This window comes from Prionailurus viverrinus, chromosome C1, assembly GCF_022837055.1.
Source record: "Prionailurus viverrinus isolate Anna chromosome C1, UM_Priviv_1.0, whole genome shotgun sequence".
Lineage (NCBI taxonomy): Eukaryota > Metazoa > Chordata > Mammalia > Carnivora > Felidae > Prionailurus > Prionailurus viverrinus.
Genome location: NC_062568.1, coordinates 189,633,197 through 189,757,453, shown reverse-complemented (window position 1 = coordinate 189,757,453; position 124,257 = coordinate 189,633,197). Strand labels below are relative to the sequence as shown.

At 47.3% G+C, this 124,257-nt stretch overlaps 3 protein-coding genes and 1 long non-coding RNA gene across 18 annotated transcripts; 2 read left to right on the top strand and 2 right to left on the bottom strand.

Annotated features, from left to right (window-relative positions):
- Nucleotides 1–11,178: 11,178 nt before the first annotated feature.
- LOC125172927 (uncharacterized) lies at nucleotides 11,179–16,266 on the bottom strand. Its single transcript, XR_007154868.1, has 3 exons — nucleotides 16,063–16,266; nucleotides 12,659–12,787; nucleotides 11,179–12,164 (listed from the first exon to the last, which is right to left on the bottom strand). It is a non-coding gene; the product is annotated as an uncharacterized LOC125172927 (long non-coding RNA).
- An 11,659-nt stretch (nucleotides 16,267–27,925) lies between these two features.
- On the top strand, nucleotides 27,926–55,214 carry KIAA1522 (KIAA1522 ortholog). Of its 2 annotated transcripts, none has more exons than XM_047872984.1 (7): nucleotides 27,926–28,212; nucleotides 48,481–48,651; nucleotides 48,736–48,791; nucleotides 49,085–49,208; nucleotides 49,788–49,904; nucleotides 49,997–52,561; nucleotides 52,993–55,214. In XM_047872984.1, exons 1-7 carry the CDS (start codon nucleotides 27,978–27,980, stop codon nucleotides 53,013–53,015), a joined length of 3,291 nt encoding a protein of 1,096 aa, XP_047728940.1. In that variant the 5' UTR covers nucleotides 27,926–27,977; the 3' UTR covers nucleotides 53,016–55,214. The 2 variants fall into 2 exon arrangements, with proteins under 2 accessions (XP_047728940.1, XP_047728939.1); XM_047872983.1 differs by lacking the exon at nucleotides 27,926–28,212 and adding an exon at nucleotides 36,918–37,128.
- A 294-nt stretch (nucleotides 55,215–55,508) lies between these two features.
- Nucleotides 55,509–84,851, bottom strand: YARS1 (tyrosyl-tRNA synthetase 1). Of its 2 annotated transcripts, none has more exons than XM_047872985.1 (13): nucleotides 84,647–84,851; nucleotides 81,236–81,382; nucleotides 80,921–81,096; nucleotides 75,746–75,875; nucleotides 73,328–73,408; nucleotides 67,358–67,450; nucleotides 64,990–65,125; nucleotides 64,442–64,527; nucleotides 60,716–60,851; nucleotides 59,835–59,932; nucleotides 58,766–58,959; nucleotides 58,081–58,222; nucleotides 55,509–56,373 (listed from the first exon to the last, which is right to left on the bottom strand). In XM_047872985.1, exons 1-13 carry the CDS (start codon nucleotides 84,809–84,811, stop codon nucleotides 56,263–56,265), a joined length of 1,695 nt encoding a protein of 564 aa, XP_047728941.1. In that variant the 5' UTR covers nucleotides 84,812–84,851; the 3' UTR covers nucleotides 55,509–56,262. The 2 variants fall into 2 exon arrangements, with proteins under 2 accessions (XP_047728941.1, XP_047728942.1); XM_047872986.1 differs by having other exon boundaries at nucleotides 81,236–81,442; nucleotides 84,647–84,782.
- On the top strand, nucleotides 74,155–120,542 carry S100PBP (S100P binding protein). Of its 13 annotated transcripts, XR_007155097.1 has the most exons (8): nucleotides 74,155–74,389; nucleotides 91,412–91,524; nucleotides 92,221–93,065; nucleotides 93,700–93,788; nucleotides 95,471–95,574; nucleotides 99,197–99,224; nucleotides 117,594–117,681; nucleotides 119,493–119,540. XR_007155097.1 is itself a non-coding variant. In XM_047872999.1 (7 exons), exons 3-6 carry the CDS (start codon nucleotides 92,223–92,225, stop codon nucleotides 99,199–99,201), a joined length of 1,041 nt encoding a protein of 346 aa, XP_047728955.1. In that variant the 5' UTR covers nucleotides 74,155–74,389; nucleotides 91,412–91,524; nucleotides 92,221–92,222; the 3' UTR covers nucleotides 99,202–99,224; nucleotides 108,778–109,016. The 13 variants fall into 13 exon arrangements, 12 of the variants coding, with proteins under 12 accessions (XP_047728955.1, XP_047728951.1, XP_047728943.1 ...); XM_047872999.1 differs by lacking the exons at nucleotides 117,594–117,681; nucleotides 119,493–119,540 and adding an exon at nucleotides 108,778–109,016; XM_047872987.1 differs by lacking the exon at nucleotides 99,197–99,224 and having other exon boundaries at nucleotides 74,207–74,389; nucleotides 119,493–120,542.
- Nucleotides 120,543–124,257: the final 3,715 nt, after the last annotated feature.

Here is a 124,257-nt window from a genome sequence, read left to right as displayed (position 1 = left end):
CGCAGCTCGGCGTCCGGCGAGCCCCACCTGCGCAGGGGGAGGGGGAGGGGAGGCCTGAGCGCGGTGCCCCGCAGCTGTCCCGAAGGGCTGGGGGAGGAGGGGTCACGGCCACACCCGGTGCGTTTGGGGATAGTCGGGAGCCTGTTGCCGGGGGCTAGGGAAGGGCGGTGGGAGGACTGCGTGGGAGGGGCTTAAGCCTATAAGGTCGAGTCCACATTTAACACCGATGTCCACCCCCCGCGCTGCGGGGTTTCCTGGGGTCCCTCCGCTTGCTCCACCTGTCACCCCGACCCAGCAGCTCTTCTGTCCACTCCGAGGCGTGCCCCCTCCCCCCAAGGCCTTAGCCCATTAGAGTCAGGGTCAAATTTCAACACTGAAGTCTTTCTCCCTAAGCCAGAAGCTGCCGGCCCCTTCCCAGACCTGGGCCTCCGGCATTCTCCCTTCCGATGCCTTTTTTCCACTTAATCTCTCTGTCTGAGGAGGTCTTTGACTCAACCGCACAAGAATGCTGTGTACTGTAAAGAGCGAGGGGCTGGATGTGTGTTTAATCAGAGAGGCCTTGAGTGTGGGGCGGGGGTGGGGCAATGGTGCCGCGTGGTGTTGAATGCGTGTGGGTTGTGCTGTGATCAACGTGCCCACTGCAGGCGGTGTGAACACCACATGGTTGTGTATGTGGAGGGGGAGATGGTGGGATTGTGTGCCCGTGTGTGACTCTGTGACGACTGTGGGGTACATATCTGTGTGGGGGCATAGGGTTGGGGGCTTGTATAATCTTGGGGCGCGGGGTAGAGAGTGGTTGTTAGGGGTGGGGATCCGCGGTTGTGGACTCTTGGGACTGTGTTGTGGGGCATGTGTATGGGCCTGCGAGTGATTGTGTGCCCTCGAGGGACTAGGGCTGATGCGTGTTAGTATGCGAGTGGGTGCTCACAGGGCCATGCCTGGCGTGTCCTCTGTGTGTAACCTGGGGCCTGCCGACAGGTTCACTAATCTGTGTATCTGAGGGTGGCCTGTGGCTGTGTATTTATATCTCTCTGTCTAATGCAAGGGGGTGAGAGATTAACACCCAGCGTAGCCAAATACACCCTTGTAAGGCATGCATTAGAAAAAGCCGGGTTTTAAGGAGGCGGCTGGTCATTTTCTGACTTACCCCTAAAATATTCCAGAGGAGGAGGTTGGCAAACCTCCTCAGCTGCTGGTCATTTGACAGCTGCTGCCACTCAGAGAGGAGCTGAGGGAGCCAGGGTGAGGCCTGCGGCAGCACTATTTGCTGTAGGTGCTAGGCAACAGGCAGCAAGGGTGGCCTTAAGAAGGGCTATCCCTTCCCCTCCAACACCCCCCCCCCCGCCCCGCCCAGCCCAGGAGCTGGCCCTGGGCTGTCCCCAAAGCCGAATTCCTCACCCCTTCTAACCTTCCCTAAAGCCTTCCTTAGGCTGCAACCCCAAATCTCTCAGGGTCCCAGAAGCACTTCCACCTGCATACCTTAGTTTATGCTGTTCCCACTTGTCTTGTCGAACACCCTTCACATCCCAGCTTCTACTCTTTGGGTCTCTGCTTACATGCCATCTCCTCAGAAAACCCTTCCCTGATGTCCCCTCCCCCCAGCATAAATGTCTATCAAGTTACTATTTATCCCACTGCCTTATTTTCTGTACAGCACGGATTACATCTGAAATAATGTTGTTTCTTTTCCATTCCTTCCTTTTCCGCTTTCCCCACTAGAATGGAAGCCCCATGAGAGCAGGGACTTTGCGTTGTCTTGTCCCCTGCTGTGTCCCCAAGACCCAGCACAGGGCCTGGTACATAACAGGATCTCAAAAAAAAAAAAAAAAAAAAAAAACCCTCTGCTGCTCACCACCAAGAAGCCCCTGTGTACTTAGGGAAACAGATATTCACATGTGCTCAGATTGCATATACTAAGGCTGAGAGAGGTATGTGAGGACACAGAACTCAGTTCACTTGGCATACGGCGGCATTCGGCCTGTGCGAGGGCCTGTGTCAGGGCAAACGGCCTAATTTGGCCCAGGCCCCTGCCTGCAAAGAGCTCACAGTGTAGAGGATGCAAGAACTGTTGTCTGGGGAGACAAACCCATGCAGAGAATAATGCCGACTCAGTGCTACGCACTGAAAACCAGGGAAGCCAGGGATGGGACAAATGAACTCCAGGAGCAGGACAACATCACAAACAGAGTAACCTGGACCTGGAAGGAGGAGAAAGGGTGCTGATGTCCGGCACAGGCTTCTTTGAAAGACAGGCATAGCCACTCTGTTTCTCGGCCCCTCTACAAAGCCAAGTCCAGAAAGAGCAGAGAAGGCCCTGGCTTGGCTGCTCTTTGCCTAACCGCCACCCTCCATGCCTCTCTGCTCTGGGGCTGACTCTGGCTGACAGTCTTACCTGGCCCCCTTGCCTTACAGTTTCAGGTGGAGATTGGCTAATAGGAGACACTGACAGTGTCTAAGATCAGCGCGAAGGAGGGGAGTTAGACTGAGATATTTCTAACATCCACCTCCCCCTGTGATTTTGCCAGTTACTGTGTTCCTCCACAGACAGCCACAGCTCCTGTGCGGCAGCCTGCACCCATGGGTACAACTCGCTCACCAGGTTCATTAACAAGGTTCTCTCCTCTTGCCTGTCAGGTCCTTGGCGGGGGTGGGTGGGGGGGGTGGTGGATACCATCCCTCAGTTGTGAGCCCCAGGGTGCTTCACCATTCCTGCCCACACCTCTGTGAATAGTTCCTTCATTAAACACTCTTCCATTTGAAGCTTTGTGTTCCCTTTCTCCTGCTGAGACCCCTAAGGTAAGAACTAAACCGGGCACCTGGGTGGCTCACCAGGTTAAGCATCTAACTTCAGTTCAGGTCATGATCTTGCCTCACAAGAGTTCAAGCTTCGCATAGGGCTCTGTACTAACGGCTCAGAGCCTGGAGCCTGCTTCAGATTCTGTGTCTCCCTCTCTCTCTCTCTCTCTCTGCCCCTCCCCCCGCTCATGCTCTGTCTTTCCCTCAAAAATAAACATTAAAAAACTTGAAAGAAAGAAAGAAAGAAAGAAAGAAAGAAAGAAAGAAAGAAACCGAAGGAAGATGAGCCCTTCCTTGGCAGAGAATTCAGGAAGCCCTTCTTTCTAAATTCCCAACCAAAACCAGAATCAGAAAAGTTGTAAACTGATCAAAATTCCATCCTAGGTGAACAGTGACCTCCTGGCCACCACCCTGGGCAGGAGCCCAACCCAAGAGGTCCCTCTTAGCTCACCTTACTCAGGTTTAGGCCGGTGGTTACCTTGGCCAAGAGGACGGGGCAGCGAGGGGGCTGAAAGTGGAGGAAGGGGAGGAGGCATTACTGGCAGGGGGAGGAGCTTGGAAGTAGAGAGCGGCCCCAGGGGGCCGCAGAGGGGGCGGAGTCTTGGCAGCAGCCTCCGCCACACTCCAGAACATGCCTCTGCGACCTTGGGAAGCCAACCTCGCTGAACCTCAGTTCTCTGTCCGTGAAATGATCAGTTAATATCCTCTTCACAGGACTGTTGTGAAAAGCAATCAAATGTGAGGTTCAACACACGAGCGGGTGGAGTGAACTTGCTCCAAAAGCTGAGAGTAGCACATTCCCCATTATTACTGGTGCAGGTAGAGGCCATTCTGCTGAGTTTCTGTGTGCCAAGAGCTCCCATCTAGAGGTGGGAGGAGGATAGGAAGAGCCCACTGCTTCAAGGGAGCCCAGGGACAAATCCAAGCCTAAAAACTGCTTCTGCAATTAGTCACTGTGGGACCTTAGGAAAGGCACTCTACCTCACAGATTGTTTTCGTCTCTGTAAAACCAGATAACATTTTTTACCTGATGTGTTTGCTGTGAGGATGAATTGAGAACACAAAAAGCATTTAGTCTGGTACTGGATGCATTCTAAGTGTCCAAGAAATATTCACTATTATTTAAAAAACTCGCCTTGGGGCGCCTGGGTGGCTCAGTCGGTTAAGCGTCCGACTTCAACTCAGGTCACGATCTCGCGGTCCGTGAGTTCGAGCCCCGCGTCGGGCTCTGGGCTGATGGCTCAGAGCCTGGAGCCTGCTTCCGATTCTGTGTCTCCCTCTCTCTCTGCCCCTCCCCCGTTCATGCTCTGTCTCTCTCGGTCTCAAAAATAAATAAACGTTAAAAAAAAATTTAAAAAACAAAACAAAAACAAAAAAACAACTCGCCTTTGGGGCTCCTGGGTGGCTCAGTCAGTTGAGCGTCTGACTTTGGCTCCGGTCATGATCTCGTGGTCCGTGGGTCTGAGCCCCGCGTCAGGCTCTGTGCTGACAGCTCAGAGCCTGGAGCCTTTTCAGATTCTGTGTCTCCCTCTTTCTCTGACCCTCCCCTGTTCTTGCTCTCTCTCTGTCTTAAAAAACTCGCCTTTCTCCCTCTTACTCTCCCCAAAACTACAACCAAGGACTGACTTACTGCAGTATGTCATTCATTCATTGATTTATTCCTTCATTCCTTCATTCCTTCATTCATTCATTTCAACATTTATTAAGCCAGACAATGTTCTAGATCCTAGGAACATAGAGACAAGGAAGTCATTAAAGCAAAACAATATTGGGGCACCTGCGTGGCTCAGTCGGTTGAGTGTCGGACTTCGGCTCAGGTCATGATCTTGCGGTCTGTGAGTTCAAGCCCCTCATCAGGCTCTGTGCTGACAGCTCAGAGCCTGGAGCCTGCTTCGGATTCTGTGTCTCCCTCTCTCTTTGCCCCTCCCCCGCTCATGCTCTAGCTCTCTCTCAGTCAAAACTAAATAAAACATTAAAAAAATTTTTTTAAATAATAAAGCAAAACAATATCTTTCTTTTTTTTTAAGTTTATTTATTTATTTTGAGAGAGAGAGAGAAAAAGTGGGAGGGGCAGAGAGAGAGGGAGAGAGAGAGAATTCCAAGCAAGCTCTGCACCATCAGCACAGAGCCTGATGTGGGGCTTGAACTCACAAACCATGAGACCATTACCTGAGCCGAAACCAAGAGTCGGACGCTTAACCGACTGAGCTACCCAGGCACCCCTCTATATTTCTTTGTTGTTGCATCCCTTAGCCCCCTAGGTTTTCAGTAAATAATGGCCAAATGAGTAAATTATATTAGTTGTTTTCCTGAGCACCTACTACAGGCCAGGTGCTAAGCTAAATATTTTATCTCCATTATTGCAAAGGATCTCAAAATGACAGCCCCAAACAGAAGGCCTGTAATTAAGCTCATTTACTAATGGTAAATCTGAGGCTCAGATTGGTTAGCAACTTAGTTGACTCAAGTCACACAGGCAGAAAAAGTTGGCAGTCCAATTCCGTGTACTGCCTCAATTAATGACTTGAATTACTTTTTATCATCATCATTGTCACTATGCATGACCTCCTGAGGCTGATCTTAAGTCCAGTGAGTGTCCGGTGGCCTTTTCCTCTTCATACTTACCCAGGAGGAGCCCAGGTGTGGCACAGACTTGGATTCAAATCCAGTTCTGCATCCCTGGTTGTTATAACTTCTCCAAACCTCAGCTTCCACTGCTGGGAAATGAGGTTGAGTGGGTGTGCCACAAGAAAATGGAGAGGAAATGCCTAGCACCTTGCCCAGTACACAAGAGTCGCTTGGTAAATGTTGTCGTCTTTATTTCTTCCTTCCTCCCTGCGCGGGAGCTGCTGTCTGGGGGTCTTCGGTCTGGTGCTGAGCGCCCACGGGGGACCTGCGCTTAAGGGTCGGGTTCTTGCGGCGATTCCGAGCGCTGCCTCCAGGGGGTGCCACCACACCGACCCCGGGTCTCTGGGGTGGCTGTTCTCACAGCGGCCGCGCCGGGTCGCCTGGGCCCGGAGCTTTGGGGGATGAGGGCGCGCTGGTGGCAGGGAGGTCCGAACCCCAGCTGAATCAAAATGTTTTTGGCATCAAGGTCGTAAGTAACAAAAAACAACAATAATAGTAATAGCACCAGATCCACTGGTAACTAGTGGTTACCGATTTAAGAGGCGTTTTTGCGTGCTGGAGGCTGTGGGACTCCAGGGAACAAGCCAGGTTTAGACTCAGACCAGGTTCCAATCCAGCCCGCTCTCTCTCACCCTGTGCTCTGCAACCTTGGGCCTCTCTGCGCCTGCTTCCTCAGGTTCCAAAAGGGAAAGTATAATAATATAGTTCTTGGGAGGAATAAATGAACTTCTGGAGAGCCCACTGAGAGCAGCTTGGGCAAGTGCATTTACTGTAATCCTTACCTCTTCCCTGTGAAGGAGCTATTGTTACACTCCCTTTACAAACTGAGGGTCCACGGGGAGGAGGGGGGCTTTTACCAGGCTCCCTTGGCCTCCCTGGTGCACTCTCTCTCCCTCTCCCTCCCCCCCCCCCCCAGCTCTCTCTCTCTCCTTCTCTCCTCGCACAGCCCAGAGACCAGTCCAGGAGCTCATCCCTAAACCCACCACCCAGCAGCATCTCCTCTCCTTGGAGTTGCCCCTTCCCCTCAAACCCCCAGGCTCCTCTGGACACTGTCCTTCCATCCCCAGGTGCAGACTCTGGCCAGAAAATGTCCCCTGGCTATTCCCACTACACCCCACCCCAACCCTCCAACTGAAGCTACGGCCCTCCTCTTGCCTGCCTAGCTCTTCTAAAACCCAAAAACCCATCCAGTCATCTCTTCCAAGAAATCTTTCCTGGGTTCTCTCCCCCCAGGTCAGCACCCTTTGCATATGCTGTTCCCTCTACCTGCAAGCCCTTTCCCCAGCCCTAATGCCTGTGACTCAGGGCACAGTTTAAATATCCCACCTTCTAGGAAGTCCCCCTCCCCTATGTTGCTGCTGCCCCCTGTACTTCCTCTAAACAGGTCACAGCATAAAAGAATTGCTTGTTTAAATGTTCCGTCTACCCCCATTACATAGTGATGCCCTGAAAGCAGGAACCATCAAGGTTCAGCAGGAACCCTGTCGGGGTCTCCATGGTACGACAAGGCCTAGCCCAGTGCCGGAACACAGTGCACGCTCAGTAAATGCATGTCCAGGGAATGAGTGATTCGGCCCAGCTGGGTCCACTCACTGAGCCTCCTCAGCAGCCTCAGCTCAGAGGTATGTGCACAGTCACGGCAACAGAACCACATACTCAGAGGCAACAGTCACGCACAGAGTCATATGCACGCACAGTCACAAAGAATCGTATGCAAGAGACATATGCACAAAGCTGAATTCGTCTATTGCTCATTTCTGCTTTTCTGTGTTTACGTACCTTTGTATCCTACGTACGTGTTCACTTTCTTCTTTTGTGACTTGAGGTCCCTGAGAACAATGTCGTGTCTCCTTGACCAGCCTGGTAGCCTGCCCCCATCAGACTGGGAATCCCAAGGGAAGTGTTATATCTCCCCAACTAGTCTGGGGCGCTGGGCCAGGGAGTCTCTTCCCCACCAGCCTGAGAGCTCTTGGAATAGTCTGTCTCCCACGGCCAACTGGGAATCCTTGGGGCAAGGGCAGTATCTCCCCCACTAACGAGGCTTGGAGACCCAAAGACAGAATGGGATCTGATTAAGCTGCAGGAGGAGAGCTGAGCTGGATCTTCCCTATCAGACTGGTGGCTCCCAGGAGTGTGGCTGACTCTCCCTGACCCCTCTCCACCCCTGCCACCTGCCCACCAGCCAGGCCTTCCTCCCACCAGGGTACAATGATTAGGGCTGGGTGGGGCTGCTGGGGCTTTGGAAGCAGCAGCAAACCTAACAGCAGACCACACTGCACATCAGCAGGATCAGTGAGGCTCCAGCGGGGAGTGAGAGGGCTTGGGTCAGTTGTCCTGGTAATCCCGTCAGAAGTCTTCTATTCACTCCCCAAACCTGTCCAGAGTCCCTGGGCCTGGCCCTGGCACATGCTGCCTCTATTATGTTCCTTAATTCCCTCGCCAATCCACTCTTGGGAGACCATCACCCCATTTATATTACAGCTAGGAAACTGAGGCTCAGGCAGCAAGTGACTTGCCCTAAGTCACATAGCTGGGAAGTAGCAAAGCTGGGCTTCCCCCTTGCACAGGCGGCCTCCTGTCCAGGTTTGAGGAACACCGGGGAGATCTATTTGACAGGAAGCAGTGACTTTCCGTGCGTGCCTCACGTGGCCAGGTTTCTGGCTTGGACCGTGGTACTGGCTGTGGAGACAAACAGCGCCTAAGGACCAGAGGACGGGAATGCCAGCTGGGGAGACTGGGAACACCGAGGAGGGGCAGGATCCACAGGCAGCCAGCCAGGGCAGGCAGGAGGAAGGCCTGGAGCCCAGTCTTCCTGGTCCCGGTGCCCAGCACGAGCATCCCCTCCCCACTGGGCTCCTGGCACTGGAGTCCAGGATTCAAGTCCTGTTCACCATCTGACCCCCCTCTGAGGGTCTCACTTTCCGCATCTGAGAACCAGGGCAGAGACCGGATGGGGTCAGTGCTTGGGATTCCCGCTCCATTAAGCCTTTCTTGGCCAGGGTGCAGCCCGGGCGCAGGTGAGCGAGTTGCCACATCAGCAGGGCGAGCCCCGCCCCGTCCCCTCCCCCAGTTCCGGAGGGAGGCCCGGGAGGCCCCAGAGGACGGTGGGAAGTGGGTGGGGAGAGAGGGCTGAGCCCAGTTAGCTGCCGATTGGGGGAATGGCTGGAGAGGTGGGTGAGGGAGGCTCCGCGTGAGTCTACCCGAAGGTACTAGCCTGTGTGTATCTGTGAGGATGTCTGAATGTTCCAGAGTGTACAGGAGCAGGTACACAATAGGTGCGTGCCTTTGACTCAAGTGTACACGCTGGTGTGCAAGAATGTGCGAAGGGTGTGCACGTCTTTGCGGCTGCCATTGTGCCTGTGGGAGTGGCCCTGGGTGTGCAGGAGTGAGTATGATTGTGTCTGAGTGTGGCCCTTTCGGTGTCTGTGTGAGTGCACCTGGGGTCCAAGTGCGTGCGCCTGTGCGTTTGCCCTTCTGTCTGTGGATGTTGTGTGCAGGAGTGTGCGTGAATATGTCTGAATGTGTGCGTGTGTGTGTATATACTTGAGTGTAAAAGGCATGTGGATGCGTTGGTGAATGTCTCTTGTGTCTTTGTGTCTGTGGGTGACTGTGGATGTCCCTGAGTGTACAGGAGTGTGTGGACGTGTTTGAGTGTTTCCAGAGTGCCTTTGTGTGACCACGTGGACAAGTGTGTGTGTGACTGTGTGTCGCTAGCAGAGTCCTCTGGGATAGGTGTGAGCCTTTGCGTCCACATCTAGCAGACCCCTCCAGCTGACCCCTGACCCGTGGAAGCACAGAGCCTGCCCAACCTTCAGAACAGCCCAGTCCCCCGCCCCCCACTTCCTGGTGACTCACCTCCCTGCTATCCTTGCCCCCGCCCCAGGCCTCCTGCCTTCAAGGGCAGTCCCCCTCTTGCCCAGTTTGCTCTCCTCCCACTCAAAGGGAGTCTCAGTCCTTTCTTCCAAGCAGCCTTCTGCGACCAGACAAGGGGGACCTAGTTCTAGCCATGCATGTTCTAGTAATCTTTCACTTGACATGAGAACAGGCTCAAAGCACTGCAGTGACCTGCTGGAGGTCACATAGTGGGCACATGTGTTTAATCCCATGATTCCTAAAGCTCAGGGTGGGGCCCCCGGCCTCCTCCAGCCCCACTGATGGCCCCAGCCCAGGGCCCTGGACCTGGGAAGGAGAGAGGGAACTGACATTCAGGGAACCCTCCAGCCACTTGCTTGGCCCTTCCCATGCTGTCATGTTGGTCACCCCCGTCTTGCTCAGAGAGGCGAGACAGCTTGTCCGGGGTCACACAGTTAGGAAGCAGCTGAGCTAGGATTTGAACCCAGATCTCTCTAGCTCTCTAGCTCCAGAGCTCATGTTACTGGGTGGGGGCGCCAACCAGGCTGACTGGCCACTAGTCCTCACAAGAAAGGCAGAAAGATGATGAGATATGGGTAGAAATGAGGAAAGGTGGCTCGAGACAGTTCCTATGCAGCATCACACCGAGAGCTGAGGTGACACAGTCTCATGTGAGTCCCAACAACAGCCTGATAGGACTTCCTGTTCTAACCAGAGTCCAGCTCCCTGCCTGGGGCCTCTTCCCCTGGACTGAGGCATTGGATTGACAGAAAATGTGACAGAAAATGTGACTAAGTGGACCCAGACTTGAGCAGCCTCCCCACTGGCTGGTCACAAGTGTTTGAAATGCCACAATGCCTCTGACCTTTGTCCCCCAGAGGCTTCTCTTCTAGATCAAAACCCCAGGCTCTAGGAGAAGTGGCTAGAGCCCCCAACCCAGCCTGAGGGAGTCTGGTTGGAGCTTGGGGTCCCAGATGGATGGAAGTCCTGGGGCCAGAAGGAGCGTGAAGGTTGGGGAGGCTGGAGCGGCCTCTTGTCATCCACTATCTCCTTTCATTCTCCCAACAGCCCCTGGGGCAGCAGGCACCACTCCCATTTCTGATGAGGAAGCAGGCGCTCCGAGAGACGCATATGTGGTGAAAGTGGGACTCGAATCTCCTCTGTGGACTGAAGTCCAGGGCTCTTGCTACCAGATGTGGCTCCTCTGGATCGCAGGGCTGGCTTGGCCGGGAGGAGGCCAGAGAGGCAGGGATGTGAGAGATGATGCTCCTTTGGCTCCTCTGGATGACACGCACCAGAGAAATGCTTAGGCAAGTGCTTGAGGAGACAGCTCAATGGCAAGGCTATTTGGGGAATTGAGGAGGACAGGGCGGGTGCCCCTCATGTCCCCGCTTCACAGTGTCCCCACGGGTGCTCAGGAAGCAGACAGGTCCACTGACCCGGACACCTGGTCTTTGCCTTGGCTGCAGGTGCCCGATACTCCCACATTTGACACCGTTGGTCACAGAGGCTCCATCGTCCAGGGCCTCCACTGATGTTCTTCCTGCCTCATGTCATTGCTGTGCTTGTTCCTGAGCTCCTGATGAAACGATCCCGTTCCTAGCCTTCTTTCCCTCCCCAAATCAGTGAGTCTGATTCCTGGACGGCAGTTTCAGCCAGACCACTTCAGGGGCCACTGGCCACCTCTGGTCCACTTAACTGGCAGGGCAGTTAGGTCACTTGGTTCAGAGTATGATGACCTAAGAGACCCTTAGAGAGAACTATGGGCAAGGCAGTCCCTTAGAGCATAAACAACTCCCTTCCTTTTTTTTTTTAATGTTTATTTATTTTTGAGAGAGAGAGACAGAGTGTGAGCAGGGGAGGGGCAGAGAAAGGGGGAGACACAGAATCGGAAGCAGACTCCCGGCTCTGAGCTGTCAGCACAAACCCTCATGCGGAGCTCGAACTCACGGGCTGTGAGATCATGACCTGAGCCAAAGTCGGACGCTTAACCGACTGAGTCACCCAGGTGCCCCATAAACAACTCCCTTAAATCTAGATCCTGGGTTCAGCTGCTTGCATGAAGCTGGGGACAGTGCCTTTTCACTTCTTTCCCCCTAGTGCCCAACACGGGGCTGGCAGTGTTGAGTTGCGGTGACTCAGTTGATGGACAAGCGAATGAGGTCAGCCAAGGAGTCTTGGGGCTCTGCTGAAGGCTGTGGCAGTGCAGTGGGGCCTGTGAATCCCGTGTCCTTGTCCAGGGTCGTCCTTATCTCCAGAATCAATCAACCTCCCTGCTGCTGCCCCTATGGGCTTGGGTCTCTCTCACGTGGGTCTGCTCCTCTGTGTCCTGGACACATTTGGAACACCTGGTGGCCACCCCTGCCACCCCAGACTCTCTCTGCCCGCAGGTCTGTCTGTGTATCCCTGATCCTGGAACTCAAAGCCTCTCTCCCTTGTTCCTTGCTGCCTGGCTGTCCTCCTGTTTCCGGCCTCCATGGGTGGCCCTGCCTGACCTTGTCCTGGCCTCAGGGGCGGGGTAGGGGAATGGGAGGGGTGTGCACAGTGCAGCTCTTGTTCAGGGGATCAGGGAGGGACCAATGCCTGCTCTTGTGTTCCAGTCCCTGGCTTGGGTCCTGGCCAGCCAAAGGGTGAACTGCCTCTCTGCCTGCAGCATCATCTCCGCATTCGTTCCACTGGCAGAGCAGGCCCATAGCCGCTATGGAAGCTGACCGAGAAGGCCCTTAGCTGGGCTCTCCTTCCAGGCTGTTACTGATCCCTTTGCCTCTAGCTCCTCCATCTCACGACCTGCTCCCTGGACCATGAAGACAGGATGTGGCTGGTTTGGCTATGGCCAGGGACCACGTGGGCATGACACAGGTCCCAGGGCTGCACTTTCAGTGTCCCATCTGGGAAATGGAGGTTGACAAATAAGGTTAGGTTAGGGAGATAGGGAATCAGTGAGGGGGTGGGGCCCAGTGAGAGGGTGGGGGCCAGTGAGATGATGGGGGTTCAGTGAGAGGACAGCAGTTCAGTGAGGGCTTGAGGTAAAAGAAATGGGTACATAAGGCTCTAGGGAAATTAACTCAATGATCCCTTCTTAACGTGGCTCAGGCCCCCGAGCCTACCCTGGGGTCTATAAGTCAGCATGACTGTGAGGGACATGGCTGGGCACCTTGGTGCCAGGCACTCCTCCGAACAGTTGGAGGGAAGCTGGAGACCTGTGTCTGCCAGGAAGGGACGCAGACAGGCAATACCACAGTCCTGAGCACCAGACTGTGAGGCCTTAGGGGCTAGGAAGCCAGGGCTGGGAGTGAGTCCCTGGGCAGCCAGCCAGAGAGAGGCAAGGAATGGCCTGGGGCCATGGAGGGCAAGGGAGACCTTCCTGGGAGCTTCCTCCTACCTCTGGGATTCTGTAGGCTGGAAGCAACTTCTAGGAAGGCATTTGGAATCCTGGGATGGCCCTATCCCGGGATCTCGAGGACTGCTCCTTCTTGCCCCTCAGGTTACAGCCCTTGGCAAGCTTCCAGAACTGGGAGGGGAAGAAAAGGATGAGCACTGGGACCACATAGCAGATTCCTGAGACTTCTCAGGAAACTCCTTCCCTTCTGCCCCCTCCCCAACACCCTCCTCATCCCTGAGTCACCATCCCTTTTACAGAGGCCCTCCCCCTTGACTGAGTCAGCCCCTATCCCTAGAGAGTCCCTAGCTCTTTCTGGGTCTCTGTCCCCTTACTGAGTTCAGGTCCTCCTCACATAGCTGTCATACCAGAAATAAAGCCAGTTTTAAATCTTTCACATGAGTGTTTCAGGCACTGTCCTTTCTTTCTCACCAGCAAGGAGGGCTGGATTACCCCTGGGCCCATCCATTCAGGTTCTATTGTCTAAAAACCTGAAGGGGCTGCTAAAGGATCATTTAATATATACATATTTTTTTAATGTTTATTTTTGAGAGAGACGGAGAGACATAGCACAAGCAGGGGAGGGGCTGGGGCAGAGAGAGAGGGAGACACAGAGTCCAAAGCAGGCTCCAGGCTCTGATCAACACAGAGCCTGACGCGGGGCCTGAGCTGGTGAACGGTGAGATCATGACCTGAGCTGTTAAGTCTGACACTTAAACAGCTGAGCCACCCAGGCGCCCCAGGATCTTACAATATTCAAATGTCCAAGCCTGGGCTGGTGAGGAATGGCTATTTTGCATACTTCCTTTTTAGTGAGGAAAAACTCAAAACTCTCCTCCCTCTCCTGCTCGGAGTCTGACTTGAGGAGAATCCTAGCTGGGCTCTACAACAATGCAGAATGTTACATGGGAGCTATTTGGGTACTAGACCTCCAGGCCTGGGGTGGGAGAAGAGGCCAGGATTTTCTCCCCATTCCCCAGAGGAAGCCAGGAGTTAGAACAGGGAGTAGAACCAGAAGAGGAAATGTTCTTGGAATGTTAAAAACTGAAGTGATTTTTTTTTTTTAAGTAGGTTTCACGCCCAGTGTGGGGCTTGAACTCACAGCCTTGAGATCAAGACCTAAGGTAAGACCAAGAGTCAAATGCTTAACCGACTGAGCCACCCAGGTGCCCCCAAACTGAAGTGATTCTTAGGGATTTCTTGGACCCTACACCGTGGCTACACAGGATCTGCAGATTACCACCCCCTTCTGTGTCCATGGCAGACATGATTAGTTGAGCATGGCACTCATTTGAGCAGCAGTTAGCATGTGCAATTAAATTCGTCTTCCCTTGGGGTGCCTGGGTGGCTCAGTAATAAATAAACATCTAATAAATGAATGAATGAGTGAATGAATAAAACAAACAAACAAACAAACAAGTAAATAAATTTGTCTTCCCTGAGTAGTTCAACCCTTTCCTTTCCAGATAGGGAAATTGAGGCCCAGAGAGGATGCAGGAAATGTAGATTATATCCATCCCGAGGCTACCTGCCCATCCTAGAAGCACATGGGTCAGTCCCCTGAGAGGGTGAGGGACTAAAAGGTCGCTCTGGGTGGAATTGCAGGTGACTTTTATCAATGACTTTGTGCTTTTCTGCATTTCCCAGATTCTCTTTGAGCATGAATTCATTTTGTAATCAGAAGTCTCTTAATAATAATACTAGTTTGAGGCATCTGGGTGGCTCAGTTGGTTAAGTGTCTGACTTCGGCCTAGGTCATGATCTCTCTGGTCTGGAGTTTGAGCCCTGCTTCGGGGCTCTGTGCTGACAGTTCAGAGCCTGGAGCCTGTTTCAGATTCTGCATGTGTGTGTGTCTCTCTCTGCCCCTCCTCTGTTCGCACTCCGTCGTCTCTCTCAAAAATAAATATAAAATTTTTAAAAAAAATTTTTTAATGTTTATTTTTGAGAGCGAGGGAGAGACAGAGAATGAGCAGACGAGGGGCAGAGAGAGGGGGAGGCACAGAATCCAAAGCAGGCTCCAGGCTGTGAGCTGTCGGCACAGAGCCCGATGCGGGGCTCGAACTCAGGAACCGCGAGGTCATGACCTGAGCTGAAATCTGACGCCCAAGCAACTGAGCCACCCAGGTGCCCCAATATAAAAAAATTTTAATAAAAAAAATAATAGCCTTTTTCCCCTGAACACCATGTGGTTCCTGCCTTAGGCATTATCTAAGTCAATCCTGACAATCACCCTGGGAAGGAGGTAGTATTATTGCTGTTATTCCCATTTTAAAGAGGAAGGAACAGGGGTGCCTGGGTGGCTCAGTCGGTAAGCATCCGACTTCAGTGCAGGTCATGATCTCACAGTTCGTGAGTTCGAGCCCCATATCATCGGGCTCTGTGCTGACAGCTCAGAGCCTGGAGCCTGCTTCGGATTCTGTGTCTCCCTCTCTCTCTGCTCCTCCCTCACTCACACTCTGTCTCTCTCTCAAAAACATTTAAAAAAAAAAAAAAAGAGGAGGAAGGAACCAAGACTTAGGGAGGTCCAAAAATTTGCCCCAAAGTCACATAACTAGTGGCACAGCTGTGACTCTAGCCACAGTAAACACAATTAAATCAATTAAAAGTTAATATCAGGGATGGTCTGGGTCTATGGAAGTGCTGATTTCCATGTTCTTCTAAATAATAGAAGTGGGAAGCCCCATTAGGGGGAAATGACTTGCCCAAGGTCACACTAAATGTGCTGTGAAAAAGCGGCCTGCACCCCAGAAAAGGTTTCTGAGTGGCCTGGGACGTGTGCAGAGGCCTGGCATGATTCTCCCACCTCTCCCCAGGACCCAGACACCTCTCTGCTCAGGACAATGGGGACACTGTGCCCTTGCAAAATGCAGGATAGCAGGGTACCACCTCCTGCCAAGGCTCCTGCTATTCCTCTCGGCATGAAGTGAGGAGAGAAGGAAAGACACAGAAGAATGAGGTAGGGGTGGCTCAGAGCTGAGCCAACAACAGCCAAGGACAGAGCCAGGCATGGGGGAGAAAGGAAGGTCTTCCCTCCACTGGGACTTTGGGAAAGGGCCATTTTATTTGTTTGATTTTAAGTTAAAAACATTTTTTTTTGGAATCTCTACACCCAACGTGGGGCTCGAACTCACAACCCAAAGATATAGATTTGCACACACGTCTGACATAGCCAGCCAGGCACCCTTGGGAAGGGGCCATTTTAGCAGGAGCATGGGCTGAGTGCCTCCTCCAGCCTAGCTTTTGCAATGATCACCCACTAGTGTGCCGGAACCCCTGGGCATCTTTTTTCACTATCTCCAAACACCACCTCCTCTGTGTGCCCAGAGCATGGGAAGGGGACACCGCTAGACCAGCTCTCCAAATCTGTGTGGCCCTGCCCAAGCCACTTTGTTTCTGAATCTTCTTACCTGTGAAACACAGATGACAAACCCTACTTTTCAGGGCTGTTCTGAGCAGAAGAAGTGGTCACAGAAGTAAAGGATCCAGAGTGAGTAAAGCAGCCCAGCAAATTCTGGTCAGTAGTAGAGCAGGGGCTCTCCTCTCCCAGCCCGCCCCTCCCAGCAGGCAACGTGAGGAGAGCTTGTGGGAGGGAGGGGGAGGGAGGAGCCTCTTCCTTCCTACCCCTTCCAGCTGGGTATCAAGATCTGAGACCAGATGTGTGGCCAGTGACTCAGCCCTTTCCTGCCTGGAAACTCCTCCCTGCCTGCCTCACCGGGCTGGGCCAGGGAGGGTGAGACAGCAGATTGGAGGTCGGGGTGGCTGGTCCTGAGCAAACTCAGGGGAGCAGTGGGGGCAGAGTGGAGGAGGGAGACAGAAGGAGGAATGAGGATAGCATGGCCAAGCCATGCTGGGGAGGGCATGGGGGTGGGTGGGACGATGTTGAGGAAGAAGTTGAGAGTGCCCTTGAGTAGAGAGTGGCTGGCTCAGCCTGAAATGCTCATCTGCTCACCCCCTCCTCCTTCCACCTGCTCACAACCCTTCCCCAATATTTCCAAGCCAGCGTCAACCCATTTGCCCTACCCTCCTATCCACATACCCACAGGGTGCTCCCTTCCTTCCCTGTTCTCTCTTCCTCTTCCCAGCCAACCACCTCCACTTCCTCACCTCCCACTCAGCAGGTCCTTTTACTGACTCCTCGAAGCACGTGGAAGCAGCAATCTGGAAGGTTGTCTCTTAGTTGCCAAATCTTGCACCCAGCCCAGCCTGATCTCTCAGCACAGTAGGCACGGCTGGGGCCCTTCTTGGAGCTCTTTTCTTAGCCTGAGACACCACCCTGCTGGTTTCCCTATCTCTTGGACAGTTCCCTCTCTCATTTGGGCTTCCTACTCCCACCCACTCCACCCCCACCCCCATGAACATGTGTGTCGTATAAGCTCAGTCCTTCCTAGTCTAGCGTATGGAGAAGGAACGGACTTTGACTTCATATGGATCTGTGCTCCACTCCTGGCTCTGCCCTTTGCTAGCTGTGTAACTTTGGATAAATTCTCTGAGCCTCGATTTTCTCCTCCAACAAACGGCTTAGTATTACCTATGTCTTGGGGATCAAATGGGATAATGTCCATAATGCATTCAGCACTGGGTCTGGCACATAGCAAGTATTCAGTACTGTTTTGTTTTGTTTTAGGTTTTATTTATTTACGTAATCTCTGCACCCAACATGGGGCTCCAACTCAATACCCTGAAATCAACAGTCACAGGCACTCACCACCCACTGAGCCAGCCAGGCGCCCCTCCATTACTGTTAATATCCTTTCTTTCTGGCCAGTTTTCGTCCCCACCTCACTCCCAACTCCTAACTGCCAGGCATGTCCTAGTGACACCTCAGGTTCCAAGCAAACGCTCATCCTTTCCTTTTCCTCCCCAAACACCAGGTTCTCTCTCTCTCTCTCTCTCTCTCTCTCTCTCTCTCTCTCTTTTTTCTTTTAGAGAGAGAGAGAAAATGTGTGAGAGGGAAGAGAGAGAGAATCTTAAGCAGGCTCCATGGTCAGCTTGGGGCTTGATCCCACAACCCTGGGATCATGACCTGAGCCCAAACCAAGAGTCTGGTGCTCAACCAACTGAGCCACCCAGCATGCCATCAGGTTCTCTTCTTGATGTCCCTGTTTCCATGAATGCTCTACCAGCTTCCCCCAGGCCCAGCCCTCGGGGATGCCAATCCATTCATTCAACAAGTGCTTACTAAGACTACAAAGCTCCATGCTATGAAAAGACTTGAAAAACCATTGTCTTTGCCCTTGAGGAGCTCACAGTCTGCCGAGGGAGACAGCCGAGCAATTAAATATAATGAGATAATTGCTGTATTAGAGGTTTGTATGAAGGAAGCCAATCCAGGAAGCCTTCCTAGAGAAGGTAGCGCTTGAGTTGGCACTTGTAGGCTGAGCAAGAGCTTGAAAAGTAGACAAAAGAGAGCAGAGGAATCATTTTCTGGCCAAGGTGTGGCAGTGTGGTGTGTGACAGGGCAGAGACTGGCTGTGTCTTTAGAGCCAGAAGCTCACATTTGCGTTCGAGAGCTCCCTTGGGGCAGCATGGAGGACTGCTGGGCGGAGGCAGAAGTGGAGGTAGCAGGGAGACCCCGGAGGAGGCTTCGTGCTCAAAAGTTTGCCACGCACAGGCTGTGCAACCTTGGGAAAATCACTTGACCTAACTGAGTTTACATTCCTCATCCGTCAAAGGAGACAATAATAGGCACCCAAGGGGATGTTGGGGAGGGCGGAACGAGCTAATGGAAGGGAAAGTGCTGCACAGACACAAGCTGTTGTTATTGTAGACAATCTGCCAGGCAGGCTGTGTTCCAGCCACAGCCCCACCTCAGAAATGGCCTCCTTGAGTCTCCTCTGAGCTGGGCCCACATCCTCCCTGCTGGGGGTGGGGTACAGGATGCCTGGAACATGGGCACACACCTGACTCTAGATGCTGGCTCTCGCTGGCTGTGTGATAGGGGACCAGCATCTTCCCTCTTTGAGCCTCACCTCTCTCTCCAGCTGCAGAAATAGGGCCGAGAACCCAACCTGCAGGGCTGTTGGGAGAATTCTGTGCCACCTGGTAGGTGATCATTAACTGTAAACAGTTCCGTATCCCCTGCTCTCTGGCCCCCCGCCCAGGGCCTGGCACCAAGCTGAGCAGAGTGGGAAACAGTAAATATTTAATAACACACTGGCTCCAAACTCCTGACTGAAGGGACATGTGGAGGAGGCTGAGGACATCTGCTCCCCCAGCAGGGTCTGTGCAGATGTCCCCGGACTGCAGGGGCAACACTGCTAGATCCTGAGGGAACTCTTGTCTTCAGTGACTTCCTGGGGAATCCCGGTTAGCAGGGGCCCTCCCTGGGTGTCCCAGCCCCCTAACATGTCTCTTCTCTCTCTTTTTTAAATTTTTTTTTCAACGTTTTTATTTATTTTTGGGACAGAGAGAGACAGAGCATGAACAGGGGAGGGGCAGAGAGAGAGGGAGACACAGAATCGGAAACAGGCTCCAGGCTCCGAGCCATCAGCCCAGAGCCCGACGCGGGGCTCGAACTCACGGACCGCGTCTTCTCTCTCTTTTTTAATGCTTAGTTATTTTTGACAGAGAAAGAGAGATCATGAGCTGGGGAGGGGCAGAGAGAAGGGGACAGAGGATCCGAAGCAGCCTCTGCACTGACAGCAGTGAGCCCGATGTGGGGTTTGAACTCATGAATCATGAGATCAAGACCTGAGCTGAAGTCAGATGCTTCACCAACTGAGGCACCTGTCTCCTATCGTCTCTTATCCATTCACTGAGCCATTCCTCACTATGCCAACCAAGCCTGTGCAGGCACTGGAGATTCAGAGATAAACATGTTTGCCATAATGCGATTGTATGTGGCTTGATCAAGGACCGACTTTCAGGAAAATCAGACTGGAAGGAAGGGACTTAACGTCTCTGGGCCTCCATTTAACCATCTATAAAATGGGGACAATACTCATCTCTCTAGGGCTGTTGTAATGATTAAGGAAGATGATTATATAAAGTACTTAGGGCAAGACCTGGAAGCTGGTCAGTCTATCAGTAGTGATGATTTTTAAACATTTTTTAACGTTTATTTATTTATTTTGAGAGAGAGAGAGAGAGAGAGAGAGTGCAAGCAGGGGAGGGGGGGGGCGGACAGAGAGAGAGAGAGAGGGAGAGAGAGAATCCCAAGTAGGCTTCCAGCGCAGAGCCTGATGCAGGGCTCAACTCACGAACCATGAGATCATGACCTGTGCCGGAATTAAGTCATTTAACAGACTGAGTCACCCTGGCACCCCAGTGGTGATGATTTTAAATCTTGAGGTGATGTCTGCTGGGCAAACTCTGTGGGTTGGGAGTGGGAGTAGGGGTGGGCGTAGGGACTGGAGGCAGGGAGGGATTCTGCATGGGGACGTTGGAGAAGGCTCAACACGAGCAGCATTTGAGCTTGTCCTGAGGAGAAGTGCTCTGCCAAATCGCAAAATGGGGAGAGGCAGGTTGGGTCCCGGGACTGAAGGGCTCTATGTTTCTAAGAGGCTGGGATTTACTCTGGAGACAACAGGAAGGGATTTAGCAGAGGAAGGGCAAAGTCCAGATTTAGCCTTAGAAAAGGTTCCCCTGGGGGCCCCTGGGTGGCTCAGCTGGTTAAGCATCAGGTCAAGATCTCACCACCTGTTGAGTTCCAGCCCCCCCATCGGGCTCTCTGCTGTTGGTGATGAGCCTGCTTCAGATCCTCTGTCTCACTCTGTCTCTGCCCTTCCCCTGCTCCCACTCTCTGTTTCTCAAAAATAAAATAAACATTAAAAGAAAGAAAGAAGGAAAGAAAGAAAGAAAGAAAGAAAGAAAGAAAGAAAGAAAAGTTCCCCTGGGGGCATGTGGAGAAGGGACTGAGGTTGGAGGCAGGGGTCAGGAAACTGGAGGAAGCTGGAGTGATCTGATCTTGCTGGGTGTTGGAGCCCTGTATCACTTAGTCACCTGCCTGGTGCTCACCTAGGTCAATGAATCAAAGGTTCCAGTCTCTGCTCCTTAACAGAAATTTATAGGAACAACGCCTATAGCTCGAAGAGTCGACCAAAAGACCCAGAGCAATCCGGGGCTGAGGGCCTGTAGGGCCTCCCTTCCTCCCCAGTCCAGAGGTGCCACCCCTCCCCCTGCCCCTGGGCCTGGGCCTCCCCTTTGTGAATCTGTCTGCCTGTGAACGTGTGGTTGTCTGCCGGCTGAGGCAGCAGAAAGAGCATTTTGGAGTGAAGCAGAGCTACATCCAAATCCTGATTCTGCTGCTAAGTTAGCTGTATGATCTTGGTCAAATTTCTTAACCTCTCTGAGTTGGTTTTAAGGAAAATGTTCCGACTTGTAGTATCTTTACATGCTTGTAGGTAAGTGCACAGAAAAAGTATACACTGCCCACTAGCATTGCCAGTGTTTGGGTGGCCTGGGGGATGTGGGTGAAGAGACAGTTTCCCATTTTATCCCATTTCCTTCCGCATTGTTTGGGCCTTGTATACACTTATGTATTCTACATTATCGTATTTGTAAGGAGCCTGAATACTGCTACCAAACTCACCGGTTGTTGGAAGGATTTTTTTTTAACGTTTTTATTCCTTTTTGAGAGACAGAGACAGAGAGCAAGTGGGGGAGGGGCAGAGAGAGAGGGAGAGACGCAGAATCGGAAGCAGGCTCCAGGCTCTGAACGGTCAGCACAGAGCCCGATGTAGGGCTCGAACCCATGAACTGCGAGATCATGACCGGAGCCGAAGTTGGACGCTTAAACGACTGAGCCACCCAGGTGCTCCCAGAAGGATTTTTGAAGGATCCCGCAGATAAAACTCCTTTCATGCTGCCTGTGCAGAATTGACCCTCACCAGGTATTAGTTCCCTTCTCTTCCCCTTGCCTGGATCTGTGCTGGGTATTTGTGTATCTGTGTTTCTACTTGTAACTGTTTATCTCTTTATATCTGTATTTGTATAACAGGGCCTTCTGGATATCTCTCTCTGGTTTATGGGCCCCTGAGCATCTGTGAATGTTCTGTTTTTGTGCCAGTGGATGTCTGTGTATGAGGGTCTGTGCTTCTGGGAATGTGTGTATTTGTGTATCTGTGTGTGTCTGAATTGGCATGTCTGTGTGTTTGTGTGTGTGTGTGTGTGTGTGTGTGTGTACGTGTATGATACGTCTGTGTAGCCATTTGTGTTTCAGTACGTCTCTGTATCTGTGTATGTTTAGACATCAGTTCTGTTGCAGTGTACCTGAGTGTTTATGGGTACATAGATGATTGGTTAATGTATGTCTGGGTTTGTGCTTTAGTACGTGCGTCCATATATCTGGGTATGCCGGTGTGAACTGGTGTGCGTGCGGGTGTGTCCACCTGTGTTTGTGTCTCAGTGTGTCTCAGTGTGTGCAGGCCTCTGTGGATTGTGGGCGGTTTCTCGGAGAATCCACATCCGGCTGTTTCCCTCTGATCGCGGGCAGGGAGCCTCTGCCCGCAGATCTTGACCCTGCTCCCAGCTTCTTGAAGGCCCCAAGTGTGGGTGTTTCCCTCTTGGCCCAGCCCTGGGGCACAGGGCCAGGCTGGCTGCCTAGGACTGGTGGAGTGGGCGTCTGCAAACACCTTGAGGGCCCCACCCAGTAGCCCCCTACATGAAGCCTCATCAGCTGGCAGGTCACGCTGGTCATCCCCCTGTTGTGGGGGTGAGAACTGAGAACTGAACCCTTCTCCCTGGAAAGCAGTGAGCCCTGTGGATCTTGGGTCAGGAAATCCCTGCTCTCTTGGCCTAGGTCAGTGTCCATCTGGTCTGGCTTTTTGTGCTTGTCAGATGCAGCCAGACAGTTGGGAAACAAAGCACGTCTCCATGGCAACCCGCCTCTGCCTTCGAACTTGGGCAGTTCAGTGGTTTTGTGGACCCTTCTTCAGGCCCAGCTCTGGGAAGGGGGTAGGCAGCGAGGATGAGTAATGAAGTTTCCGCATATGTGCACAGCACCCCTGCACACACCCCAACACACTCAAATACTCCATACACGCACTACTTTCCTAGGTGAAATAGAACGCTCAGATGGGAAACTGGTGCCCAGAAAGGGCAAGTGTCTCACCTGAGGACTCCCAGCAAGTTAGTGGCGGGATTGAGAAGAGAACAAGGTTAAGGTAACTTTTTTTTTTTTTTTTTGAGAAAGAGCATGGGGGAGGGGCGGAAAGAGAGGGAGAGAGAGAAAATCCCAAGCAGGTTCTGCACTGTCAGCGCAGAGCCCGATGTGGGGCTCAAACCCATGCACTGTGAGATCATGACCTGAGTCAAAATCAAGAGTCAGATGCTCAACCGGCTGAGCCATCCAGGCACCCCAACTTTTTTTTAATTTTTAAAGTTTATTTATTTTGACAGAGAGAGAGCTGGGGAAAGGCAGAGAGAAGGAGAGACAGAACGCCAAGCAGGTCTGCCATCAACGCAGAGCCCCATGTGGGGCTTGAACTCATGAACTGTGAGATCATGACCCAAGCTGAGATCAAGAGTTGGGCACTTAACCGACTGAGCCACCCAGGTGCCCCTGAGGTGCAGTACTTTCTAATTACTTATTAAAACAAACTGCCACAGGAGTAAGTTGAATACTGTCAGTGAAAACCAAAATCATCACTTATAACTAGGGTTTCAAATTTTTAGTCCATCACAATGTCATCACTGTTTTCGCTGATTCACTCCGTGGCAGGTAAAGGTTATAAGTTGATTTATAAACTAAATTTATACGTACAAAACATTGCTTCTGTCCATTTTATCTCTCAGACAAAATTCAGGTGGCTTTTGTTTGAGGGGAAAAATAAAAATTTAAGGCTAAAAGAAAAAGTTGGAAAACCATTTTTCCACACTGTGGACAAGCTAAAAGAGAGCGGCGATCAGATCACAGACTAACTGGGCACATCTGGGAGCCTGGAGCACACAGCTGGAGCTCAGGAGATGTGTGTTGAAAGAATGAAGGGAATCAGAATTTGTTCCACACTGGAGCCTGGGCAGCAGCAACAGCTATCTCTCCTTTCTCTCTTGTTCCCCTGCTCCCTCTCCTTTTCCTTCTCCTCTTTCGCTCTCCCCTCTTCCCTCCTCAGCCTCCTAGGAGCTGGCACCAACTTAGAGCCAGGAGGATCCCACAAGGCTCTGTCTCATTCCAGCCACCCATCACAAGCACCTTGGGTGTTATTTCGCCTCTCAAGCCAGTAGGGGAAATGGGTGCAAATCGGCTTAGGACCCGATTCTAAGAGGTGCTGGGAAGATCAAAGAAGACCTCTGCTGCCTCAGGTGCCAGCGGCCAGAGGAGGGGACACAGGAATGCCCACAGTGGACAGGACCTGCTTGGTTCCTCCCACCCCTACCCCCAGGTTAGGGAGGAGAGGGGATGAGGGCATCAGGCAGGGAGCCTCTTTCTATCTTATCCTCCCACTGGAAAGCATCAAAGGTGGATTCTTAGTTCGTTCTGAAATAGGAACCTCTTTGGGAATCTGGTTAAAGCTGTGGACCTTTCTCCTGAAAAACGCATCCAAGGGCATTCAAAGTTAAGCTGAACATTTTGGAGGCCCCAGGATAAGTACTTTTCTTTTTCCAGGGGTTTTAACTGCCTATCCTTGCAAGCAGCTGGCATGGGATAGGGAGGCTTGACATAAAGCAAGCGCTCAGTTAGGAAAACACACACGCAAACAAACACACGTGGACACAAGCCAGTTTTAAACTCCACCTCTGCCCAGAGGTAACTGTGTGACTGTTGGCAAGTGACTCCATCTCTTCTCTGGCTGTCTTGTCCATGGAATAGGAATATTATGAACCACCCAACATCCTGACTTTGCAGAATTTCTCCTCCCTGCACTATAATTTCAGCCCCTCCAATTGGTCTAAGGATTGAGGGGAGCCACAGGTGCTCCTATTCTAGGCTGTGCGATTTGCAGGCTCTTTTCCTTCCTAGTGTCCCCCATAAAATGAGGCAGGCTCAGCCACACCTTGGCCTGGCTGCCCAGTCTTCAGTTTGTGAGAAGGCCAGGCCCAGCAGGGGACAGAGTTGGAGCCTAAGGGAGGCGGGTCTCCCGGTGGGGAGGAGGTGAGGGAGTCTTCGGTGGGTATGAGGGCAACATCAGGGTGGTTCTGGGTTTTCCCAAAACAGAGAGGGCAAAGCTGGAGGGCCTTGGGGGCAGCTGCCCAAGCCTGGTTGTTGCTGGTTCCTCCCTGGGGTTGCAGCTTCCTGCCTGGTCAGGTGACAGACTGGCTCCAGGATGGACTTTGGGCCCTGCTGACAGGGGCTGCTGGGAAGTCTGTTTCCTTAGCTGCAAACAGGGCCAGCAAAGAAATGTAGCTGAGATGAGTAGCCATGAAGCTAGAGGGCAGGGTTGCAGGCCAGCCCTTCCCTAGGCTAGTCCTCTCTGGGTGTCTCGGAAGCATGTCTGTCCATTAGGCCAGGAGACAAGAAGGAAAGCTGGGGCTGTTGGTCCGAGGGCAGCCCAGGTTGGAGTTGGGAAGGGAGAATGTCTGCCTGTTGGAGTTAACAGCAGGGAAAGAAAAATAACCCTGACCTCTCCCTACCCTCTCCTTCCCCACCTCCAAATCGGGGACTTAATCTCTGAGCGGACTCCTGGGGATTGTGGGTATTTTTTTAAGTTTTTTTTTTCTCGAAAAAGTTTTTTTAAAAAATTAAGTACGCTCTGTGCTCAACATGGGGCTTGAAGTCAAGACCCCAAGATCAAGAGTTGCATGCTCTTCCAACTAAGCCAGCCAGCGCCCCTGGGGGGGAAGTTGTGGTTTGAGGGGAGACTTTGCTGGGGAATTATAAGAGCCACTGGCAGGGCCAACTTCATACACCCCGTTACCTGGCCCTGATGTCAGAAAGGCCCCACACTTGGTCTGCTGTTGCCTTCTTGAAAAAGATTTTTTTTATTATTATTTTTTTTTTTAATTTTTTTTTTTTTTTTCAACGTTTATTTATTTTTGGGACAGAGAGAGACAGAGCATGAACGGGGGAGGGGCAGAGAGAGAGGGAGACACAGAATCGGAAACAGGCTCCAGGCTCTGAGCCATCAGCCCAGAGCCCGACGCGGGGCTCGAACTCGCAGACCGCGAGATCGTGACCTGGCCGAAGTCGGACGCTTAACCGACTGCGCCACCCAGGCGCCCCAAAAAGATTTTTTTTAAGTAAGCTCTAGGCCCAAGGTGGGGCTCACACTTAGGATCCTGAGATCAAGAGTCACATGTATGCTCTACTTACTGAGCTAGCCAGGTGCCCTGCCTTCTTGAAATTTTTAATAATGTTTTTAACAAAAGGTCTTGCATTTTCATTTTGCACTGGCCCCTACAAACTATGTTGCCAGTCCTGGCCACCGGGAAGGAGGTGCTGAAAGGGTTGGTGGGGGGCAAGACTGATCAATGTTCCTCTCCTGATCGCCCCTTCCCAAAGCCAGAGTATGTTTGCCTTCCTCTCCCCTCCCTATGCTTCCCAATGCTTCTAGACTATCCAACAGGCCAAGGTCCTGTACATCACTCTTTCTCTGAGTCTCAGCCTTGCTCACAACACTTCTCCTTTGATTCTTACCAAGTGAGAGAGGGGAAGGGTCCTTAGGGCTAGCGTTGGGCTGGGCAGAGAGGACAAGAGGACAGGGCCCAGTGTGATCCCTGTGCCTGGCCCAGTGCCTGACCCAGAAGGGGTGCTCTGGGATGTGGGCTGGTCCTTAATGAATGGTGGCTAGTTGAGAAACTGAGGCCTAGCAATGATAGTTATCTGCCTCAACGTTTGCCACAGCTGAGCCCCTGGGGTCACTCAAGGGGCTAAGGCAGGTTAGGGAGGCCAAACTCTGTACTCTAATTATTTTCAATGTTAGAGTGAGTGCTGTCTACACCATGCCAGGGCTGACTGGAGTGGGTGGCCCAAACAAATGGATCTCTGCCCTCGTGGAGACTAGGATCAGGAGAAAGCTATGTGTTCAGAGTCAGGTTGGGTGGATGAAGACAAATTCTAACTGGTGGAGGCACCACAATGCCCTTCTTGAGGCCCAAGGAGGGACTTCAAGACCACTGAACCCATGGTTGGACCTCAGGCAATTTTTAGTCCTAGGGACCAGGCAGAGACAAGACCTAGATTGCTGGTTCTGACTCCTCTGCTGCTGACCATCTCTATGCTGTTGGGCAATCACTGTCCCCTCCTGGCCTCAGTTTCCCTTTTGTACTTTGGGAGTAAAACTCCCCACCCTGTTTCCCTCATAGCTTGTTATGGGATCAGATGATTTAAAAGTGCTGGGTCAGCTATAATAAAGAGCCAGAGCCAGGGGCCTGGAGGAAATGAGCACAGCATTTTCATGATTCTTAAAGGCTTTCTTCCCTAAGAGCTCCCTTAGTCACACTTCTTACTTACAGATCTCAAAGCACCTTGGAAACTGTGAGTTTATCAAGCCCAAGATCAGCCCTGCTCTGTGCTGAGCATCTCAGTGGGAATCCAGGCCCAGGCAGGGATGCTCTGGGGCCTGACAGCGAAGTCCAAGGGTAAACCTAGGCACAGGTACACTGAGGCACCACTGTCCTCACTCCCCTCAACAAAGGGTGAGGCGAGAACCCACGAAGCATGGATCCCAGCTCCACGCTGAGGGTTGACACTGGGGGAAGGTGCAATGAGTTGGGGAGAAGGAGCGATGGGGTGACTCTCAATCGCCAGCCTGCCGAGGAAGGCCCACTGTCGGTCACAGGTCTCAGGTGCGTCTGAAGCCTCAGTGTCTAGAGCAAACCGTCAATACCGTCCGAGTTCTGGAAAGAATTCTCAGAATCCCCTTATTCCAGGAGAATTTCAGAACCATCCCATCTCCTGAACTGAACTCAGGATACCTAGCAGTCCCGGGGTCCAACCCGAGCATTTCTCCGCCCCCTCCTCTTCGTACCTCCTCCGGCGAGGCGGACTCCCTTTCGCGCCCCCGCCGGCACCGAACCTCAGTACCGCTCCTCCCGCCCCGCCCCGCGACCCCGCCCTCTGGGTCCCGGGCCGTCGCGCGACCCCGAGGACACGGGAGCTGCTCGCTCGGAGCCCGACCTCTCCCTCCTCGGGCCCCCCCGAGAGCCCAGAGCGGGGCCGAGGGCCGGAGGCGGCGGGGAGGGCGGCAGGCGGCGCCGCCCCCGCCCCGCGGCCGCTCCCTCCTCTGCTCCCGGCCGGCCTCCGCGCCCCGCCTGCTCGCCGCCCGGCCCGCCCCTCCCGCGCCGCTCCCGGCGCCCGGCCGCTCCCCGCGGGCTCCGCTTCCGCCGCCCAAACTTTTCTCCCGCGCGTCTCCCCGCGGCGGCCGCCTGCCCGCGCGCCCGCCCCGCGCATGGGTGCCCCGCCGCAGGGGGCCTGACCCCCGCCACCCGGTCCGCCCGCCGCGCCATGGCGGCCCGCGCGCCCCCCGCCGCACCTGCGGCCGACGAGCCGGGGGGTCCGGGCGGCCCCCCGCGCAGGAAGAAGTCCCGCTCCGGCGCGTCCGGCCTCCGGCGCGCCTTCAGCTGGCTGCGGGGCAAGCGGCGCAAGAAGAAGGCGGCGGGGGCCGAGGGCGCCGAACCGGCCGCCCCCCGGGCCAAGAAGGCTGACGACAAGGCCAGGAGGGCCAAGGGTAAAGGCCGAGGTAAGGCGGCCGGGCACCTGGGCTGCGCGCCGGGCGGCGCCGAGGGTGCGGCCAGGGTGGCTCCGCCAGGGGTCCGCGGCGCGTTGGAGGGGTGAGCCTCTAGGCACTGGGGCGGGGGGGAGCGAAGAGCCCGGGGCTCAGCCCGAGCACCCCCATTCTGCGCGCCCCACCCCGCCAGCATCTCCCAGAGTCAGCCCGGCCCCGTTCTGGAGAGAAGGGACCCCCGGCTGGGGCAGGAATCTCCTGGTTTAAGCAGGAAGTGCTGGCAATCTGGCTCTTGGGACGGTGAGGCAGTCCCCCTCCCCCAGGCTCACCCAGGTTCTGCCCTCTGCTGAGTCAGGGGGTCAGAGACTTGGCTCTGGCCTGGGGCCCATGGGAGAGGCAAGTGGCCTTGCGTCTCTGGTGGGGGTTCCTCCAGGTCTGGAAGGTCAACTGCACTCAAAAGGTGTTTCAGCCCCACAAAGGACCCAACGTGGGGCATAGCATGCTTTAGGTTCTTAACTGTGTTAGCTTTTCCCACCTGGCTCCCCTCACCACTCCCCCGGGCCAAACCGCAAACATCCACCTCCTGGGGTGGTGAGCTCACGGATGAGAACGAACCATGGCGCCCCTCCCCATCACTCCTTCCCCCAGGCCTGGTAGAAACATGCCAGTGTTGGAAGCGTGCTTACAGATGGGGGAAACTGAGGCCCAAATTAACGGAGAAGCTGTATCTGGGCTGTGACGGGTACTTAAACACAACAGCCAATTCCCTGTCTGTGGGCTCTCTGGCCTGATGGATGGGCAGCCTGAGGGGAGGTGGGGGGGGGGGCGGATGGCTGACTTGGCTCATCCCTGCTGGGGTCACTTTTCTTTCGGGCACTTGCTTGGTTCTTTTCTCATTTCCCCCCTCTGTTTCTGTCTCCCGTTTGAGGGGTAGGGCATGAGTCTCTGCAAGAGGGTGGGGCTCCCTTGGGGCTTGCCTTGCTCCGAAGTCTACCTTCCCTGTGGCTCCTGCTGCAGTGCCAGAGGTGAGGAAATGGCGGTGTGTGCGGGCCCATCCCATCTGTGTTTACCCTCCCAGTGTCCTTTAACCACCTCCTCTGCAGGAGAATTAGAAGGAACATTTGAGGGGTCAGGAAGAGGGTGAAAAGCCTCTTGTGTGATTGCATCCGGCCTGATCTTCCTTTTGGATGAGGGCCCTGCTCCCCTTTGGCCCAGGCACAAATAGAAGTCAGGGTGCTGGGGCAGGGATGGCTGGGCCAAGCCCTGAGGGAGGGTTTGGGTGAAGGGTGTTTCCAAGGGCTCTGTACTCCCAACTGGAGGCCCGAGTCTGTCCTAAGGCTGTCCCACTGGGATTCGGTCTGAAGTCATCCCCCTCTCAAGAGGGCTTGGGTCAGAATTGCAGCAGGATGGATTGTGGTCAGACTGTGAGGACTGGAGATAGAAAGCTAGTGGTGTACCCCAGGGAAGTGGACCCTTTTCCCCAGAGACCAGCCTGGAGGCAGGGGCTGGGAAAGCTGATCCTATAAGTCCCTGCTCCAACCTCCTGGGGTATATCTGTCATTGCTTCAGTGGCGAGGCCTCCCCCTGCGTTGTGTTTGGTATCCAGTAGCACTGGGCTTTCTGGGCAGCAGTCGGCCTGATTTGAGCCCACGTGCATGGGAAACACCTCCCTGCCCCTGGCTGTTGTTTCCCCAGGTCTGGGGGTGGCCCTGGGTATGACTGGAGGAAGTCCTGCTCCATTTTGCTCCAACCTCCTATTATTCCAGTTGTTTCCTTGTCACCTGCCTGGCCCAACTTCTTTTCTGTTTATGAAGAGAAATGAATCCAATCTCTCTAATCTCCACTGGCACTGCTGATCAGGAAGGGGAAGCCCAAAGAAGGCTTAACTATTTCTGGGGAAAATGTTCAGAATGGAAACTGGGGAAGATGGGAAGGAGGAATATACAGAAAATTCTTGAGAGGTTAGGAGCTTTTGCTGGGAAGCTCCCCCATCCCAGTCTCTGAACCAGAGACCCAGAGATGCAGGTCATGGCTCCCCTAATCTGACTCCACTACAGTTAAGATAGGGAAACTGAGCTTAGAGTAGAATTTTGAGCACTTGTCTTCCAGGACTGCCCTGCACAGACTTAGAAAGAAAAGAGAGGAAATCTGACAATTATTGATTATTCTGAATGTGCCAGGAGCCCTTTATCCATTATCTCATTTGAGCCCATTTGCAGATGAAAAAATATTTGAGGCTCAGTGACAGTGAGTGCTGAATTTGTCCAAACTCGGATTTGAACTCCAACCATCTGCCTCTCCAACCGGTACCGTTTTCATAAATAAGACATACAGGTGGGACACAGACCGGGGGTAAGGCTTAAAGATCTTTTCTTCCAACCCATTCTACAGAAGGGAAAAGGCCCAGAGAGAAATAAGGGAAGTTGACAGAGTGGGAGGAGTATGAGAGTCAGGCAAATAAGAGTCCAGATCCTGGCTCAGTTGCTCGCAAGCCCTGTGATGTTGGGCAGCAACTTCTCTGTGGTCCCACTGATTCCATTACTGGCTCAAGGAAGACAGGGGACCTTCTCACAGGGGTGACCCTCTGGTTGGACGTTGCCTTGGTGGGTTTGTGACTCCAAGATTTCTGTCTCTGTACGATTCTCAAAAGAGGGGACGTGAAAATTTTGCAAAAGTGAAGTTACCACAAAAATGCAAAGGGTCGCTATTAATCACCTGAGCTCTAAGGACCCAGTCTGGAGGGAAGAGGCTCAGGGCTGACAGGACAACTCTGCTGCCCCTCCCAGGCTATGTGACACCCGCAGATTATTAAACCCCTCTAAGCCTCAGTTTCCTTATCTGTAAAACAGGGATAATAAATCCTGGCTTTACAGGGGTGTTTCAGGGACCCAATTAGATAACAGCCATGGAAGTGCTTTGTGAAGCTGTGGAGAAAGGTCTAGAGGGTAGCAAGTTTCTGCGGTTGTGATGCTGAGGACTTGGACGTTAGCTGATCCATGTTTGGAAATCCACTCTTGGTTACGCCTCAGATACCCATGGTGGTAGTGGTGATGATGACTGAGGCGGGAGCCACAGAAAGAATCTCACCTCTGCCCAACAAGAGGACTCAGGCATAAGAAAAAGTAAACAAATAAGAAGCCATATTTTCCAGAAATATCACCTGGACTCCAGACAAGTATGTGGGGAGGAAGTGTTTCTGGGACAGATGCCAGGACTGGAGCCCAAATAGATAATCAGGGGAGGCTCTCTGCAGGAGGTGAGCAGCGTAGAAGAGCAGGGTGCCGGCGAACTTGAAGAAGTAACAAGAAGGCTGCTCTCTGGCAGACCCCGGCTGGGCATCTTTATGAGTGTTATCCTTTGTCCTCACAACAGCCTGAGAGGTGGGCAGTTATTACCATTTATAGGGGAGAAAATAGGTCACTCGGCTTCATTCATTTGAAAAAGACCTATCCTTTACTATGTAGTGTCAGGCACTGTTCAGGGTAACGTGGATACCTGGGACAAGACAGGCAAGGTCCCCACCTGCATGGAATGACAGAAGCACTCAGTCGGCCTCCAGAGGCCACACTCTCCAAACAAAACAGTATGAGGCTGGGTGTGTTTCTGACTCTGGAGAGGAGTACATAGGAGGATGTAGCCCTCCCGAAGAAGGTTACTCACGGGCAGTGGACAGTGGCTGGGTGGGGAGTGGGATCATTCTTGGGATCAGAGTTAGAGGACTTCAGTACTCAAAGAATTCAGGAGCCACCTTGCTGAGTCCAGCAGACTTCACCTGTAGAACTCTGGCCACTCACTCAGGGAGAACTGCCCTTGGTGTGGGGTTGTGAGGAGACTCCTGAGTTTGAGTTGTGCTCTGTACACGTTCTGTGGCACCCCACGGTGGGCCACACATGCCCCGTCTTGACAAAGATGGGGTTTCATGGCCTCTGACAGCCTCTCTGGCTCTAGAATTCTGGTTTAAGGATGGGCTGGGGCCATGAGGGTGGGAGCTATGCTCAGGAAAGGAGAGGCTGCCTTTTGGCCGGTCATGTACAAGACATTGGGACCGAGTGGCCTAGATATTATAGTAAGGAGGGCCAGGAGAATAGTGTGAATAATGCCATCTCTCTCTGCTGAGGAAGGGGCCTGAGGAGCTCCAAAACAGTCAGGACCCTAAGGCACTTTGGGTAATGGACACTTTGCCTATCTAAGGACAGGAGAGTGTCTGTTTGCTTTTCAGTAAACACTCTATTTCCACATTCTGTGCCATTGCATGTGCCGTCTCCCCTACTTAGGGTGTGCATATCTTCACTTCTCTATCCACTGAACTCCTGCTCATCTCTCAAGGCCTGGCACCAGTGTTCTCATCTCTGTGATGGCCCCCAGGGAACTTACTGCCTCCAGACTAGGACAGGGTGCTTAAGGGATTTGGAATTGGACAGTATATGTTTTTCTGGCCACCTCCTTGGGTAGGACATCTCAGTGTCCTTAGCCTGGGGCCTGGACCAATTTGTTAGGGGTAGGTTTCTCTTTGCTGTGGGATACGGCCAATGGGGGAGTGACTTTCTTAGAGGAATCTGTGACCACCTCCTCCAGGCCCCTGTGAAGGGATGGGCATTATCTGCCTTGGGTCCAGATGGGAGAGGGTGCCTCACTATTGTATTTCAAAATATTGATTAAGTATTTAATATTGGGTAATAAGTACCTATACTATGTGCCAGGCATTGTTCTGGGGATGAATGAGAGACAAGGTCCCAGTCCTCATGAACCTCACAATCTGAGGGAGGAACCAGACATGGAACAGGTAATGAAGGGTCAAGAAGTGTGACAAAGGAGGGAAGCACAGTGATCCCAGGGGGAGATCAGGGATGGCTTCCCAGAGGAGGTGACATGTAAACAAAAATGGAAGGATGAAAGGAAGCTGGGGTTGAGGGATTTGCAGTGCTGGAATCAGGCAAGGCGCCTGCAAGGAGCTGGGGCCAGCTGCCTGTCTGGGTTCTGTGGGTTGCAGGAATCACCATACCTCACAGTTTTGAACACCGTGAGGGCAGGACTGGGTTGATGGTCCTTTCCCTCTGCACTGCCCAGCACAGGGCCTGGTGCAAAGTGGCTTTGGGTAATAGCTAGGTGATCTGATATGGGCCCCAGAGCATGGGCATCTGTGGATCCTAGATGCTCAGAGTTGATGGCCTGAGATGCCGCAGGCTGCCGTAACAGCACATACAGATGGGCAGCTGAGGCCCAGAGGACTAAGTGTCTTGCTCAAGGTCACACAGCCAGCCAGCATTAAAGGTGGAGCAGGAACCCTCACCTGCCAGGCTGACCTTAGCTTCCCTACTCCTTTGTTCAGACTTCAAATGGAAAATCCGGCCCCAGAGAGGTGCCTCTACCAGGAGTGGGATGAGATGAGCAGGAAGCTGAGTCCAAGAAGGGCTCCACCCCCTCCCTTACCTCCAGCACCTTCAGGGGCTCATTCCAGCTGCCTCTCCCTCTCCCTCCTGATGGAGGCCTCAAATCCCCACCCATGGCACACATCCCAGTGTTCTGGAAATCCCCTTTGGGCTAGGATGGGCCCTCCCCCCACTATTCTGTCCGTCTCCTGCCCCTGAAGCAGGGCTGGCAGCAAAGTTTGCTGAACTGGGGTGGCTAAGCCCGGTGGCCAGAAAAATCTACACTCTTGTCAGAAAAGGACAGAGGGAGAGCCTCCCCTTACCCAGCTGTCCCCTGGAAATCCCCGTCTCCCCAAACCTTAAAGCTGCCTCAGCTGCTCCTGGCCTGTCACATGCCCATGAAAACTAATGAGAGGAGGCATTGTATATTGTTTGGGCCACCGTGACGGTGGTGGGGCAGGGAGAGCAGGTATCCACACCTCCACCTTCTGTCAACATACCAGCGTACCCCAGCATACCCCACGGCCACCTCTAGGCCCTTGGCTGACTTGGGGGAGGAAGTAAGTTGGAAGCAGGTTGGAAGCAGCTACTATGGGCCGGAGGGGTGGAATCGCTGTTGGGTCTCTCCCATTAGTATACTCCACTGTCTCTGTGCTTTTGTGTTTACTGCCCCCAGGGGCTGGTTCATCAAGGGTTGTCAGCCCTACTCACAAGGTGCCCAGCCCTGTGATTGGCATGGAGGGGAGACAGACACAGCTCAGCTTGCAAAGGGTTTAACCCCCAAATTTTCTGGCAAAGTGCATAATTCCCAGGAGGCTGCTGCTGGGGTCTGCTCCAAACAGGGCCCCCTGTCTGCTTAGGACACCCCTCTCCTCCAAACCTCTAGCTAGGCGAGGTCTTCACCATGGTTCAAGAAAGTCACCAGGCGCTCAGCCCAGTGCTGTGGTTTCTAGGAGTTCTGGTCTTCCATACCAGCTACGTCTTCCCACAGTCCTACCCTAGGCTCTCTCATGCTCTTGGCTGTGGGCAGTACTATTTCTCCAGGATCCTGGAGCAAGCACAGCCTCTGTAGTGAAAGAACATAAGACTGGGACTCTCCTGCCTGTGCCTCTTCACCTTTCCCAGTACTTAAGTGACATCATCACCACCTTCCTCCGCGTCAGCAGGCCAGCCCCACCGTCTCTGCTTCCACCAGGTCCTGTTCAACACCACACGGCAGACATGCTGCGTGCCCGACACTGTGCTGCATTTGGGGTTACTGAGAGGAGGGAGGCGATCAGTGTCCCCGAGGAACTTGTTTTCTGGTTGGAAAGGGAGATACCACACCAAGCTGTTGTCTCGAGACGAGTGTTGGAATGGTGTTGCAGAGGGTGCTGGGGGGCCGTGAGGTGTGATCAGTTCTATCAGAGTGCAGCACTAGTGCCTGTGGGAGCACAGAGGGCTGAGCTGGGGGAGGAGGGCTGCAAGGAAGACTTCCTGGAGGAAGAGACTGTCCAGCGGGATCTTGAGGAAAATGAGGAATCTTCCAGGCAAAGGTGGAAGAGGAAGAAGCATGTGGGAAGGCTTGGAGGTGTGTATGGGTGTGTGTGTGGCAAGCAGTTTTGTGCAGCTGGAGCTCTGATGAGGGGTGTGGTGGGAGATGAGTTGACCTGGGGGCAGGGCAGTTACTGCAGAGCCTCCTGCAAAGGCCAAGGCACCTGCTACACTCCAGACGTCCTTTGAAGTTCTTTGCATACATCCTCGCTCAGCTTATGTCAAGAGATCTGGACGTTACCCTTGAGTGTTCTCTTTGCTCCTTCATACCACCTTTCTCCTTTATGGGCCCCATCTGTAAATTAGGGGAATTGGGCTAGCAGATACTCCGAGGTCTCCCAACTTTGACGCCAGGACTCTCTTCTCTGCAAAGCGGGAACCTGGTGCACCCATCTTGGTATATAGTGTGTGCGTGATGAGTGGATGAATAAAATATAACCCCTCGGGGACTGCACTGTTGTTAATCGCAAACTCTTAGCAAGGCATGGACCTGAAGGAGGGTGGGGCTTGACTCCCCAATTTTGCAGGGAGGGACAGGGTGCCCTGGAGCCACTGGGCATAAGAGGCAGCTTGGTGCAGTGGACGGGCTTACCCAGGGGGCAGAAAGGATGAGCAATATGGGGATTAGAACTGAAGGCTCTGGACTTCTAGCCCAGCAGTCTCTCTGCTACACCATGCTGCCCCTAGTAGGAGAGACAGGGCAGAGCAATGGTAAAGGAGAGTCACTGCCTAGGCTGCTGAGCCCTGAGCACAAGGGCGTTTGTGAGGACACAGAGGTGAGGATAGCCTGGCGGCCTGGAAGGTTTTTAGAAGAGGTGAAGGGAGGCCTAGGTTTGAAAGATGACGACTTGTATAAGGGGAGATGAGTGGGGGGCACACACACATGAGTGGCCTCACATGTTTACCTGTACACTCCATTACTTACACACACAGACACAATGTGACAGAGCCTGCCACAGTTACGTAGGTGGATACACAAAAGCGCATATCCAGATGTTTGAAAACAGACTCAGTGATATGGATAGATGCACACGGATGATTACACAGAGGAACCCACACGTTCAGGGTCACAGGTATGTACACAGGCACACAACTACACAGCCACATTCAAGCATACAGTTACCAATGCCCAATTACATGCCCTCCTTCAAGGTTATGCAGAGGCACAGATAAACAGTAGGAGTAGTAGCATGGATCAGTGGGTATTGGAGTCAGTCTGGGTTTGAGTCCTAGCTCTGTAGCTTACTGATGTTTGACTTTGGGCTAGTCAGCTGACTTCATGGAACCCCTATTTCCCCATCTGTAAACCGGGGATGATGAAACTACCTACCTTATAAAATTGTTTTGTGGCATGAAAGCAGTTTATCAGAGTGCCTAGCACATAGTAAGCGCTATATAAAAGGATGCTGTTATTGAAACACTATTAAGACAGAAATACAGTCAGATCGATACATGTGTACACACAGGCACAGAGACAGGAGATACACACACAGACATGTGACACTCACGGGGTGGTGGCTGGTGGGCCCCAGCAGCAGCCGGGCTCCGGACCCCCCTTGTCTGGAGACCTGGCCCTCGTTCTCTGGGCACCACTGCAGTCCTCAGAGAGGCGGCCGCTGGGCTGAGAGAGCTGGCGACCCGCCTGCCCCACCTGGACACGCGGGCCTTTCCCGAGCGCTCTGGGTGGGGTGGCTCAGCTGGTCTCCCAGGTCCCGGGAGGGGTGGAGCCTACGGGACGCGCGCCAGGCCCCGCCCCTCCACCGGCCCCGCCCCCGGCCCGGCCATTGGCCGCAAAGCCTGGAGGCGTGGCTGAGCTGGGGCTGGGGGCGCCTGCGGTGGCCGCCCGCGCGTCTCTCTGCTTCCCTCCCGGGGCTGCGGGCCCGGCGGCCGGGCTGGTTGGGCTGCGCTAGGGTTTCCGCGCCGGCTCCCGCGCCCGCCATGGGCAACTCACACCACAAGAGGAAGGCCCCCAGCGGCCCCCGGGCCCGCAGCTTCTGGCGGTTCGGGCGGTCGGCGAAACGGCCGGCAGGTAGGGGCCGGGGGTGGGGGCGGGGCAGGCGGGGAGGAGGGTCTCCCTGCCGCAGCCGCCGCCACCGCTGCTGCCCCCTCCCGGGGCTTGGTGGGTGTGAGTGTGGGGGGCCGGGAATCCCCCGCACAGACCCCACCCCTCACATGCGCAAAGAGACACGCGTACATGCGAATACCCACGGGCGGGCACACGTCCATGTTCACAATTTACACAGTCACACACAACACCCACTCAAATGTACGGACATGCAGACGCAAAATCGCATACACGTTTACACCCACAGCGTCGTTGTAGAACGCACAGACCCTGAGACAGGTACATACACCTAGGTATACGGTTTACACAGCCACAGGAATTATACCACACGCGCAGATTCGCACACTCGCATACACACATCAGTCATGTAGGTACAGTTGCCCAGCGTCTTAGGCACATAGATGTACCCACGGGTTCAGAACTGCACAACCAGACTCCCACACTCAGGCTCAAAGACTGACCCGAAGGCACTTTTACACACACACACACACACACACACACACACACACACACTCACACTTGTTAGCCCCCAACGGGCTGAAAGTTTGCAGGAGGGACGGGAGACAAAGGTGCAGGAGAGAAGCAGGAAACCAGGGGGCTGGAGACTATGGGCCGCCTCCATTTGACGTGATTGGGAGTTGGACTGGTTCTTTGGGCTCTCCCCACCCCCACCTGCGTCGCCGCTGCCTGTCGTCCCCCTTCCCCCTACCCGCGGTTCCCGTGGTCGCTGCCGCATGTCTCCCCTTTCAGTGCAGCCACCGAGCTGGAACGCAGCCCTTCCCGGCGTGCTGCGGGATCCCTCCGCGGGTCACATTCCAGCCTCCAAGTGGGGGGTGGGTGGAGGGGGAGAATGGAGAAGGCTTCCAACTCTAGGGTTGGGAGATAGGATTCCTGGTTTCCCCCAGCAGGTGCGACAGTTCAGGGTATCCCCCAGAGTCCCAAGGGTTGCTGGAGGAGGGGCTGTTGAGGGTGGCCAGTTCCTTTACCTGGTGAATCCAGAGATGGGGTAGGGGCTGGGGGTTAGATCTGCTTTTCCCCCTGAGGAAGATAAGGGGATCTCCAACAGAGGCAGGTATTCCTTCTGGCCTTTGGGAGTGGAAGAATCTTGGAGAAGGTGGGGTGGGGTTCCTTTGGCTGTGGTGGGAGAATCCACCCATGTCTTCCCAGGGTGGCCCACATTCCTAGAGGGTCTGAAATGAGCCTGATGATCTCATCCCTCCACACGGGGGCAGGGGGTGACAGATAGAACCTGTGCTGGGAATTGGGGGGGGTTTGGATTTTCAGTGTGACTCTGGTATGGGCTCTGGTGACCTTGAGCAGATTGCTTTCACTCCTCTGGACCTCCTGGCTCCCACGGAAGGGCCTGTCTGTGAAATTAGGGGGGCATAGCTTAGGCGACTTCTGGGACCCTTACGGTTCTGTCTAGCCATTTTATGGATAGAGAAGGTGGGCTTGTCTAAGGTCATGTGCTAGTAGCGGTTTGAAGAATAACAGTGATGATCAAAACAACAGTAGGAAAAGGGTTAATTATGTGCTGGTAGACTGAGGATTCCTCAGAAAGTGGATTGATGAGAGACTCCAGGACCCTCCAGTAGTCTCCCTGTCCCAGCAATCCTGAAATCCATCTGACCACCTGTCTCTCTTAGATTCTGCACCAAGGGGTGGGGCTGGGGCTTTTCCTCTGCTTTCCCGTGGCCACTCTAATCTGATGGTTTCCTGAGAACCAACTGTGGGTGCTGACTTGTGACCATTTGTGGTAGGAGAGAGAGAGAGATGAGAGGACTAGGTTTACAGTCTCTTGCCCACTAGTCCCTGTGCTCTTACAGTTCCTGCTGCAACTCAGGCACCAACCAGGCTTTAAGGTGGTCCTAAGAAACCAGAAAGCAATGTCAAAACAACAGAGAAGTAAGTGTGGGGGCTGAGGAATATCCAGAAGGCTTTTGGGTTGGGGCTAGTTTTAGAAAACTGGAGAGATGGTCTTAATTTGGCCTTCGAAGAAACTACAGGGTTGGAGGGAGTCCTGATTGTTGATTAAATGAGAGAGAGATGACCAGGGATGCTCTTCAGCTCTGGGAAATGGCCATGAACAAAGGCAAGAGTTGAACCTGAGCATGGAGGCTGGAGAGAAAACTGGTTGAGGCTGCTTCCTTGTGCCTGGGAAGAGAAATTCCATTGTGAATGCAAACTTCAATCCCTTTGGTTTTACTTGTGCTGAGGATTGTTAAGGCTTTCTCAGCCTGGGCCTCTGCCCAGGTATGGGACTGGGGTTTGAGTACTTATCCATTTGATTCGTTTGTGAGAGGATGAGGGAAAGGATGCAAGGCAAGCAGAGAGGGCAGGCGTCTGTAGACCATAGGGAGCCAGTGAAGGTGTTTGAGCAAGGGAGGAGCCTATGAAAGTGTTGTGTTGGGAAGATGGCGCCAGAACAGGGCAGGTGCAGGCAGGACAGGTTGGGGGGTGGAGCAGTGAGAGTGGTAGCTCAAGAGAGCAGTCTGGAGGCTGTTGCAGTAATCCAGGGGAGAGGTGGTGAGGTGAGGGCTAGGGACAGGGTGGGGGCTGTGGGAGTGGAGAGGAGTGGCAGTTGCAGACACACCGAGGAGGAGGCGGCAGAAGTGATAGGACCTGGGATTAATCAGATGTTGGGCGTATGGGCCAGAGAGGGCTGTGGAGGCTTAATGCTCCAGGCTGCTTTGCTGAGGGGGTTGGTGACAGAGATAATAACTCAGAGATAAAAATGAGGTTCTGTGCTAAACCCTTTCGTCAGTTAATTCATTTGTCCCCCAACAGGTATAGAAATAAGCTGGAAGCCATTATCCTTCCCATTTTACAGATGAGGAAGCTGGAGCTTAGAGAAGTGAAGTCGCTTGCCCAGGGCCACTCAGCAAGGAGGTAGCTTTGAGATTCAAACTCAAGCCTATCAAATTTTAAAGGCTGTGCCCTTAATCAGTTTAGGAATAGATGGGTTCCTTCTTATGATTGAGGGGCCTGCAGGTCCTCTGGGCAAAGAAAGCCCGAGGCCCTGGGGGTTTGGGGAGCACAAGTGGAGGAAACACTGTGGGAGAGGGGCAGGGGTTGAGGACAGAGCACCGAAGCCCCCCAAGGGCTCAGAGAGGGAGCAGGTGAGAAATGGAAGGAGAACTGAGATTCAAGGAATGGCTGGTCCATTGGATCAATGCCCTTAGATGAAAGGGAATGGTAAGGGTGGACAGGGAGAGGCCTTCTCCCTGCTGGAAAGATACTAACCTGCTGGGATTGTTTGGCCTTGGATCTCAGGAATCCAACCACACCCCCGTCCCTCCCCAGGCCCACTGGCGTCTGGTCTTGGGAAGTTTGGGGGATTGGTGAAAGATGTGAATTGGGAGTCCGGGAGCATCTCCCACCATACCACCCTCCTCTTTTTTTTTTTTTTTTAATTTTTTAACATTTATTTATTTTTGAGAGAGAGAGAGAGACTGAACATGAGTGGGGGCAAGGGGCAGAGAGAGGGAGACTCTGAAGAGGGAGACTCTGAGCTGTCAGCACAGAGCCCGACGCCAGGCTTGAACCCAAGAACCGGGAGATCATGACCTAAGCCAAAGTTGGATGCTTAAACTGACTGATCCACCCAGATGCCCCTGATCCTCCTCTTTTTCCCAGACATTGTACTGTCAGGTTTATACACAGCCACCCCCTTCCCCTGCCCCCGTGGGATTTATTGTTTCCATCTTGCTGATTAGGAGATTGAGGGAATAGACTAAGTCATTGGTGGAGTCAGACCACCTGGAATTCTTTTCATCCCTCCCCCTGCCTCTGTACTTGGAGCACCAGGGGTCTTTGGTAGGTCCCACAGCTGGGAAAAGTCCTGTTCCTCTTACTCACCTACCCCCCAGCTTCTCCCTACAACTCCTCCCCCTTCCTGGGAGAGATTGTGACCAACAGTGTGTCTGGACTTGGTTGTGGAAGCCTTGGGCTTGCAGACAAGAGGCTGGCCCAGCCCTCTCTGGTCGCAGGGATCACCCCCCCCCCCCCCCACCGCTGCTGCCCCAGGCCCTGACCCAAAGTGGGGGACACTACCCTCCTAGGGGCAGAGCCCACATGCTAAGGGACCTTTAGAGATCATTTCTCCGACCCTCCCATCTCATAGATGAAGAAACTGAGGCTCGGGAAAGGGCACGTACTGGCTCAGCATCATGCTGCAATTGAGGGGCAGTGAGAACTCAAACCTTGAGGCTCTTGACTCCCAGGGCCCTGGGGTCTCTGGTCTGGGCTTGGAATTCCCTTCCCTCCCAAACAGGAGGATTAGGAGGACTAAGTCACTGAGGAGCTGATAGGGAACTCTTGTTAAAGTGTCCCTTATCAGGCTTTATCTTAATAATGGTCCTTAAGGCCACTTGGGATTTGAAGAGAGCTCCGGAAGTGGGTGGGAGTGGAGGCCTCTGGTGGTATGGGAAGAACAGGATTTTGCAGCCAGTCAGAGCTGGGTTCACACACCCTGAGTCTGCCAGTTACTAGCTGTGTGACCTTAGGTAAGTCACTGACCCTGAGGGAGTGCCTCTGTATGGCAAGGGGGATTTAGTGAGATCATGTGTGTCTCAATCAGTTGGTACTATCAATACATGTGAGTTTATTATCTGTTACCAGTAGAAAGGCAGAGGGGCCTGAGAGAGACCTTTACCCACCCCTACACCCTGGAGAGGCAGAAGCTCCCTTGAGGACCACACTTTGTGCTTACACTTGGTTGTGTGGCTTTGGCTTTCCCAGCTACTCCATGAGGTAGCTGTGTTGGTCCTTTACAGATGAGATTGAGGCTCAGAGAGGCTGATTCATTTGTCCAAGGCCTCCAATCCAGGCTTCCTGATTCCCAGGCTTTTCCCCTCTTGACTTCATCGTGGCTGCCTCTCCGCCATATATAAGGTAGGGATAATTGTGCCTTGAAGGAACAAAGGAAAGGGTTTTTGGAAATTGAGACTCGCACCCTGGCCCAGAGAGATTATTATGTCATTGTCAGGAGCAGATACTGACCCGGAAACTCATTATGACATTTATTAATATTATTGTAGCTAATTCCTCCCTGCACTACTGCTGGTTCCTGCAGCCGCCTGAGGCATGGGATCCTCCTCTCCTTGTTGGGGCACTCCCTGCCCCCCCATATTTACCTTAAAACCAGCCTGTCAGCTCTGCAGCTCTGCTCTAGGGCGGGGCTTCCCACTGAGGGGAGGGAGGAGGGGGATTTCCCTTCTGCAGAAGTGGGGTGCAGAGCTCCCCCTCTTTGGGCAGGGACTGAGGCTGCATGTAGCCCCCCTGATCCCTTAACTTCCTTGGACTTAGGACCATTGCAGTGTTTGGAGTGAGACCCAAGTTCCATTGTGGGCTCAGCCACTTCCTGGTTGAGTGACCTTGAGCAAGTCACTTTCCCTGGAGCCTCCTTGTGCTCTTTGTGAAAAGGGAAGTCAGACATACCTTTCAGGTTTTTTGTTGGGTGTTCTGTGAGACTGAAGAGAAAGAGAAACTTCCACGTGAAGGTTTTTGTTATACTCATTTCCCTTTGTCTTGGAGAATAAAATCTCCATACGTTCTGGGTTCTGCTCCTATTGGAAGGCCCTGGGTTGTTCACCAGTACAGAGGGGCTTAGGACCTCTGAACACCCTGAATCCTGGCTCCCGGGCCTGGCCAGTGGTCAAATGTGGTGGGGGAGCGGGGTCAGGCCCAGGCCTGGAGGGCTCCAGCTCCTGAGTAAGGCCACCTGGGCAGCTGTTCCCTCCCCCCGTCATTCCTCTCCCCTGAGTCAGGCCTGCCTGGCTGTGGGCGCGCCACCACCCCCGCCCCTTGCTCTGGAATGGGGCAGGTTGAGGCCTCACCCCATGGAGGATGTTGCCAAGACAGTGTGTACGCATGCGCACAAATGTGCCCTTGGCCTTGGGGGTTGGGGGCTCCCTCCCCCTTTCTTCCCTGTCCCCAAGCTCAGGAAAGCCCCACAGTGGTGGGTACATGCACCTGCCTTTGTGTACACACAGCCACCTGGCTGGGCCCTGTGTGAGTCTGCGGTCCTGCTCCTGTGTGAGGACACGGACTAGGGTGGCCTGGGTGTGCTTTGTGGACGTGGTCCTGCGAGCACCCACCTGTGTGTGGGGGGGCCCAGTGGGACATTTTGGAGGTGCAGGCGCACATACTTCTGCTGGTTGGACTATATCTGAGCTCACGAACTTGCATGTGTGCTTCCTGGTGTGCCCTTCATCTTAGGGGGTGTGGCCGAGAGCAAGGTGTCTTCTCTGATCCAGGAAGCTTCCTTCCTCTGGCAGGTGGGGGAGGAGGGGAGGCGGAGGCTGCAGGCTGAGCCAGGAGCTTCAGCCCCAGGCTGTACCTCTGGACTGTGCCATGGCAGAAGGCTCTAAATACAGCCTTGGGCAAGGTCCTTCCACTCTCTGGGCCCCAGTTTCTTTGTGAGGTCCCTGCCCTCCACTGGAGACTCTGGTTGCTGAGCTCCACCCTTAGCAAGTCAGAGGTGTGTGGACCCGAGCCTTGCCTTGCCTTGCGAGGCTCAGAGAGGCCTCAGGCTCTGGCCAAGCTGTGGGTGTGGGGGGAGGGGTGTTGCTGGAGCAACCAGATGTTATCAAGTGTGAGAGCCTTGGATCCTCTGGGACTTTGCAGCTGTGGCCCTGACTGCCAGCTTGGGCCTGAGACCTTGAGCTGATGTTCCCCCATGCCCTGAGTGGAGCTCAGCCCTGAGTTTCCTTGGTTAGCGGGTAGCTGAGGATGACTGTGTCCTGTGTGGGTAAAGCCTTCAGTTTTGGAGCCAGCCAGGGCTTGGGAAGTCACCTAGCTCTCGGAGCCTCACAGGTCCATGATCTACAATGGGAGAGAATCCTCGAGAACCTGCCTCCAAGGGCTATTGTAAGATCCAGGAGGGCAGAGACTGCCTTCCCCCAGCACCTGGCATTAATCACCCTACAAGTATGAGGCCTATTGCTCTTTTCAGTCTGAGCGGGACTAATAAGGGGGCAGGTGAGTCTGGCCTCAGAGAGGGAAGAGGGGAGGCTGTGGCCAAGAAACTTTGAATTTCTGGGGATGAGAGGGTCCCTCAGCCCTTGTTCAGAGGGGAGATAGGGTTTGTAGCTGGCATGGCAGACAGAGCATAACTTTTGGATTCCAGTTGTCCTGAGTGCAAATACCACCTTGGCCTTTCCCAGCTTGCCCCTTCTAGCCTCCATTTTGTCATCTGTAAAATGGGGACAAAAGGGCCTATTTCCAGGATGCCTGGGTGGCACAGTCGGTTAAGTGTCCAGCTCTTGATTTCCGCTCAGGTCATGATCTCGAGGTCGTGAGGTCCTGAGGTCAAGCCCCGCATCGGGCTCCACACTGGGCTCAGAGCCTGCCCAAGATTCTCTGTCCCACTCCCTCTGCCCCTTCCCAACTATGACAGCATTTTTTCTCTGTCTCTCAAAAAAAAAGTGCCCACTTCTTAGGATTGTTGTTTAGATTGAAGTGATTTGTGGATTTACATACTATCCAGCTGCATAAAAGTTTGTTTTCTAGAGAGCAAGGGCTCATCCTCTGAGTGGTCTGAGAGGTGGGGCAGCGAATGGGGAAGGGGCTGCAGAGGGGTCTTGCAGCATGAGAGCCACTGTGAATTCTTAGATCCTTAGGGGCTCAGAGAGAAAGGTGTGGTGAGGGGAGTGTCCTGAGGTTAAGTTTGGGGGACAGCACTTCACAGACTTTCTCTTCCACCTTCTCAGCTACTCTTTTTGGAGTTGTCCAGGGGATCTCTTAACACTGTTCCTACCCAGTTTAACCTTCATTGTTGACCTCCTGGGGCTCTTTGAATAAAAGCCAGACTCTGCCATGGCCTACCGGGCCCCACCTTGACCTGGCTCCTGTCATTCTCTCCCTTGCTCACCGTATTTCAGCCCCACTGGCCTCCTTTCTATTCTGGGAGACCCCCCCTCCCCCCCCCCCCCCCCCCCCCGCCCCGACTCCTGCCTCAAGGCTGACACTTGCTCTTCTGTCCCTAGGGCTCTGTGCCCAGCACTTACCCTGGCGGGCTCCTCCTCCTTCAAGTTTTGGTTCCAATGTCCTTTCCTTAGAGAGACTTTCCTTGATGCCTCTTATAGGCACCCCCTTCTCTATCATAGCTTCCCAGTCTTCACTAATCTAAAATTATAATTAGTCTACCTCATTCATGTATTCATCAAATGTTTTTTGAACTCACAATATGTGACAGGCACTGATTTAGATGCTAGGGATGTACTGGTGACCAAGACAAAGTTCTCCATTTGCTATAGCTCTCAATACTAGCTCGATAAATTCTGCTGATTGAATGAATGGGTACAACTGTCTTATAAAGAGGGCTTATTGGCCTTGTTTCCATTTGAGGTCATGACTTGTGTGTGATGGAGCTGGATTTGAACTTGAGCCCGACTTCCCTCCAGTTCCCTCCTCCCACCTTCCACTTTTACTGCCCTCAGCTGTGAGCTGGTTTCTTGGCTAGTTCTGTTCTCCCTACCTGGTGATTCATCAGAGTCACCAAGTCACAGAGTGAGGCCAGTGGGAAGGATCCTGGGCTGGAAGAGCAGGAGGGGGACGATGAAGCCTACCTCTGCTGTGTGACCTTGGATAGTTCATAGTGCTTCTCTGGGCTGCTTCCACCTGACCAAAGTGGGAAGAAAGTCCCGAACATACACAGGAGGAGTTGTTCCCACCGGCCACTGTGTTTCTGCTCTGGGCATCTCCCTGGCTTCCTAGTACTGTGTCCTGGGCTGTGTCCCAGCGGCTTTCTCCAGTGAACTTGCCATCACAGGCAGTTCTGGGCTGCCTGGCTGCTCCACCTCTGAGTTCCTTCCCCAGGGAATTACCCTCACCAGCCAGGAGGACTTGGGGATCATGCCAAGTGTATTTTAGTGGCTCTTCCACCCACCATCTGGCAGCTGGGACCCCTGCCATAGCTCTGGCCCCTGATGGTTTAGTAAAGGACTTGGGGACGGGTTAATGGTCTGCTCCTGGGACTGAGTGTCTTCAGCCCTGCTAGTCATACTCTCCACCAGAGCCGAGCATCTGCAGACTCGGGGCCTCAGTTTCCCCGTGAGAATCTGGGATGGTTCTTGCTACTGCACTCCACTTGAGGGGCGGGGTCGGTGGGTGGGCGGGACCAGTGGCGCAGGTGGGAGGAGGACCTGGAGAGCAGCCCCTCCCCCTCCCCTGCCTGGCGCTGGCTCTGCAGCTGGGCGGGCGACTCGCACCACTCGGTGCTGGGTTACGGTGAAGGCGGCGCCCGGCGCTCCGGAGAGGTCGGAATAGGGGACGGCCCGAGTGGCGCCCGCAGTCATGGTGGTGTTCCTGGGCCGCCGCCTTCCGGTGCTCCTCGGGCTCTTTAAGAAGAAGGGTGAGTGGGTGTGGCTGGGGAGGGGGAAAAGAAGGACCCCGACACCTCTATTTGCCAGAGCCTTCTGTAAAAAGGGGATCAAAGCCGGGGAAGGCTAATGGGTGGGGGATGGGGGGCAGTAATGAGGCCAGATTACCCTGTCCTCCCCTGTGCCTTTGTCCAGCGGCTTTTCCGCTGCCTTTGTCTGGGCCCTGCTTCGGTTTGGGAGGATGGATCCAGATGTCTCTGACCTTGAAGCCTGCAGCCCTTGGGTGAGACTGCCTCCCTTCAGGGGTACCCACACTGTACTGGGTACATCCCAGTACTTCAGTTCTGAGAGGCAGGGCACCCTCTTCCAGGTCAATCAGCGTGTGTGGAAGGATGGGATGTGGGGAGCAGAGAAGAGAGAAAAGTAGTGCCCCTGGAATTTGGGGCGTGATCATTGAAACGCTGTTTAGAGGCCAAGGTGGGGCCCCTAGAGAAGTTTTGGAGGGCGGGGTCAATGCCTGCTTACTGCTTCTCTAGGAACTGGGCTTTCAGGCCTGGATTAAGACATGGGGGCCATGGTTTATCGGACTTTTGCCGGGGGTGGTGGGGGGGAGGCGGGCAAGCAAATGTCCTTGGTTGGAGTGTGGTCCAGGTGTCCCCTCTGGGAACCTGGAGTTTAGTCTTGGCTCTGATTTGCTGGGTGACCGTAGGCAAGGCCTTTCCATCGATCTTGTTTCCCCAACTTGTAAAATGCAGGGATTAGGTGAGACTCATCGGGATTGTTGGGAGACTTAGGAGCTCTGACCTTGTAGGGTTCCTGCAGGTTCCCTGGGCAGGAGCTGGCTGTTGAAGAGTGGGCCAGGGAAGAAGAAATGGGCAGGTGTCTGAGCTGAAGACCCTCATCCTGGGGCGTGGCCCTTTAAAGGGCTTGTTTTGTTCCTGCCCCTCTCTACAAGGTGCTGCCAAGGTCACATGACCCTCCCAGCGCTTTTGCTTATGTTGTGGGTTCCATTTAAAAGGGGGGCTGGGGCTGCAAAGTGCTGACACAGCCCCCTATTCCCAGGATTAGATGACCAGCTTCCCTATGGGCGGGGCCTGTAACAGGATCCTTTGTAATGGATCCCTGGCTCCTTTGCACCAGGGGTTGGGGCCTCCCGGAGAGGGGGATGCCTGGGACTGTTCTCCCAAGAGAGGCTGGAGCTGCCTTGTCTGGGGCTAGAGGGGCCCGGAGGAGGGCCTTCTTCCCTCCCCTTCTTTCCTCTAAGGGATAGCCACATGGGTGAGTAGGGGACATAAGAGGCCATGTCCCTTATTTGTCCCTCCTACCAGGACTTCCTGGGAATTCTGGTTGTGACCTCTGAAAGCCCACACCCTTTCCTAGTGTCCCACAGTGTCTTCCTGGGCCTGGGCCAAGGGGGTGTTTGAAAGGGGTGGTTTTTTTTCTGTAAAGTAAAGCTCGGGGTGTGGAGACAAGACAATGTATTTGCTACGGGCTATGTGTATACAGGGTGCCTTACATCGGGCCCTGTGTGACATGTGGATACACAGTCGTGTATGTACTTGGGTATTGTTTGTATATGTACAGAATGGGAACTGTAGCTGTTGTGTATAGACCTAGGGACTGGCTGTGTTCTCTGGGGGCCCCTGTGTTCGATGTTGGTTCCCAGATATGTTTATACTGGGATGCTGTTTGTGTATGTCCTGAAGCCTGTGGGTGTTGTGTGCATATATGGTGGGCTTGTGTGCCCTGGGTATGGGGAACTTTGTGTGGTGTGGGTACTCAGATGTGTACTCTTGGGTACAGTTTGCGTATGTGCATGGGGGCTGTGTGTATCGCGTGTATAACTCAGAACTGTGGGTTGTGTCTACAGATTGGGGGAAGCAGGCCTTGCATGTGTGTGCAGGGACCGTGTGCAGTCTTGGGACTGGGGGTGTGTTGTGGTGGAGCCTGTGCATCCCCAGGCCTCACTTCTCTTCCTCCTCTGTTCCGCTAGGCTCTGCCAAGGCTGAGAGTGACAAACGTCTAAGTGTGGGGTCCGGCCAGGGGCCAGGGTCTGTAGTGGATGAGCACCAGGACAATGTCTTCTTCCCCAGTGGGCGACCGCCTCACCTCGAAGAGCTGCACACGCAGGCCCAGGAGGGGCTCCGTTCCCTCCAGCACCAAGGTAGCCTTCACTTCCCCTCCAGTATCCCTCTTAGCTCTCCAAGGTCAGGGACCTAGCCCGACACACCTTTCTGGTGTCTTCCAGAAAAACAGAAACTGAATAAAGGTGGTTGGGACCATGGAGACACCCAGAGCATCCAGGTGAGCTCTGCCCCCAGCTCAGTCCTGACTCTGCTTTTCCCTTCCTGCTGAATCTCTGGCAAGTATGGTCTTTGAACCCTTTTGGATCTCAGTTTCCTTTTTGTATCACGAAGGGCTGGACTAGATGACCCCTCAGGGCTAGTCCAGCTGATAACCCGCTCAGTGCTAGGTGAAGCTGGGGAGAATCCAAGTCAAAAGTTCCAAAGGGAAGCCCTGAAGAGGCAACAGCAGAGGCCCACGTAGGCCTCTGGGATGTCTGAGGCCAGGGCCTGATCTCCTTCTTCCCTCAACAGTCCTCCCGGATGGGGCCAGATGAAGACAGCATCTCTTTCTGCAGCCAGACCACATCCTACACGGCTGAGAGCTCCACAGCAGAGGACGCTCTCTCCATCCGCTCAGAGATGATCCAGCGCAAAGGTGTCTGCTCACCAGCCAGGATTCCCGGCGGGGGAGGGGGCAGTGGGCACCACCTCGGTCCCAGCACCTGCTCCTTGCCCCATTTCCTCTTCATCTGGCATTTCCCAAGGCTCTGTGAGTCAGTGAATCCAGGAAACACAGTATCCTGCGTTTTTCTTGGAGACTCACCATGCACATTAACTGCAAAGCAGGACAGTTAGGAGTCAGGAAACCTGGGTTTGAGCCTGGTGTTGCTGCTTCCCAGCTGTGTGACCTTGGGCTAACCCTTAACCACTCTGATCTTTGGTTTGATGTTCTATAAAAATGAGGTTAAGAGTACTTACATTATTGGAACGAGTGCCAAGTGTTCAGCATGCTAACACATAATAATTGTTCACTAAGTGGAAATTATCACTGGAAATTATCAGCCTTCTAGAAAAGAAGTGTTTAGCTTTGTTTAACCTAGCTTGGCCCACGCCTCCTTGATTATGGAAATCTTTTTTTGCAGAGCACTGATTAGTGATTCCACAGAAGTAGTGCTCTGCAAAATGTGTCCTGAGACCTGCTCTAACGGTTTCTCTCCCCTGGACTGGCCCCCAGGGTCCACCTTCCGACCCCATGACTCATTTTCCAAATCGTCCGGGAAGTCGGGGCGGCGAAGGCGCGAGAGGCGGAGCACGGTGCTGGGACTGCCGCAGCACGTGCAGAAGGAACTCGGTGAGTCTGGCGGGGAGGAGGGCAGTGGTGGTGAGTCGGGAGCTCTGGCTGAACCCTCCGCTGACCCCCCCAGTCCTCCCTGTCCCTCGCAGGTCTGCGGAACGAGCGTGAGGCACCAGGTACCCCTCGGCCTCCTGGTCCTCGGGATGCCATCCGCATCCCCACGGTGGATGGCCGTCCAGCGGGCCCGGCCTCAGGGACAGGGGCCCGGGTGTCCCTGCAGGCGCTGGAGGCACGGGCCCAGGCCGGTGCCGAGGCCGAGGCCATGCTGCAGCGCCACATCGACCGCGTCTACCGGGATGACACCCTCGTTGGGCGGTCCACAGGAGCCCGGCCCCCGCCAGTGACACGGCCCATGTCCTTAGCGGTGCCCGGACTGACAGGAGGGGCAGGGCCTCCAGAACCCCTGAGCCCAGCCATGTCCATCTCGCCCCAGGCCACCTACTTGTCAAAACTGATTCCGCATGCTGTCTTGCCGCCCACGGTGGACGTGGTGGCCCTGGGCCGCTGCAGCCTGCGCACACTGAGCCGCTGCAGCCTGCTGTCGGCCAGCCCGGCCTCTGTCCGCTCGCTGGGCCGCTTCTCCTCAGCCTCCAGCCCGCGGCCCCGCAGCCGCCATCCTTCCTCCTCCAGTGACACCTGGAGCCACTCTCAGTCCTCTGAGACCATTGTGTCTGATGGCTCTACCCTCTCCTCTAAGGGTGGCTCTGAGGGTCAGCCCGAGGGCTCTCTGGCTAGCAGTAGCGCGGCACCCCCTCCCCAGGCGGGCAGTGGGAGGGGCTCTCCCAGCGGGGGCAGCACCGCCGATGCCTCCGACACTGTCAGCGTTCGGAGCAGTGGGCAGCTGTCCGGCCGGAGCGTGTCCCTCCGTAAGCTGAAGAGGCCCCCCCCACCTCCCCGCCGGACCTACTCACTCCATCAGCGGGGCTCAGCAGCACCCGATGGGCCCTTGGGGTTGCCGCCCAGGCCTGAGCGGAAGCAGCAGCAACAGCTGCCTCGGCCACCCACCACTGGTGGGGCAGAAGGGACGGGGGCAGCTCTGTGTCCCTCCAACTCAGCAGGCACCTGGGTGCCTGGCTTGTCTCCAGGTGGCTCCCGGCGTCCCCCACGCTCCCCAGAACGGACGCTCTCACCCTCCAGTGGGTACTCGAGCCAAAGTGGTACTCCTACCCTCCCTCCTAAGGGTCTAACAGGGGCCCCTGCTTCCCCAGGCAAGGCCCAACCCCCTAAACCAGAACGTGTCACTTCCCTTCGTTCCCCTGGGGCCTCTGTCTCTTCTTCCCTCACATCTCTATGTTCCTCATCCTCTGACCCAGCCCCCTCAGACCGGTCTGGTGCACAGATGTCGACTGCCCTGGGTGACAGGTTTGCCATACCTCCTCACCCCAAGGTGCCCGCCCCTTTCTCCCCACCCCCTTCCAAGTCCAAGAGTCCTAAACAAGCTGCCCCCGCTCCTGCCACTCCTGCTGTGGTCCCTGGGCCGGTCTCTACTGCTGATGTGAGTCCCGAGCCCCCACCAACTCCGCAGACCTCCCTGACCCCGCCACAGGAGTCACCCAGTGCCCCCAAAGACCAGTCACCCCCACCGTCCCCACCTCCATCTTATCATCCTCCCCCACCACCCACTAAGAAGCCTGAGGTCGTTGAGGCCCCATCTGCCCCAGAGACTGCTGAGGAGCCCCTCCAAGACCCCAACTGGCCCCCACCCCCGCCTCCTGCACCGGAGGTGCAGGACCTTTCCATGGCTGACTTCCCCCCACCTGAAGAGGCCTTTTTCTCTGTGGCTGGCCCTGAGCCTGCAGGCCCTTCAGGCCCCCCAGAGCCTGTTAGATCCCTGGCTGCTTCATCCTTCTCAGTTGCTGTCTCTTCCCAGAGCCAGCTTCGCGGTTCCCCAGACCCTCCTCCGGCTCCACCAGCCCCACCTCCAGCTGTTTCTGTCTCGGGGCTTTTGGCCAAGCTCCCACGGAAGGAACCGGTGGGCTGCAGCAAAGGCAGCGGGGTTCCCAGGGAGGATGCTGGCGCACCCCTGGTCACGCCCTCACTCCTGCAGATGGTTCGGCTGCGCTCTGTGGGCGCTCCTGCGGCTGCTGCAACCCCGGCCTCCGGGCCGTCAGCCCCCCAGAAGCCGCTACGAAGGGCCCTGTCAGGGCGGGCCAGCCCAGCGCCTGCCCCCTCCTCAGGGCTCCATGCTGCTGTCCAACTCAAGGCCTCCGGTCTGGCTGCCAGCAAGGACCCTGCGAGTGCCCAGCCCAATGGACCGCCTGAGGTGGAGCCACGGTCTCCCCAGTCCCCTGCCTCTATGGCCAGCTTCATATTCTCCAGGGGCACCAAGAAGCTGCAGCTGGAGAGGCCAGTGTCCCCTGAGACCCAGGCTGACCTCCAGCGGAATCTGGTGGCTGAACTTCGGAACATCTCAGAGCAGTGGCCACCCCAAGCCCCAAAGAAGCCACCTAAAGCTCCCCCACCCGTGGCTCGCAAGCCCTCTGTGGGAGTCCCGCCATCCACCTCGCCCAGCTTTCCTCGGGCTGAGTCCCTTACTGCTCCTCCCACCAACGGGCTCCATGCTGAAGACAGGACTAAGGGGGAGCTGGCGGAGAATGGAAGTGTCATGCAGCTGGTGGGCCTGGAGGAGCAGAAGCTGGGCCCACCTGGCTCAGGTACGGTGGATGGGGGTGGGGGTGGGTCCCCATCACTGGTGTTGGGAAGCAGGTGTCTGAAGTCCCACTACTGGGAATTTGTTACTGGATCTTTAAGATTTCCCTGGTCTCGGGCTGCCTGGGACGAGTGAGCGATCACCGTTGATAAGCTAGTGAAGGAGCATGGTATGTTGGGCTTTGAAGTCAGACCTACTGAGTTTGAACTCCAACTTTGCCATTTTATCTACCCATCCTGGCCTTAAGTTCCTCACCATAAAGTGCAGGGCAATGATGCCTACATTAGCATGTCAGAGGTATTGTTTGTAAAACATCTAGCTGGTGCTGTTGGCATCGGTCAGTTGAGGAGGTGAGGATGTGCCTTGGGCTCTTAGTAGCCAGAACTAAGCCAAGAGGCCCCTTGCTGAATGTCCCTTCTTTTCCCCCTGCCGCAGACCCACAGAAAGAGCTGGTCTGACCACCAGGCACCTCACTGGCACTGCTGACCCATCCCAGGAATACAATCTCAGGGACCTGAGCAGCTCCAAGGATGAGACGATACGGCAGACACTTAACCTAGTAGAGAGGATGCCTGCAGCCTTAACGTTCACAGCCTTCGATATTTATGCAAGCCTGGTGTTGATCCTGCCCTCCAAGTCATCCAGCTCATGCCTTTTCCTCCCTGGATGGATTCCCCTCTGGCAGCTGCTGCTTGTCTTGGCCTTAGCCTCATCTTGAAGGAGGTAGCTGGTGGGAGTGGGTGGCTGCGCCCCCTGCTGGCCCTGAGGCCACACGGTTGGGAGGAGAGCGCCTCACATGAATTTTTCCTCCCCCCCCCCCCATGTCCAAATCATGCATACTGTAGTCCAGAATCAAAGCACTTTTGACAAGTGGCTGCATGTCCATCCTCCAAGGCCCATGAAGCCTCATTCTAAGGGCCTGTTTACATGGCGGCAGCATCAGTCCCTGGTAGCCAGCCCATAGCTGGGACCAGTCTGCTCCCTCCGATCCAGTTTGCTCATTTCCTAGTTCTTGGAGGTGGGCGAGTCGTTGTATTCCCACAGGTTTCTCCAGGCTGGAGGTAGGAGCGGGGCTGTGGAATTCCAAAGCACAAAAGGGGCAGCAGGGGTTAGCCCTCCTGTGCCTCAACTGACCACCAACCACCTGCCTTCCAGTTCTGCCAGGTGCTCCATGCAGGGGACAAGAAGTGGGGACTGCCTGGGCCCAAATGAGGGAGGGGGTGGGAGGGAGAAGAAGAGAGGAGGTCCACAGGCTCTGTCCTCAGAGAGTGGGAGGACAGAACAGGGAGGCCTCTCAGCGGGCACTTGGTAATGCCAAGCATCTGCCCCCTTGTTTCACTTGATCAGGTTGGGGTGGGCAGGCAGGCGCAACACTTCAGAGGCAGGAGCCCATGGGCTGTGGCAAAGCTGTGTCCCTTTCAGCTGTGCAGGAAGCCCTGAGGGAGGCGGGTGGAGGGTCTGGCCAGGGGAGCGCTTATTTGGGCAGTGGGCCCAGACCTGGCCCTACAGATTACATTCTCTGACCTTTCTCTTTACTCGGTGCATGTTCTTTCTGCAGCTGCCTTTCAGCACAGGTGGTTTCACTGGGGGGAGCTGACGCTGAGTGACAAGGATGGGAAGGAAGCCAAAGGTGCATTCTATTCCAGACTCTTCCCTAGTCAGTGAAGGGGGTTCAGTGCTCCTGGGGAGCAGGCTGGGCGATTGCCCCCTGGCCATCAGCTTCTGCTACTGAGGTCTCCTCTAGGAATTTTAATGACCTATTTTCAGCCTGTGCCTCCTACCTAGGTAAGCTGGCTTCCCCACTGGCCCCGGTGCCTCCCTTCACAGTAGTGTGACTGCCACCAGGGCCACCCCTTCTGGCCTGATCCTCTTTCCTCAACAGTGACTTGGGCTTGAGGAACCTCACTTTTAGCTGCTTCTGTGGAGAGGCCGAACCCCTCCCAGAACCAGAGCTGGGAACACAGGGGATGTGGTACGAGAGCCCAGGTTCCCGGGGCCCTCCCTCACTGCGGTCTTCTCCCTGTGGCTGTAAACCAGCGTTCTGTAAACCAAGGTTTCCCTTGCCCTTTGGGTAATGGAGAGCGGCTGCTGGGTACATGTCGCACCTGTCCAGTGAGCCGGGGAAAGAGGAGAGTCAGTCAGTATGCACTGCTCTGCTCAGAGCTCCTGACCAGCCCCCTGGGAACCAAGACCAGGCCAAAGCCTCCACGAAAGAAACCTGGCCCTGGCAGCAGCCTTGGAGCTGTTGGAGATGGAGATGGGAGGGAGCCCAACTTCTGTGTCTCTTCCCCCCCCCCCCCCCCCCACCGTTACTTGAGCTCCTTATCCTCAGTTAGAATCTTCTGAGCTTGTTTCCCCACTGGGTGGGACAGAGTACAAAGGAGAAGGGAGGATCTAGAAGAGGCAACCCTTCTTTGTCCTCTGGGGTAAATGAGCTTGACCTAGTGCAAATGGAGAGACCAAAAGCCTCTGATTTTTAATTTCCATAAAAATGTTAGAGAGAGAGAAGTATATATATATATTTCTTTAAATTTTTGAGTCTTTGATATGTCTATACAAACAATCCATTCCCTCTGCCCTGAAGCCTGAGTGAGACACATGAAAGAGCTGTGTGTGTGTGTTTCATTCAAAGGTGTTAATTAAATGATTAAAACGTGGCTGTGGTTTGCTGTTTCTTAATGGAGGGACAGGGTGGTGGTCTGGGCCCACTATTATGAGAGGATGTTCTTTCTGCCTCCTGTAAGCACCGGACCCCAAAGTGGGACTCTTCTGCTTTTATCATGAAGGAAAAGTCAAAGTGTTGGTCATCCATCCAATTCACTATCTCCCAACATTACAGGGTCAAAAGTCCAAGATCTGAGCAGCCTAGGTTGGGTGAGGGGCCCAGAAGCTGCTCCACACCTTTTCCTCTCTCCTGGGATGGTCCAGCTCACAGGCCTCATCCAGACACCTTTGTTCAGATAGTTTATTTGAATTCACGACAGTGATAGTGATTCTGATTGAGATGCCTATGGAGAAGTACCCCACCCTCTCTGAAGGAGGATTCAGGCTGTGCCCGCCCTACTTCCGATATTAATAACACACAGCTGGTTTAGGGAATGTCTCAACCCAACAGAATCAAGGCAGAGAAATTCCAGGAGCCCTGGGGGCTGGCCTTGCCCCCAATGCCAAGCCTCAAGGTTGGCGGCCACTGGGGAAAAAAGCTGCCAACCCCTCGGTAGACCACTAGGTTCTCTGTTTTCTCTTCCCCTTACTTTTGGAATCCCACAATTTCCTGTTGGGGAAAGGCTGTAATTAGCCCAGTTCAGGCACCAGATCCCAGACAGAGACAGCCGCTGGGATAACTCTAGGAAAACAGGAACCAATATTTTTCCAATTAGGACGACTGTGGCATAAGCCTTTTCTAGGACTTCTATTGAAACCAGATTTCTCCAGTCAGCTGCCGAGGGAAGAAGGTAGAGCTGAGCTCCCTGCTGCTGCCTCACCCGCATGACTACCTGGGAGGTCAGCGGCTCACTTCAGCCAGACAGGATGGTTCTGGATTCTGGGGAGGCTGAGCTGCCGCTTACTGAGTCCCACACCTGATAAAGTCCCAAACTTCCTGCTTCGGTGTCCTGGGAGATGGATAAATGGGTGACGGACGGAGCAAATTAAGACAGCAGATGACTCAGGGTGACGGGAGAAGGGAGGAAGGTGCCCGGTTGGCTAGCTAATGTTGCCCCCTTTCAGTGATTTACAGGAGATGCACCCCAGCTTGGTCATGAAGTTGGCTTCCTTCCACTGTGCGATGCACTCCTCGGAGGTTTTAAAGTCAGCCTGCATGGAATAAGCAAAAGCAGTGAATGTGGGGACAGCGGGACTGCAGGAGAGCAGGCTCTCTGATGCTCTAGCAGTGTGGACGGGCCGAGCTTCTCTGTGAGCTGCGCACCCAGCTCTCATTCTTCACCTCGGGAAGCTCATTTTAGGCATTTAGTTTAGGAAAACAGTCACGAGTAAGTGCAAAGGACTATGTACTGAGACCTCCATCTCAGCGTTCAAATAGTGAAAACCCAAAGAGAATCTCAACGTCTAATAAGGTTAGATAATTTCATTAAATTATAGTAATTATGATACAATAGTATATACAATAAGATCCCCCTCTCAGTGTTTAAAAAGATGGGGAAGTTTTTCTAGCACCAAGTTAAATAAACATATGGTGGGACTCAAACTGTAAATATATCATCTCCATGTATAGAAAAAGTCCAGAAAGAAATGACCACTAATGCTATTTTCTAGTATCACTAGGTGGCAACACTATGCATATTTCATTTTCTTCATATCCCCTCCACTTTAGACATTTCTACGATGAAAATTTTTTATTGGGGCGCCTGGGTGGCTCAGTCGGTTAAGCATCCAGATCTTAGTGATCTCACTGGTTTGTGAATTCCAGCCTTGCATCGGGCACTGTGCTGACAGTGTGGAGCCTGCTTGGCATTCTCGCTCTCTCCCTCTGCCCCTCCCACATTCTCTCAAAAATAAATAAACTTAAAAAAATTTTTGATTTTATAGCCAGAAAAAATAAGTGATTTAAAAAACCAGCCTGGAGGGGCGCCTGGGTGGTTCAGTCGGTTAAGTACGACTTTGGCTCAGGTCATGATCTTGCAGTGTGTGGGTTCAAACCCCATATCAGGCTCTGTGCTGACAGCTCGGAGCCTGGAGCCTGCTTCAGATTCTGTGTCTCCCCCTCTCTCTGTCCCTCCCCCACTCACACTCTGTCTCTCTCTCAAGAATAAATAAACATTAAAAAACATTAAAATAAAGCAAAACAACCAGCCTGGAAAAGCAGGAAAGGAGGGAGTGGGTAAAACCACCCGCCATATGCAGGAGGACGGATGGAAGTAGACAGCACTCTAAATGCCCCCTGCCCAGAAACATTCTGGCTGAGCGAGGAAATGAGGTATTAATTCCTCATTTGCTCATAATCACACATGTTGGTTCCATGAGGAGAGTGAACTGTTGCTACTTTGTTCACAGATGTAGCCCGTGTGCCCAGAACAGTGCTGGGCATACACAGCAGGGGTTCAGTATTTGTTGAGGGAACGAATGCACTCAGGGGTCACAGGGACAGGCTGTATGGAGTCCATGTCCCAGAGAGCAGACAAAGAATGAGTGGTTCTAAGATCAAGGTAGGCTGGGGGTGGTGGTGGGACCCTGGCTTCATCCCTGCTGGTGACCCTGTGTGGCCCTGGCAGGTATCCTGCCAGGTACAACAGGGACAGGCCTCTGATCACGGGCTGAAGATCAAGTGAGGAAACGTCTGAAGTCCCTCACACGGTGCCTCAAATAGCCCGTCCATGCTAGGTACGTGCGAGGGCTCCCGTGCTGCTCAGACACCTCCTCCGGGGCGGTCTGGACTGAAGGAAGAGAGGGGCTCAGACGCAGGAAGGCCCAGCGGGGGAGAGGGCAGTTGTGGACTCAGCAATAGCAGTCTGGGGACACGGTCCAGGCGGCCCAGGCCAGAGAGGGGGCACTGTAGCTTTTTACCTGCAGCTTCTCGAAGACCTTCTTCTTGGGCTTGAGCTCTTCATCCGGTTGGCCCTTCTCGTAGCCCTTCACGAACACTCGCTCCCCGGGAGCAGAGCCGGCAGGAGGGTCCAGAGGCTCAACCTTGCGGTTTACCCCTTCTCTGGGAAGACACACAGGAGAAGGAAAGAGTGAGACTATGGACTCCCTGCAGCGGCCGGCGAAGCCAGAGCACCGGGGCCTTCGCTGCGGGGCTTTAGGGCCTCCTCAACGCCAGAGGCCCAGGAAGTCCTCGGTGCCGTACCACATTTGTGCGTTGGGTTAACCGGGGCTAGACTGAAACCCTCTGTCAGGAGAGACACCGAAATCTAGGCTTTTAGGGGAGGAAGTATGACATAACAGAGACAGCAAGGCCTGAACAGCCAGTCAGAATTAGGCTTGAATCCTGGCTCCATCTCTCACTAGTAGAGAGACTTGGGCATGTACCTGCTGCTTTGAACCTTCAGTTCCTGTGGTAATAAAATTAACTTTGGGTAAAGCGCTTCACTCGCAGTACGTGCGTGGTGAGTAATTCCTTCACGCATCATGTTTTGGACAGTTTCTCCAAGTGTTCCGCCTGATGCCTGGAGGGCATCACGTGGGCCAATTCCCTGCATTTCCTGCCCCCCACGCTCAGGCCCGCGCCCCACCCCAAGCCCTCACTCACATAGAAGCACACAGAAGCATGCCTTGGGACTCGACACCCCTCATCTTCTGGGGTTTCAGATTGCACAGCACCACCACCAGCCTATCCCGCAGGTCCTCCTCGGGCACAAACTGCACCAGGCCGCTCACCACAGTCCGTGGTTCAGCTTCCCCCACATCGACCTTCTCCACATACAGGCTGTCTGCGTCTGGGTGCTGCCGGCAAGAGAGGTTAGTCCCGGACGGTATCGTGACGGAAGGGACCATGGGGGTCCGGCGAACCCTCTGACTGCTGAAAGGGGCATCTACTCTCCAACAGAGGCTCCTAAGGGACCCTCTGCAGCAAACTCTTTCCAGGTCCCAGAGAGCAGACAGGAGGATGGGCCTTGAAGCTCCATTTTACTCTCCCCCAAGAAGCAGGGTTTGACTAACATGAGGTGCAGGGAGTCTCCTGCACAAGTAAATGGCCTGGACTGTCTGGGCGGCTACCGCTATGGCCACGTGCTACACCGGCTGAGTCCTGCGTGGCCTGGAAGATGAGTGGAGGACAATGCTGGCCTCACCATCTGAAGGAGGCAGCCATCTCCAAGTACTTTCAGTAGTCTCTGTAGTGAAAAACAATGCTGGGAAAGAAAGAAAAGTCCACAACAATGGTCCCAGGTCGCTGGCTGCATAACCTTCTGTCTCTGGGTAAAAGGAAGTCCCTCTCCCTTCCCCATTTGCAGGGGTGGGTGGGATGGGGCAGGGAGACAAAGTGGCTGTTCCAAGATAAGGCCTGCAGCCAAGTCCAGACAAGCCAGTAGAGACCAGAAGAGTCTATCAGACCAGATTTAACTGATAAGCAAGCTCCCTCTGACTAATATCCTCTCCTCCCCAACCCCGGCTCTGAGTTCCTGGCTGTGTCTGGTTGCAAAAGGTCCGGAGGCAGCAAAGGGAAAAAAAGCCTGACACCTGGAACTAGACACCTGTGTTCTGACTTGCAATATGACCTCAGGGATGTTACTTCCCATCCCAGGCCAGGTTTCCTCCAGATGGAAACAGACAAACGTGACCCCTATCGGCCTCTCTGGGATGTGGTGAAAAATGAGTACCTTGTCCACACTAATGACTTTGCCCACACGGATATCCAGCCGGGATGGGATGACCTCCTCTGGTTCTGAATTCTTGGCAGGACCTTTGGCAATCGGCTCTGGGAAAGAAAAGAACCCCAAGGGATCAGAACTCTCTTCCTCTGCCATGACAGGCCAAATGCTGACCCCACCAAATGACGACACTAGCAGGGTTTAGTGCAGAATCCCCAGAATCTACCCATTTAGTTTTTTCTTTTTTTTTTTTTTAAGTAATCTCTATGCCCGACATGGGACTTGAACTCATGAACTAGGCGCCCCTACTTATATCTTCTCTAAAATAGGACTGGCAACCTTTGGGAAGGGACAGTAGTAGCTTTGCTACCTCTAGGTGTTTCTATTCATGCATCCCACATGAATTGATGGAGTCTTTTCTGGGAGAGTCACACAAAACCATCCAAGTTAGTAACTCAGCATCATGGGTCAATGGATGGCCAACTAAGAGCCAGTCAGAAGCCCATGCAAGGGAACTGGGCGAAGCTGAAGATGAGCTTTCCTAAGGAGCTGTGCAGACTCTGCCTGAGCAGTTGTGTTACCCTCATGGTCTAACCCAACTGGTCTCTTAACTGAAGAGGATTTTGTGAAGTATGAGATCACAGGCCATGTCTCACACAGTAGACTGGTATGGCAGGACGTAATCACTTCACAGCATCGCCCAAACCAAAATCCAGATGACTCCAGCTCCATTCCAGGAGTCAATGGGGTACGATATTCCTGTACTTCGGGCCCCCTGGCTTCTCGGGCTCTCAATTTAAGGCAGACCTTCTTCTGAAGCCCACTGACAGGCTTTCTGTCCTGATGATGCCAAGCACCCCTTGGCCCTCCCCCTCCCTGGCTCGCCTTACTCTGCTTTGAAGGGTCTGGGTAGGCAGCGCTGGCCAGTTTCTTCAGTGCAGGAGTATTAAACTTTTCCCGGATAGGATCCAGCAACTTGTTCAGGGCGACTTCAACAGAATTCTTGAGGTCTCCAGGGTGTACAACCTGCAAAAGCGTCCAAAGGCTCTGTGAGATGGGGCGCGTGGGATGGGGCACAGGACGTCCAAGTCCACTAAGGATAATGTGTGTGGAGGGTGCAGGGTGTTTCCCCAGCGGTCTCTATTTTTTTTTAAGTTTATTTATTTATTTTCAGAGAGAGAGTGCGCAAGTGGGGAAGGGGCAGAGAGAGAGAGGAGGGGGGAGAGAAAGAGAGGATCCCAAGCAGGCTCCATACCACCAGTGCAGAGCCTGATGTGGGGCTCGAACTCATGAGATCATGACCTGTGCTAGTGGGCTCCCGGAGCCACCCAGACACCACTGCTCCCTACAGTCTTACTTGATCCTTAGAACAATCTTGTGAAGCTGACAAAGCAGAGAAGGGGAAACAGGTTCAGAAAGATTATCTCACTGTCTGAGAGTTAGGGTTTTTGACTCTGAATTCCATACCAACTTGAGGGTTTGTAGAGGCTGAATGTTTTTATTAGTCAAAGACTTCTAGTCCCTCCATTCATGCTTAGAAGAATGGCACAAACCAGAGGCATTTAGAGGCAGAGAAACATTCACATATGCAACCCAAGGAGACAGCCCGAGGGGGGCCAAGCCGCGTGAGCCAGAAGAAAGAAGAAGGGCTCTGGAGTTAGACCGGGGTTAGAGTTCCAGCTAGCTGTGTGACCCCTGGACCAGGCAGTTAACTCCTCTAAGTCTGGGATTCTTCACTTAAAAGCTGAAGATAACACCTATATCTCAGAGAGTCAGAATGAGGATTAAATCACATAACGTGGGTGAAAATGGTGAGGAGTGCAAGTATGCAGTTAAGAGTTGAGCAATTCAATTCTTCTTGTGTCCCATGACTCGTGCTTTTATATCCCAAATCTGGCCTGAAAGCACCTGTCAGCTATTCCGAGGTGATGTCTCTTAGGCATGAACACCTGTAATACAACAATACCTACATTTTTGTTTCTAATATTCATTTCCTTGGGAAATTTTTGAGAGAGAGGCAGAGCATCAGTGGGGGAGGGACAGAGAGACAAGGAGCCACAGAATCCGAAGCAAGCTCCAGGCTCTGAGCTGTCAGCATGGAGCTTGACACGGGTCTTTTTTTTTTTTTTTTAATTTTTTTTTTCAACGTTTATTTATTTTTTTGGGGACAGAGAGAGACAGAGCATGAACGGGGGAGGGGCAGAGAGAGAGGGAGACACAGAATCAGAAACAGGCTCCAGGCTCTGAGCCATCAGCCCAGAGCCCGACGCGGGGCTCGAACTCACAGACCACGAGATCGTGACCTGGCTGAAGTCGGACGCTTAACCGACCAAGCCACCCAGGCGCCCCTTGACACGGGTCTTGATCTCACAAACTGCGAGGTCATGACCTGAGTCGAAATTGGACGTTTAACAAACTGAGCCATCCAGGGGCCCCGGGAATGTGTAATTTTAACAACAGGAAAGCTTTAGACCGGCTCTGTCCAAGATGGGAGCCACTAGCCTCACGTGGATATTTCAGTGTAAACCGAAATGCAGTTTTTCAGCTGCAATGGGCATGTTCTAAGGCTGACCAGCCACACGTGGCCAGTGGCAGCTGTGTGAGGAGGCAGTGCATACAGACCATGTCCATGGTCACAGAAAGTGCTATTGGCTAGTGCTGCTCCAAGCTCTTTTTTCAGACACATTTCTTCTATCCTTCTCGTTACTCCCACAAATGACCATTCACAGGACTGAGGAGTACAGTGTGGGTTTTGTGGCCGGTCTCAGACTGCAGACAGAAGGGTTTCAGAGCAATGGCTGTGAAAAACATCCAAAAGATGGGCTTTGAGGGCCGCAGAGCTCAGAGGTCACCGAGCCTTTTCTTCTACTTGATGTTCTGTCCCTTACACAACGGTGTCCTGCAGTGGTCTTCCAGGCTCTGCCTGAACACCTCAGTGACGGGGACGCAAGGTCAAGTGAGGCAGCCCAGTCCAACACCACACAGTGGAGGTCACTGCACAGCTCTCCCTGATGTTGAACCCGAACACACCTACCCCCGTGGTCCCCGCCTGCAGACCTGGTTTAGCTTTCTGGTGCCACAGGAAGAAATCCAACCCCTCTCCCACGGGAATCTGTCATGTATTTGAGGATGACGGAACACAGGCCTGATTCCCAACTAAACATCCCCTGTTCTTTCAACTGTGCTCTTGTGACAAGGGCTTGGGTCTGTTCCCTATCACAGCATCCTCCTTCTCCCCACCAACACAGCCCAGATGGTCAAATAAACTTCAGAAAATTGAAGTTCAGGGCTGAATGCACAACCCCAAATGTACTCACAACAGTGGAGAACTGAATGATCAACTCTGTGGTTCCAGACTCTACACTTCAGATGACTTACACTAAGACTTCATTACGTTTCTGACAGCCTGATCACATTGCTGATTCAACCCAAAGTCAGAGTCAGTCAAAAGTCCCCATTTCATTCTCCACATGCACCATGGCCACATCTTCCCTTTATGACCTGGCCCTGCCTATCTCTCCCACAACACTCTGCCTCACCTTTTGGACTCATGTTAGATCAAACCACTTGTAATTCCATACTATGCTGTCTCACCTCACCATATCTTTGCGCAATTTCTTCCCTCTGTTTGGAGGCTGTCCCCTCTGTAAAGCTTGACCAGCCAGGCAATCACTTCCTCCTATTATATTTCTGGACCATACATGTACATCGTCATCATAGAGTCACATAGCAGTGATATTTGTTTCTATGTCTGCCTCTCCCACTGGACCATGAGCTTCATGAGGATTTTCTAAAATTTATTTATTTATTTATTTATTTATTCATTTATTTATTTATTTTTAATGGTTATATTTATCTTTGAGACAGAGAGAGACAGAGCATGAGCAGGGGAGGGGCAGAGAGAGAGGGAGACACAGAATTCGAAGCAGGCTCCAGGCTCCGAGCTGTCAGCACAGAGCCTGATGTGGGGCTCAAACTCACAAACCATGAGATCATGACCTGAGCCGAAGTCAGTTGCTCAACCGACTGAGCCACCCAGGCACCCCTTAAAATTTATTTTTGAGAGAGAGAGGGTACGAGTGAGTGAGCAGTAGAGAGAGAGAGGGAGAGAGAGAGAATCCCACGCAGACTCTGCACTATCAGCGTGGAGACCAAAGTGGGATGCTTAACCGACTGAGCCACCCAGGCATCCCCTTCATGAGGATTTAATCCTCTGTAATGCCAGCCCCTACCATGGTACCTAACAGATGGGCACCTAGCAATTCTTTTGTTAAACTGTCTGTTGAGATCATCAGTACCCTTTAGCTAGCTACCTTCCACAGGTGTTTCTTTTTTGAACCTGGACTTTGCATCTCTCCCTGAAATGCTTCATCTTGCTGGGTCTGGTTCTTCATTCCAGGCTAAATCCTTTGCAGAATGATGAGGACATCAATATACGAGCTTCGTGCCATCTGCCCATCTAAACTGTGAACCACCCGAATCCTCATTAAGACACTAACACAATACACATCAGCATCAAGCAGAGCCTTGCGGCGCATATTAGAAACCTGGCTGGGCCAAGATGGAGACGTCTATCAGAAGGAATTCAGTGGGGATTACTCCTCCTTTGGTATTACCTCATCAGCAAAGTCCTTTTCCAGGTCCAAGTAAGCGGTGTAGGTTTTGTTTCCACCCCATTTCTCATCTCGAAGGATCACAAACTCTGTAAGAAAATGGATCTATGCCAACAAACTCATTGATAATGGCAGAGTCAGCATTTCTAGCTCAAATATTATGGGTGTTTTAGTTTTTATTATATATTTTGAACTTTATATGGCATTTTATTGTTCTTAAATCAGATGAGCTAGCAAACCAGCTGGCACCCAAGCTCAAGGGGAAGGATCGTGCCTTACGTTTCTTTTTATTCCTCTAATTAAGCATGCCTGCCTTCATCTCTACACCCCTGCCCACCCTGACACCCCACTTAGAACCTAACCTTGCTAACAACCCCACGGGCAGTGAAATGACATCCCAACTCCAAATGCACGTCGGTATATGAGAAGTCAGAGCACAGAATCAGGGAAGCCATCGGCGAAGGAAGATTCTGACAAATCACAAGGGCGACCTCAGCACTACTTTTGCTACCTCGGCCTGGCCTCTGAGAAGCAATAAAAGGGTGTCTTACCAGACTTCAGGGGAAAGAGGACATGCTTGATGAAAGACAGAACTCCGTTGTTCTCCACGTTCCCTGGCTCACAGAAGGCCTTCTTTAGTTTTTTCTTTACATCCTCCTTCCGGTCAAGGAGATCAATCTTGGACTCCTAGAAGCCATGGAGGAGAAGGGACCTCTTATGGTGGGAAATGAGATATGCTCAACGAATCTGTGTATTTCCATTTTTTTTTTTTAAACGAAGGTTTAAACAGTAACAGCTTCAACAAAAGCAGAATTAATCAGAGTCAAGAGCCACTCACAATATTGCCCCCCAACAAAAACAATTAATTCAGTTTTCCTGTGTTCTTTCCAGGCCTTGTCTACTACACACAGAATCGTTACAAATCTGTAGTTCGAGAACAAATGTCTACTCTTTGCTTTGTCACTTGAGACTCTATCATAAGTATTTCTGAGTGGCTACCTCACCCTCACTTGTAATTTTTATGGTGTATTATACTCCTGATTACTAGTGACAATATAATTTCTTTAACGATTTCTAAACTGTTAGATTATGTTCTAATTTATACAATTTATATACATTACAATGAATATCTTTGCAGAGTTGTTTTTTTTTTTTCCTCCTTCTCTGAGATTATTTCCTTAAGCTACCCAAAACTGCTAGGCCCAAAACGATTTTCTGAAAGGGGAAGACTAATTGACATTGCCACAAACAATGTGTGAGGGGACTTGTTTCACAGCAAGCCCCCACACTAGGTACTGTATATTACCTAGAGCCATTTTTCCTTTTTAGGGTAATAGGAGTTGTTTCTTATTTTGAAGTGAGTAAACTCACGGATCTCTGGGTTCACAGTGGTTACCAAATTCCGGTCCACGTATGCCTGTGTATGAATCACCTGGGGTGCTTGTAAAAAAATGTGAATTACTGGGAGATGAGTCAAAATCTCTTGAGGTTGGGCCAGATATTTGTATCTTGAAAAAGCTCTCTGTGTGATTCTGATGCAGTTCGTGTTCAGGAACTGCTGCTAACTAACACGGACTTCCGGGGTTAAGATAGGGTGAGTGTCACCAAATAGGGTGAGTGATAGGATATTTTGTCAGAGAAATAGCTGATACATGGATTATCCTAACATAGAGAAAAACGAATGAGTATATTCCTTTAAAAATAATAAGAAAAGTTTCCATGCATATATTTACTGATCTCTGATCAAAGATTGAGAAGTCAGATTTAAAGAACTGGATGGGCACCCAAACGTGACTTCAATCGGAATCACCTAGTAGAATCTGAAAGAAAATACAGATTCCTGAGTTGTCTCCCAGAACCGCTTTATCAGAATCTCTAAGAACAGAGTCTAATCAATGCTTTCCCTACGTGGTTCTCGAGGTCAGCTGTGTTTGGGAACCCCGAACTCAAACTTCCACATCTCTGGGTTCCACAGAGCCCTCCATTCTGTACCCTTCGTGATCAAAACAAAAGTGCATTTTCCCTAAGCAGTACTTTTAAATGTTAAAAAATATTGTATTTGTCATATTAGTTATATCAGATATCACTCTAAGAATCAAGATGCTATTTGGTGAAATGTAACCCTCGCCTCATTAACCTCATTAGTAAGGCTGAGATTTACCACAGTCGATGAACGAAAACATTACTTTTGCTTGTGTGCTTTATCACACAATATCACAGCAGTAAAATTGTTAAGATTATGATTGGATCCTATCAGGACTGCTTCTGGGTCCTTCAATACTCAAGAACCACTGGAATTAATGGGATGAACCTCAGATTCCTTGGAATTCAAATCTATAAGAATTCAAGTTAGCCAGGTAACTGTTCTTTTGAGTCTTCAATATCTCCATCTCTTGCTGAAGATTTCTTTCTTTTTTTTTTTAATTTTTTTTTCAAAGTTTTATTTTATTTTTGGGACAGAGAGAGACAGAGCATGAACGGGGGAGGGGCAGAGAGAGAGGGAGACACAGAATCGGAAACAGGCTCCAGGCTCCGAGCCATCAGCCCAGAGCCTGACGCGGGGCTCGAACTCACGGACCGCGAGATCGTGACCTGGTTGAAGTCGGACACTTAACCGACTGCGCCACCCAGGCGCCCCAAGATTTCTTTCTTTTAAAGTTTAAGAGGGAGAGAGTGCACATGCACCAGCAGGGGCAGGGCAGAGAGAGAGAGAGAGAGAGAGAGAGAGAGAAGAGAGAGAGGGAGAATCCCAAGCAGGCTCCACACTGCCAGTGCAGAGCCCAATGTGGGGCTCAATCCCAAGAACTGTGAGATGATGACCTGAGCTGAAATCAAAAGTCAGATGTCCAACCAACTGAGCCACCCAGGCATCTCTCTTGCTGAAGATTTCTAAACTCAAGTCAGAGTTGGCAAACCTACCTCTTCTGAGGAGCTCATTTTGCTGCCAGTTAATCCTGGAACCATAGGATTCATCAGATGGACCCGTTTTGAGTAACCAAGTGCAGGGAGGTACTGAGGGGTTAGAAAGAAACACACAAAGCAAATGTTAGTATAAACTCCTCCTCAGTGTCCTGATCCCATCTAACTTGGCAAGCAACTTAATAGTTTGATATAGTCCTTCCAATCTCTTTTCCTACTGAGTAGACTTTTTTTCTTTTTTAAAAAAGTTTTTATTTAAATTGCAGTTGACATACAGTATATTAGTTTCAGGTGTACAATATAGTGATTCCGCACTTCTATACAACACCCTGTGCTCATCCCAAGTGCCCTCCTCAATCCCCTTCACCTACCTAACTTGCTCCCCCCACCCACCTCCTCTCTGGTAACCATCAGTTTGTTCTCTATAGTTAGGAGTCTGTTTCTTGGTTTGCCTCTCTCTCTTTTTCTCCTTTGCTCATTTGTTTTGTTTCTTAAAATTCCACATATGAGTGAAATCATATGGTATTCGTCTTTCTCTGAGTAACTGATTTTGCTTAGCATAATACTCTCTAGCTCCATCCACATCATTGCAAATGGCAAGATTTCATTCTTTTTTGTGGCTAATAATCCATTGCATTGGATATACAACCTTTCGATGGTGTATACAATAACATAAACAAAGTTTTCCCTACTGTTTTTCTACTAGTATTATGTTGTGAAGCTATTGGATTTACCCTACCACCATAAACAACTATAAAAGCTGGAAATATATAAAATGACCATTTGCAGGCATTTGACAGCAACAGGTGTAGGACTATGAATTTTGAGAGAAGGGAAAGCAAAGGTGACCCCACACTCACCCTGGCTTTCTCCTTGAGGGCATTTTCCCCAAACGAGGTGAGAGAAAGAGAGTCTGATGAAGGAGAGACAGACACTGGAGTCCTGGGCTGCCAGGAGGCTAGGACCGAGGAAAGGTTCTAGAGAGAAGTGAGCCCCCCACCCCCAAATCGAAGTCAAAATTCCCCACTCATTTATTAGCTGACTCATAGCGGTGTGTGCATACGGAGATGCCAGGAAGCCTATCAGAGAACAGGTGCTGGGAGGCTGGCGATCTGCGCACAGACTTCAGAGGCTGCACAGTGCTGGGGAGACAGAGGTTGAAGCTTAGGTCCACTCCAAGTGGAGAGGTCTTTGTGAACACCCTGAGATTTGAGTTTGAGATCCCAGAAAGGCTGTATCCTAGGAATAAGACCCACATTGTAGAAGGGCAAACTGAAACAGACTTGTTCTTTTTTTTTTTTTTTTTTAATGTTTATTCATTTTTGAGAGAGAAAGAGAGAGGGTGAGGGAGAGAACGTGCACAAGCAGGGGAGGAGCAGAGAAGAGAGGGAGACACATAATCTTTTCTTTTTAAGAATTAAAAAAAATTTTTGAATGTTTATTTATTTTTGAAAGAAGACAGAGCATGAAAAGGGGAGAGGCAGAGAGAGAGACACACACACAGAATCTAAAGGAGGCTCTCGGTTCTGAGCTGTCAGCACAGAGCCAGCCCCATTTGGGGCTTGAACTCATGAACTGTGAGATCATGACCTGAGCTGAAGTCAGACGCTTTGACTGAGCCACCCAGATGCCCTGAAACAAACCTGCTCTGACAAAGCCTAAAACCTGCCCCAGACAGGATCAAGGTGTTAAGTCAGTAATTTAACAGCCTACAGAAAACACTGCACCCTATAAGCATAATCCAGAGTCTCTACCACATATCTACGATATCTTTGATACAATAAAAAAAGTATTAGAAATGGGGAAGAAGAGAAAAAATGATTGATAATTAAGAGAAATAAAAGCAGACCCAGGAACAATCCAGACACTGGAATAAACAGATCAGGATGTCAAAATAACTATGATTGGTGTGTGAAAGGAAACAGGAAAAGATGGACAAACTGGATAAAAGAGAATTTTGTAAAAGGGAGCTAGAATCTATAAAAAAAGAACCAAATGGAAGTTCTAAAATGGCACAGTACAATATTGGATGGATTTAACAGAAGACAGGATTGATAAGCTTGAAGAAAAGTCAATAGAGAATAACCAAACTAAAGCACAGAAGGGACAAAAAAAAAAGAAAACAACAGAACAGAATATAAGAGACACATGGGAGGGGCACCTGGATGGCTCAGTGGGTTGAGCATCCAATTTTGGCTCAGGTCAAGTTCTTGCAGTTCAGGAGTTCGAGCCCCATATTGGGCTCGCTGCTGTCAGCCTGTCAGTGCAGAGCCCGCTTCAGATGCTCTGCCCCCTCTCCTTGCCCCTCCCTCACTTGCGCTCTCCCCCAAATAAATATTTTTTTAAAAAGACACGTAGAACATAGTCAAGAGGTCTACCCTATGTAGAATTAGGGTCCCAGGGCAGGAGACAGAGAATAAGACCGAAGCAATATTTAAGGACATAGTAGGGGACAATTGCCTCAAATTTCTGAAAACAGACTCGGGAACCTCAGCAAAATCCAAGTAGGATAAATATCAAGAAAACTATAGCCAAAAGACATCATTGTCAAATTGCTGAAAATCAGAGACAGAGAAAACCCTAAAAGCAGCCAGAGAAAAGCAGTTATTATCTCTAAAAGAGCAACAGTAATACTTACAGGTGACTTCTCAATGGAAACTAAGGCAGCCAGAGACAATGGGATGACTCTTTAAAGGGCTAAAAGAAAAATAACTGCCAACCTAGAATTTGATATCCAGTGAAAACAGAAGAAGGATGTTTTCAGACAAAAGAAAGCTGAAGGAATTCATTACTGACGACCTGCACTACCAACACCAAATCCAAGGTGGGGGCTCTGCAGGCCGAAGGAAAATGACCCCAGAAGGAAGCACAGAGGTATAGAAGTGCAGGAAGGAGTCACGAATACCAGGAAGGGTAAGTAGGGATGAGTATACCTGAAAACTGACTGCTTGAAAAGGAGTTATAATGAAGTCTTTCGGATTTAAGACATATGTAAAAGCGAAATATATGACAATAGCACAAAGGGCAGGAAGGAGTTAAATTGCAGGTTCTTACATTGTTGAGAAGTGGTTAAAATACCTAATTTAAACTGTAATAAACTATACAGACACATGTTGTAATCTCTAGAGTAAGGATGAGCAAAACTCCTCCGTAAAGAACCAAAAAATAAATGTTTTAGACTTTGGGACTCTACTGCATATTCTTTTTATTTATTTAAAAGAAAAAAATTTTTAATGTTTATTTTTGAAGGGGAGGAGGGGCAGAGAGAAAAGGAGACACAGAATCCAAAACAGGCTCCAGGCTCTGAGCTGTCAGCACAGAGCCCAACACAGGGGGTAAACTCATGAATCACGAGATCATGACCTGAGCCAAAGTCAGACACTTAACAGACTGAGCCACCCAGGTGCCCCTCTACTGCATATTCTTCTTCATGTTTTGTGCAGCCCTTAAAAAATATAAAAACCTTTCTAAGAACTTGTGAGTCACACAAAAAACAAGCCACAGGTCACATCTCTGCTAGAATAATAAAAGTAGGTTCAACCAAAAACTTAACAGAGGAGATAAAATAGAATAATGTGAAATACCTAATTAAAAAATTGACATTGTAAGCATTCCCCATTCATTAAATACACCCCAAAACCATAAGCCGGTCAGAGAAAGATAAATACCATATGACTTCACATACATGTGGAATTTTTTATTTAAAAAAAATTTTTTTTTAATGTTTATTTAGTTTTGAGAGAGAGAGACAAGAGACAGAGCCCAAATGGGGGAGGGGCAGAAAGGAGACACAGAATCCAAAGCAGGCTCTAGGCTCTGAGCTGTCAGCACAGAGCCGAACGTGGGGCTTGAACTCACAAACTGCGAGATCATGACCTGAGCTGAAGTCGACCGCTTAACTGGACTGAGCCACCCAGGTGCCCCAACCCATATGTGGAATTTAAGAAACAAAACAAATGAGCAAAGGAAAAAAAAGGTGTGTGGGGGGGTGGAGAGTCAAACCTAGAACACCCCTAACTATACAGAACTGATGGTTACCAGAGGGGAGGTGGGTGGGGGCCTGGGGGAATGCACTGAGTCATCTATAGAACTGGTGAATCAGTATACTGTGCACCTGAAACTAATATAACACTGCATGTTAACTACACTGGAAATAAAATTAAAAACTTAATAAAAAAGACATCCAAAAACCATTTTAAATACACTATACAATATTCCATTACAAGGAGTTATCATAACATATTTAACCAATCACTTGTCATTGGATAGGAATTTATTTCTAGTTTTTTTTAAAAAGATATTTAAAAAAACTTTGAGAGAGTGTGTGCGAGGGAGAGGGGCAGAGGGAGAGAGAATCTTGTTTTTTTTTTTAAGTTTATTTATCTTGAGAGAGAGACAGAGAGAGCATGCGTACACAAGTGGGGAAGGGGCAGAGAGAGATGGAGACAGAGAATCCCAAGCAGGTTCCACAATGTCAGTGCAGAGCTTGATGCGGGGCTCAAACTCACAAACCGTGAGATCATGACCTGAACCCAAGTTGGATGCTTAACTGAATGAGCCACCCAGGAGGCCAAGAGAGGGAGAATCTTAGGCAGGTTCCACGCTCAGTATGGAGCCCAACGTGGGGCTCAATCCCATGACCCTGGGATCATGACCTGAGCCAAAACTGAGCTGGGCATTCAACTGACTAAGCCACCTAGGCACCCCAGATTTTATTTTTAAGTAGTCTCTACACCCAACATGGGGCTCAAACTTACAACCCTGAGATCAAGAGTTGCACATTCTACTGACTGAACCAGCCAAGCACTCTTATATCTAGATTTTTCCTTTAAATTGATAATGTGGTAAGTACTTTAATATATAACCCAAATTGCACTTTTAAAATTATTTCCTTGGGGTGCCTGGGTGGCTCAGCTGGTTAAGCATATAATTCTTGGTTTCGGCTCAGGTCATGATTTCATGGTTCGTGAGTTCAAGCGGAGCCTGCTTGGGATTGTCTCTCTCTCCCTCTCTCTCTGTCCTTCTCCTGCTCACACACTCTCTTTCTCAAAATAAATAAACTTAAAAAGAATAAAGAAATAAAATAAAATTATTTCCTTAACATTAATTTGTATAATTATTAAGGCAAACTACCCTTCAGGAATTTACATTTCCACTAACAGTGTTTTCTCCATGCCCTTGCCAAGATGAGGTTTTGAGCAGCTTTCAAAAATACCAACCATTTCTCAATAGTCCTTTCCAACTTACGTTCTTTCCCCAAAAAGAACTAAAGGGTTTGCTCTTATTTCTTCCTTTAAACCCTGCTAAACCTCAACTCAGATGAGTGGTTTATGTAAGATTCACAGCAATACAGACTGAATGCTCTGAGAAAGATCAGTAGTTCTGCCTGGTGGTACCTTTCCCTAGAAACTGCGCTACTAGGGAAGAAGCAAATCCAACAGGTCTGGGGGCAGTTTCCTGGTGGCAGCCAGAGCATGGGCTTTTTTTTCCCCTTTTTTAAATGTTTTATTATTTATTTTTGAGAGAGAGAGCGAGTGTGAGTAGGGGGAGGGGCAGAGAGAGAGAGGGACAGAGGACCTGAAGGGGGCTCCGTGCTGCTAGCAGAGACCCTGATGCGGGGCTTGAACTCATGAACCGTGAGATCATGACCTGAGCCAAAGCTGGATGCTTAACTGACTGAGCCACCCAGGTGCCCCTACACAGGTTTTTATTTTTAAAAAAATATTTTTCTTTTTAAGTAATCTCTGCATCCAACGTGGGGATCAAACTCACAACCCCAAGACCAAGAGTTGCATGCTCCACTTACTGAGCCAGCCAGGTCTGAGTGCTAATTTCTGCTCAGTCGTTAACTGTGTGATAATGGACAACGTTCTTTCTCTGTAGTTATGAGTGGTGGGACTGGGATATTCAGTAAACTGTAACTGCACACCTCTGAGGCACAAAAGAAAAAAAAGAAAAGAGGACACCAACCTTTTCTGCAAAGGTGAAAATCTTTCTCTGATCAACACCTCCAAACTGGGCATCTACTTTCAAATACTCTTCATCTAAGGCCTGTGGGGGGAAAAAAAAAAACACATGAGCACAAACTCCTACTGTATTTCTTCTATATGGATCTGAGAAATCAGAAGCTTGAAATTCATTAGGTTTTTTTCAGAAAGTAAAGCTAGGAAGCAAATAAGCAGCATCCAGCCTCCCTGTTGGCCTCAAGAGCGGGAGAAATATTTGCTGAATGCCTGCGGTGAATAGTACTCCATGTGGATGTCATGGGGGAAAAAAAGAAGAGCTTCTGCCTTTAAGAAGCTCACAATCCAGTGGGGAAGGGAGGGAAGAAGGAGAAGACACAATATGGTCGTGTCAAAGATATAGTGAGCAAGGCAGCCTGTGACAAATGTCAGATAATGGCATAAGAATAAAGTGCTGTGAGAGATCAGGAGAAAAGGGCACTATTAAACTGTTAAACAAACAGGTATTGTCACTACATGCCAGGCCTAGAACCAGCCCAGTGGACGCAGAGTTGAAGCGGACCCAGACTCTGCCTTTAATAAGCCAATTAAACAGTTGGAAAGAGAGACATGTTAAACAGATAACTTGAGTACAGTATGCGAAGGGCTACCCTGATGTTCATTCATGGAACAGTGCTAACACAAAGAAAGAAAGGCTGATCTCTAGCTGGTCAGACAGGTGGCAGTGAAGGCTTCCTGGAATCAGACTGTGGGCTGAGCTTGGTTTTGAAGAATACATAGATGTTTTTCACCATGCAGCGGAAACAGATGTCAGAGGGCACAGAGGTGTGAAATGTCTAGGGAAATTATGAGTGATTCGGTCTGCAAAAGCACAAACTTCAACGGATGCAGGAAGTGGTTAATGATGGCATCAGAGAAGTAGGGACCCTAAATGTCATGCTAGGGTGCTAGCATCATCCCGGCCCACACCGTAGAAAGACCATACCAGTAAGAGGGCAGACAGAGCACTGAGTGGAGGCCTTTGGATTAGAACAAAGAAAATAGCTAGAAGGCTGCTATGAGAGTCCAGGTAAGAAACAATGCTGAACCAAGTCCGTGGGAATGTAGAACAAGAACAAACCTAAGAGATTTTAAGAAGCAGAATTGATAAAATTTCATGTCTGATTGAATGGAGGGATGAGGAAGAAGGAGAGGAAGAGAAAGGTGAGCAAGCAGGAATAATCTACAACAGCACTGTCTAGTAGAATATTTTGGAATGATGAATATATTCTCTATCTGTGTTGTCCAGTAGGTTAGCCACTAGCTACATGTGGCTTGTGAGCACTGAAATATATGTGAAAGATAGCCAATGTGACTGAAACCTAAAAATTTAAATTATTATTTTATTTTTTAGAAAGAGAGCGCATGAGCAGGGGAGAGGGGCAGAGGGAGACAGAGAGTGTCTTAAGGCGGCTCCACGCTCAGCGCAAGAGCCTAACACAGGGCTCGATCCCACAATCCTGGGATCATAACCTGAGCAGAAACCAAGAGTCAGGCGCTCAACCGACTGAGCCGCCCAGGTGCCCCAATTTTAATTATTTAAAAAATTTTTTTTTGAATTTTGTCATCTTTCTCCTTGTTCATACAAATATAATGTACACACACATGAAATATGATGTTCTTTGTTTAACGGAAAATAGGACCATGCCTGAAATTTATTTTTGCACCTCACTCTGAAATTTTCTTCACTAAAGTGATTATGATTAACACAGAGAAGATGTGTGACATTGCAAAGCGTTCTCTGGGAGGTCTGGTCTCTGTGTGTGTCCTGTACTGTGCAGACATGAAAAAACAAACCCATTTACTACATATGTGTAAACAGCCTGGTCATCAGGCCATTTTCAGTCAATAGTCACATCCAGTGTAACTCTGTACAGAAGACTTAGGGTGTGGTTTGTAAGTACGATCTGTAAATAACTGGTATGAATTCCCATGGATACCTGTGTAAATAGATTTGTTGGCTGAAATGTACTTTAAGAAAATATAACATCTGGGGGCACCTGGCTGGCTCAGTTGGTGGAGCGTGTGGCTCTGGATCTCAGGGTTGTGAGTTTAAGCCCCACATTGCATGTAGAACTCATTTACTTAAAAGAAAAAGAAAATCATAAAAAATCTGTAAATAAACTGATTTGTAAACTAAAAAAAAAAAAAAAAAAAAAAAGATGTGTGAGATAAGTAGCGTTTTGAAGGACAGATGGGGAGGATCTACAGCTGAGAAGTCAAAGGCTTGCAAGAAAGGGGAGGGGAGGGAGACAGGAAGGAAGGCCCACAGCACAGCCAAGGAACGGCAAGTACATGGACTTAATGGAGGCTGAGAGAGAGGTTTATGACCAATAGTTGGAAACAGAGCAGAAAAGGTCACTGGGCGACTCCCTCCCTGGAGTACCTGCAGTCCAGGATACAGCAGACCACTCAGCAAAGGGTGTTCCACCTGCTTTACCACCTCAGCCCCGGCTTTCTTGGCATCATGTTGTGTGACCACGGAGGAGAGTCTGTACACATCGAGTGTGTACTCTCTGAAGAGGAAAGGAAGAGGGGACAGCTGTGAAACTGGGCCAAGGCCTCACTATGATCCTAAAGCACATTAATTCACTCTCCCATTCCAAGAGAGCATGGCGGCCTGGTAGCTCCTAAAATGTAGTGGTCCATCCTCTTATTCAAAATATCACTCTATTTTTTTTTAAGTTTATTTATTTGAGAGAGAGAGAGAGAGGCAGAGAGGGAGAGAATCCCAAGCAGGCTCCACGCTGTAACCACAGAGCCCGATGTGGGATTCAATCTCATGAACTGTGAGATCATGACCTGAACTGAAATCAAGATTCAGACACCCAACCCACTGAGCTACCCAGGAGCCCCTGAAGGTCTTAATTTTAATTGGAATTCATTTATCTTTTCCTGTGATTTGTGCTTTTGGTGTTTTTGTTGAATCTTCCTTGCCCTGAGATTATAAGATAGTCTTACATATGTACAGTCTTTTTATGTTTTATAGTTTGGCCTTTACAGTTAAATCTCTAATCCTCTTGGAATGGAGGGATCAATTTTTTCCCCATATGGGTAACTAATTGTCTTGCACCATTTTTTCTTAAAAAGTATATTCTTGGGGCGCCTGGGTGGCTTGGTCGGTTAAGCGTCCGACTTCAGCCAGGTCACGATCTCGTGGTCTGTGAGTTCGAGCCCCGCGTCGGGCTCTGGGCTGATGGCTCAGAGCCTGGAGCCTGTTTCTGATTCTGTGTCTCCCTCTCTCTCTGCCCTTCCCCCGTTCATGCTCTGTCTCTCTCTGTCCCCAAAATAAATAAACGTTGAAAAAAAAATTAAAAAAAAAAAAAAGTATATTCTTTCTCTGCTGATCTGCAATGCCAGCTCTGTCATAAATTAAGTTTCCATGTTTATGAGTATCTATTTCAGAATTCTCTATTCTGTTCCAGTGGTTATTACTCTATCCTCATGTTATATAAATGACAAAGGATTTGCTAGGAATGCAAAGGATTTGTCAGGAATTCATAAGGAACTCCTAAAAAAAAGAAAGGAAAATGGGCTACTTGCAAAGATACTTCACAGACAAGGAAACAAAAATGGCCAAAAAAGACATGAAAATAACTTTTTTCAGATAAATATTTTCAAGTATTTTACTCCTACACTTGAATGGTAGTTCAGGTAGGCATAGATTTTTTAAGCTGTAAATTGGTTTCCTTCAGAATCTTATCTTATTTATTTTTCATTCATTCACTCACTCACTCACTCACTCACTCACTCATTCATTCATTCAGAGCATGTGAGCAGGGGAGGGGCAGAGCGACAGGGACAGACAGAATCCCAAGCAGGCTCTGCACTTTCAGCACGGAGCCCAATGCAGGGCTCTAACTCATAAACCGTGAGATCCTGACCTGAGCTGAAATCAAGGGTCAGATGCTCAAACAACTGAGGCACCCAGGCACCCCTAACATGCTAGGTTTTAAGACTCATCTAGAGGGACACCTGGGTGGCTTAGTTGGTTTGGTATCTGACCCTTGAGTTTGGCTCAGGTCATGATCCCAGGGTTGTGGGATCGAGCCCCACATCGGGCTCTGCATTGGAGCCTGCTTAGGATTCTCTTTCTCTCTCCCCTTCTGTCCCTCTCTCCCACTTACCTGTGAGCACGCAGTCTTTCTCTCTCTCTTAAAATAAATAAATAAACAAATAAAAATAAACACTAGCATGATATAGATTAATTAGCAGTACTAAAAAAATTTTTTTTGAAGTCTACTTATTTACTTTGAGAGACAGAGCAAGCAGGGAAGGGTGGAGAAAGACAGAGAAGAGAGGGAATCCCAAGCAGGCTCAGCACTGCCTTCGTGGAGCCAGGTGTGGGGCTTGAACTCACAAACTGTGAGATCATGACCTAAGCTGAAACCAAGAGTCGGACGCTTAACCGACTGAGCCACTGAGGTGCCCCAGCAGTTTTTTAAGGGCATCTTAGATTAATTGAAATACAGTGTCTTTTTTTTTTTTTTTTAAGATTTTATTTATTTATTTTTTTAAATTAAAAAAAAAAATTTTTTTTTTAACGTTTATTTATTTTTGAGACAGAGAGAGACAGAGCATGAACGGGGGAGGGTCACAGAGAGAGGGAGACACAGAATCTGAAACAGGCTCCAGGCTCTGAGCTGTCAGCACAGAGCCCGACGCGGGGCTCGAACCCACGGACCGTGAGATCATGACCTGAGCCGAAGTCGGACGCTTAACCGACCAAGCCACCCAGGCGCCCCAAGGTTTTATTTTTAAGTAATTCTACACCCAAAATGGAGATCGAATTCACAACCCTGAGACCAAGGGTTGCATGCTCCATGGGCTGAGCCAGCCAGGTACCCCTGAAATACAGGATCTTTATATTCCCACTTTTGTTTGGTTTCTGGCCACTGAGTATTCTTGACTAATTTTTCAATCTACTGATCTGAAGCATTCAGGAAATGTAAAAAAATATTTTATCCAGCATTTTTTAGTTGATTTCAGCAGTAAGGCTGGTCAGAGTACCTAGTGTGACAGACTGCTGGAAACAAAAGTCCTTATCCACATCTCAAACACTCTTACAGTTTTTCTGTCCATCTCTCTAGGCTGTATTCTAGGCGAATCTCTAGTTTTCTCTTCAACTTTATTCAGTCTAGAGTTGATGCCTTCTATTGAAGGCTGGTTTGTGGGGCTTTTTTGCTTTTTTAAAGTTTATTTATTTACAATCTCAACATCCAACATGGGGCTTCAACTCATGACCCCAAAATAAAGAGTCACCTGCTCTTCTGCCTGAGCCAGTCAGGTGCCCCTGTGGGGTTTTTTGTTTTGGTTTGGCATTAATGACTAATTTTTACATTTCTAAGATTTCTAAATGATTCTTTTTATTTCTATACATTCATTTTCATTTCTGCCTCTGTTTTATAATTTCCTTTTTAAAAATGGATGTTATTCCTTAGCATGTTAGATCTATGTCGTTTTGTTAATATCACAGATAGAACACTCAAAAATGGTGGGCAGCTTGGTTTAATTCTTGGTATGCTTATATTCTAATCTCCATAGGCCTGAAGTTTGATAAAAGTCCCTAAAGACCCAGGCAGGTGACTAATAGTGCCCCCATTCCCTGGCTCTACTCTCCTTGATAGGTAGGGATGGGAATAGGAAAAGGGGAAAAGCATTCCTTTATGCTTTGGCTTTAAGCAGTAAGCCTGGTTTGTCCCCACTGCCAGCTTCCTGCCTGGAGCCCAGCAAACCTGTAACTTCAGCCCAACTCACCAATTTGCATTTCAATTCTGTGTCTCTTACCACAGAGATATTTGGCTTGTTTTTGAACCTGGCTATGTCCTTTGTTTTTTGTTTTTTTTTTTTAATGTTTTTATCATTGCCGTTGTCTGGAACAGAGGGAGTGCATCAAAGTGCACACTTACAAAGCCATCTTTCTTTGAAGTCACTTTTGTATATACAAAAAGATCAAGTGACTTTGAAGCAAGGTAGCTTTATTTATTTATCCCATCTCCTCCTACCCCAAATTCTGTTCAATTCTAGAATAAAAACCTTGCCTGAATCCTTCACTGTTATGATCCCGGTACCTAGAACAGAGTCTGGCATATAGTAAGAACTCAATAAGTGTTTGCATGACTCCTTCCCTCACCTTCTTCAGGTCTTGGTCTAGTATCTTCTTATCATAGAAGTCTTCTCTAACCACTCTATTCAAACAGAAACCCCCCACTCCCCAAGAACTTTCTCTCCCCCACTCACCTGCTTTGCAGCACCTATCACCATCTGACACACTATATATACGTTACTCGTTCATGTGTTGTCTTTGGCTGTATCCCCTTGCTTAAACGTAAGGCCCGTTAAGATAGGGGTTTTTGTTTTAGTTTACTTCTGTACACCCAGGACCCAGAACAGGGCTTCCCATCTAATAAGTGCTTCATAAATATCTGTAGAATAAATGTAAATATAAACGGAATCTCAGGCGCTCTACTGAAACTGTGGATTCAAACATCTGTGTACGTTAGAGTGTTATGTGCCTTATTTGAAACTTTAAATGTTCAAAGTGAGGAAGGATAAAGAAAATTATGATCAATGAAGTAAAAAGAGAAATGAACTTGTAAGCAAGAGATCTGCGCTCACATCCTGGCTCTTCTACTTACTGAAAGTATAAACTTGAGAAAGTTAAATCTGCATGTGTTTCCTTATCTGTGAAATAGGACATACCAATGCTTACCTTAAAAAGTTGTTCTGGGGTGCCTGGGTGGCTCAGTTGGTTAAGTGCCCGACTTCGGCTCAGGTCATGATCTCACGGTTCATGAATTCGAGCCCCACGTCAGGCTCTGTGCTGACAGCTTCGAGCCTGGAGCCTGCTTTGGATTCTATGCCTCCCTCTCTCTCTGCCCCTCCCCTGCTCACACTCTGTGTCTCTCTCTCAAAAATAAATAAACATTAAAAAAATTAAAAAAAAAAAAAAAAAAAAGTTGTTCTAAGGGTTCACATGCAAAAGTGACCAGTAGAGTGATACATAGTTTAATTGAGGTTTTAAAAATTAAAAAAAAATATGGAGATTATGAGGCGGCAGGGAGAAATGACTTAGGAAATTACTTAAGTTAAAAATATTAGGACAGAAAAATTGTATCTTTGCTAATATTACAAGTATGAATAAAATTGATAAACGTATGAAGCAGTAAAAATTGTTGGGGAGGTGAGAAACAAGTGAAATATTTTTCTTTCACATTTATTTTATCATTATTTGCTGAGGCTGGAGGCTGGAAGGAAAAAGAGAGGCTGAATTGTTTATCAATTCATCACTCCTCCATATGCTGGGAGCCCAGCAAGGCCAAGGACTTTGCTTTGGTTACATTTGTATCTCCAGCAAAATGGATAGTACACAGGCCTTCACAAGTCAGTACATTTTTGATGGATGAGTTAAGAGGACAAAGAGTATAAATTTTTTAATGGCTTTTAATTGGTAGGGCCAAAGCACTGCTAATCCAAATTTACAGAGTGCCTGGACTCCACAGGACCTGTAATTAGCTAGAAGCATGAGAGCCACAAGGAGGGTGGATGATCCAGAACTTACTTGCTGAGCTGGTAATCAGTGCCTTTGACGAACCTGAGCTTCTCCAAGGGCACACCAATGCTCTCCAGCATTGCCTTGATCACATTCTCATAGTAGCTGGTTCGGAGTTCTAGAAGTTCCCATGGGGCTTTCATGTTATCCAGGTAAGCGTGAAGGTCCGCAAACAGAATCGTTACCTGGTCATAACAGATGAGGGACCGCCAAAATGTGATTCTGTCCAAGTCCCTCCAAACACCCCTCTTTCCCCTGCCCTTGTTAAATCTCTTTCTTGGCCATTCCCCAGGGAACTCCTTGATTTATAACCTTACTTCTTACCTCACATCCTGCTTTCAGGAAGTCTGCAATCTTAGACATAGGCACGAAGTAAGCCACGTGTGGCTTGCCTGTGGTTGCTGTTCCCCAATAAACTTTAAGCTCCCGCTCCTTGAGTATCTCCTTCAGCTTGTCTTCCCCCAGAACCTCCTGTTGTGGAAGCAGAAGAGCTGGTTTAATGCTGGTGCCCCACCTTGCTCATCCTTTACCCTGTGGCAAGGAAAACAGAAGCATGTGTCATTGGGGGGTCTAAGCTCAGAGCCAGCAGGGAGGTCCAGCCATGCTCTCAGTGTCAAGTGACAGTCAACCTAAGTTGGTGCTGTTGCCAGTGAAATGCCACCATGTTAGAAAACTGGACACGTCCCTACCTGCATGATCCCTTCCATCTACTCTAACTCATGTTCCTTCCTTTCATCGTCAACTTCTTGAAATAGCTGTCTCTTCTTCTGGTCTTTATCCCATGTTGCTAAATTCAATGAAACCTTTTTAGTCCTCACTCCCTCCCGGAGCACTCTCCTCTTTTGGTCCTCCCCTATTTTATTCTCTTAGTTGTCCTCCTACTTCTTTGGCTGGTGGCTCAGATTTCTTGGCAGCGGTTCTTCTTCCTAATCATTAAATATTAGCAATCCTGCGGCACCTGAGTGGCTCAGTCAGTTAAGCGTCTCATTTCGGCTCAGGTTCTCATGGTTCATGAGTTCGAGCTCCGCTTTGGGCTCTGTGCTGATAGCTCTGAGCCTGGAACCTACTTCGGATTCTGTGTCTCCCTCGCTTTCTGCCCCTCCCCCGCTCGCGTGAGTGTGTGCGCGCGCTCGCGCTCTCTCTCTCTCAAAAATAAACATTGGAAAAACATTTTTAAAAATTAGCAATGCTTGCAGCCCTATCTCTTCTCTTCTTACTCTACATTCTCCCTAACTGATCCCTTTCGAGTTGCTTCAGTTACTACTCATGAGCTACTAACGACCAAATTTCCTGCTCATACCCATATATAGAACAGTGTACTTGTTATCAACCCAGTTAATTCAAACTCAGCATGTTCAAAATTAACCTCATGCTCTCACCTTCCCACCTCACTCCCCACCCATCTTTTTCATTTATAGTTTCACCCCAGCGCAGTAAATGGTAACTATCATTCACCAAGTTGCCTAAGTTACCCCAAAGCTCCTAAATCCTCCTCCTCTCTGCCTCCATCGCACTTCCCTGGTCTAGGCCATCAGCTCATACCAGGACTACTGTAAACAGCTTTCTAACAGCTTGCTCTCTCCAGCCCATGTTCCAGAAAGCAGCCAGAGAGATCTTTAAAACTCAAAACTTGATTAACTTGTTCACCTATTTAGATACTGTAATGATTTCCTTTTGCCCTAAGACAGTATTGGAAAAATCCTTATAGGTCAATATGCTGCTAATAAAAGAGATCTTAGTGTCTCTTCAAGGGATGGTTTGGGGAGGCTGTTGGAAGCCATGAAAGACAAAAACTGTTTTGCTGGTTTGAATCACCTGTTAGCAGGACTTATTAAAATCCTGTTTCAAGGTGGCTGGATGGTGGATCCTGCATTCTCCAAGCCCCTGACTATTTGGACACTTGGAGAGTTCTTGCCACAAGGTCATATTACTTACTCTTGAAAACCTGAGTGAGTCATTGCCATTAGCTCTATTTATGCTTTGTCCCCAACCAGTATTATTTTGTGGAAAGAGACTAGGACAAAGGATCTGGCTAAGAGGAAGCATGCAAAAATTACCGATTGAGATCAAGTTACGAGTAGAAAGAACCCAAATGTCCACCAACGGACGAATGGAGAAACAAAATGTGATATATCCACATAATGAAATATTTCTCAGCCGTAATAAGAAAATTCTGATAGGTGTGACAACATGGATGAACTCTGAAAACACGCTAAGTCAAAGAAATGAGACATAAAAAGCCACATATTACACGGTCCCATTCATATGGAATGTCCAGAATAGGCAAATTAGAGACGTAAAGTAGATTAGTGTTTCCCTATGGCTGCGGGGAGTGGGAAATGGGCAGTGATTGCCAGTGGGTACAGGTTTTATTTTGGTGATGAAAAAGTTCGGGGCGCCTGGGTGGCGCAGTCGGCTAAGCGTCCGACTTCAGCCAGGTCACGATCTCGCGGTCCGTGAGTTCGAGCCCCGCGTCGGGCTCTGGGCTAATGGCTTGGAGCCTGGAGCCTGTTTCCGATTCTGTGTCTCCCTCTCTCTCTGCCCCTCCCCCGTTCGTGCTCTGTCTCTCTCTGTCCCAAAAATAAATAAACGTTGAAAAAGTTCTGGAATCAGATAGTGGTGATAATTGTACAACCTTGTGACTATACTAAAACCCACTGAATAGTATACTTTAAAAGAATGAATTTTATGGTCTGTGAATCGTATCTCAAAAAAGGTAAAAAGAAACCCAAACTGTGGCCGAACCGATGTATCACTGCTCTTAGAATAAACTCCAATTTTAAGCATAACTTGCAAGGCCTTCATAACCTGGTTCCTCCTTACCCCTTCTCAACAAACAAGTAAAATATATAGTACGTCAGATGGTGATAAGTTATATGGAGAAACAACAAAGAAAAAAGCTAGAACAAGGGATGAGACAGTTCTGGTGGCAGGGGGTTTGTTATTTAAATGAAGTGGTCAGGAGAGGCCTTCCTGATAATGTGACAACAGAGGCCTGAAGGAGGTAAAGAAATGAGCAATATAAATATTTATTAAGGGTTTGATCTGCACTTTGCTTATCCTACTCCTGCGAATTTAGCCTTCTCTCTGAACCAGTGTTCTTTCTCCCCTCTGGGTCTTGACCTGGGTTCTTACCTAAAATGCTCCCCGCCCTCCCCCCCCCCCCCCCCCCCCGACCCATTCTTCTGCTGGTTAACTTCTACTCCCGCAGTTCCTGGAAACAGCAGGAACAGATGTGGAGTGAAGTGATTTGCATCGCCAAGGCGCAGTTCAGAGATCACTTCCTCAGCCTTCCCTGACACTGCCCCAGCCCTCTCCCCTAAATTCCTCCCAAAGCTCCACGGGTAGTACTTGACAGTCCTTGTTTCAACTGTAACTAAGTGCCTGAATTATGGGTTATTCTTAACGTCTGATTCCCTCTCCAGACAAGCCCTGGGAGGGCAGGGCCCTGACGTATCGCCTGGCACATAATAGGGTGGGTGGGGTAGCAGCCCTAGATTCAAAGCTTTGCTCAATACAAGGTGACTGCACACAGGTGAGCCCACTGTCATTTCTGTGGGACCCAGATGACTGCTGCTTGACTGAACGACTGACCGACCAACCAGCAGTCTCTCTGAATTGCCTCGGTGCGGAGCCCCCGACCCCACACAGTTAGGACCCTGTAGTGGCACTCAGGGTCACTGGACCTCGAGCCCCCCAGTCCTTGACAGCGCATTTCCAACCCCGAGGCCCTACCTGCAGGTTCCGGGTGATAAGGTGCAGCTTCTCTTCAGGGCTCGGAGCGTCCCCCATGGCACCGTCGCCCCTGCTTCCCGCGCTCAGGCCAGCACCGCGCCGCTTCCTCGGTCGCCGCCGCCGCCGCGTGCCGGGAAGTGGCACGCGGGCCCAGTTAGGTTGCATCAGCTGAGCTCGTCGCTCGGCTTGCTCGGCCTGGACCCTTCGCCTGAGAGCGGCCAGGGAAGAGTCAGGAGCAGCTGAGAGTCGAGCGGGTCGATGAGACGAGAAGGGGAGGAGCCAGTAGGCAGGATAGGCGGTACGGGGGCGGGGTCGCCGCGCCTGCGCGGGGCACAACCCCCTGAGGGGCGGGGCGGCTTCCTGCCAATCACTGCCTGTTTGCCCTCCCCCTTGCGCTGGCCCAGTTGGCTAGGGGTGGGGGAGGTCGGGGAGGGGGCGATAAAATGGCGCAGGGGGCGGAGTGAGGCGCAGTCGTTCGCACAGGCTTCGGCCCCGCTTCCGGAGGTGAAGAGCAGGAGGGATGAAGGGGTCAGCGTTCCCGGCTGGGAGGGGGGATGGGGGCGCCTGTTGCTTCTCCAGGGGGCCGTACATGTCTGTCCACCCTGTTGAAGGGTTAGGAGGCCTTCGCCCTGCTGGGAAAGGGCTCGTTGTCGTTCCTGAGGTGATGGCGGCGGGAGGGGGAGTGTCCCTGCGCCCCACCTCCACGTCGGCTGGCGACAGATGCCCCTCACCCTGCTGAGGAAGAGGGAGGCTGTTGGGTCACCAGCGAGGTGGAGAGCGCCGTCCGTCTCCCTGCCCAGTGGGGGTGGGAGGATGGGTGTGTTAGGTGGGTTGGGGGTGCTGCTGCTCCATGCCCCACTTGGGGGGCTGTTGCTAGGGAGAAGATCGTGGTCTTACAGCAGCCCCTTAAGGGCGGAGGAGAGGATGACCCACCCCTAGGGCTGGCGGGGCGTGGGTCCCGCGGAAGTGTGGGTGTGGGTGGTCACTATCAGGGTGAGGGGTGCACCACCGAGGCCTGCGGAGGAGGTCGGTTTGGCCCCTCCGGGGGGAGGGGCGCGGAGCAAGCCCGCGCTTCTCCCGCCTTCCACCGGGAGGCGGGAGTTTCTTGGTGTTTTCGGGGGAGGGAAGAAGGGAAGAGAGAAGGCCCAGCCCCAAGGGCGATGCTGTGCTGGGGCCGTTGCATTCGTAAGGAAGAGCAGGGGGAGCCCAAGTAGTGTCCTACGAAGGGTGGACTTGGGCCCGGAGGGGTTCTCGGGACTGGTGGTGCTACCAGTTCTTTCTTGGGCGGAGGGAGGGTAGTTGGCACCGCAGCGGGGGCCCCGGAGAAGGGAAAGAAGTGATTGAATTGCTCACCTGCTGCCCCACCCTGATCTCCAGTTTCTTCTGGATTTGTTAGAGGCTGCGATCTTTGGCAATCCTGCCTAAATTAGTTTAAAGACATTTTCTTCTAAAGAAGAAACCTGTTGCTGCATTTTTTTAATATTTAGTTTTTATGCCCCTGTGGGATGAGAGTCCTGGAATCCATATCTAGTGAAATGTTAACCTAAAGCAGAGATTTCCAGCCCTAGGTTGTTTTTCTGTCCTACGGTGTTTCCAGTTACTTCAAAGGAAGTTGCAGAATTCTTACAGATAATTTCAGTTCACTTTGATTTTGTTTAAATGTTATGCCCATTTTATAGAGAGATAAAGCCTAGTGAGTGTCTTGTGCCGCGTGCCTCACATGTATTGGATATGGGAAAGGTTGGAAATCAAAGGCCTGTCCCTTGGAAATATTCTTTGCTCTTGGCCATAGCTTGGTAATGGTCTTGGTTTTAGAACCTTGAAAGAGGGATATGGGGTTGTGTCTGGTGTTGCAGTTTTAGTGGCCTGAATAAAATAAGGCTCTGTGCTTTAAGGCAATAGGTTTTCTTAGGTACGATAAAAATAGAAAGGGAACCAGTTTCTGAGGTTGCAGCTAGGTGGTTCGAGAACAGAGCGAGGGGGTGGTAAACTGAAGTGTGAAGAAGGGGGTGGACAGGTGGGAGAGACATGGAAGGACAGAATAGGGTCACAGAAGGGATGGGGAGCAGAGGAATAAGAGACAGACTTGGAGATGGGAAAAATACTCTTCCCTTAAAAATAAAGAGATCTCATTTTAGGTGGCAGTTACAAAGCAAGTGCCAAGAAAGTCAGCTAATGGTAGAATGGCAGACAGAGAAGTACTAAGGCCGTCTTGTGGAACTTCATTTTAGAACTTAATTTTATCTGAGTTTTTTTTCCCCCCACCTCTTGCAAATTCATTAAATACCAACTTTCATTAGTATAGGGCTTTTAGGTTTAGAGTGCTTTCATAAACATCCCCTCATTTGATCTTCATAATCGGTGTTTGAAGTTAACAGTGTATAATTATCCCCCATTTTTCAGATGAGTGTTCTCATCTGTATTGAGGTTCAGAGACTTTCAGTGACTTGCGGAGGTCTCTGAATTTTAGTGCAGTTCCTCTATACAAGACACTTCAGTAACCATTAATTTGCAGGATTTGCCTGATATTTCAGACGTGCACACAGCCTGGTCTTTGATTCAGTGGCAATATGGTTGAATGCTGGGTTAAACTAGAAGAGATTAGAGTATACTGGATAATTTCTTAACAAGCAAGGACCTAGGGGGAGTTCTCTATTAGATTAGCACTCTTTCCTACCATTTCTATGCTTCCTTAAGATTCTCTAGGGGTCAGGGAGGTGATGATGTGGGATGAAATAGAAACTATAGCCAGTACTTATTTAGCTTTTCCATTGTGCTTCTATTGTGCTAAGTGCTCTATGTTCACGGTCTCATTTAATTCTGGCAAAAACACTATGAGGTAGCTACTGTGATGGTCTCTATTGTACAGAAGAGGACATTTGAAACTTCAGAATGTAATCATTGTCTTTCTCCACTGGCTTCTTAATTTAGAAATATTTTTATTCAATATTTTAAGCATATGAAATTTGTAGGAAGTAACAAAATAATACCATTATGCACACCATTCAGCTTTATCTTTCTTATTGATGTAGGCAAGCTGAATCTGAGGACTCAGAGGGGTCTGAGGCTCAAGAGAGTCCTTGGCTTAGTTCAGGATAGAAATCAAATGTGAGCCAGGAGGAAGTGAGAACAGAGTTCATTGAATAGTGTAAGTGAGAGAGTAGAGCAGATGGAGTGTCTGGGAGACTTGGAAAAGGAAAAGTGAGTCTCTCTGTCACTTGGGGTTATGAATTTATATTGGAAGGGGGTCCAGGGTGCATGTTCTTTCAAGAACCCAACATAGCCTCTGATCAAAAGTGAGTGTCAGGAGAACAATAGGTGTTATTCCATAAATTACCAAAGGGAGGAGGTATTGATGCCAGTGTTGGCCAAGGTTTGGAGCTAATGTCCTGGAACATGTTTGGGATCCAGTTGTCTTAGATGTTATCAGGTGTTTCAGGGCCTAGGATGGAACTTAGAGGAATGATTAACTTTCTTGCCTCCCCCTTGGAATGGGAACATAACTTCCTTTATTTTACTTTCATTATGTTGCCATATTTTTTTTTAAGTAGTTTCTACACACCTAACATGGGGCTCGAATTCATGACCCCAAGATCAAGAGTCTCAAGGTCTACTGACTGAGCCAGCCAGGTACCCTCCGCCATATTTCTTGGAGGTCTTTTTGTTATTTATTTATTTATTTATTTATTTATCTATTTATTTTTTAAGAAGTAAAACATTACAGATAGAATTGAAGGTACTCATGCCCCCTTGACCTTCCTCTTCCCTCTCTACCACCAGAAGTAACCACTATCCTGAATTTTGTGCTTCCTAGTCCCATGCATATTTATTATATTATATAATATAATATATATCTGGTATATATCTATCTGGTATTGTTTCTTTAACAAATTGCAAGGAAAAAAAAGATGGGGAACCTATAGATTAAAATATAAAACATGTCAGCCAATTGCAGTGTGTGGACTTATATGGAAACCGATTTTTTTCAATCTTAAAAAATAAGACATTTATAAAATAATTGGAAACCTGAACCATGTATTTTATGATAAGGAATTCCTGTTATTTACAGATGAAATGATGTGATGCCTGGGATTTGCTTCAAAATAATCCAGTAAAGGGGGGAAGTGGATGGGACAAGATTTACTATGGGCTGATACTTGGGGCTGAGTGGTAGATCTATGAGAGTTTGTTATACTGTTGTGATTTTTGTATATGTTTTAAGTTATGTATAATAAAAAGCATTTTTAATGAGGAAATAAAATTGTGGAGAGAATGATTTGTGCAAGTTAAAAATTATCTGTATATTGTGTTGTTTTGCATAATTTTGCTCCCAAACCTATTGGAACATTCTCTGAAAGAAACTCAGAAGAGCCAGCTCTGTGCTTCTGGATGTCATGTAGTAGAGGGATTGATGTTTTCAGTTCTTGTGAAGGATATTGATCCTATGTGTGCACAGTAAAGTTTGCCAATAACCATGATTGTCTTCCAGTGAGGTTTGGCTGCATTCAGGAGTATTTCTCATGTTCTTCTGTTCTACCTGGGAAGTCCGGGGAAGCCTGTGTTTAATAAAGTGGCTTAAGTTATTTTTGCTGAGGGATTAAAAGCCCTCTTCAGTATCTTTATCTTTCATAGTATGTTAGAGAGTGTGAAATTGGAAAGCTCTGCCATTTGCTGACTGACCCTGGGCAAATCTCTGACAAGGGTAGCAGGAAAAAAGCATTACCTTTGGAATTAGACCTGGGTTTAGATCCTTGTTCTAGCATTATTAGCTCTGTGTGCTTGGTTAAGTTACTTCCTGCCTTTTTTTTTTTTTTTTTTTTTTTTTAAGATTTTATTTTTTAATCTCTGCACCCAGCATAGGGCTCGAACTCACGACCCTGAGATCAGGAGCCACATGCTTTACAGACTAAGCCATCCAGGCACTCCTCTTAATGCTTCTTAACCTGAGTTTCCTAAGAGTGAACATTTATTGAACTCTTCATTTGGGCAAGCCAACTGCTTGAACTAGACCTTTTGGAAGAAGTTTGAATGAGAATGGAGATAGTGGCTTAGAAAGGGCTTCTCAGAAATAAAGCTGCTTAACCCGGTGCCTATGATACTTGTGCTTTACACCTACAAACTTTACATATAAACTTTTTCTTACTGCTGCCTAAAGAAATAATATAAAATAACCCAGTCACTGTGCAGAGAAATTACTTTTTCTTCATAGAGGCACCTGTTTCAGTGCCTGCAGTGCCTGGAACTCTCTCACAACAATGCTGGAATATTGGTAAAATAAGATAAAAAGTCTCAGCAGCCCTAAGTTTAAATGCAACAGAAAGCTTAGTTTAATATTGTGGAGTTATGTTGAGTGAAATTAGAAGTCGTAAAATGTCTCGTAGTGACTGGTTTATAATAGGTACTTAATATTTCTTTTTGTCCCATCTCATAAGATGGGTAAGTTTAAGTTCCTTCTTTAATTTTTTTAAAATTTATTTTACCCCTAGTTTTGTTGAGATACAATTGACATATAGCACTGTATTAGTTTAAGGCATACAACATAATGATGTATGTACATAATGCTAAATGATTACCACAGTAAGAGTAGTTAACACATACCAACTCACAGTTATAAATTTTTCCTTGTGATGAGAACTTTTAAGATCTACTGTCTCAAGCAACTTTCAAATATAAAAATACAGTATGGTTAACTATGTAAATCCTTTCTAATGCTAGTGTTCTGTAATACCTCTCTTTTTCTTCTCATTCTCTAGTACTTTATTATTCATACCATTTTATATTTTCTGATATTAGTGCATAACTTTCAATGTTGTCTTCCTACCAAGGTAGGAAACTGTATCTTTGTTTTTAAGAAGTCATATAGAAATATGTCTTGCTCAGTATTGTGTGATGATAGTAGCTCAGAAAATGTTTTCTGAAAGAGTGCATGAACTAAAGCTAAAATTCAGAGTGTGAAGGAAAAGTGGGGTGGGGGGAAATCACAGTTAAAAGGCTAACAGGGAGTTTTTGAAATTGAGTTTAGTGTATAAGCATTTCTTAATAGCTTCTCAGATGTTGACGTGATGTGTGAAATACAAGCTTTATGACCTTTACCATCTAGAAAATAATTTCGATTAGGTCCATCACTGTGTAAAAGCTAGGTTTTGATTACATAAGTAATATACAAATATTCAAGTAGAATAGTTGACATTATTCAGAATGACACTGAAGTCTTCCCTTGAGATCTCTTGGTCCCATCATAGGTTATAACAGTCATCAGTTTTATATTTTTCTGGATCTGTTCTTTGCATTTATATATAAACTGAAAATGAGATGTTGGTATGTGTGATCATGATGAACTTCTAGATCTTGGTGGGATCTTAGACATTGCCTAGTCTGCCTTCCCACCCCTTTCCCATTTTATAAATGAGACAAATCCAGGGATTTAGTGACTTGCCCAAATTATTACAGCTGGTTAGTGACAGAACCAGGACTATAAGCAAGGTCTCAAGACTCCCAAGCCAGTATTTGTCTTACGGGAGCAGATGATAATTCTCAAGAAAGAACAAATTGTTGGGAGGAACAAAACTAGTTCCTTAGTTGCATAATTTTCCCTCTAAAGATTTTTCTTTGATGTTCTTGACTCAAAATCCAACTTTCTGGTATTTAAAAAAAATCAAGATCAAAATTAATAGGTGGAGCACCTTAAAGCATAATACAGTTGACTTTGTAATTAGCAGAGTTGAAAGTGATGAGAAGATCCTCTAATTTTCTTTGTGCCTGCAGGAAGGTGGGAGTCAATCATTTTGACAAGTCTCCTGAAAGGAACAGCTAGCAGGAGCTGAAACCTTTTTCCATTTGGTCTCGTGGCAAAGAGATCACGCCAGCAGCTCCACACAGTATGGAAGACAATTCTTGTATTCTTAAAGTTTTTTTTTTAACTTTAAAAGTTATACGTGTTTGTTTTTTCAAAGTGTAAACTGAAAATCCAAGCATTTTACACAATATATATTTGTTTTCCTTCTATGTTGTGGATATTATTCCATGCTAGTATATAGTGATCCATTTCATTGTGTTTTTAAATAGTTGTAAAGTATCCCATAGAATGAGTGTACCATGATTCCACTAAATAGTTCCGGTCATGGACATTAAGGTTCTCTCCAATATTTGGCTATTTTGAATAATTCTGCTTTGAACATCCTTATAAATGTATCGATGTGCATTTGTATAGGTACTACTGTAGGAAAAATTGCCAGAAGTAAAATTGTGGGGTCAAATGGTATTGCAAATTACTCTCCACAAAATATTGTGCTGACTTAATATTCTTACTCTGATTGTGAGAGCGCTTGTTTCCTACATCCTTACCAACTTAGATATTGTGACATCTTAATTTTTACTATTTTGTTAGGAAAAAAGCATGTCACTGTTCGAATGTGTATTTCCATGATTCTGGTAAGGTTAAATATCTTAAAATTCTTTCTCATGTTATAAGTCATGGTGCAAAGAATTTGAAATATTAGGATACTACCTCTATAAAACAGAAGTTGATATAGGGATTTCCTGTACCTTGGTGAAACTGTTTCTTATTTTTCCAGATATGACTTGCTCACTAGTGCCCTCTGAACAGTCTTCTGGGACTTCTCTTTTGCCTAAAGACAATGCCCCATTTTCATGGGGATCCTCGGATGAGGATGGATTGGATGACTCCTTGCTGGATCTGTCTGAGGGAGAAGAAGATGATGGCCATTTCAGTTTCACAGAGGAAGATATTCAGGAGCTCTTGAAGGATGATGACCTATCAAATGAGCACTTTTCTTGGGGAGGAGGGTTGCTTAAAGATGACAGCAGTCACGTTGAAAAGGGAGGGAAAGGGGATCAAATTCTATTTGATACTTCCCAAGAGAAAAATTCATCATACACCTTGGGACCAGTAGCTGAGACCCCTGGCCTCTTAAAACTACCTCAACTAAGTACATCAGTTGGTCATGGCCCAACTCCTACTAAACCGTTAAACAGACACTTTGCACTAGAAAAGAATCTTGTAAAAGTAACAGTTGCACCATTTAATCCAACAGTTTGTGATGCTGTGCTTGATAAGGACAAGACTGATTTATCCAAAGATCTTGAAAAGCCCTCCTCCCTTGGGGAAGAGATGAGAGAAGATGGTCTTAGCCTAAATGAGAGCAAACTCTGCACTGAGTCTGAAGGGATCAGTCCTAATAATTCTGCTTGGGATATGCCCCCGCTCTCTTCTCCAGACAGAAACTTTCAGCAAACTGTGTCTGATAAAAATATGCCTGACAGTAAGAAAGCTACACCTGTATTCTCTCAGATCTTGGACAATTCAGAGACTCCTCATTTGGGGTCATCCTGGAAAAATGGATCACATAAATCAAATTGTGAAATGACGTTTCCAGTTGTTTCCAGTTCATCAAACAAAGTACGTATATTTTTTCAAGGTAAAGAGAAAAATTATTTTCATTCACAAGCTGTATAGCAAAGCTTTGTATTCATCAAACAAATTGGGATTTGAACCCTGACTAGAACTGTGACCTTGGGAAAATTATTTAGCCTCTCTGTTCTCTCATATTTCTTATCTATAAATTGGACTAAATAATACTTCACACATATATGGTAAGGATTAATGAAATAATGTCTATATGGTAACTGGTATATACTATTAAATTGCTATTATTGGCTAATTACTAAGATAATGATGATATTACTATTACTTTTCCTTTTTTGGGGGTTTTAACTCTAAGTCTCAATCTCTGGTTGCTATGCTAAATGAGATACAGCACCTGATCAGCCACTGAAGAGCTAAAAAATCTTCGACAATTTACCTAACCTCTTTAAGCCTGATTCCCTGTCAAATGGACATACAACTTAGGGTTTCTTTCTTTTCCTTAAAATTAGTTATTATCTCATTTAAGGCATCTGCTATAGTGCCTGTTACACAGTAGGGTACAGGAATATGCCTTTGTAGCCTATAGTTTAAGAATATGTCTGTAAATGGTGTTTTCAGTTTTTTGTTTGTTTTTTTTTTTATGACTATCTTCTGCTTTGAATGAAAGCAGGATGTTCTTGACAAGGATTCTGGGAAGCCGAAAGTCAACGAGAGAAGACTAGGCAAAGTCATACCTGTTCTGCAAGCCAAAAGAAGGTAACAGTATGATAATATTCTGGTTTCTGTTGGTTCTCTTCAATTTCTGTCTTCCACTCCTCCATTTCCCCTTAATGTGGAATAAAACCATGCACCAGGAGTAAGCATACTTTAAGTTCTGAGACCACTAACGTGTAGCTGTCTAACCTTGGGCAAGTCAAATAATCTATGTTTATTTGTCAACAAAATGAGGCGAATGATGCCTTCCCTGCTGTTTCTCACAGTTATTTTGAAGAGTCAGAAAGACCTATTAGTGAAAACACTGTATAAATGTAAGATTTCTTTTCCTGTGTATGGGGAAGCCTGGTCACAGGTACGATAGGAAGTTAGAATAATTTGAACACAAACATTAAAATACAACTATGAGAAGATCATTTAGTCATCTCTTCCAACTTGAATGCAGCTGTCCTTGAGGGAAAATTCTAGTAGAGGTTGCAGATTTGGGTCACTTTACAATCTGTTCTCTTGTTGCCAGGAGATGGCAGTGTCTCTACATGGGCCTTTTCAATTAGCAGAGCTTTTTTTTTTTTTTTTTAATGTTTATTTATTTTTGAGAGAGAGGGAGACAGAGTGTGAACAGGCGAAGGTCAGAGGGAGAGAGGGAGACACAGAATCGAAGCAGGCTCCAGGCTCCAAGCTGTCAGCACAGAGCCCGACGCGGGGCTTAAACCCACGAACTGTGAGATTGTGACCTGAGCCGAAGTCAGATGCTTAACCGACTGAGCCACCCAGGTGCCCCATAGCAGAGCTATTTTTTAGGTTGAGTCAGATTGACTTCCCTACAAAGGGATTAAAAAAATTTTTTTTATTACACAGATATTATATTTATTTTGCTTTAAATTTTTTTTAAGTTTATTTTGAAAGAGAGAGAGAAAGCACACAGGGCAGAGGGAGAGAGAGAATCCCAAGCACTCTGCACCACCAGCACAGAGCCCTAGCAGGGCTCAAACCCACAAACCACTAGACCATGACCTGACCTGAAGTCAGGAGTCGGAAGCTTAACCAAATGAGCCACCCAGGCTCTCCTCTGCTTTAAATTCTTTTTAATGTATTAGAAATAAGGCTAAAGTTTCCTTTGACTGCTATCCTTAATCCCAGTTTTTTTGTTTGTTTTGTTTTCTTTGCACAATTGAGGGAAACTTGGTGAATTACTTACAGTGGAAGTTATACCAAAGAGCCAAGTCAGGCTACTTAGAACAGTTATGAATTTATTATCTCCATATTCTAATCCACTGACTCCATAGTACAGTGCAAACAGGATGAGCAAGGGCCAAAAATTGTTCTTGCCAAGGTCACCAGTATTCTAACTGCCACACCCAGCTGGTTCTTTTTGGTCTTTATCTCTTTGAGTTTTTCTGTGGCTCTGTGAAGTTATTTCTTGATTAACCTTGAATTACTCAACAAGTGCTTACTTTCTCTGGGGACTGGATAATCTTCACTTTCCTATGCCTTGTTAACAGGAGGTTGTATCTGTTTCTCATCTTCCTTTTTTTCTCAGCTCCATACTTGATTTCAGCTTTATACTATGTGACTAACACTGTCTTCTGTCACTGGATCTTAAAGAGTATTTTGCCTCTGAAAGTTAGTTGTTCTAACTGATCAGCAATATATGACTTCTCTCTATAAACACTACACTCATGGTTCTAATGGGCTGTTTTTCCTCCCGGTTTGCTTTGTTCAAGGACTAATGTTCCGACGTTTTCACAATCAGATCTAGAAAAGCAGAAGCAAAGTTATCTCAAGGAAGTCATTGCTCATATAGAACACCCAAAGGACACTAACCAAGGTAACATGGTAACCAGAGAATGGCATGTAAAAGATGTGATGGGACTTCTTTTTTTTTTCCAGTGTAATATAGATTAAACTGGGAGATTATTTTGAATTTTCTAAAATCGATGAGAAAGATAACTTCTTTACCCGAAGATTTTTACTTTAAAAGATTGCCTAACCAAATAATTCCCCAAGTGGTTTGGCTAACCTGTATTAGAGAGGGGTCCAAGGAGACTCATACCACTATGTGAAGAGTGCGTCTTCCATGGCTGAGGGCTGTAACCAGACCTGTAGTTTTCTGATAGGGAATTTTTTTGTCTGAAAAATAGAAGTGGATGACCAAGGGCTGCTTAGTAATCACTAGTGTTTTATGTAGAATTATTTATTTTCCCTGTTTCCTTCAGGATTTAAATGTAAAAAGGCAGGCATTTCAAATAATATTCTGTATTTGCATTTGAATAAAAGCTCCTAAAAGGTTTTGACTACCTTCCAGATTCTTCAAGCTGAGTTCTCCCTAGTTCATTAAAAGCTATTACAAAGCAAAGTGGCCGGATTCTTTCTCCAGCCCTCAAAAGATATAGGCCCTGTTATCATTCATCCTGGACTAGTAGCTGGTGGGAAAACTCCTAAAGGGAGGGGAACTTGTGGGCTATACTGAAGGGGCTGAGGTTAGAGAGGTACTGATAAAAGTTATCTTCTCCTAAATATCACTCCATATTTGGTCATCCTCAGCTTCTTTCTCTATTCATTTAGCAAATCTTCCTCAAATATTTTCAGTGATGCTAGGTTTGAAGATTAGGAATTTGAAATGTAAAGAGGACCAAAGTAGGGTCCTAGCTTTCTAGGAATTGATAGTCCAGAGAAGGTAAAGATGATTATACCACAATATTGATTAGTGTTCTAAGAGAATTATGTATAACGTGCACTAGGAACAAGGAAGAAGCCCTTCTGTTTGTGTTTGGGGAGAGTGGAGGACACCCTAGGTAGGCTCCATGGGGAAAATAATTCTGTTATTCTAAGATCTGTCATAAATTACTAGTAAGAGTTTTAGGAGAATTCTTGACCAAAGATTCGGAGGAGACTACTCCCATCCCTTTTTTTTTTTTTTTTTTAAACAAATCTTTAATTAGTAGTTTTGGAACTGAGGCATCAGCCAGAAGAAGTTTTTTTTCCAGGTCCTTTTATTTTTTCTTCAAAGACTTCATTAAGGAATCAAATACTGCTTGTACTGATGGCTCAGCCCTCTGCTTGTGAGATCTCTTTGTTTGAACTATTTTAAAGTTTTGGTTTTTTTTAAGTTTATTTATTTAGAGAGAGAGAGAGGGCGAGAAAGAGACTCTCAAGTAGGCTCCACACTGTCAACACAGAGCCCGACGCAGGGCTCAAACTCATGAACTGTGTGATCATGGCATGAGCCAAAATCAAGAGTAGGATGCTTAACCAACTGAGCCACCCACGTGCCCCTTGTTTGAACCATTTTAAAGGTCTGGTGGAACTAGAGACACCCCTCTCCCATCGGCCCAGACCCCCTCGCTGCGGGTCATTAACTGGAGGGGCAGATTGAAAGAAGTTTGTGTGTGTTTAACCTCTGTGGAAGAGACTTGAGCATTGCTTTTCCCTCTGTGAGGTGACTTTCTTTTATGTCCTAGGCAATTCACACTGATGATACCCAATTATATTTCCCTTCTCGTTTGGGGCATTTAGAAGAGAAAATTTCACAAGAAACGCAATGAGCAAGCTACTCATGTTACAGCGTCTTTCCAGTCTCTTTCCCACTTAGCAGTTCCTCTCCCACTTTACCATAATAATCTATATCCCATAAGAAACAGCTAGAATAACATGCATAGGGGAAAGACAGCATACTTTAGTGGTTGAGAGAGTAAAGTCTAATCTAGAGTTAACTTCTGGGTTCATACCCTAACTCCACTGCTTACTGGCTCTGTGACCTGAGCCAATAAAACTCAGTTTTCTCATTTGCAAAATGGGTATAATAATGAGGTTTAGCATATGTGAAAATTAATACTTGTAAGCACAAGTATAATGCACAGAACAGTACCTAGCCACTAACAGTACCTAGCAGCCAACATTTATTGAATACTTGGTATTATTTGCAAGAAAGGGTATCTTTTCAAACTGAAGTTTTTATAGGTAAAGTAGTATGATGTCAGGTGTTTGTTTTCAACTCTTAAAAAAAAAGCCAAAACCCTGGAAAATTAGAGGGAACAACTTTTACAAAATGTTGATTAATTAAGCTGAGTGATAGTTATGTGGGGATTCATTATATTTTCTACTTTGTTTTTTGTTAATTTTTTTTGAAACATTCATTTTTGAGAGACAGAGTGGGAGGGGGAGGGGCAGAGAGAGAGGGAGACACAGAATCTGAAGCAGGCTCCAGGCTCTGAGCCATCAGCACAGAACCCGACACATGCTCAAACTCACGGACTGTGAGATCATGACCTGAGCTGAAGTCGGATGCTTAACCAACTGAGCCACCCAGGCGCCCCTATATTTTCTACTTTGGTGTGTATTTGAAAATATCCATAATAAAAGGTTATTATTATTATTTTTTAAGTGTGTTTTTTAGGGGATTCTTTTTTGAATTGCCATCATCACCAGTTTTATTCTAAAAATTTCAGAGTCCTCTAGCACTTGCTTCTGCTTTCCAGGAACCCAGTGTGATACCATGTTTTTGTGTTACTTCCCACTGCCCACTACTCATGCGTCCAAAGTTTAAAGATTCTGTACAAAATTGCAGAGGAGAGTGGGGATATATTTTATTCCTCCTCTATTTATATATGAAGTAAAGAGTAGCCAGAAACAAAAAGAGGAAGCATATAGTGCCTCCTGTCCTTTTTGATATGTTAAGTGCTATTTCACCTTGGAAAAGTATAACTCTCCAGGTTCTTTATTAGAAACAGAGAAATTAGTAATGTAGTTCCTGTCAATTCAGTTTGAGTTCTCTCCATTGGGTTAATGTTCTTTCACTTTATCAATAATGTGTATGTTATTGATACAGAATATGATAATACAAGTCATCCTTCAACTCCAGTATTCTAATATAAATATAATCTCTTTTTAGTTTAATGCCAGGTGAGTCTTTAATAGCATTTACAAAGAATTACCAACTACTTCCTTCCTGACATTCCAGCTAATGGAAAACTTTATATGGAATTATAAGTTCTTAGAGTAGAAAAGGAGCATTAAGATCTTCTCTTTAATCTCCTAACATATAAATCTGTTCTGTATATCTTTGCCAAGTGACCATTCAGCTTTTGCTTAGAATTCTAATAACACAAAACTCATTAACTCATGAAGCAGGCCATTCATTGTTTAAAAAATTCTGATTGTTAGAAAGTTATTCCTTACACTGAGACAAACTCTACTTCCCTATAGTTTCCAGTGGTAGTTCCTAGTTGTGCCCTCTGGGATCACAAAAAATAACTATTCTCTTCCATATACTTAATGTCTTCTAAGGACCTTTTCATGTTAATTATCTCAAATTAAGATTTTTAATGATTACAAAGTATTATATAATTTATTATTCCATTTGGATAATTAGGTTGTGCCCATTTTCATTAGTAATGCTGCAGTGAACATTCTGGTCAATAAATATTTATGTACAACTCTTATTTCTATAGGATGAATACCTAGAAGTGGAATTGCTGGGTAAAGTATATAAATATTTTAAAAACCTCTGTTACATGTTACCAGATTGTCCTGCCCCCCAAAAAATGTATTAATTTTTATTGTCACCAATTTGATAGGTAAATTTTAACATATTTTGTTTTAATAATTAGTGAGGTCAAACATTTTTTATTTATGTTTATTGGAAATATATACTTGATCATGATTTTTAAAAATCATCTAGTATCTAGTTTATATTCCAGTTTCCCCAGTTGTCCCCAAAATGTCTTCTTGTAAACTGTTCAAACAGGATTGAATCAAGGTTCACGTGTTTAATTATTGTCTCCTTAGTCTCTCTTAATCTAGGTCACTTGTTTTGTAGATTGTCTCACATTCTGAATTGTGTCTGATTGTTTCCCTGTGGTGTCATTTAACTTGTTCCTCTATCCCCTGTATTTCCTATATATTGGAAGTTGGATCTGGAGGAGGGTTTAGATTCAGAGTAAGCATTTTTGACTGGTATAATTCATAGGCACTGTTATGTATTCGATCTTTATCAGATTAGGGGACACCACACAGTAACAGGGTGTTCTTTTTTTCTTTTTGGCATGGTGTTCTAACAGTGATGCTAAGTTTGATCACTTTGTTAAAGTGTTAACTGTCATATCTTTCCATTGTAAGGTGCATTTTCCCCTTTGTAATTAGTAAGTCATCTGTGGGTGTTGCTTTGGTATCATTTGAATATCCTGTTCCACAACAATTCTTAATTGTTTTAGTATTCATTGATGATCCTTGCCTAACAGCTACTACACAGAGAATTGCATAGAAAGTATTCATTTTCTAAATAATTTCTAATATAATTTCTTTTGCAATGAATACCTTCCATTCTTCTATAAAGATTTTTTTAGTATCACTATTACCTCATAGATTCTTAAAAATTAATGTTACAGTGGTCATTATATATAGTCATTACTTTTTAAAATTCTGTTTGTCTCAAGTTTGACCAGTGGGGACTCCTTCCTTCAAGTGGGCTCCTGTGTCTTCTGACATGACCCCATTAATCTTTTTTTAAATTATGGTAAGAAAAGTAATACCAATTGACCAATTAAATCATTTTTTTAAGTTTATTTATTTATTTTGAGAGAGAGAGAGAGTTGGGGTGGAGGGGAGAACGTGACCAGGGGAGGGACAGAGAAAGAGAGAGGGAGAGAATCCCAAGCAGGCTCCTCACTGTCAGCATGGAACCCAATGCTGGGCTTGAACTCAATGAACTGTGAGATCATGACCTGAGCTGAAACCGAGAGTCAGACACAACCATCTGAGCCACCCCGGCACCCCACAATTAAACAGTTTTTAAGTGTGCAGTTCAGTAGTGTCAAGTTTATTCACATTGTTGTAAAACATCTACAGAACTTTCTTATCTTATCAAACCCATTATAAAACAACTAGCCTTTTCCCCTTCCCTATAAACCCTGGTAACTGCCATGCTAATTTCTGTTTCTGTGAATTTGCCTATTTTAGATACCTCATATAAGTGGAGTCAAACAGCACTTACCTTTTTGTGATTGGCTTATTTCATTTAGTATAATGTCCTCCGTGGTGTAGCATGTGTCAGAATTTCCTTCCTTCTTATGACTGAATAATAATCCATTCCATGTATATACCACAGTTTGTTTATCCATTCATCCTTCAATAGACATTTGAGTTGCCTCCATTTCTTGGCTATTGTGAATGATGCTGCTGTGAACATGGGTGTGCAGATATCTCCTCAAGACCCTGCTTTCAATTCTTTTGGATATGTACCCAGAAGTATTGCTAGATGGTATGGTAGTTCTACTTTGAAGTTTTTGAGGAACTTCCTTACTGTTTAACATAGTGGTTGTACTATTTTACAGTTCCACCAGTAGTGCACAAGGATTCCAGTTTCTCTGCACTCCCAGCACTTGTTATTTTCTGTTTTCTGGGAGTAGCTGCCCTTATGGTGGTTAAGTATTCATCAGTATTACAACTATGTAAATATCGTTCACTGCCAAGCCAAGCATGATACTATAGTTTCATTTTCTTGAATAATTTATTTTTCTGGAGTAATTCATGCTCTCACTTATTTTTTATTTATTATTATTTTTTTTAATGTTTATTTTTGACAGAGAGAGAGAGGGCGAGCACAGGCAGGGGAGAGAAGAGGACAAAGGATCCAAAGCAGGCTCTGCGCTAATAGCAGTGAGCCAGATGTGGGGCTTGAACTCATGAACCATGAGATCATGACCTGAGCCAGTCAGATGCTCAAGTGACTGAGCCACCCAGGTGCCCCTACCTCACTTATTTTTTAAACTACAAATTAATTTGTCTTTAATCTTTTTGCAGTTTATATCCTTATCTATGTTGTCTGTGTGTCTGGGTTGTGCCCCTCTACAAATGCACAAACATACCTAGTAATCTATCAATTCCTTTAATAATTTTTTCTGGAGACCTTCCTAGAGCCTTGCGTCCTTCTGCTCCAATTTATACTGCTTGTTCTCCAGCTTTGCTGCAGAGCTATCATCCTGGTATTTCTTTTTGCTGCCCTCCTCAGTTGACTCCTGTTCCTGGACCCCTATTTCTTCCTCTTGATCTGTTTTGGTGGAGCACCTTCTCTGAGAATTTCTAAGAAAGTGTGACATAAATTTGGATGGCCCTCCGTATCTGAAAACGTCTTTATTGCCATACTTGATTGGTAGTTTGGTAGAGAATTCTAAATGGAAAATCATTTTTATTCAGAATTTTGGAGACCTACATCTAGTCTTCTTGTTAAGAAGTCTTTTATTAATTTAATTTGTATTCCTTTTTGTGTAACTGTCTTTTTCTCTCTGGAAGTTCTTAGGGTCTTCTCTTTATCCATTATATTATGCAAAGTGTTCTACTTGCTGGGATATTTTTTTCTTACTGACTTCTTTCCTTTTTTTTTTTTTTTTCCTAAATTTTTTTTTTTTTCAACATTTATTTATTTTTGGGACAGAGAGAGACAGAGCATGAACGGGGGAGGGGCAGAGAGAGAGGGAGACACAGAATCGGAAACAGGCTCCAGGCTCTGAGCCGTCAGCCCAGAGCCTGACGCGGGGCTCAAACTCACGGTCCGCGAGATCGTGACCTGGCTGAAGTCGGACGCTTAACCGACTGCGCCACCCAGGCGCCCCTCTAAGTTTATTTTGATAGAGACAAAGACAGCATGAGCAGGGGAGGGGCAGAGAGAGAGGGAGAGAGAGAGAATCCCAAGCAGGCTCTGTGCTGCCAGCAGAGAGCCAGATGTGGGGCTCAAACTCATGAAACTATGAGATCATGACCTGAGTTGAAACTACAAGTCTGGTGCTTAACAGATTGAGCCACCCAGATGCCCCTTGACTTCTTTATTTTTATATTCACATTTATGATTTCTGAGAGCCTTTTCCTGTTTTGTTCCCTTTGCATATTGTGTTGTTCTTATTTATGAACTAATTTCTTATCTCAAGATTTTGTTTCTTTTTTATTGTAATTGAAATTTAGTAAACTGCACAAATTTAAAGTATACAACTTGTCGAGTTTTGACATTTGTATACACCCATGAAACTCATGCAATTGAGATAAACATACCACACCCCAAATTTTCTTTGTGTCTCTTTCTGGTCCTCCCTCCTACCTTTCCTTGACTCCTTTATTCCCCAGGCAACCACTGATCTGCTGTCACTATAGTTTGTAATTTCTAGATTTTTATATAAACGGAATCATATAGTATATACTAGCTTCTTTCTTGAAGCATAATTATTTTGAAATTCATCATTTTGATAGTTTATTCCTATTCATTGCTGAGTAGTATTCCATTATATAAATATACCACAGTCTGTTTATCCATTCACCTATTGATGGGTATTTGGGTTGTTTCCAAATTTTGGCTATTACAAATAAAGCTGTTATGAACATTCATGTACAAATCTTTGTATGGATATGCTTTCATTTCTCTTGAGTAAAAATCTAGTGGTAAAATGATTGGATCAGATTGTAGGTGTATGTTTAGCTGTTTTTTGTTTTTGTTTGTTTTAAGAAACTACCAAACTATTTCCCAAAGTGGTTGTACCATTTTATATTCTCACCAGAAGTGTATAAATTCCAGATCCTCCCGTGTTTACAAAGGATTGTTAATGCTGGTGTATAGAAATTCAGTTGATTTTTGTACATTGACCTTATATTCTGCAGCTTTGCTAAATTCACTAGTTTGTTTTGGTACCTATTTTGTAGATTGCATCAGTTTCTACATCTGTGATCATGTCATCAGCAAATGAACACATTTTTACTTGCTCCCTCCAATATGGATGCTTTTTATTGGCTTTTCTTGCCATATTGCACTGGCTAGAACCTCCAGTACAGTGTTTAATACAAGTAGTACAAGCAACTTGTTGCTGATCTTAGGAAGAAGACATTTAGTCTTTCACCATTAATTATTATTTTAGGTTTCTCTTAGATACCCTTTATCAACTTTAGGATGTTCTCTCCTATTTATAGCTCGTTGAGAGTTATATTAGAAATAGATGTTGGATTTTATTAAATACTTCCTCTGCATCTGTTGAGATGATCATACAGTGTTGTTGTGTTTTTTAAAGTCCATTAATTGAGAATTGTATTATTTGATTTTCTAATGTTAAGCCAGTTTTGCATTCCTGGTCTTATGCATTCTGCACTTGGTCTTAAGGTGTTATCCTCATAATGATAGCACTGGGTTGATTTGTTAAAATTTTGTTATGAATTTTCATATCTGCCTTAAGGGGTATTGTTTTATACTTCTCTATAATCTCTTGATCTGGTCTTGGTATCAGAGTAATGTTGGTCTCAAAGAATGAATTAGGAACTATTTCTACCTCTTCAAATTTTCCAGAAGAGTTTATATAGAAGAAATGGTATCTCTTCCTGGGTGAGCTTTGGTGGTCTTTCAAGGACTTTGACTATTTCATCCGAGTTGTTAAATTTATTAGCAGGAAGTTAATAACATTCCCTCATTAGCCTTTTATATAGTTTTCTTTAGTGATGTCATCCTCCCATTCTTGGTATCAGTAATTGTGTTTTCTCTCTTCTAATCAGTCTGGCTAAAAATTTATGAACACTATTATGTAATTCCTTCTTTAAAAAAGAATCCAGCTTTTGTTTCACTGATTTTTCTCTATTTTTCTGTTTTCTATTTCATTGATTTCCATTCTGATACTTACTATGCCCTTTTTTTCTGCTTTGGGTTTCATTTGCTCTTTTTCTAGTTTCTTTAGATGGTTGCTAAGACCATCTATTTGAGTCTTTTTTTTTCTAATTTAGTAAGGGATGTTAGGAGTAGGAGAAGATAAACTCATGCAGTCAATCTCTGTTTCTCTGGATGTATGCCTTGACCTGTGTTTTTAATCAGATTTATTGATCTATACTTTACATGCAACAAAATGCACCCATTTTATAGTGGCTTTTTTTTTTTAAGTTTATTTATTTATTTTGAGAGAGAGAGCAAGTGGGGTAGGGGCAGAAAGAGAGGGAGAGAGAGAATCCCAAGCAAGGCTCCATGCTGCCAGCATGGAGCCCAATGTGGGGCTTGAACTCCCAAACCGTGAGGTCGACCTGAGCCAAAATCAAGAGTTAGGCACTTAACTGACTGAGCCACCCAGGCACCCCTAAAATGCACCCATTTTAAGTGTACTTTTTGCTGAACTTTGACAAAGTTATGCACCTATTAAAGCATCACAACAATCAAGATTGATAGAACATTCCCACCATCCCCCAAATTTTCCCTGCGCTCCATCTCAGTCATTTTGTCTCTATCCCACTCCTGCACTGGGAAAGCACTGATTTCTTTTTGGTCACTATAATTAGATTTGTCTTTTCTTAGAGTTTCATATAAATGGAATCATGCAGTATGTGCTCTTTTGTGTTTGGCTTCTTTTACTTGGAATAATTTTAAGATATTTATCCATGTTGCTATGTGTATCAGTAGTTCTGTACTTTTGCCGTTGAATTTTTCCTTGTATTAATATACTGTAGTTTAATCTAGTCACTTGTTGAAAGACATCTGTGTCTCTAGTTTTTGGCTGTTATGGATAAAGCATCTATGAACAGTCATACATGGGTTTTTGTATGGATATGTGTTTTCATTTCTCCAGGGTAAATGATTAGGAATGGAATTGCTGAGTCATATAGGGTTTGTATAACTTTTGCAAAGTGATCATACTATTTATTGTGGGTTTTATACTGCAAAGGCTTAAGGGTTATTTTTTGTATATGAATATTTAGTTCTAAATTTTTTGAATAGATTATCCTTTCCATGGGTTTCTGAATTCTCTATTTTGTTTGATATATATATATATATATATGTGTGTGTGTGTGTGTGTGTGTATGTATATGTATATATGTGTGTGTATATATATGTATATATATATGTATATATATATGTTTTATGCCAATATTCTACTGTCTTGATTACTATTGATTACTGTAGAGCAAGTCTTGAAATTGTTTAGATTTCTATAATTTTCTTAAAAATTAACTTTAGCTTGTCAGTTTGTTCAAAAACACCTGTTGGGTATTTCATTGGGATTGTGTTGAATCTATAATAGATCAGTTTGGGGAGAACTGACATCATAACAATAGTAAGTCTTCTAACCTGTGAACAGGATATATTTCTCCATTTATTTATGGCCTCTTTAATTTCTGTCAGTAGCTTTTTTTCTGTCAATAACATTTTGTCGTTTTTATTGTACATATTTTGTTAAATTCATCGGTATCCTAATGCTTTTTTATAATGTAATAGATGGTCACCACCATAAGTGTAGTCACCATCTGCCATCATACAGTGTTACTCAATATTATTAACTATATTCTATATGCTGTACTTCTCATCTCCATGAGTTATTTATTTTATAACTGGAAATTTGTACCTCTTAATCTCCTTTATTTCACCCATTTCCCCACCTGCCTTCCTGCTGGCAATTAACAGTTTACTCTCTGTGTTTAAGAGTCTTTTTGAGATTTTTGTTTTGTTTGTTTGTTTTGTTTTTAGATTCCATATATAAGTGAACTCATGGTATTTGTCTTCTGACTTATTTTGTTCAGCATTATACCATCTAGGTCTATCTATTTTGTTGCAAATGATAAGATCTCAGTCTTTTTTATGGCTGACTAATATTCCTCTGTGTGTGTGTGTGTGTGTGTGTGTGTGTGTGTGAGAGACATCTTTTTTTCTAAACTTTTTTTTTAATGTTTATATCTGGAGAGAAAGAGATAGTGTGTGAGCAGGGGAGGGGCAGAGAGGGAGACACAGAATCTGAAGCAGGCTCCAGGCTCTGAGCGGTCAGCACAGAGCCCGACGTGGGGCTCAAACCCACAGACCATGAGATCATGACCCGAGCCAAAGTCGGACACCCAACCAACTGAGCCACCCAGGCACCCCACGTGTGTGACATCTTCTTTATCCATTCATCTATTATAGACAGTTAGGTTGCTTCCATATCTTAGCTATTGTAAATAATGCCACAATAAATATAGGGGTGCATATATCATTTCAAATTGGTGTTTTCATTTTCTGTGGGTAATTACCCAGTTGTGGAATTACTGGGTCATAGGGTATTTCTATTTTTAATTTTTTGAGGAACCTCCATACCATTTCCATAGTGGTTGTACCAATTTACGTTCCTACTAATACTGCACGAAGGTTCCCTATTCTCCACATCCTTACCAATACTTGTTATTTTTTGTTGTTTTGATACTCACTGGTATGAGGTGATATCTTATTGTGGTTTTGATACTTTTGGTAACTTTTTAATAAATCTCTTAGGATTATCTGTGTTAACATGATAATATCTGCAAATAAGGACAGCTTGTTTCTTCTTTTCCCATCTATATAGGCCTTTTGTTTACTTTTCTTGCCTTATTGCACTGGCTAGGATCTCTAGTAAATTAACTGTGATATTAGCTGTGTATTTATCATAGATACCCTTTGTTCAGGTTTGAGGAAGTTCCCCTTCTATTGGTAGTTTGGTTGAGGAAGTTCCCCTTCTGTTTGTAGTTTGATTGGAGTTTTTATCATAAATGGGTGGTGAATTTTGTTAGTTGAATTTTCTGCATTTATTTAGAAGGTGATATTGGTATTTCTCCTTTTTTCTGTAACATGGTGTATTACATTTATTGATTTTTGACTCTTATGCCAACTTGCATTCCTTGGATAAACTCATTGATCTTCATGAATTATCCTTAATTCAGTTTGCTAATATTTTTAACAGTTTTTACGTCTTGTTAATAAGGAGTATTGGGTTTTAGTTTTTCTTGTATTGTTCTCTAGTTTAAATATTGTGGTAATACTGGCTTCATAAAATGAGTAGGGAAATGTTTTCTCAGTTTATGTAGGATTGGTATCATTTCTTCCTTTAAATGTTTGATAGAATGTATCAGTGAAGCCATCCAACCCTGGAGTTTTCTTTTTGGCAAGGTGTCAAAGTACAGATGTAAAAGATTCAGGGCTTTTCAGAATTTCTTTATCTTTGAGTCCATTTTAAAATTTTGTCTTATAGGGAATTTGTCCATTTTATCTAAGTTGATGAGTTTATTGGCATAAAATTATTTATAATGTTTCCCTAAAGATTCCTTTAATTACTGTAGGATCTGTAGTGATGGTCACTGTTTCATTTCTAACGTTTGTCAGTTTTACTGATTTTTTTCCCCCAAAGTAGATTTTTAGTTTCATATTTCTATATTGGTTTTGGCTATTACACTTAATTTTTTTCTACACTTTGTTGTTTCTTTCCTTCCACTTACTGTGGGTTTAATTTGCTTTTGTTTTCTAGCTTTTTAATATGGAAGGTTAGATCACTGATCTGAGACCTTTCTATTTTCTGCAAGCATTTAAAGTCACAGGTTTTCCCTTTAAGTGCTACTTAGGTGCATCCCACAAATTTTGATATATTTTCATTTTCATTTGGCTCAAAGCAATTTCTAATTTCCCTTGTGATTACTTCTTTGACCTATGGGTAATTAGAAGTGTGTTGCTTAATTTCCACATATTTGGGACTCTTCAGCAATCTTCTTATTTCTAGCTTAATCCCGTTGTGGTCAGAGAATATTCTCAGTATGAGTTCACTTCTTTTAAATATGCCGAGTCTTATTTTTATAGCCCACCATATGGTCTGTTTTGGTGAATGTTCCCTGTGCACTTGAAAATATATATTTCTGATGTTGGTGGAGTGTTCTATACATTTTAGTATGGTTTTGTTGGTTGCTGGTGGTGTTCAGTTATATATCCTTACAGATTTTCTTACTAAAAGGAGTGTTTAAATACCTCCAACTCTAATTGTGGATTTTCATGTTTTTCCTTTCAGTTCTGTCAGTTTTTGCCTTGTGTGTTTTGAATCTCTGCTATTGGATGCATACACTTATAGGAATATTACATGTCTTGATAAATTGACACCTTTATCATTATGAACTTTTTTTTACTCTTAGCAACATTCAGTACTTACATTTTTATTAATATTCTGTTTTGGAGTCACTTTGTTTCATATTAATGTAACTATTCCAACTTTCTTTTCACTACTGTATGCATGATGTGTTTCTTTGTTTTTTTTTTAAGTAATCTCTACCCCCAACATGGGACTCAAACTCACAACTCCAAGATCAAGAATTGCACACTCCTCCAACTGAGCCAGCCAGTGCCCCTCATATCTTTGTGGATGTCTTGTAGACACTATATAGTTGAGTATGGCTTTTTTTTCTCCCCACCTCAATCTGAGTCTTCTTTTTTTTTTTTTAATGTTTATTTTTGAGAGAGGGACACAGAGTGCCAGCAGGGGAGGGGCAGAGAGAGAGGCAGACACAGAATCCAAAGCAGGCTCCAGGTTCTGAGCTGTTGGCACAGAGCCTGATGTGGGGCTCGAACTTATGAACAGTGAGATCATGACCTGAGTCAAGGTCGGATGCTTAACTGACTGAGCCACCCAGGCGCCCCTCATAATCTCAGTCTTCTAATTTAAGTGTGAGTCCAGTCAGTATGGTTGGTTTTAAATCTGCCATCTTGTTACTTATTTTCTGTTTGTCTATCTGTTCTTTGTTTTTTCTTTCATCTTTTCTTGACTTTTTTTTTCAAGGCTCTTTATTATTATTGCTAGTTTTTATTTTTTTATTTTATTTTATTTTATTTTTAATTTTTTTAATGTTTATTTATTTTTGAGACAGAGACAGAGCGTGAACAGGGGAGGGTCAGAGAGAGAGGGAGACACAGAATCTGAAACAGGCTCCAGGCTCCAAGCTGTCAGCACAGAGCCCGACGCGGGGCTCGAACTCATGGACTGCGAGATCATGACCTGGGCTGAAGTCGGGCGCTCAACCGACTGAGCCACCCAGGCGCCCCGCTAATTTTTATTTTTAAAAAATTTTTTTAAGTAGGTTCCATCCACACCCAACACGGGGCTTGAACTCATGACCTGAAATCAAGAGTCACAGCTTCACTGACTGAGCCAGCCAGGAGTCCCCTTTTTTTGCTGTTTTTAAAGTATTTTTTAGTATTCCATTTCATCTCCATTCTATACCTCTTTGTTTTATTTTTCATGGTCGTTCTAGGGTAGTAGTTCTCACGAGGTTTTGGTCTCAGGACCCAGTTACACTTTTGCAAATTTAGGACCCCAAAAAGTGTTTTTGTTTGTGTGGGTTACATCTGTCTATACTTAATCATATTAAAAGAACTGAAAAATTATTTTTTATTAATATATTTTAAGATAATAAACTCATTGCACGTTAACAGAAATAATGTGTTTTTACTAAAAATAATTTTTGGAGGAGGCACCTGGGTGGCTCAGTCAGTTAAGTATTCGTCTCTTGATTTCAGTTCAGGTCATGATTATTATATATTAAATGTTCATATACAGTTGCATCTATTTCTAAAGTGTTGTTTTCTCTTCTATTTTTAGTCTTCCCTGTCTATACAGGGAAGAATGCTATACCCTTTTAATTATAGTGACCTTATAATATGCATTTACATCTACTAAGGCCAGCAGTCTGTCATGTACACCATTGCACCCATTCCCCCATTTTTTTCCTCACTATTTGTTGCTTATTTGTTCTTCCAAGTTAACTTTATAATAAAAATTTAAGCTCCAGGAAAAATTCTGATGATATTTTCATTGGAATTATGTAAAATGTACAAGTTAACTTGGTTAAGGATTTCGGCTGAAGTCATGACCTCATGGTTCATGAGTTGGAGGCCCGCGTCAGGCTCTGCGCCGACAGCGTGGAGCCTGCTTGGGATTCTCTGTCTGTCTGTCTGTCTGTCTGTCTGTATCTCTCTCTCTGCCCCCACTCTCAAAATAAACATTTTAAAAAAATGCAGTAAGGGTGCCTGGGTGGCTCAGTTGGTTAAGTGTCCGACTTCGGCTCAGGTCATGATCTCATGATTTGTGGGTTCGAGCCCTGCCTCGGGCTCTGTGCTGATGGCTCAGAGCCTGGAGCCTTCTTCAAATTCTGTGTCTCCCTCTCTCTCTCTCTGCCCCTTCCCCACACATTCTCTCTCTATCTCTGTCTCTGTCTCTCAAAAATAAATATTTAAAAAATAAATAAATAAAAATAACTCTTAAAAAAGTAACCTCTACATGGGGTTTCAACTCATGACCCTGAGATCAAGAGTTGCAGGCTCCACTGACTGAGCCAGCTAGGTGCCTCTAAAAATAACTTTTTGAAAATGAAACCAAAAATTTTGGGAAAGGAATGGCATTGATTTACATTTTACAAATCTCTTTTAATGCCTGGCTAAACAGAAGACTGCTAGATCCTCACTTGTGGTTCTGCACTCTAAATCATGTCGTACAGCCTCTTGAGAACTCCACAGTACACTTTTTTAAAAATGTTTGTTTATTTTGAGAGAGAGTGCACACACGCACGAGAGAGAGCAGAGGAGGGGCAAACAGAGAATCCCCTGATACGGGGCTCCAACTCACTACCTAAGATCATGACCTGAGCCAAAATCAAGAGCTGGACGCTCAGCTGACTGAGCCACCTTACACAGGCACCCTACACAGTGGAAATGCAAGTGGAAAAGACAGTAACATCTTAGTGTTATTATGAAAATCATTCTGACCTCGTTAAGCCTCAGAAGGGTATTGAGGGACTCCCAGGGATTCTTAGACACACTTTGAGAGCTGTGATTCCGTTGTTGACAATATGCATCTTTGACTTATCAGTCCATCTTCAAAATAATCCACCACTTAACACATAAAGCCCTAATAACAATATACTTCCAAATCTCCAGTCTGTTTTTTTATGTAATTGTTTTTATATACTGTGTGTATATATATATATATATATATATACTTTTCACATTATTTTTACTTTTTTTTTTAATGTTTATTTATTTTTGAGAGAGCGTGAGCAGGGGGACAGGGAGAGAGAGGGGGACCGAAGATCCAAAGCAGGCTGTGCGCTGACAGCAGCCAGCCTGATGTGGGGCTTGAACTCTTGAACCGTGAGATCATGACTTGAGCCGAAGTTGGATGTTCAACCGACTGAGCCACCCAGGTGCCCCAACACATTATTTTTATTTTAAACAGTTATTTTTGAAAGACTTTTTTAAATGAGAAAAAGTCTTTTCTATTTACTCACATACTGACTGTTTTCAGTGCTCTTGATTCTTTTCCATCTGTTACTTTCCTTTTTCCTGATGAACTTTTAGTTTCTTGTAGTGTAGGTCTGCTGGTGAGGAAGTCTCTTTGCTTTTGTTTATTTAGAGTGTTTTGCCTTCATTTTAAACTTTTTATTTTGAAAAGTTACAGACTCAGAGACTCACAAGAAGTTTCAAGGTGCACCTCAATGGTTTCCCTTCTTGGGAATCAAGATTCTGAGCAGTCTGAAAACAGTTGTTTCATATATTTTGCCCAGTTTCTAGTTGGCTCACAGTAGGAGGTAAGCCCATTCATCATGCCTGGAAGTCTCTGCTTTGATTTTTCCTGGAGATCACAAGCAGCAATGGTTATGTAAATTCTGATTTTGCATTTGGCATTACTGTCAAGGACATTCCTATATCACTCAGTATCCCCTACCTAACACATCACTTCAAAAATGAGTTATATAATACATAATATATAATAATTCCTATTTCTTTCTTTTGCTTTTTGCCCTGTCTGCAAGGAAATCAGTCAAGATTTGCAGTAGATCATCGCAGTTTTGTTGACCTAGAGGTGACATGTTTGCATTCTTGTTTTCCACTCATCTCTTTTTCCTTTTTATTCCTATTTTATTAATGTATTTATAAAAGCAGTAGCCTGCACCCATATAGCATATTTTGTTCTTTTCCTCTTCATTCTCTTTCCTGTATTAGGTTTTTTTTTTTCTTATTGCAAGGAATAGAGAGAGACCTTGTGATTGCCTTTAAGTAATTGGAGTTTAAGGATTTACAGGAGAAGATGAAGATTAGACACTCAACAATATAGCCAGTTCTCATAGTAGAAAGAATCAGCCGTAGATCCAGGCCCCATGTCCCCCAGAAACTGGTGCCTTTGTTCCCTGTCCAGGTTTTCCTTGCTGACTCAGTGATTCTCATACTTATCTTTCTCTGTGACCAGTGCTTCTATTAGCTGTCTCACGTGTCTGTTCTCTCCTGGAGCCCTGCCTGTGTGTTCTCTCTCATTTTCATTACTAAAGCTCGCACTCACATTCCAAAGGAGAGTGTCTGACTGATTTACTTAAAGACCTATTGGTGCCAGGCCAGCTCTTTAGGTCCTTAGCCAGCTGAGAGATTCTCTGTTCTTGGGTCATGTGCCACACTGAATTAAACAGGGTCATGTATAAAGTGTGAATCTAAGATTTCAGGAGGGCCATCAGCATAGCAAGCACTCAGCATCTTCCATTCCTCCTCCTTTCTAACCATTGATTGACCTGACTTACTAAGGACAGGTATTAGACTGGATTTCCACCAAAACTAGTCATCTATATATTTATAGATTAAGGTTTAGACGGACTGTTTATCTAATTCCCGAAATGTTAGGGTTTTTTCCTCTTACTTTCATTCTTAGATGAATTTCATTCTTAGGCACAAAACAAAGGACAGTCTTCACCACCTTTTAGCCACAACTTAAAATAAACCCATGGTACTGATTGTTGGTCCAAGAAAGCCCATCTGTTAGAGACTGTGAAGAGAAAATTCAAACATTTCCATTCTTGTTAGCATCTCTAAATTTGGAAGAAGAGATAGAAGCTATGAGCTGAAATAAGGTTCTTTGGATTATTAGCTCCACCTGGGTTTGAATCTTGGCTCTCCCATTTACTAGATGATAGATGGGTATCTTTTCTAGGCTTCAGTTTAATCACGAATAAAATGGAGATCATGGTATTTGCCCCATGTGGTGGTTAGGATTAGATGATAGGGTACATGCAAAGCTGTTAGCAAAGTGCCTGGCACATAATAAATGCTTGATAAATGTAGTTTTCATTATCTCTAGATCATTAAGTCTTATTAATAATTAATGTTCCCATAGTCCATCTTAGTTCTTAGTGCTAAGGAAAACTAACATTTGTTGGTGCATGAGCTGAGACCTGATTATTGAGCCCTTGTTTACTTACCACTGTGTGAGGTAATGAGTATGCAAGTACACATATTGTGGTAGGATTCTTGCTTTCTAATCCCCAGTGTGAAATGTCAGTCCCAGAAAAAATTGTAAGGAAACTCAACTCGATGGTATTATATTGTTATTCAGGCTGTTACTAACTGTGTGACCTTGGGAAAATTGCTTCTCTATGTCTCAGTTCCTTCATCTGTGAAATGGGGAAAATACCTCATAGGATTATTATAAGGAACAAATGAGTTAATATATGTAAAGCTTGGGGCACCTGGGTGGCTCACTTGGTTAGGTGTCCAACCTTGGCCCAGGTCATGAGCTCATGATCTGGTGGTTCATGAGTTTGAGCCTCGCGTTGGGCTCTGTGCTGACAGCTCAGAGCCTGGAGCCTGCTTCAGATTCTGTGTCTCCCTCTCTCTCTCTGCCCCTGCCCTGCTCACGCTCTGTCTGTGTCTCTCTTTCTCTCAAAAATAAGAAACATTAAAAAAAAAAAATATATATATATATATATATATATATATATATATATATATATATAAAGCATATATATACATATAAAGCTCATAGGACAATGTCCAGTAACATGGTGAGTGCTATATGTAAGTTGCTGCTGCTAGATTTTGACTCCTAGCAGTTTAATACTTGAAGCCTTGGGCTTAATCGGCCACTTTTTCCTCCTTTTAGTTTAAAGTGAATAGGTTTTTTGTTTTTTTCGTAATGTTTATTTTTGAGAGAGAGCGAGCAAGTGCGTGCATGTGTGTGAGGGGCAAAGAGAAAGGGAGACAGAGGATCCTGTGGGCTCCTCCATGCTGGCAGCAGAGAGCCTGATGCAGGACTTGAACCCACGAACCATGAGATCATGACCTGAGCCACCCAGGTACCCCAAAAGTAAATGGGTTTCTTCATAGGAGGCTTATAGCATATCTTTAGCCTCCGTCATCAGGATAGTTTTATAGGCTGTAGCTGGTAAGAGATGAGTGAACTGAAGGACATGGTCCACAGATAATCTTGTTCCATTTTGAGATTGGACGCCACAATACCCATATCTTGCCAGCCATCCTTTGATGATGCTTTGGCAGGAAAAACATATCTTGAAATCCTTCAAAGCTGATTTTTCCCCTCACAGAGACATTTTTTTTTGCCGGCCTAGAAGGATGGGGTGCTGGGATGTGAAAGTGGGATATGGGAAAGGCAATTTGAATTGAGACCTTTGATTTTAGTTTAACATCCAGCAGGCAAGGGATTTTCTAATCTAAAGCTACTTCCCTTCTTAAAGGAGAAACTCTTTTCTGGTTTATATTTCCTTCTCAAGAAGTGAGATTCATATGTTTTCTTCCTATATTAGTGAAATTGAACATCTTTTCATTATGTTTACTGATCACTTGTATTACTTTGGTGAATTGCCTATTTATGTCCTTTGACCTCTTTTATTATGAGGAGATTACTTCTGTAGAATAAGGGCATTAAAACTTTGCCGTATGTGTTTCAAAGATATTTTTCATTTTGTCAGTTGTCTTATTTTACCCTTGGTTGTACTTTTTAATTTTAACTGCACAGAAGCTTGTGATGAATCTATAAATTTTTCCTGAAAAGTATCATCTCATTATGGTTAGAGAATTTCTGCTGAGTGCTGTAACACATATCTGAGTTTATGTGTAGACTGATCCACTTAATAAACATTTTTCCTTACAGAGAGGTGATTGATTGTCACATGATTTGAAGAGTCTTTGCAAACTAACATAGGCCTGTGGCTGTAACACCTTAATAACAATAGTTACCACTTACAGCTTTGTGCCAGGCAATATGCTAAGTTTTTATGTGCTGTATTCCTAATATTCAACTTCATGCTACATATTATTGTCCATATTTCATAAATGGGTCAAGTGGGCCTAGAAGTGAAATGATTTGTTCAGGGTCTTAGAACTAGGTAGTGGCTGGATTGGAATTTTAATTTAAGTCTGCCTAACTTCAAAGTATATACTTTCTCTACATAGCTTGGCTTCTTGAGGCTTCAAATAAATTAGATTCGTCCTAAAAGTTAAGTAAATATCTTTTATCAGAACTTGAAAAGATGGGGCTGTAGCCTAGTTAAACTGCTTCCGGTTTCTGAGAGCACAATGAAGGCAATGAGAAGTATGTAAACTGGCCGAAAGAAAAGTCTGTACCGTCTAGGGCAGTGGTTTTCAAAGAGTGGTTCCCAGGCCAGCAGCCTCAGCATCACTTAGGCCTTTATTAGAAATACAAATTCTCAGGTCCCACTCCAGACCTACAGAATCAGAAAGTCTGGGGTTGGGCCCAGCTATCAGTTTTATAATACTTCTGGCTGATTATGATGCATGTTAAAATTTGAGAACCACTGGTGAAGGGAAATTATTTTATTCTCTCTAATCATAATTTCTGCTTTTGTGAGTTTCTCCTAAGTCTCAGCCCCTAAGTGCAAAATTAGCATTATCAGAAAAGCATAGAGTCAAACAGGAGCCAGTTTTGAGATCGGTTTAATGAGCATTTAAAGCAAGTCCACCTCACTGAGCCACAGTTTCCCATCTCCAAAGTGATGTTTTAAAAAAACTTTTTTAATGTGTATTTATTTGTGAGACAGAGACAGAGCACGAGTGGGGGAGGGGCAGAGAGAGAGAGGGAGACACAGAATTCGAAGCAGTCTCCAGGCTCCGACTGTCAGCACAGAGCCCGACATGGAGCTCAAACTCGTGAACCATGAGATCATGACCTGAGCTGAAGTCGGACGCTTAACTGACTGGGCTACCCAGGTTCCACCTCCAAAGTGATGTTTTAGTAACATCTATCTCCATAAGATAGTATGTAAAGCGCATAGCACCTTGCCAGTCTCCCAGATGGTTGAGAAATTGCCTCTAGCAATTTTTCTTGTTTAGCAAAAAGGCCCCACCTGCCTTCTATTCTCAACTTCTTTCTTTTTTTTTTAATTAATTTATTTTTTTTTCCTCCAGCGCTTTATTTTTTTTATTAAAAAAATTTTTTTTTTCAATATATGAAATTTATTGTCAAATTGGTTTCCATAATTAATTTATTTTTGAGAGAAACAGAGCATGAGCGGGGGAGGGGTGGAGAGAGGGAGAGAGAAAGAATCCCAAGCAGGCTCTGCACTATCAGCACAGAGCCCGATGTGGGGCTTGAACTCACAAACCATGAATGAGATCATGACCTGAGCCAAGAGTCAAACACTTAACCGACTAGGCCACCCAGGTGCCCCAACTTCTCTCGTTTCTTGAATGTATTTTGCTGTCTTGTATCTCTGAGCCTTTGTATTAGCTATTTCTCTTGGACACCCCCACCTCTACCCCTGTCTGCCTCACTAACTTCTAGAGATCCTTTTGATCCCTGCTTGTAGTTTACTTCTGGAGAGGGCTTGCTCAAACCTCCACCCTCCAGTCTCTGCTCACATAGCAGCCTGTGTTTCTCCTGTCACTGCACGTATCACAAATTTTGGAATCGCCTGTCTCCTTATATAAACTTAATTGAGGGCAGGTAGTGTCTTGTCTACTACCATATTCTAGGGACCAGTAAAGTTCCTCACACACTATAGGAGCTAATAAATGTTGAATGAATGAATGGTGGCTGTCATTATTGCCGCTGCTGCATCGTCATCGTCATCATCACCATCATCGTCGTCGTCATCATCATCACCACCACCATCTGAGAGCGAGCTTCCCTCTCTGGCTTATAGTTTTTGTGCTGACTGCTTGTGATAATCATAGATAGTATTAGGATCAGTGCCTGTTTTCTCTTTCCCTGAAAGCACGGGCTTTGACCTAGACTGATATGGTAGTTCATTGAGCTGCTTCCTAACCACGATCCCTCTGTGTCACAGGTGCCTTGGGGGAACTGTGCGCCTTGATGGGTCAAGTTCATCATGTGCCAAACCCAAAATGGCAGCATCCTTCGGACCTCACCATGCGGTGAGTGGGTGATGAGGAGGAGGGGGAAAAGGGTAGAATTTGGCCACGGGAGGAATGTGGTGGGGAATTGGGTGTAATTGTATAGTTCCAGAGGTAGAAAAGAAGCGGTAGAGTATAGTGGAGTAAGAACTGGACTGAAATCCAGGAAACGCGGGGTCGGGTACTAGCTTTGCAGTTTATAACCGGATGTATGATTCTGACCAAGTCACTCCATTCCTCTGGTCCTCACATCAGTAAAACTAGTATGTTGCACTAATTGACGTCCAAGGGTCTTTCTGTTCTGAAATCTTCTGGATTCTTGATGCACGGTGGTTTTACACATCGATTCAGTGACTTTGATTCAGTTACAGAAACTTTGGAGTCATCTTTGACTTTCACCCCATATTCAGTCCATTAGCAAATCCTGTAAGTATATCCAAAACTTGACCATTTCTCATCATTTTCACTCGGACTATTGCAGGTCTTCTAAATGGTCTCCCTGCTTCTGCCCTTGCCCGTCTACTATTCTCAACTCGGCAGCCAAATTCAGATTCTCTGCTCAAAACTTTCCATCTCACATTTCCCACCCTCACAGTCCCCTATAAAGACCATGGCCTGACATTGTTAGCTCACCAACCTCATCTCCTACTACTCTTCCCCTTGCTCATTCTGTTCTAGTCACACTGGCTCCCTTGCTATTTTTCTAATATGTCACACGTGTTCCCACCCCAGGGCCTTTATGCTCAGTGTTTCCTCTCTAGTTGCCAAAATGATAGCAAATCTCAGAAAGACAGGGCAGTGTAATGGTTATTAGATGAACTCTGGAGACAGGTATGAATTCAAATCCAGGCTCTTGTACTTACTCCACTTTATGACCTTGGGCAAGTTATTTAACCTGAGACTCAGTTTCCTTACCTGTACAAAATATTGAGAGTGCTTTTCTGGCAGGATTGTTATCAGCATTAAATGAGGTGAGGTATTTACAGAATTCAGCAAGTACTTGCATATAGGGCCAGATAAATGTCATAAGATGTTATAATTATTTTCAGTTCTGGCTACTCATAATCACCTGTGGAGATGTCTAAAAATACAGATGTCCAGGCCCTGACTCAAGGGATTCTAAATCATTAAGTCAGGGGTTGGGGTGGGGGTGTGGTGCAAGAATCTCAATCTTTAAAAAGCTTCCCAGGTGGTTATTAGGAAGAGCTGGGGTTGAGAATGAGCTCAGATTATCATACAGGGTCTTTTTCAGAAGTACAGCCTAAAGGACTGGGGGTGACTAAAGGAGAATCTCAAGAAACTTTGAGTCCGTGCTATTAATTATTCAGCCTCCAAACTTGCAATGTGATACTCACATGATGACTTACCTTCTCTGGGAATTTTATTCTAATTTTAACTGCTGAGTCCTGAGCAACCTTGAGCTGTGTCAGACAGTGAGGTCCTGTTGGAGGTACAAGCGTGATGCAGTGAAATACAGATCCTGTTCTAAATGTTTCCTGAGGGAGAGAATTTTTTTTGCCTACTTGAGTGTTATTATACATTATGTATTAGGTTTTCTTAACATTTGTGTATGTGGCATATATCACCATAATACCTATGTGGCAATTTGGCTTTGGGAGTTGGAAGGAAATAGCACTTACATTGTGACTTTCATATAAATAAAATAGTACAAAGTTTCTAAAATTGTGAGGATTGAAATGTAAAATTAGTGTCTGCTATCCAAAAGTAAAGATACTCTTCAGATAGTTGCCTGGGCCATTTTTTGTGTACAAATAGCCATTCCAGCCGAAACACTCATTTTTCCTGTTTTTATTTTCCCTTTCTCCTGATAGAAACTACGCTCGGTTCCGACAGAAACCTCTGCAAAGATACAGTCTGACTCAGTGGGTTGACAGGAACATGCGAAGCCACCATCGGTTCCAGCGTCTCCCAGATTTCCCACCGAGTCCATTTGTCTCACCCCATCAGCAGTGAAGGTCTCTATCCAGGGTCCTGTTCCAGGTCCTGTTTGGAGCAGCAGCTCATCTTCTGCTCTTTTGTGCTTTGTAGATTTTGAATTTTATTTTTCACGAGATTTTTATTTAAAGAACTTGCCACCTTTTGGAAATTCCCGTTGCTGACTTGAAATTTTTTTGTATAACGTCCTTCTTGTTTGTCTGTGTGCATGCGTTTAAGCACTGTTAAGTTTTTATTTTTTTTATTTAAATTGAAGGTGACCACTAATTGAAAGCCAGCATCAAGCCAGAATACCTAGGCTCAGGCAAAGCACCCACCTCTGCACAGAGGTGAAGTCTACTTCTGGTGCCCAAAAGAAATCATCTTCTAATCTCCTGTAAGGAAGAGATTACCAGGCTGCAAGCCAGCATTAATTACTGCTAATGACTTATAAGAGGATATAAGTCACTTTTAACAACCCCTCTTACTTTTTTATTTGAATCTCTGAATACCTGTCAGTATTTTAAAGTCGGTAATCCAGCACATCTGAAGTAGGATGGAGCAGGACAAAAATCCTGTTGAAGGGACAAATTAAAAGTGTAAATCTTCTCTCTTTTTTGTACTTACTAGCCTCCTTTATTTATTTATTTTCTTTGCCCCCTGCCCCCATTCTTCATTAAATTTGTTTTGCACAATAGGTTTACAAATGTTACACATCTTAACTCTGACAGAAGACTGCTGACTAACCCTTGTTGATTTGTGGTCTTGAGACTGATTGTCTTCTCTTTTCTCAAGGATTTGCCTTCTTTTTCCCCAGTGACCACTGTGCTCCTTAAGTTCTGTTGGTGTGTTCCTGTATCCTGTTAGACATAGACATGCCTCTTAAGAGCAGACTCCCTGCTCTCTTTTTTTTTTTTTTTTTTTTTTTTTTTTATTTTTGGGACAGAGAGAGACAGAGCATGAACGGGGGAGGGGCAGAGAGAGAGGGAGACACAGAATCGGAAGCTGGCTCCAGGCTCTGAGCCATCAGCCCAGAGCCTGACACGGGGCTCGAACTCACAGACTGCGAGATCGTGACCTGGCTGAAGTCGGGCGCTTAACCGACTGCGCCACCCAGGCGCCCCCCTGCTCTCTTTATTAAAGAGCTTCCCACCCAGAGTCTTCACTCTAGGACAGGCCAGCAAACCAGTCCTACTGAGGTGTGAGTTGGTTTTCAGTTTCATCTGCTCAACTCCAACTTCAAGTGTGAGTTGATGTGTTAGTCAGTGAGTCCATCATCCTGTGGGAGAGACTCTGGAGAGACACTCTGTTGTCTCCATTAGTAGTTAACAAGAGGTGCCTTTAGCTTCCGGATGTTACCATCTCATTTGGTCAAACCTCTGATACACAGCTTGACAAAACTGATAATGTGGGTCTAATCAGTTGTGATTAAGCCTGTGCACGAAAGCATTACCTGACCTTCAGGTTAGGTATTCTACCTTAAGTTGACAGACTTTGTGCAGCCTAATGGATGTCAAGGAGTTCGTCATTCTTTCTATACAGCCAGCTCTAGACATCTTTGGGGAGATTTTGCAGTCCGGCGTTCACGCTACTGTTCATGCTCCGTGGAGGCTGGGCGTAGTCACTGTGGCGCAGCCTGTGGTACCAGGCTAGCTGCCTCCTTCTGCTTTTGTTGTTCCATCAGCCCATCTCTGCACTCATCCTAAACAGCCTACCCGGCTTTAGAAAATGACTTGGGAAAAGTTTAGTCATTCAAGCCACCAGTAAACTTAGATGGATGCCACTAAGTGTTTACTGTTTTTATCCAGGTGAGGAGTCTCTTCCTTGGGACATTTGGTTTAGATTCTGGAACCAGATGCAAAGAAGTTCTGTTCAGAGCCAAGAGTCAAAATCGATTTCAGTTGGCATAATGGACATTTAGTCAATCAGTCACTTCTCCAGATTTCCCTAAATTAGCATGATGGAGTGAGCGAGCAGACATCCACCTTTGGAACCACAGCATGATAAAAATTAATTGGAGCTGGAGTAACTAGCACTGTGGCTGTCTAGTTCTCCACAGTCGGCCCAAGGAGTGAAGGGACAGCATTTCGCTTTGGCTCATGTTCCTGCACTCCTGGTACAAGAGGGTTTAAGCCTGAATGTGTAATGGCAGCCTTGCCTTTGCCAAATCAAATGAGTGACGGGTTAACTAGAAAATGTGACAATCACATTTCCTCTTTGCTCAAATAATTCTGTTTTTCCAAAGCTTTAGCAGCTTAATTAAATCTGTTGGACTGGGGGAGGAGAGAACTGTTCTTTAGCGGTTAACATGGTATTCTTTAAGAAGAAAAAAACAAAGCCAAAGAAAACTCATTATCAGGCATGTTTGCCTTAAAGATGGTGGTGGGTAAAATCTGGAGTTTTAATCTGTATTTAAAGCTGCATATCTCCTATGTGGTGCTGGCCTCTCAGACTAGTATTTGGTGATGAGTTCTTGCTGTATTGTTTTATTGGAGTGACGGTTATGTGCATTTAACTGCCTACCTAGCTTTCTTCGTTCATGATGGCATTCTCACCACGGGGGTCTTGACAAAGAGTAAAAATGTGCTGTTTACATAGTTTACTTTTAAGAGCCTGAAATAACCTGTAGTTTTGCATCTAACACAGGCCTGATTTACTTGAGTTGTCGGGATCAATTATGAAACTGAAGTTTGGTGCCTCCTCTTTATCATGTTTTTTCCCTTGTAGCAGTTGTGTTTAATGTCATTAAAAAGAAATAAAAGTTCTTGTCGTGGCATATGTACTGCAGCCGTCTGTTGCAGGCTTTGAAGGAGGGTTCCTTCCTCTTTTGCGTGGGTAGGTTAGTGGGGTCTGGGCGGGGGTGGCAGTTAGTAGATTGTGGTACTGGGGAGGCGAGGGTGCGTGCTCCCTATTCTTTTGAGGGTAAATTACAGTGTTGAGAAAGGCGTTCCAGCAGTTCAGAAATGTTGAAATTGATTGGGATCTGCAGCTACATATAGTGCATGTCAGGAGCCTGACATAGAGAAAGCCTGAAATATCACTGTGCTGTTTTTGCAGAGGGGGAGACGGCTCAGCCCCATCACACAAGTGCTGCCTTACAGTCCTTCCCACAGCTATATGGTTGACCTCTATATCAGTCTCTCCCGAGCCACTGCTGATTAAGGAGGACGCTGAGCTATCCCAGGACATTCTCCCTTTAAAAGGGATGTGGGAAACCAGAATTGATCATACAGAATTGATGGTTGTTCTTAATCCAGCTTCTCCAGAAACTGACTGCTCCTGGAACTTGGATGAAGGTGGCATTAAGCGTGGGTAGTTGTGGGAGACACGACGTTCCTTCGATCCCTTTTGTGAGCCTAAGCTTCTTAGACTTGCCCCAGGAGACAGGATGAAGGCAGTAATAGCTTGTCACCTATATTAGCCAATGCTTTTAAAATCTCCCCTCATGCTGAGGAAATAAGTAGCAACATGTTGGGACAGGCTCTCTGTCCTGCTGTTAACGTAAGTTTTGTCTAGTGGATATTGTATAGTCCAGGCAAAAGCTTCAATATAAATTTGCTAAACACTCAGCTGTTTGATACATATCCATTTTGTTTCTGTCAGGTGGAGATCCCTTGTCCAGGGAGTTGCTTATTTCCTTTTTAGCACCGTGTCACTGCAGACATCAAAGGTTTCAGAGACGAGGCTGCATTCTCTGAAGTGATGATGTCCTTTACCCTTAGTTCATGTTATGTTATAGGAAATTGAGGGGGAGGAGAAATGGACCTTCTCTCAAAGGAATGGGGTCATTCTCTAGCCTATTTTGAGCTTTTACAGGAAGAAAAAAAACCCAACCACCTAAAACTAGAAAGCAGAGTTCCCTGCTTTTCTCAGTGTTGTCCTGCTTTTCTCAGAGCAAACAATTCCTAAGCTGGTTCTAGGGAATGCTTGCTTTGTATGTCAGGGCACCTGTCAGGAAAAAAATTTCCACTTGTCACAGGAAGTATCAGCTGGTCAGCAGTGGAATTCCTTAATGAACAAGCTCCTGCCTTGTCAGTCCTCTCCACCTGTCCTGTCCGATGACAACTGGAACATGCCACAGACAGAAAACCAGACCTTCCCCAGCACCCACTGAGAAGGGGGTGGGATGTGATCTCTTGGATAAGCTTTAAAACACTCCACTTGGTAGTCCTGAATCACTATCGTTCTCATTAAGGAACTATTGGTATAGGAGGAGCTCCTTCAACTTAGCTTCCAATGACACTTTGAGGGTTTGGGAACATTGTACTGATGGAGCTTGGTGCGGCTGGAGCGGGGCCGGGGCCGTGTCCCATTTATGGAAGCAATTCGTTCTTGGAGGCCACTTAAAAGCGAAATCCAAAAACTGTCAAATAGGTTTAAAGAGGGTGAGAAATAACAGCAGTCTGAAACATCACGAGACTGGGGTGGTGCAATATTACATATTTTTGTAAAAGAGCTGAATTAGCTTACCATGGATTCTAGAGGCGGCCACCCTGAAAAGCCTGGGTTGAAGGGACAGGATCAGAAAGAGCAAAGGACTCCTGCCCCACAGAAACACTCATGGTCCTTCCTCTCCTAGGCCCTGGGGCTTCCCTCTTCCTGTTCTTACCCTTTTTGTTTTTGACACATAAGGAAACCACCCCCCAGAGAAGTAACTGGCCT

Bases quoted from the DNA above. Each gene is read 5' to 3' on its own strand.
- KIAA1522 (XM_047872984.1), top strand. From the start codon at position 27,978: ATGGCGGCCCGCGCGCCCCCCGCCGCACCTGCGGCCGACGAGCCGGGG. The intron at 28,213-48,480 runs GTAAGGCGGCCG...CTGTTCCGCTAG, and splicing joins GGCCAAGGGTAAAGGCCGAG to GCTCTGCCAAGGCTGAGAGT. The intron at 52,562-52,992 runs GTACGGTGGATG...CCCCTGCCGCAG, and splicing joins GCTGGGCCCACCTGGCTCAG to ACCCACAGAAAGAGCTGGTC.
- YARS1 (XM_047872985.1), bottom strand. From the start codon at position 84,811: ATGCAACCTAACTGGGCCCGCGTGCCACTTCCCGGCACGCGGCGGCGG. The intron at 81,383-84,646 runs GTAGGGCCTCGG...CTTCCACAACAG, and splicing joins TTATCACCCGGAACCTGCAG to GAGGTTCTGGGGGAAGACAA. The intron at 59,933-60,715 runs GTAAGGCGAGCC...TTTCTTTCCCAG, and splicing joins CCCAGACCCTTCAAAGCAGA to AGCCGATTGCCAAAGGTCCT.
- S100PBP (XM_047872995.1), top strand. From the start codon at position 92,223: ATGACTTGCTCACTAGTGCCCTCTGAACAGTCTTCTGGGACTTCTCTT. The intron at 93,066-93,699 runs GTACGTATATTT...TTTGAATGAAAG, and splicing joins TTTCCAGTTCATCAAACAAA to CAGGATGTTCTTGACAAGGA. The intron at 117,682-119,492 runs GTGAGTGGGTGA...TTCTCCTGATAG, and splicing joins CCTTCGGACCTCACCATGCG to AAACTACGCTCGGTTCCGAC.